Source organism: Centropristis striata, chromosome 2 (assembly GCF_030273125.1).
Source record: "Centropristis striata isolate RG_2023a ecotype Rhode Island chromosome 2, C.striata_1.0, whole genome shotgun sequence".
NCBI lineage: Eukaryota > Metazoa > Chordata > Actinopteri > Perciformes > Serranidae > Centropristis > Centropristis striata.
Window position 1 is genome coordinate 42975644 of NC_081518.1, and position 144179 is coordinate 43119822.

The window sequence follows — 144179 nt, forward strand, 5'->3', positions numbered from 1 at the left end:
GTTTTAAAAGACGGATATCACAGAGCTGTTATCTGATTCCTTCTGATGAATTAGAGTCGGGTCCCTCCAGTGCTCAAAGGGAGTCCACTCCGCATGAATTATTACCAAATATAATTTCAGCTATTAGTCCTCTTTCCTGAACATCTGAACATGGAAAATGTGGAATTAGAAATTAATACCTCTGAATATCATGGCAGGGTTTTTGAGACCAGGGGATTCATTTTCATGTTCTCCTCTCTCTCGTTTTTTGTATTCCGACTGAGTTTCTGACACATTTATGTGTTAAGTTGGGCTCAAGCAGTTCTATTACCATACAGATTATCCATTGTGAGCTTTGGCGTGCTGCAGAAAAGAATTAGCATTCAGTAGAGAGAAAGGAAATACAGAGGCAAAGAAAAATGGAATGAAAAGGGGATTATGTGTATCCTGCTTCCCTCCTGTTTATGTCTCTAATCTTTACTGGGGTCAATGTTTTATCCAAATTGATTTCTTCAAGCTAAATGCTCATGTTCTTGCTATGCAGGAAGGTTTTGTCCGCCTATCTGTATGCAGTTAAACAGTTTCCTCCTTATCTACATAATGACATACAGAACAAGGTGATGACTTCATATGCTGTAACAACAAGAAATAATAAACCAAAACTTCCCTGACTTTTTGCCTTTTGTCTATAATTCATATACACTGTTCACTCATGTGACCATCAACTGGTAACTTCAAATCTGAAGGCCTCAGCATGCGTCTTACTAACATGTTCATACTAATACTGAATGGCCTGCTGCCATAGCCTCATCCTAGAATATATCCAAGAATGTGATGTCTTAGATGACTTAGATTTTAAGGTATCTGTAGATCAGGGGTGGGCAATTAATTTTCCCAAGGGGCCACATGACCAATACCACGAAGGTTGCAGGGGCCGGACCAAAACTCTGAACTAATTTCTGCTCAATATTCATTTAATCGCTTTATAAAATACAGTAAATTATCTGGTTTTGAGCTGCTACTGATAGGAATACATGTTGTTAATGTGGAGTAAATCAAATATAGCAGTAAAAAGTAGTAAATACTCCAATCACTATATCACTATTCCATTTATTTTAAACACAACTGTAAATGACCTTTAGTAAGCTTCCTATTTGTGCTTTTGTGTTATATAGCTTGTTTTTCATGTTTGTACATTTTCAAGGTGTTTAACAATGTTGTGATGCTTTTATTTTGAAAAGGTGCCGTCCAGTGTGAAACGGGTGCTTTCATTTTGAAAGGTAGGGACAGGAAATAACAGGTGGAATGGTTAAATGAAAAAACGAACGGTAAATAATAACGAGTGCGTAGTAATTCGTATAAAGTATCAAAAAGGCGTCTTTTGTGGCTGGCGGACAGGGCACAAGGTTTGTTAAAGTTTATTTTAACTGGCCAGGTCTGCTGTTGATAATACCAAGTGCCATATGTCTCCTCATCTCCCAAACAAAAGGACCCAGTCATCTAAAACGGAAAAACACTGTACAAAGAAGTTTCCTGTCTAAAATCAGTGTTTCTGTGACGCTGTTCTACGCCCCGAACAGGCTGCGAACCGAACCAAGGTCCTGCTAATGTTTGCTCACTTTGTTTTTCTGATAAATCAAGATGCACTAGTCTTTCAACCGGTAAAATACACAGTGGCCCATGAAGTTAGATTACCTTTTCTTTTTTTTTTTTTACCTCTTTCCATGAAATGATTGTGACAATGTGATTTATAATTGGCAGATAAAGTGTTTATCTTCTCAAAACTTTAATAATCAATCTTTTCCAAACATATCACATTGAATATGAAACCACAAATAACAGAGGATTGTGTCTGAAAACTAAGTTATTCCAAGCAACCTGGTCTCACCGGAATCCGTGAAATAGCCACGGATTTGCTTAACTCAAAATCCGTGGAATAGCCATAGAATCACTCAAATTTCCGTGAAACTGACACGTATTTCGCTACAATGCAAGTTGATGATTGTTAATGATGATGATATGATTATATGATAATGAATATTTAGAAAATAAAACATATATTTCTCGCTAGAAATGTGATCAAAATCCATATTTATGCAGAAACTAAGTCAAAATATTGATTTTTTCCCCTAAAAAAGAGGGAACTGTCCGCCATGTTTTTTGTTCTGACCGCCGGGACCTCGAAAGTCACCTGACTTGGAACAAACCAATAGGAAAAAATATGGAATATGGAATAGCCACGGGATAGGATATATGTCATTAACTTGCATTGTAGCGAAATCCGTGTCAGTTTCACGGAAATTTGAGTGAATATGAAACCACAAATAACAGAGGATTGTGTCTGAAAACTAAGTTATTCCAACTTCATGGGCGACTGTGTATAAAGTTAAAAAAAACAATCAAGATCTAAAAAGTGTATTGTTAAAAAACATGGTTTGAAACTGGAAAATAAGTAATTTTGTGACTTTACTGACACATGTGCAAAGGTAATATGACGCCATTGACAAACCAGCAAATAAAACAGACTTAACTTGATCAGAATTATGGAGGTTTGAAGATAGATCAAGTCGTGTCTAGATTATTAAATAGAAAAAAAAAGTATGTGCAAAAATTACATATCATGCCTTTAAAAATCCCCTGTCGTTGGTACAGCAAAGTAACTGATCCCTTAAGTTCTGTGATCTAATATACGTCATATATGCCGACAGTTTCTCCAGAGTCACTTGCTTGTGGTCCAGCTCAAAGCCTGCTTTATACCTGCCCGCTGGAATAGTCCAGACTTCTTGCACTTCACTTTTTCTCTCTTCTTTTAAGTTTTCTTATAATATCTAAATTTATCCCACCAGCGATACAGACAGTGAGTGACTCATGGCAGTGTGTTCTTTCACTCAGATAGAGTGAGCGCTGCCCGCTCTTGGTGCCAGATAATGTAAGTCAACATGAATTCCTAAAACCTTTGCAATGTTGCTTTTCTCTCCAACTAAACCTTTTTGGCAAAATCTCACCCTAAACTTATTTCTTTGGCTTCACCTGTATCTTTAGCCCACTTTGACAGACAAATCACCAAACCTGCCAGATCCCCCTCTGACCCAAATTTCCTCACCTTGCACAAAACATCCATTTCGGTTCATAATACCATCCTGGCCTCCCCCCTGTCCTCTCTCTACCTCCTTTACTGTACTTTCCTCTTCCAGTCTTCTCTCTCTCTCTGTCTGACCTTACAGAGGAGAAGTCATGAGGGAGGATCCCATCTGAAAGTTCAGCCAAATGTTAGCAACAGAGGGAGGGATGTTGCTGAAGAGGAGCACTCGCTCTCTCACTCTTTGTCAAACACTTCTTTCTCCCCCTGGCCTCCTCTCTCCTCCTCCTCCTCCTCCTGCTCCTGCTCTTCAGTTTATCATTCCTCCACCGCAGCCGAAGCTTTCTGTCTGGCTTCTCGAGACTGGCGGCCAATAACGGTGGAGTAGTCTGATACCATCGGCTGCTGGAGGGAGTGGAGGCAGCTGAGAGGTTGTCTAGCAAACCCAAACACCTGTATTCTGTCATTCATTTGATTGTTATCCCTCACCCCTCCATCCCTCTTCCCTCTGCCTCCCTCTCCATCATTCACCTCGCTCTGATCTTCCTGCCTGTCTGTCAGAGGGGATCTGCCAAGATTTCTGCAGCCTGGAGAGTTGTGTGCATAATGTGTGTATGTCTTGGTACAGTACGTGTGTGTGTGTGCTCTTTTTGATGGAGCGAATAGGGAGGCGATTTATAAGCTGAGAGAAAGGGTGCCTCTTCAAAAGTTTGGCAGGGTTTGAAAGAAATAGAGCCGCAGGTCTGGAGAGAGCATGTCACCGAGGCCTCTGTCGCGTCTGTCTACCGTTTCCCAACCCCCCTTTTTTCTATCCCCTTTGTTTTCTCATAATGTCACAGGGGGGAGGGGGGAAATGAGAAGTTTATGTGATTGAGAAGGAGAAAATCATGAAAATGTAGGGGGATATTAGGGGTGGAAAAGGTAGGGGTTTGTGGAATAGTTGCTGTTGTCATGTGGCCAAAAAGTCTGTCTTGCCTGTTACCTACACCTCCAAGCTTCACATTACTGGAGCTGTTGGATGAAACACTTGTATGTCCAGAATGTCAGGTTTTCCACAAACATTAGTGCTATAGAGTGCTGTTCCACTAGCTTCTGTAACTCAATGCAATCTGTCATTCTGAAAGTTTGAAATGCATTTCTGGGGTTAGGTAAATGATCATCTCCTTAACCTTTGTGATTTACTTTAGCAGTTAAAGGGGAACATTTTTGTTTCAACCTAAGGCCCCGTTTACACCAGGATGCTTGCGGGTAAAAACGACAAAATATTTTATCGGAAGTGCCTTTCGTTTAGACGGTGACGGCGTTTTGGGGCTTAAAAACACAAAAATCTGAAACCACCCTCCAAAGTGGAAAAGTTGAATCCGCTCCTCCGTAGCATGTCGTCTACACTGACAAGACACAAAACTCTGATCTGATCTGCTCACGTCACGTATGTGTTTACGTCACATACATGCTCCAGTACAGGAAATAAACAAACGTGGGATTATTTCCATGGTGGGACCTTCAAGCTGCTCTGGCAGCTCTAATAAACTTACAGGAGTCTTTCCACCAAATGTACAGGATATGTACAGATAGTATTAGTGAACAGAGAAGGATCTGGAATTACCTCCATCACATTTTGGATGCAGCAATTCATCGGAGGCGAGCCAGACGGCTGTGAACGAGACCTGGGAGATCTAGTGATGGAGGAGAACTTTGTGGAAGGAGTAGCTGATGAAAATGTGTGGCGTGAAAACTTCTGCATGCCCAAAGATGCTCTTATGGCTTTAAGTGATGCCGCCTGGCTGCATACAATCCAATTTCACACACTTTTGCGTCACCGTATGCAGCAGATTTCCTTCTGAAAACGCTCGTCTAAACGAGGAATAAAAAGTGAAGACCCGAAGCCACTTTTGCGTCTTCTGTTCAGACCGTCATCATGTAAACGTAGCCTGAACCCTATTGTTTTTGTGTCAGATTGACCTGTATTGAGAGAGAGCACTGCAGCCAACTTTAGAAAACAAACTACAATGTAATTGCACCGTGCAATAGCGCAGCGTCAATCTACTGTCCACAAAAAGTGTTTGTTTCTGCCACTGACATGCTCAGGTTGCTATTAGTGTCTGAAAACATTATGGAAAGTTGTAGAAGTCTTGTTATGAAACCTCACGAGAGGTAACCTGTTGCCAGAAGGCAGCAGTGGAGATGTGAGTGAGATACGGATAGTGGAGTGCTCAGAAGGAGTACAGAAAGTCAGAATTACCGTAATGATTTTCAATAAAAACAATTCTTCTGTTTGTGTATTTCTGAACTGCACCGAGAAAATGTCAAGCAACAAACAGCCTCACACAGCTTTCATAGACTTAGTTGACTACAGACGTGCTGAAGTCATGGCTCGTTGTGGTATAAATGATGCTACACTTTGGTCCATACAGTGAGCATTTTGACCAAGATGACTAATGCCAGCAAAAGAAAAGAAGAAATCCTCAAATCAAATCAAATAAACTTTATTTATAGAGCCCTTTAAGACAGCGTTAGCTGATACAAAGTGCTGTACATGGCAGGACAGACCAGCAATAAAAACAATAAAAACAAAGCGCGCTGGGTAAAACAAAAAACAGTAAATAAAAGTGGGTTTTAAAATCTCAATTTTAAAATTAATCTTAATTTTAAAAAGCCACAAAGAACAAATAAAAACAAAAAATAGATAGATAGATAGATAGATAGATAGATAGATAGATAGATAGATAGATAGATAGATAGATAGATAGATAGATAGATAGATAGATAGAACTTTATTGTCTGTCACGAGTGACAGAAATTCGTTTTTGACAGGCTCATATAAAAAACACTAAGAAACATACAAACATTAAAAACACAAAAATGTGTACAATCATGCTAAAAAGGAGGGGGGGGGGGGGGGGGGGGGGGGCTGTTAAAAGCAACAGAGTGTTCATTTTTTGTTGTTCAAGGTGGTTATTGCAGAGGGGACGAAGGATTTTTTGTAGAAATAAAACAGAGCAAAGGCTCATGTTGAGTTAAAAGCCAGTGAATAAAAATGGGTTTTAAGATTCCTTTTAAAAACGGACATCCTATACTTTTTTTTCCTAAAGAAAACTACTAAAGTTACCGTGTTGTCATCAGTACACACAAATGGCAACTTCTCTATCTTTCCATTATGTTGTCAGACAGCAAACAAACAGAGCCTTTAGTCTTTAGTCTTTAGTCTTTAGTCTTTAGTGGATGCATATTGACGGTGCAAATGTTGCCTGGTGCAATTACATTGTAGCTCATTTTAATGGCTGTTGGCTGCAGCGCTCTCTCTCAATGCTGGACCACTTTCAAAAATTGTTTTCCCCATTAGTCACTTAGACACAAAAATATGGGAAAATGGGGTCCAGGTTGAAAACTACCAAAATTCCCCTTCAACCAACAGCTGATTTAATGATTGCATCACATGCAGTTATTTATCCAAAACCACCAATCATTTGCATTTAACAATAAAACATCAGCCACAGCTTGCAAACATTAAACATCACCAACTGTTTGTTTCTTACTGACATCCAGACTCAGAAGTAAGGCTGACCACGAAGTTGATCGAAAGAAAAGTATTATTATAAGTGACGACTGTCTGTTCCTTCGTTCCCACACACACACACACACACACATTCTTGTACTTCTATCTTTGTGAGGACCCTCATTGGAATAGTGAATTTAAGTTTTACTTTTAATTTGGTTGTGAATTGAGTTGAGTGAGTTTGCTAGTTTTTAGTTTAGTTTTTACTAGTTTTAGTTTTTTGTAATGGGGTATTTGTTGGGTGGGAGATTAAAAGACGTCACAGTAAGTTTTGCCTTTATTTCCTTTGCCTGATTCATCTTCATTATGTATGAAAAAAGTTGAAAAAGATGAAAACGAAGGACATTTTCACTATAATTTTAGTTAGTTTTGTAACCACACAATACAGTTTCAGTTAGTTATCGGTTTTTTGAAAACTCTCATTTTTACTTTTATTTCAGTTGACGAAAATGTTTTTTTCAATTCTAGTTTTTGTTATTTCGTTTCGTTTTCGTTAACTATAATAACCTTGTTCTCTAGCCCCTTAAGTTAACCCTGACATAAACCTAATTATAACCTTAACCCTAAAATAAATTATGATATTTCAAAAAAAGAAGTGAGGACCGGCCAAAATGTCCTCACTTTGCAAAAATGTCCTCACTCAGTTGGTTAAAAATGTGTTCCTGTCCTCACTATGTAGGAAGTACAAGAACACACACACACACACGCACACACACACACACACACACACACACACACAAACACACACACACACACACACACACACACACACACACACACACACACACACACACACACACATATATTCTTGTACTTCTATCTTTGTGAGGGCCCTCATTGTAATAGTAAATTCCCTTGCAAGGTTAAAAGTTTTAATTTTGTTGTGAATTTTTGTTTTCAAATTCAGTTCGTTTTAATGAGTTTTTAGAGTGAGTTTGCTAGTTTTAGTTTAGTATTTATTTTTTTGAAATTATTAGTTTTAGTTTAGTTTTTATTAGTTTTAGTTTTTTTGTAATGGGGTATTTGTTGGGTGGGAGATTAAAAAAGGTCACAGTAAATTTTGCCTTTAATTCCTTTGTCTTATGGATCTTCAAAAAGTTGACAAAGATGAAAACGAAGGACATTTTCACTATAATTTTAGTTAGTTTTAGTTAGTTTTGTAACCACACAATACAGTTTCAGTTAATTTTAAACTCTCATTTTTGAGAGGAACGGCCAAAATGTCCTCACTTTGCAAAAATGTCCCCACTCTGTTGGTTAAAAACGTCTTCCGGTCCTCACTATGTTGGAAGTACAAGAACACACACACACACACACACACACACACACACACACAAAGCTAAACTTGCTTTTGCTCTGTGCATAGTCTGAATTCACTGATAGTGTTGCTCTCTCACTTTCTCTCCAGTTTGTAACTCAAGTTGTCTGTTAAAGCTTGTAGTTTCCAGCCCAGCTGAGGTAGCCCTGATGATGTCATTAGCATTATTTTCCCAGACAGAGCTCCTCCAGAGCCACAGAGGACATTATACAACACATTTTACAAGCTGACAAGATCACCCCATGACTAGTAAACTTTATGTGTAAAGTTATTAATGTACCCCTTAATACACAATAGTCTTTGGCCAGAGGGAAATTGTGTTTGTTATTTGTTAAATCTAAATAAAGTACACTGCGTGACAGACTGTACCTTGAGCAACGTTTTGTGGTATGGCTGGATGTTTACTTATTTGTGTTATTATAGATGTCAATGTTTTACTTTGATGTTCCTCTGCAGCAGGACCCAGGGAGCCCTGAAGTACCATTAAACCAGGAGAAATGGCTCAGCCATATGTTCTGTTGTTTTTTTAAGAACGTTCTTACTTAATAATCATGTTCATATTTAAAACTGTAGCCCTAGATTTGACAGTTAGGGTTACACAATTTTGCCTGGCCTATAGAAACACAGGGTATTAAAAAAACGAAATCAAAGCAATAGTTTTGCATTCATTATCCATGTTAATTTTTTTAAAAATCCTTTCCAATCTTGATTTGATCATATAATACTCTCACAATAAGCATAACAGATTGAATAGGTATGAAAAAAGGAAGTGTAAAAATAAAGTATAATTGCACCATAAAATTCCTTTCCCAATCTCTTCCTTGTTTTATTGTAAATTTCCACATAGTTGAACTCTTGGAAATTGGAAAAAAAAAATAGACTTAAATCCAAGTTTGCTTGTTTCTTGGAGGCTTTTTGATCAGTTTTCTGCAATTCTCACTCACAGATTTATATTTTTCAAGCAGAGAGTTTTAACCTCAAGAGACCTGCAACAGTTATTTGCTTTCCACTTCAATCCTTGAGATGTATTTTTATCAAACAACATTCCAATTTAAGAGACTAAAAAAACTGGAAAAGATGAAACCTCAAATCAAGGAGGATTTTCTGCTTTTTAGCATTAAACCAGGAGAAATGGCTCAGCCATATGTTCTGTTGTATCTTTAAGACAATCTTACTTAATAATCGTGTTCATATTTAACACTGTAGCCCTAGATTTGACAGTTAGGGTTACAAAATTCTGCCTGGCCTATAGAAACACAGGGTATTAAAAAAACAAAATCAAAGCAATAGTTTTGCATTCATTATCCATGTTAATTTTTTAATAAAATCCTTTCCAATCTTAAAAATAAAGTATAATTGCAGCATAAGGTTCCTTTCCCAATCTTTTCCTTGTTTTATTGTAAATGTCCACATAGTTGAACTCTAAAATTGGAGAAAAAAAATTTGACTTTAATCCAAGTTTGCTTGTTTCTTGGAGGCTTTTTGATCAGTTTTCTGCAATTCTCACTCACAGATTTATATTTTTCAAGCAGAGATTTTTAACCTCAAGAGACCTGCAACAGTTATTTGCTTTTCACTTCAATCCTTGAGATGTATTTTTATCAAACAACATTCCAATTTAAGAGACTAAAAAAAACTGGAAAACATGAAACCTCAAATCAAGGAGGATTTTCTGCTTTTTCCTTTATGGTTCATGGTCAAGTCCACCTGTAGCCTCAGGCAACTTCTTTCTTATCCATCATCCAAACAATGACAAACCCTGGTTAACCACTAGAAAGCATCACTCTGGCTTTGACGCCAAAGATCGAAACAAACAGCCGAAAACAAGAGCTGTTGTTGGTGTTTGACAGCGAGCATAACAACGCTGCTCGGGGATTTGGGTTCAGTGGCAGGGTGGAAAAATCTTTGGGACATACGCTGGGGGTGTTGGATGGTGTTCGACATCAGTCAATGCTGTTTGGGGAGTGCGAGTGGGCGGCTGGAGTCATAGATATTAGACAGGCGAGCGCTGTATCTCTGGGGGGATTGAGATCTGACGAGTAGAGCGGGGTTACCAGCTTTTTTCAGTGCGGATGAATACAGCTGGTGATCTAAAGCTTGTTTAAATTTGGCAGTGAAGAATGGAAAGCTGTAGTCCAGAGGAACCGCCTTCCACCAGTGTCCCTTTATCATCTTTCATGAGCCTCATCGTTTTTGCACAAAAAGTGAAACCCTGGCATATGAGATAAATAGATCACTTTAACAAATTTTAGAATGAGGTTTGACACATTTAGAGATTGAGGAGGAAAGCCAGAGAAAAAGATGTTTTGTTCGGGGTTTTGTAGCTGATGTGGAACTGAATTCAATCAACCCCCTGATTTGTTAAGAATGTGCTATAATATCACTGTCATAAAGTGAGAAGCATAGTTTGTGCTGATATTTGATTTAAAGATATAACTACTGCCCAGATTCATTGTGTCCTCTTATTTAGTTGTACATCTAGAAGGACATTTAAATATCAGACATACAGTATATGCATGCTTAATCTTCTTTACTACTTTATGATCCAGATCTGCTGCAGGATGCTTTCTTAGAGTGGAGGTGTCTCTAATTGTGTTCATGCTCTTTATAGTATGTTACTATAAAGAGCATTAAGGTCCGTTTAGAGCAGCTATTCTCAACCTCAGGGTCGCGAGATGATTTCTGGGGGTCGCCAAATCATTTTGGAAGTCAGTCTCCACTGTGTTAAAGTGTTCATGTGTTAATGTGTTTTAGTCTTTTTGGTCACTTAATGTATTTATTTATTTTTTGTCATTTTGTGTGTTTTTTTTGTCATTTTGTGTGTTATTTGGACATTTTGTGTCTTTTTTTGTGTCTTTTTTTGATCATTTTGTGGTCAATTTGTGACTTTTTTGGTAATTTTGTTTCTTTTTTTGGTCATTTTGTGTCCTTTTTTAGTCATTTTGTGTCTTTTTTTGGGTAATTTTGTTTCTTTTTTGGGTCATTTTGTGTCTTTTTTGGTCATCTTGTGTCTTTTCTCGTCATGTTGTGTCTTTTTTGGTAATTTTGTGTCTTTTTTGATCATTTTGTGTTCAATTTATGTCTTTTTTGGTAATTGTGTGTCTTTTTTTGATCATTTTGTGGTCAATTTGTGACTTTTTTGGTAATTTTGTTTCTTTTTTTGGTCTTTTTGTGTCTTTTTTTTGGTAATTTTGTGTCTTTTTTTAGTCATTTTGTGTCCTTTTTTGGTAATTTTGTTTCTTTTTTGGTCATCTTGTGTCTTTTCTGGTCATGTTGTGTCTTTTTTGGTAATTTTGTGTCTTTTTTTGATCATTTGGTGTTCAATTTGTGTCTTTTTTGGTCATTTTGTTTCTTTTTTTGGGTAATCTGAACTGTGCGTGTGAGATTCTGTTCAGTGAGCGGGGGTCGCAGACAACATGCATGTTAAATTGGGGGTCGCGACTCAAAAAGGTTGAGAACTACTGGTTTAGAGCAGGTGCTGGATGAGTCAAATCAAACTGAGACTATTAAAAGTGTTCTCCTTAACTTCACTTGTAACTTAACTTCCACACATGGATAAGTCAGATTACCTTGCTGCATTTTGTGATCTTGTGATATATGCATTTTTAGCATAAAAAAGGAGCTAAAACTGGTGTGTACTGAGCTTGTGCTATGATAATTTAGTATTTGCATGAATAAAACAAGTGAAATGTAGCATCCACACAGCAACTACACCCGATATATTACAAATACAAAAAACATCTTATAATTAAGACTCATAGTCAGTCATTTCTGTGTGGGCTCTTTATAACATCAGAGAAGATAAAGAAACATTCAAAATTCAGTCACCAAAATTTGATTTGCCCATATGGTCCCAAATAGCTCTGATGATGCTGGAAAACGATTTCCAAATGGTCTAATCAATTTATGGGTTTATGCCTATTGTATTATTTATAAAGGTCCAGCGGAAAAAACAAACTGGACCAGAATAAAACAATGTATATATATTTTTCCCTTGGTCAACACTTAAGGAGTGAAAGCAACCTGAGACTAGCCTGATTTGGGTTATTAAGATCAAATGATAAACTGAAATCTGTCAGTATGTGTTACAGTATCTTACATTTAAAGTTAGAGTTCTGATGAAAAGATAAGAATTTAACTGTAAATAGCATTAACAAAAGGCCTGGCAGGCCTAGCTTATTTTATTTTATATATCCTGCTGAGAACTCATTCTGGGGTCATGCATCGTCCTCTGTCTTGCTTCCCTTTCCCACGGAGCTGATTTAAGATTCTACAAAACAACTCAGTGTAAATTTAGAATACCCCTGCAGGGTGTACAGCTAGCATGTGGCTCACTTTAGGATGATGTTTGAGTGCATTACCTGAGCTTTCATACACTATATAAATCATCATCCTTGGGCTGTTAAATGTAAAAATGCAGATGGTGCACTTTCAGTGAGTTTCTCTTGTCTAATTTCCCAACTGACTGCTGTGGTAAAATTAGACACATTCGAATATAGTGGCATGAGAGCGGAAATCAAGAATGTACACACATTCAGCAGCCCATACCATGTACACTGTAAAAAATGTTTGTAGAAATAACAGTAAAACACTGTCAATTTGCATCAGAAATAGGTCGTAAAATTAAACATTGTACATCACCGTAGCAGATACTTTTAATTACTGTCAATCAAAGAATAGTAAAAACTTTAAATTCTACCGCCATAAACTGTAGAAAACACACAGTTTTGCTGTAAAAATATACATTTTTCATGTAAAGTTAATGGAGAAATACCAGGATGACACAATTATCCTAAAAGTAATGGGATTATTCAGTATAAATTACAGTTTTTGCTGATACATACATTTACATACGCTCACTGTATTTTTTACGGTGATGTTCTGGCAACCACAGCTGCCGGTATTTTACCGTAAATTAAACAGGTTTTTTTTTACAGTGTAGCACAGGGTATGAAAAACTTAAAAGTCAGATTTTTTTTGGGTCAAATTATATAGATAATCTAGCTATTTTTATGTTTAAATGAATTATACAGCTGTCTTATAGTGCACTTTAAAGCTACAGAGGAGGCAAAGCAAGTAGGGCAGAGAGAAAGGATGCATTAAATGTAACTGTGTACGGTGGGTGTGTGTCTTCCAGGTTCCGCTACTATCCATAGCTCATTGAGTAGATTTATGCGTCAGGCATGTTAACACAGAGAAAGCATGCAGCTCTTTTCAAGCAAGCACCTCCTTACAAATGCACACACACACACACACACCTACACAAAACCCCAAAATGGGCCTCTGTGGTTCCCATCTCAGCAACTCGTGACTGAACTCTTGAGAGAAGGTACTTACTTTGTCTCTCTCGCACACATATAAAGAAAGATGGAAGGAGAAAAATATGGCTACAACTCTTAAAATTAACCACTTTCAAAATAAAACAGTGTTGACTTGAAACCAGCGTGTTGCATACAGCCACTGCTGAGAGCACCGAAATCCTGGAGTGTAAATGAAGAAGATGAATGGCATACAGCGCTGTCACTGTCATGGTAGCCTTCCCACAACCCCCCCACCTCCACACAGTGTGTTTTATTACAATCAGTACCCATGTCTGCTTGCACTGGGGAAAATGTGCAAGAAATAATGATCTGGATGGTCTTGGGGGTCTGGATTGAAGTGTTCCTGTAAGAATTCTAGTGGTGTAAGCAATTTATTTCTTAACACATAGTTCATATTGTTTAAGACACCCCATATATCTGCCAAGTGTGATGCGAAATATGGCTTTAATACAGCATCGCGCACACTGGGGGACAGGGAAATATTTCTAACCCCCACCCCCACCCAACCACACACCATCCAAAACTCAGGAGAAACTGAGGTTCAAGAGAAAAAAACACACTAAATGACCACACATGTTGGTTTACTCTGCTGATAAACTGGAAAAATATATATTATATGGACGGAATTACTGTATAAAGCATAACAGGTTTTTAGTATATACAAAAGTTGTATATGCTAGAACAAGTACAAATATTAGTATTAACATAATTTTATTCTGATAAGGGGTCACTTTCTATGTTTAAGTAATGGAAAACGACACATCAGTGGTGTGCATGAGTTGTTTGTGAATTAATACCAACGAACGAACCAGGAGACTCCACTGGACACAAGTTGATAATGGGGGTGGTAGGGTGACCTGGTCACATTTCATTGAGGGGTGGGAATTTAACTTGTGAATTTTAGAACCTGGTCTCACAGGAATCCGTGAAATAGCCACGGATTCGCTTAACTCAAAATCCGTGGAATAGCCACAATGCAAGTTAATGACAGTCATATCCCGTGGCTATTCGTGTTCCAAGTCACGTGACTTTCAAGGTCCCGGCGGTCGTAACAAAAAAAATGGCGGACAGTTCTCTCATTTTTAGTGAAATAATCAATATTTTGACTTCGTTTCTGCATAAAAATGGATTTTGATCACATTTCTAGCGAGAAATATATGTTTTATTTTCTAAATATTCACTCAGTGAATGTACATAATCACTTTGTATGTTGGAATAGCCACGGGATATGACTGTCATTAACTTGCATTGTAGCCAAATCAATGTCAGTTTCATGGAAATTTGAGTGATTCCGTGGCTATTCCACGGATTTTGAGTTAAGCGAATCCGTGGCTATTTCACAGATTTCTGTGAGACCATGTTGGAATTTTAATATAGATAGAAGCCCTGTATAAGCCCTTTTGGGTTTCTTGCCGCTACCCTGCACCTTCATTTTGTTGTTATCTCATTATCCTTGTCTTTTGTCTTATTTGTGCAAAATAAAAAAACTTCAAACTTCAAAATAGTAACAGGTGAGTGGTCTGTTTCTGCCACAGAGAGTCAGATGATGGCAAAGATGTGTGTGCTGCAATTGTAACAGGTCCATGGCTTACAGAACACGAGCCGTGGACGTTCTCATTCCCGACTCGTCACATACAGATGCTTGGTCATGACTCTTTGGTGTCACTTTTTAAAACTGCAGTTAAAAATAAAGCAGAATCCGAAGTAGAGCAAGACCTCCTTTGCAGCTCTCCCCCTTTCCTCTCTGCTGAGCTTGTTGTCTGCTTCTACAGTGCATTCTCATCCCAACGTGTCAGATACCGATGATGTCACTGCCCTTGGTTTCTGAGACACAAGGCACTATTTTGCATCCTGCACTAGACTAGACGCTAGACTCAGCAGGCATGTCCAAACTATTCCACAAAGGGCCATGTGACTGCAGGTTTTCATTCCAACCAAGCAGCAGCACACCAGACTTGACTCAGTTAATCAACTGATCTCAGTCTTCAGACAGTTGATTGGTCAAACTGTGTGCTTTTGCTTGGTTGAAATGAAAACATGCAGCCACACGGCCCTTTGTGGAATAGTTTGGACATGTGTAACATAGTAAATCAGGTCATGAGTGATTCCACTTGCCATCTCAAAATAACCATGGGTATTGAACGCAGCACCCCTGGGGTTTAGTGTCGTGCACCCCAGGGGCAGCTGCATTCGGACCTTGTGGTGTAATGGTAAGGTTACGGGCTATGAGCTCCGTCTTTTTTTTTAATATATTAATTTAATTTCACTTTATTTTAGTAGAAACTTGACAGTGTCTTTTAATTTTCTATTTTTCAGAGGGATGCACCTGTTTTTATCTGTTATCAGGTATGATTTTTGTATTTTGTGTTTTGTATTGTCATGCAATTGCTGCATTCGGACCTTGTGGGGTAATGAGGGATGCATCTGTTTTTATCTGTTATCAGAATAAATGGCTGGATGCCAATCAGATGTCCTGGTCTCAACTAAATAACACAACGCAGAGAGAGTGCTAAGCCGCTACACATGCCTGCGCTAGAGTGTATGTGGAAGGTTCAAGCACAGATGTGCCAATAAGCCACTACTCTATACAGTACAAGTTAGAGTGTAAGAGGCGTTTCCCATTATTACTTATCATTTGCACAAATTAACAGTTGTACATTTTGACTTGAGTGAGCAGTGCAACTTAATATGGACATTTACCATGAAATGAATTCCAAACACTTATTCACAATGCTAAAATGTATGTGTTTACAATTGAGCTTCATAGTAAATTTCAGTAACAGTTACTTCAACTGCTCCTTTTCAAGGCAAAGTGTGCAACTTTTGTTTCGTGCAAAGGCAAAAAACTCCAGATAAATTAAGAGAAGTGATTAGCAAATTTCAACATCTAAGCATTCAGATGCTTCATCCGACTGTTTTTTGTTGTTGTTGTTTTTTACAGCGGTTCCTTTTCTACATAATATGCTGCACTTCCCTGTAAGCTTTAGCTTCTTCACTCTGTTCAGAGTCTGATCTATGATTCACTTTGTGTTCTGCTAAAGAAAGCCGTGGACGCGCATTTATCTGAATCGCTTACACCTGGCTTCACTGAGCCGTACCTTGTCAGCCTGGCTTAACAAACACTAAATGTATAAAGCCAGGAAGCTCTGACTGGACTAGGTCAAATCTCACTGAGATGGTGAAGTAGCTCCCAGGTCTGTTGATGTCACAGAGGTGTGGCCTGTTTCTATATCGAGAGGGGCAGGCTCTGTTTTGTGTTTTGTGTGAGTATGTATTATGTGGGAGAGAGAAGGACTCATAGTCACAGTCTGAGTCCATGGACCGGGTCAATAGTGAACCTGTGAACTCTGCTGTGGCTTCCAAGATGAGCCTCTCCCCAGAGACCAGCAAGAGGGAGCCACAAGATTGATTCATGCAAGTGTGTGTGTGTGTGTGTGTGTGTGTGTGTGTTCTTGTACTTCCTACATAGTGAGGACCAGAACACGTTTTTAACCAACAGAGTGAGGACATTTTTGCAAAGTGAGGACATTTCAGCCAGTCCTCACTTCTTTTAAGGCTTTTTTGACATTTCAGATTTGTTTTAAGGGTTAAAGGTTACATGATAATGATAATTAACTGAAACTGTATTGTGTGGTTACAAAACGAACTAAAACGAACTAAAATTATAGTGAAAATGTCCTTCGTTTTCGTCTTTGTCAACTTTTTTCATACATAATGAAGATGGATAAGACAAAGGAAATAAATGCAAAATTTACTGTGACCTCTTTTAATCTCCCAGCCAACAAATACCCCATTACAAAAAACAAAAATAAATAAAAAATAAATAAATAATAATAAATAAATAATAAAAACTAAACTAAAACTAGCAAACTCACTACAAAAACTCATTAAAACTAACTGAATTTGAAAAGAAAAATTCACAACCCAATTAAAACTCTAATGAAAAATCCAAAACTATTATAACCTTGCAAAAGGGAATTCACTATTACAATGAGGGCCCTCACAAAGATAGAAGTACAAGAATGTGTGTGTGTGTGTGTGTGTGTGTGTGTGTGTGTGTGTGTGTGTGTGTGTGTGTGTGTGTGTGTGTGTGTCTAGAAGGAGGATAGAGGGATAAAGGTGATGGTGGTTTTCACAAATGACCAATCCAAAACAGTTTTGCACTTGTTATATTAAATATCTATTTTAAATAATCAGGTTTTAGACAGTCTCGGGGATGAGCTGTTAAATATGAGTCACTGTATTGTTAATGGACTCACATCATAGAGAGAATCAGGAAGCAACATGGCTTTTATATTCTGCTACCTGCACCTCCACCCACTCACCCTCCTCTCCCTTTTTGGAGGGAACTTTTTTTTTTATATCGCTTTTTTTTTTGTTTTAACCCCTTTTAAGTGTTGCAGGTTCTGTTGCAGATGCCTGGGGCAGTGCAGCAGGAAGAGAGGGAGGTGAGGGGTGAGAAAGTAGAAAAACGGGGATAAGGATGGGTGCGGGGTGGTGGCTGGTAGGGGCGGTTAAAGGCTGGGGGAGGGCAGAGTAAACAGGCAGTAATTAAGAGCAGAATATTCGCCATCATTGCAGTTTTTATCCCGCAAAGGACTGCTTCTGAAGCTTTTTTTCCCTCCTTTCTCTACACCCAGGGCTAATTTTCCCACACGTCAGCCACTCTCCTCTGCCACTGTAAAGCAGCGGAGAGTCATTGTGTGTGTGTGTGTGTGTGTGTGTGTATGTCAGCTCCGTGTGTGTGTTGCTGGGGCCCTGGGCATCTTTAACGCCAATTAAGAAAGGGGGCAGAGAAACCAACCCCAGCTGAACTAGCAAGCGCTGACAGGGAGGAACTGAGGAAGCAGAGAGAGAGGAAGGAGGGACAAATCTGTATATAGTATCTGGGTTACATTAATAACATTATTAGATATACATATTACCAGAGAAGTCATTTCAGTCCAGTGTGGTTGGAAGAGTTTTAGTGAAAATGCCATTTTATCTTGAATATCATATTAACTTGGTTAGTTGCTGTGTGGTTTTGGCAAAGTGAGGTTTCATTTCAAAGAAAGACTTTTTTCTAATTTGAAGTAGGTTTGTGGTTATTCTGCCTGAGGAGGAGCTTATCCACCTAAAAACAATTGTGTTGATCTGTTGTTCATTTGAGGGTTTTAGAGTTTAATCTAATGAAAAATGCTGTCTGAGGGGTTTTGTCACTGTGACAGAACTACAATCCTGCAAAAGCTACTGAGAAATGTTCTTTATAAGATCTGGCATAAAAGAATGTACCGCAGTCCCATGGGGAAAGAAACATGAGAAGTCAGATGATCTTATAAAGATTTATCAACCTGGTCTCACAGAAATCCGTGGAATAGCCACGGATTCGCTCAAATTTCCGTGAAACTGACACGGATTTCGCTAGAATGCAAGTTAATGACAGTCATATCCCGTGGCTATTGGTTTGTTCCAAGTCACGTGACTTTCAAGGTTCCAGCGGTAAGAACAAAAAACATGGCGGACAGTTCTCTCATTTTTAGTGAAAAATCAATATTTTGACTTAGTTTCTGCATAAAAATGGATTTTGATCACATTTGTAGCGAGAAATATATGTTTTATTTTCTAAATATTCACTCAGTGAATGTACATAATCACTTTGTATGTTGGAATAGCCACGGGATATGACTGTCTTTAACTTGCATTGTAGCGAAATCTGTGTCAGTTTCACGGAAATTTGAGTGATTCCGTGGCTATTCCACGGATTTTGAGTTAAGCGAAATCCGTGGCTATTTCACGGATTTCTGTGAGACCATGTTGAGATTTATGCAGGATATTACTGACATTTCAGGTGTGCTCAATTTGGGTTTCAAATAAACTGGTTAGATCAGTTCTTTCCAGACCCATAATTTCTGGGCTGTGGCCAAAAGTTTGAAAAACTTTTTTGTAAAGATGCAACAAAATATTGGTGGTCTGCTTCACCTCTCCTCCCCCTTTAGCTCGATATCCAGGTCTCTCTTTCTTGCTGCCACTGGTTCAGATATCTTACTAAAAGAAGTATTGAAGCTGTGATCATCAAATTATTTCACACACTATCAGAGGGAACATCCAATTTGAATCTTTTCCCTGTCTATTTTCATTTGTTTTTTTTCAATTGTGACATTACAAAGAAGATGAGATATGTTTCTGAAATGTGTGACTGATGATTGATCTGCAGTTGGTCTGAACGCTGAAATTCAAACAAGCATTTATCTTTTACACTTCCACACATCTTTCTTTGTTCATTTCAGAAATCAAACTTTAACTGCAAAATTGTTTATTACAACAGAGTTAATTGAAGTTTGATGAATTATTCATTGTGTTGCTTGGTGTTATAACATGATTTTAATGTCGCAGCAAGAGATGTGGGATTATCAGACTTTGCATATTTAAGTAACACAGGACAAGAATAGACAGAAACATGTATTTTTGAATGTCAATGCAAAATGATAAAATTGTGCTGTTGATTTCTAAATTCTGATAGATTTATAAGTCAGTTGCTCCTACATGCATGCACACACACACAGGTAGCAGCACAGAAGGCTGGTACTGTAACAACAGTGTAGTACAGTGTTGTCCCAGCTTTAAGAACAGGGGCCAAGGCTGTAATTAGTTTACTGCAGGTTCCCAGGCCCCGCTCATTTGTGTCAGCCACCCAGTAATTCTGCCTGTAATATATCTGCTCGGCCTCGTGAGTGATGGCAACGTGTAGGAGAGAGAGAGAGAGAGAGGGGGACACTGGGAGAGAGAGAAAGAGACAATGCTGATTTGTGATGCTTGGGCTGGCTGTTGCATTTCTAATCCAATCCTGCTTCTGTTATTTGTCCATCTGATATAAACATCAGAGTAGTGAGGGGGTAGAGGTGGGGGGTGGCAGGAGGAACCAAGAGGCAAGGAAAGGAGAGGAAGGGAGGAAGCTCTTGAGAATTACCAAGGCCTAGAATGGCTGAAGAATAAGCTGTATATAGGGCCCGATGAGTCGAATATTCATTCTAAGGACTGTCTCTCTCCCTCTACTGTTCACTCACTTTGTTATTGGTCCACTTCTTTCTGTGCAGTTTAAGCCTACAGTCTTTGGACACGGTCTACCATGGAGCACTGAGATTTGTTACTAATTTTAAAACCCTCACGCACCACTGCACTTTGTATGCTCGTGTTGGATGGTTTGCCCTGTCCACCCGCAGACTCCATCATTGGCATATCCTTATTTATAAAACCATCCTCGGTGTTCTTCCTACATACCTGCAGAAGTATGTAATTCAGAAAAGCACAGGAAAGTATCAGCTCCGCTCTGAGGACTTGATTTTACTGACTGTGCCTAGAGTCCGTACTGAACTGGGGAAAAGGGCATTTGGTTAAGCTGCTCCTTTGTCATGGAACCAGCTGCAAAATGCGCTAAAACTTAAGGAGCTGGTTTCTCTAAACAGGTTTAAGTCCTTTCTTCATGATGTTGAAGCTGGCTCTTCTGTCTCTACATGCTTTGTTTCATGATGTTCTGACTGTGACTCTGTTTTTATGTTCTCTGTTGTTTTTAAATGATTGTCTGTTACTAACTGTCTTGGCCAGGACTCTTTTGTAAAAGAGATTTTTAATCTCAATAAGACTTTCCTGGTTAAATAAAGGTTAAATAAAAAAAATAAAAAATAAAAAAAGTTTTATTTAGAATCACGAAAAGCACCAAAATAAGGAACGTCTGACTGTTTCGATCTGCAATGGACACTGGTTCCCCTCCACAACACATACAAACGTACACACACACACACACACACACACACACACACACACAGCCGAACTCTTTACTGCTCCGCTGCTCACTCGGCCTGCTCACACTGCCGACACCGTAACTCTCTCTCTTTCTCTAGCTCTACAAAGACTCTCCAAACACACACACACACACACACACACACACACACATTCTGCTATTTCCCAAATGGCCTACGCAACTTAACATAAAGCTTAAACAGAGGGAGATCAATGAGGGTAAATAAAAAAGATTTGTCGATCAGTTGACTATAATCAAGACTCGATGAGCCCCTTATTAGCTGTGGTTTACTACTAACTTTTGCAATACACTTTATAAACAATATAAACTATAAAATAATATAAACAATATTTTAAAATGATTAAGGTAGCTATAAAACACAATATCTATTTAAAACTGCATGAAATGATTTTCCCCTCTATAAGGGAGTGGAACAAGCTACACACAAGCTACATCGTTGGGGTGTGGGGTGGGGATGGCAACCAAATCTAATATTTAATTTTATTAAGAAAAGCAAAAAAGCCTGAGCCTTGTTTATATTTTGGTTATATTTCTGCCTCTGCTCCTTCAAAGTTCCTCATTGTTTTATTTTTAAACCAGTTTCTTGTACGTTCCGCTGCTTTATGGAAGTGTAAAACTACATCACATGTCGTATCCCTTATAAATGGTCTGCTGGGTCATTTTTGACCTGTCCTTTTATATTGTCCTAACATTATGCAAATTGTGCCAATTTTCTGTTGCTGCTGCATGGAGATGTTCCTCATGTCTGGGCACTGAGAGAGTGGTGCACTGATAAACATGATTTTGAATTTGATTGTTTTTATGCTTCCAGTTTGTCATTTTGCCCATGTTTTTTGTGTGTAAAAAGTTGCAGGGAGATGTAAAAAAACTGCTACATCTTTGTAATATTGTGTGGCTATATTTGCATACATTTATTGCTTTCAGAAGGAACATAAAAGCGGAAGAAGAAACTCCCAGACCCCGCCATTCCTATTACATCATTTTTCCTCACGAATTTGCCCTACAGTCTTTGAAAAGCAGCGGCCTTGTAAGACAGAGATGAGTGTTGCAGTATCTTGGCATCCCATGCCAGGTTGTCTCTCTGTAATTGTTTGTAACGTCATGCATGATTTTTGAAAAGGTTAGTGGGCTCCCACTCTGTGTGTGTGTATGTGTGTGTGTGTGTGTTTAGATAGCTTGGCTGCAGGGTACAGTCTTAGTGTGTCTTGCTCTTGTCGGTGTAAAAACAGATGCCGGAGGCAAGCCCCTGGGCTGCCCTCAGGGCTTCATATACTCTGGAGATACACACACCTGACGTGCAGCCACGCACACACACACACACGCACACATATACACATCGGCAAGCAAACACAAATCTTGTTAATGCCTGTATTTACATAGGACCTTCTGATCAATGTCATGTGGAGTAATGCCAATTCTTTGAGACACACACACACACGTTTGCCTATTGTGCAGACAGACACACACTCCATCCAGTCCATGCCTGCTTCCTCCACTCTTTTCCCTCTTAAGAAAGCTGCACTTAACCTGCTGGAGGGTGAATGCAGCTGAGGTGTAGAAAGGTAGCTGTTAGCTCTACCTAAACACTTATTACCTGGCATTGTAGGTTCAGTCTAATTACCTGATTGAGTTGCCTACATGGATTTATCCTGCGTCTGTCAGTGCACTGAGAGCAAGCCACTCATTATCACAGCCAGACTGGCTTTAGCTGGAGGTTGTGTTTTACTTTCAGCACCCTGAGGTGTCATTATGGCTGTCAGAAACAGTCAAGCAAGTGACACACATGCATACAGTCTATGCACACACACATTCTTAACAGCACCAGGTTTATGTGCGCAGGTATGCCAAGTCAAGCCAATGCAGACACAAAGCTGTTCCAATACTTTCCCACACTTATTATATGAGAACGAGTCTATAATTTTTTTGGTTGGAATGAACTGCAAAAGTGCTTTAAATGTGGGTTCAGATGAATTTGATGGGGAACAAAAGAAGAGAAAGTAAAATTACAGAAGAAATGAAAATTACATTGGCACTGTGGTTCTTTTTATCAGCAGAATTTTTACGAATTCTAGTCAGTGAATAAAGCAGTTGTCTGGCCTCCTAATTCTCCAAAGGTAATTGGAGATTTGTTTTAAGTAGAAAAAAAAAACTCTAAATGAACGCTGAATGATCGTGGACTTGTTTGGAAGCAGTGCATAGAAGATCAGTTTCTATTAAATCTCAAACAAAACATTGAGGGTGTTTCAATATGTAAAAAATGTCATTGTGTCAGGGTCATATCCATAATATCCATGGATTTTGTAACTTTTTTCCTCCAAAAACAAGACACAGTAACACACTGTGTGATTGACAAGTGATTCATGAGACCTATCAGCACCAGTACTTCATAATTAACACTGTATACCCTAATGACATTTCCACTGCCATACAGCCGTTCTTTCACCTTATCACCCTTCCAGACAGTCAGTGCACTGAGGTTTAAACTATGCGGCGCTGCAGGTGGTGTCTGCTGCAGCTTTCTGGTCAGGTTGAAGGCTGGAAATGTGAAATGAAGCGACAGCCAGTGACCATCACACCTCAGTAAAGGAATGTCATATAGGATTTAAGCTTTCTTATAATGTGCCTCCTTTCCTTTCCTTTCCTTTGTCACCCAAACACAATCTCCACAATGTAACCTTATGATGATCATCCATTGCCACAGTATCGCTCCGCAGCCAAAGAGCTATTATTTTAAGTAAAAACCTCTTTTTTTTACAATATGCAAAGGAGTGAGAAATCACACCACAGTAACACCACAGTAAAGGAATGTCATATATGATTTAAGCTTTCTTATAATGTGCCTCCTTTCCTTTCCTTTCCTTTCCTTTGACAACATTGACACAAACATACACACAGGTACAGAAGACAACAACATTCACACACATATATTACCTGCATGTACTACCTGAACAGCAGTTTCTTCGGATTGATACGCATCGTACATACTAAAACACGCTCAGTTAAATAACAAAAAGTTATTCACCTGTGTGTTAACTCGCGGCAATGTGCTGTTGTGCTGTTTCCGTGGCTACACATGATATAGTGTCTATCAGAAGCCAGTGACCATCACACCACAGTAAAGGAATGTCATATAGGATTTAAGCTTTCTTATAATGTGCCTCCTTTCCTTTCCTTTCCTTTCCTTTCCTTTGTCACCCAAACACAATCTCCACAATGTAACCCTATGATGATCATCCATTGCCACAGTAGCGCTCCGCAGCCAAACAGCTATTATTTTAAGTAAAAACCTCTTTTTTTTTTCTTTTTTACAATATGCAAAGGAGTGAGAAAAGAGAAGGAAAGAGGAGAGGAGAACAAATGAAAGGAGAAAAGGGGAGATAGGGGGTGGAGAGGTGAGGCGATGGGAGGAATGACGGCAGTGTGCGGCGAAGGCATATGTCACACCCTATCAGGCGACAGGACGAGTGAAAGATACAGTATTGCCTCTGCCGTGTTAGGAAACCGCGACACACACACACACACACACACACACACACACACACACACACACACATAGAGCAGGCCCAACCAAGCTTATCTGGCTCTCCACGGCTGCGCGGCCTCCATGCAGAGCAGCCGTAGCTGTCGGCGGAGGCCTGGATCATTTTGGACAGTATCATTAAATGCCATGTCATTACCCGTTATGGAGTAGTGCTCTCACTCCCCGCCTCTCCCCTGGGATGGTGAAGCCCATCTGATAGGTATGGAGAAGTGTGTGTTTGCATGCATGTCAGTGCATGTCTGCGTTGCCCTATGTGTTTGTGTCTGGTGAAAGGGTTTGATGGAGGCAAGCAGAGACAGAGGCGGGAGGGTACGGTGTCGGCTGTGGAAATGGGATGGACGGGGTTGAGAGATGGAATTGGCATTAAATTTCCGACGTGCCGCGAGGATTGACTTTGACTGGAGCGCAAGGGGGCTATTAGCTTATCTTTAAGGCCGTGTTTGTCACAGCGCTGAGGGCAGCTCCGCCAGACAGGCCAGGAGAGAGGGAGGGAGAGCCGAGCCGAGCCGAGCGTGGGCTGAACGATATGGATAGGTGAAGGCTCCCGGTGGGACTCGCTGCCTGAGCCGGCGAGCTGTGCTGGGGAAGGAGTGGAGGAGAGCGGCTAAATTGAAGGTTTATTTATCCAATTCGCTGTCAAGGTCGGCTTGTCGGTGAGCTGTCCTGTGTGTGTTCACAAAATGCCAAAATCTCGATGAATTGTTTTAAAAAAAGAGAGCGAGCACACGTTGAGCAGGGGGGGAATCAATGACCTTTGGTTGCGTCAAGCTTCAAGCTGCCAGCAGCTCTTAAGGCTGTCCTTACCGGCCATTATGGTTGCCTTTTAAAAACAAGGCAGGAAGAGAGGAGCTGTCGAGTGAGAGTAGTCCAACATTGACACAAACATACACACACGTACAGAAGACAACAACATTCACACACATATATTACCTGCATGTACTACCTGAACAGCAGTTTCTTCGGATTGATACGCATCGTACATACTAAAACACGCTCAGTTAAATAACAAAAAGTTATTCACCTGTGTGTTAACTCACGGCAATGTGCTGTTGTGCTGTTTCCGTGGCTACACATGATATAGTGTCTATCAGAAGGGCAACTACTTAGCTTTTAGTCCATTTTACATGATTGGATGGTGTTACAGCTACCAGAAATGAACCCAAGTGCTGCTCATCAGTGATAATCAGTTTATTCTTTTACATCTCAATGAATAAGAACGGAAAGCGCGGAGCACCGGGGCTGATGGGCCATCCTGGTTCAGCTTGACTACCTCCAGAAATGCAGGTTGAATAGGGAAAAAGGGCTTTTGATGTAGAGCATTAATCAGTTTGGCTTCAGCTTGAGTCGCTACTGCTACTACTGCTGCTGCTGCTGCAGTGTAACAACGCTCTCCTTTAGAGGGACCCCCTCGTCAAAGTTTTGGAAGGCCTCTGTCAACGTGAAAAGAACATGACCTTTAAGATCGTATCAGCATGTTTGCTGGTGCATACACAGCCAAGGAAAGGGTTCAGTGGCCCATCAGAAAAAGGAGAACGAGAAAATAAGAGAAAAGACAGGGAAAGAAAAGAAAATTGTAATTCACTCAGAGGGTTGTTTGAAAGAGCAGTTTGCTGACACTCAAGAGTGAGCAGCTTTAATGCCACTGAGGGAAGGAGGAAATGAAGATGAAAATGACCTCAGTGCAAAGAAATATTTGTTTTTCCATGATTGTTTTTTTCATAATTCAGGTGAAATTTGATAAAACTCATAATGGAGCTTGGTTCATGCAAAGACAATGGGGAAACAGGTGAATTTAAGAAGTAATACTGAATCTGGCTGAGCCAAACTACCAGATTACCACTTGAATAAGTTATTTTAATGCTGTTTGCAGCATATTAGGTTTAAAGTTCTGCATCAGCTACATTTTACAGGTCAGATGTGTTTCTCCGGCCATGGTGGGGTATTCTCCAGAGCTCCATCTTCCATGTTTACTGTGTGTGTGTGTGTGTGTGTGTGTGTTTATTGAGTCTTATGAAGAGCTGATAGTGATGTGATGGTGGTCATCAGTCACCTCCTACACCCTGTCTACCAGTCTGTGGACTGGCTGCTCACTATCTGCTCTGTCACACACAAATACACACAGAGACACACAGACGCACTTAGCAAATCTGCTCACTGACACCAACATTTGCAACCACATATTGTCCTGGAACTACATTTAAATGCTTTTCATTTAAATGTTTCATATCCAGTTATTATACTACTCTTTATCCATTTTTTTACTGTTTATTTAAAGCAGCTTTGGTTGATGTTTGAGTTGCTTAGGGGCATTATAACAAGTTGTAAACACAACACTGACGCATTATCACCTATGGAAATTAGAGTGGCAATAAGTATTAGCAAATTAATTAGTCACAGCATTAGCATTCATTTGGAGCTGTTTTTCTGTCCTTCTCATAATGGAAAGACAGATATTCCCTCCTCCTTTAGCTCTATTTTGGTCTCAACCTTGAGGGAAATATGTAGTTTCTTATATCTTCACACTTCACACCTTATTTGTTTCATAGCACCAACATTTTTATACTGCATATTCATATTTATTCTGCACTGGAATTCTACTCCTTAATACATACTCCTTCTTTAGACACTTTATTTTTATTTTTACATTACATTTGATTGTATTTTATTGTATTTTTATATTTTATTGCTTGAAGTATGCCTAGGTTGTTCTTTTTATTTAATTGTGTTGTTATTGTCTCTGTGTGTAATGCTGCTGCTACACTGTAATTTCCCAGCTTGGGATAAATAAAGTATATCTATCTATCTATCTATCCGAATGTAAAGCAAACTTTTTTATGTGACGCAATGATATACAAAAAGGTACGGACGGAGCCCTCTGTCTGTCCTCTGGCTCATTCCGTCCATATTTGTGAATGTTTTCTGAAAGCTTATGGAGGAAATAAGAGGAGGACCGCTAAAAAATGATGGGGGCAGGTTTTTAGAGAGATATAGTGAAAGAAATCGTCATTTCATGATGTATTTGATGGCCTCACAGACCAGTGCTGTCTACAACACTGCCTCAGAAAGCGCCGGAGCTTTTACAATCTGTGGATTCTGACACAATGTTTGTTCTCATCTTTTCCTTTTTTATATTGATGGCACAACTGTGTGTCACTTTGTTGTAAATCATTGCGCATTTCATGTTCATGGAATGAGCCTAATTCCAAATCCCTGTTTCTATAATGTAATACCAGCTGTAAAGAGTCGGGGAAAAGAAAGATCTCGTCAAACTGTGTGCAGTGTGTTTCCCCTCGGCGTTTGAGATTAAGCTGCATTAACACGTTGTTCCTATGGTCTCAGTGGTACATGGTCTGATTACTTAAAGTGTGATTCTAGTTTCTTTTCAGTTTTTCACAAAGAAAGTCTCTGGACGTAATAGTCCTTATTTTCTCCTGAGCTGTATACATTTCCCTCAAGCATACTGTGATTACAATTCCTATTTGTCCCTCAGCATTCTCTCTTTTTCTCTGTCAGAGTTAAGGAGAGATCACACAATATCTCCTATGAAAATTTTCCAGGGATAAATATCCCAGGGCAGCAACAACCTCCGCCTTTTCCCGAACTCCCCCTATCTGCAATTTGCACTGGCCAACGCATCATGCTGAATAGAGAAGGAAGAAAAAATAAAATGAATAAATGATGTCTGCTTCCACGAGCCATGTGTCCCCAAAGCGATTCTGTGATCAAGATCCGTGTCACGTTCTTGCTGTTTTCACCACTGGAATCAAACACAGCACACAGGTCCCAGGCCTCGTTGTGATAAGTGTAAAACTGAGTGCAACGTGGACAACAGGAAAAACAGTGAAACGCCACAGAGCAGGTACATGAAACAAGCATGTTATCGTCTCCTTCCTGAATCTACACATTTTGCAGAATTACATCACTTCAACTGAATGGCATCTGACACAGAGTTTTGACATCTTAACACACTAAATTCGGTGTTAAGAAGTAGGTTCATTTCACGTAATTATGTGAAACAGCAGAGCATTCTACAAAAAAAAAAGTCTTTATACATACACATATGGTTTGCGGTTGTAAAAAAGGCTGCATTTTTGGTGAATTTAGGCTACAAAACCACTGACCTAGGTTTAAGGCAAAAAATGTCCTAGTTGGACGTTATAAAAGCAAATTAATGTATGTAAATGTATGTAAATGTATGTAAATAACGGTGAAGTAGTTACAAGTGAGCCACGTAAGTTATGAAAGTTATGTAAAAAACGTAAGTTGCGTAAAAAGTGCTTTACTTTTCTTTTCACCAGGACATGAACATCGTTCTCCTGGGTGAGAGTCCGCCATTTGTTCGACCTCCAATCTGTACAATCCTCAATCAATACTACTACTTCACTAACTGACGTTGTTAAACCAGGGAATCCGTGTGCCTAGCATGAAAAAAAGGATCCCCACTGACTTTACATTGGCATTGTTCATTGGCGTAATTTTCACACATTACGTGCGACCAGCAAGGAATTCAGTTGTTATGAAGTTGTCATTTCACATAATATTGTAAAATCTGGCTGATTTGGTAGCACTCTGAAAACGCGACTAAAAATCTGTTTCTTGACACGATTGTTCACATTGATCTTGGTTATTATACCCAAAACTGTGAAAAAGAAGTGGACGTAGCTACTGTGACATCACCCATTGGTTTGTGGACTACATTTTGAGCTAGCATGACCTAGTTTAGTGAGAAAGGTACATCTGTAATTCACTTTAACCTTAGTATTAATTGGGATGCTAAATATGGCTAGCGAAAATTAAAAAAGGAATAGCTGACCCAGGTCTTTAAGTAGAATCGAACAATAAAAAGAGACATTTTTAGACAACCAAAATATTACAATACATTTTCATGAACTAAAGACACACTGGGACAACACCAAAAAAAAGTTCACAGTTAGCAACGCCCCAAATCATACCCTGCTTTAACTGCTATTTCACTCTAAATTAGACAAGGGATGGGCAACTTAAATGCTGGAGGGGGCCACAATTTTCCATCAACACTACCACAGGGCCACATATAGGACCGTGCACTTAACCAGGTATGATGAAACTGCAATTTTAAATATGTTTACAGTGCAGTTACATAACATATTTCATGCTCAAATGCATGTATAACAGTATAAATAGGAATACAAAAGGGTTGAAGCAAATAAAAAATAACCACTTACTGTGATTTCTTTTTTTTCAGTGCAAGAACAGCCGACCAACATTAATTGCAAGAAGTAATTTTGTGCATTTTTACACTGCACTTTTAAGATTTCATGCTCAAATGCATGTAGTTGTACTGAGGGCCTCTTCAAGTGAGGGTACGGGCCGTATGTGGCCCCCGGGCCTCCAGTTGCCCATCCCTGAATTAGACCATAATTAACATTGTGCTATATTGAAGAAAACTGGAAACCTGTGATTTTGACCTCAACTCGTTACTGAATAAATAAATTACGTCAGAAGTTAAGTAATTTTCTCATAGGCTTCTATGCAATCACACTTTTTTTTGCAGCTTCTTGAAGAATGCAGGTTTAACACACTTCCACAGTGGCTTCACTTTTCAGGCCTGGAGGTTATTGTTTGGCTGTACCCTGCGTGTTTGTTGGTGTGTTTATTTGTTTGTGAGCACATTTGTTTTTGTGGGTGTTGGTACATTATGTGTATATATCACCGTGTGTGTATGCCTGTGCAACATATAACAGCTATAAATGTGCACATGGATCAGCTTAAGTCTCATGTGGATCCAGGGCTGATTTGAAGATAGATAATGGAAGACGTGAAAATACCTAGAAATATAATTGGTGTATGTGTGTGTACAAGTAGGAATATTTCTAACTTTCCGCAGTGATTTTCTTTTATAAATAGTTCTTTCAAAAAGCATCACTTTTCCTTGGACCTTCACTTCATTCACTTTCAAAAATCTATTATAAAATAACTTTGACCAATGGGGTAAAAATAGACTGCATTTAAAACGGCTGCAATTTGCTATATAAATATATATATATATATATATATATATATATATATTTGCAATATAATGAATGGACTAAATTTAAACATGCTCTCTATGCATCTGAAACTGTGTGGATCTAAAGCAACCCTCTCTGCTATTTAAACGTTAAATCTGTTGCTGCAACATGCAGAGACAACATATTACATTTTAACAGATGCTTGGATTTTCTTTGCAAAACGGACCACTGTGTCATTTAAAGGTGATAGCTGTTTCCAGTTCTTGTCGTGGCTCAATTAGTAAAGTTCTCTTATTCTTGTTTTACTATTGAAGTCAGAGAGGAAATTAGACCAAACACTACAGAAGAGAGTATGTGTCTGTTATCTGTGGGGGAAAAAAAGGCAGAGAGAAGGCAAACAAAATAAAAGTGTGACTTTTTCTCTCCCCTTGTTCTTGACTTGTTCTGCAACACATGTTCCCTACAACCAAACTGCTCATCATACTGAGGGGAGACTTCCATAAATGTTTAATGACATCGGGTACAACCGACGCTTTGAAAATGTGCTGCTCTTTTAATTTCCTTTCCTTTCGTCTTTTTTCTTCGTTAGCTCACCCTATGCTAATGTCTCTGAATGTCTCACAGCGTGTCCTGAAGGGAGCCGAGCCAATTGTGCGCTTGTGATATTGTGCTTTTACTAATGTGCCAATGCTAATTGAGCAAATGATAGTTCTTCTTCCCCTCTGCTCTCTTCCAGCCTTTTCTTTGATTTTTACACATTTCTCTTCTTGCTTCACACATTCAGATCATGTCGGTAACAGCTGTCCGTCCAACTTATTGTCTGTGTTTTGCACTTTTTTCCTGATCCTGAAATGTGTCTGTTCTTGGCTACTTTTTTACTGCAGTGAGAGAAAGGGAGACAGGATGGAGAGGCTTAAAAAGACAAAGAGACATACTTAGCCCTCACTACAGAGGAAATAAGACAATAAAGATGAAAAGAGAGAACAAGGAAATGAGAAAGACAACAAAAGGAGAGACAACATCTCCTTACTAGACCATAGAGGTGACCGATGGCTACTCGTGAAACCTGCACCAGTGTGTGTGATAATAGGACGTATTTTTCCGGGCGTAATTTTCACACAATACGTGCGACCAGCAAGGAATTCAGTTGTTATGAAGTTGTGGTCATTTCACATAATATTTTAAAATCTGGCTGATTTGGTAGCACTCAGTAGTGGGGACAATTTAAGTTAGTTGCTTAAATATGAAAACGTGACTAAAAATCTGTTTCTTGACACGATTGTTCACATTCGTCTTGGTTATACCCAAGACTGTGAAAAAGAAGTGGACGTAGCTACTGTGACATCACCCATTGGTTTGTGGACTACATTTTGAGCTAGCATGATCTAGTTTAGTTAGAAAGGTACATCTGTAATTCACTTTTACCTTAGTATTAATTGGAATGCTAAATATGGCTAGCGAAAATTAAAAAAGGAATAGCTGACCCATGTCTTTAAAGGAGCACTCCACCGTTTTTTCATATTAAAATATGTTATTCGGTCAAGTAAGACGAGTTGATACAGACCTCTTGCGGACTCCTGAGGGGAGAAGATTTTTCAGGAGTGATGATATTACTGCGCCGAGTCGAAGTGCTCCCAAGTGCTATTCCGCCATACATTATAGTTATCCTTTTTATCCGCTTAGAAAAGCGCCACGTTTGATTTTGTGTCGCCATACTAGGTCGTTTAACTACTCGTGTAGCTGTATTTAAATAGGGAAAACGTGGAGGAGTTTGGTCGCTTCTAACTGTCCATCTGTTTGGATCCTAATGAATGAACTGGGCTAAGCTAAGTGCTAGCCAAGTGGCGCCGCGCGCCAGGGCGATTGAGTGCACGCATTGAGACGCAAGAGGTCTGTATCAACTCGTCTTACTTACCCGAATAACATGTTTCAATATGAAAAAACGGTGGAGTGTTCCTTTAAGTAGAATCGAACAATAAAACTAAAGACACACTGGATGACTACTCGTGAAACCTGCACCAGTGTGTGTGATAATAGGACGTGTTTTGCCTGAGGTGGGCAGTACCATTGTGTTTGCTTGGCTGTGAGAGAGTCCCGCGGTGTGAATCGGTGACCTGCATCCCCAAAGATCAAGAGGTTGACTCCCCTCAGCTTCAGCCCAATACATTTAACCTCACCTCCCCTTTGGCCTCTCAACACAGGGCAGCCGTACTGTGTGTCCCTGCATGTTTACTCATGTACCCGTGTGTGTGTGTGTGTGTGTGTGTGTCTCGATGGAGTGATGGTGAAACCGGGAGGAGGAGGGGTGACTTTAATCCTCAACTTTCCACCCCCAAGGTAAGACTGAGAGGATGAAAGGAGAATTTAGCCAGGCCCCTGTGTGTGTTGTATGTGTGTGTGTGTGTGTTGCGCTCACATTCCGCGCAAATCTTGGGCTCGGCCGTAGAGAATGAATGGGTTTAGTGCTGCGGCCGGACAGAAAAATCAATGCTTCATATGAGGAGGCTGCGGGGGTTAGGCCTCCGTGTTCATGTCAACAAGGCTATTGGTTTTCTTAATACTCCAAAGTTGGCGTTTCCCCGCTTCGGGAGGGCCGGTGAGGTGACTTGTGTGGTCAAAGCTTAACAAAGGGATCCTGCCTTCTAGCCTTTGCTGTACTCCTTGGCCGAGGGAAGCCAAGCCAGGATTAATTACCAACTGTGCTGGCTGGATATTAGTTGTTGTTTTCTCCCATTGTCACATGGCAGCACTGGACTGAGGCTATTGGAAGCAGCTTGTGTGCTGCAGAGCATGGGCTAATATTGTTAGATGGAGTAACACAGTTAGATGTAATGGTGGTGGGATGGTGGTGTGGCAATCACGCTGCCCCTCACTACGGCTTTCACAGAATAATCAATGACCACGATGCCGCCAGGGTGATTATTCAAAAAGGCGGGCAAAGCAATGATTTTGCTGAACAGAGATCAGTTCAAATTTGGAGAAAAATATATAAAAATAAATGTTACATCATAATTAATTACACTTCATGTGTATTTAGGGGTGCAATTTAAGGTTGTTTGATTTTTGATTTTGATTAATCAGCAGATTAAGCCAATTTTTTTTCTCAATTGGATCTAAAACATCAGAAAATTTTGAAAAAAATTTCAATGTGATGTTTTCAAGTGTCTTGTTAAAAGTTCAGATGATATAAAACAGGGAACAGAACCAAATATTCACACTGGAGAAACTATAAAAATACAATGATGCCTTGATGGTATAAAGTACCTTAATAAGTGATTGTTAATATAGTTGCCAATACATTTTTTGGCGAATCGTTCAATTATTGCAGTATTAATGACCAACAGTGGAAAGTACTGTACTTACATACATTTTTAAGTGTTTCTATTTTGATGTGAACGTCTAATTTTAAATGCATTGTTTTACATTAACTAAAAGTAGCCAAAAAAGGTAGTTCGATGGCCCTGGTGCACACCACTTATTTTATATTTTGCTCCTAAATTAGCTACCGTGTATCATATTGTCTTGTCACATGATCAAATAGAGAAAATAAGAAATTATTCATTTATTTCTCTTTTCTAAATAGTTTTTTTATATTATGTTGAATAACCATAGAACTTTGTTATAGATTGCCACTGATTGGTGGATATTCAAATACTTATATTGTTCTTTAAGAGATAATTTCAATTGTTGATAACTGGTCATTGCATTCATATTGTATTAAAAATTTCTTATGCTGCTAGCAGAGAAAGAAATAGTCAAGAATATTTCCTTTTTTTTTTTTTTTTTTTGACTTTCACATTTAAATCCGTGTTGCCTTAACAATGTAACTACTTCTCTTAGTTCTTTTCCCTCCAGAACCCATACCAGATTATTTCACACACACACACACACACACACACACACGCACAGACCAGTCGTTAGCAACAGTATGCTATGGACAGCAAACCTTTAGGGAGGGGTGTGAGGGTCGGCGAAGGCAGGGCCGACCCAGCCGTTGAGCATTGCTCACCCAGAGCAATCGGATGAAAACGCAGTGCAGATGTAATTTGTTTTCAATGGCTGTTTCAAAAGAATAATTGTGGTGACACTGGCCGGTCGATAGTATGGATTTTTGTTTTCGAGTGCAGTGTGTGTGTGGCGCTAAGAGAGGGCAGGAAATACAACGCTGCAGACCCAAATACAATAAAAATGGATTGTGTGTGTGTGTTTGTGGGGGTATTTGCAGGTCTGGTAACCATCACTGGGCCCTGGACATCATTGGAAGGATTACTAAATGTGTCCTATGGGCTAGCTATAGGCTGGTATTCTCTCTCTCTCTCTCTCTTGCTCTCTCTCTCTCCCTCACAGTTTGCCTTTCTTTTCTTCTTTTCTTTCCGGGAAAAAAAACACTGACTTGCCTTCAATAAAGTCACTTAAGATGAAACACAGCTCAGGGAGAGAGGATGCCTGGGTAAAACTGTGAACTTAAACCTGCCAGGACAGAGTGTGTGTGTGTGTGTGTGTGTGTGTGTGTGTGTGTGTTCTTGTACTTCCTACATAGTGAGGACCGGAACACGTTTTTAACCAACAGAGTGAGGACATTTTTGCAAAGTGAGGACATTTCGGCCGGTCCTCACTTCTTTAAAGGCTTTTTTTTTTAGATTTCAGACTTTGTTTTAAGGGTTTAAGGTTACATGATAATGATAAGTAACTGAAACTGTATTGTGTGGTTACAAAACTAACTAAAATAATAGGAAATGAAGGCAAAATTTACTGTGACCTCTTTTAATCTCCCACCCAACAAATACCCCATTACAAAAAACTAAAACTAATAAAAAATAAACTAAAACTAAAGCATTTAAAAAAAATAAATACTAAACTAAATCTAGCAAACTCACTCTAAAAACTAACTAAAACTAACTGAATTTGAAAACAAAAATTCACAACAAAATTAAAACTAAAACTAATGAAAAATCCCAAACTATTATAACCTTGCAAGGGAATTCACTGTTCCAATGAGGGTCCTCACAAAGATAGAAGTACAAGAATGTGTGTGTGTGTGTGTGTGTGTGTTTTCAAATTTTACTGCCAATTTCAAATTACTCTTATACAACTATGATTTACACTGGTACAAAATGTGTCCTCTGTCTAATTAAATGAGAAAAAACACCTTAGGCCATTTCTTAAACATTACCATTAGAGTACAGATTCATTTTATTTTTGCAACACATACTGTATATACATTTATTTTTCATGAAAGTGATCGTTTTAGTTTGTCTTTGCAACTTTCCCATGTCCATTTCTTCTCCATACTGCAACCCAACAGAAAGGATTGCATCACTGTATTAATGCTGTTTATGTGTCTACATTTCATAAAGCATTGCAGCAATAATATACATGTATACCATGTATATTCATATGCACATAAACACACTCACATAAATGTACAATTACATATATTATTTTAAAGCATGTTTTTATTTGACTAGAACTTTATTTATGCTGCAATAATGAAGTCAGAGTTTTCTGTGTACATGTGTTTGAGTATATGATATGCAGTGGCAATCATTTCTATAGTTCCTGAACACATTACAAAATGTTTCTTTCCTTCATGAAACTGCCCTTATGATTGGTTCACATAATAATAGTCTCTTTCCTCTGGATAGTTAGTGCACTTTCTAACTCCTGAATGGACTAATTTGTCTCTCGTCCCCTACCTTCCCTTTGTCCTTCTCCTGCTTCCCTGATCTCCCCTCATATGGCCTCTCTATTGCCAGATAATGGGCACTTTGACCATTTGCCAAATCAGACACTGTTTTGCCGGGCGATGGAGTTGGGGCAATTGTAATTCGTCACAGGAGGTGGAGGTGTGTGTATGTGTGTGTGTGGACATGAGTGGGTTCATTGAAGGGGTGGGACTGTGTGGCATTAAATGAGTGAAGGTAGATTTAGACGGCACACTGGGGCCAGGTGGAGAGGGACATACAGTAAAAGGACATTATTCCTCTGTAGTCCGAGCCCTCGCTGACACTCTCTACCCCCCTTCCTTCTCGCTCTCTCTGTCTTTCTGCACTATTCCCTTGCCGCGGGTGGTCACCAGAGACCAGACTGGGGCTGATTTATTCTCCCTCTCTCCTGTCCTCTGCCTGACTGCCTCTGCAATGGAGAAATTTCCTTTCTCCCTCTCTCTCTCTCTCTCTATCTCTCTCTCACTCCACAGCAGCAGTAGTGCTACTAAAGCAGGGGAATGAGAATAGGGGGGCTAACATTAGAATGTCTCCCTAATACACTGTCCTACTCTGTCTACTCCCACTTTCCCACCCCGCGGGTTGCCTCTCGCCAACTATGTCTTCTTCAAAGGCCATCTGTATGTGGTGAGCACATCTAGAGCTGCACAGAGTCATATTTTTATGTTAACTATATCTGTAGTTGACACAACAAGAACTTTATCGCTAAAACTTCAACTGACTTTGGAATAGATTTCATTTTTCTCTCATCAGATTCTGTACATAAGCCATTTGTACTTGTGACCCATATTTATGTTTATTGCTACAGGTGATCTCTGGTTGTCATAGTAACCATGATGGTAGAAGTCAGGTGATTTAGTATAAAGAGCGACAAAGTTCACGTAGGGAAGAGGTACACTGAAAAAAGAACCAACTTAATTGAATTGTTTCATTTGGTAACACCTAAATGAATTAAGTTCTTTCAAATTAATTTAAAATCAATTGTGTTAATCTAACTTATTAAATTAATTTGAAAGAACTTAATTCATTTAGGTGTTACCAAATGAAATGAAACAATTCAATTAAGTTGGTTCTTTTTTCAGTGTTGGGGTGGATAGGGATCGACTGCTGTTCATGTCCAGTGTGAAACCAAAATGTATGTGACTTTTTAAAAGTAAATAAAGTATCTAAATACGGCACATTCTGCATCATATGCTTTCACAGTTAATTCAACCCAAACCATAATCTTTCCTAAACCTATTTAAGTAGTTTTGGTGCCTAAACCTAACCAAACGTAACAACATTAAGAATATGTTTACAGCTGAAACTGTTACGTTTTGGTTTGAGGACGTGTTGATCTCCAGTCACCTGTAGCGGCGCTATTTTAGGAAATGCTTCTGTGGTGGGTAAATAAAAAAGCAGAGAGCTGCACCTGATGATGCTTTAGCTATATCTCAAAGCAGTGTGCTTGGTGACACTCATTACAACCAGCCGGCGTCGGGCTAATTGCCAGTGGGATGAAATGATTCTACGGATGCTGACAGGTGAGAGGGTGCTCAACCGTGACTGGAAAAATATTTCTCCAGTGGCCAGCATGTGAGAAGGATTGAAGAGGGCTTCTGTTCAGATATGCAAACACATATATGCAAATTCCTGCATGCAAGCACACAAATGCATGCATACTTCCTTTAGTGCACATATATTCATGTACATTTTAGTATGATGTAACAAAAAAGGACAGTTCCCACACTACATAGCTAATGTTGAATGATTAAGGGGAGAAACTAGTGACCTGTCTCTGATATGTTGGATCGTTCCAACACACAAACATATGCATGCTCCTCCCTACCAAGGTTATTATAGTTAACGAAAACTAACGAAATAACGAAAACTAGAATTTAAAAAACATTTTCGTTAACTGAAATAAAAATAAAAACTAGAGTTTTTTAAAAAACTATAAGTAACTGAAACTGTATTGCGTGGTTACAAAACTAACTAAAACTAACTAAAATTAAAGTGAAAATGTCCTTAGTTTTCGTTTTTGTCAACTTTTTTCATTCATAATTCAGTGTTTCTATTTGAACATGCAACACATGGTAAATATGTTTACTGAGACTGGGAACTAGAACCAAAATTCAAAACACCCAGAACTGTAAGAGTTAATAACCTTATTGGGGCTGAGATGGATAAACCAAAAGAAATAAAGGCAAAATTTATTATGATCTCTTTGAATCTGGCACCCAACACATAGCCCATTACAAAAAAAAACTAAAACTAACACTAAAACTAATAAAAACTAAACTAAAACTAAGCATTTTCAAAAACTAAAAACTAAACCAAAACTAGCAAACTCACTCTAAAAACTAATTAAAACTAACTGAATTTGAAAGCAAAAATTCACAACGAAATTAAAACTAAAACTAATGAAAAATCCAAAACTATTATAACCTTGCTCCCTGCCCACCTCCTCGCTCTACTGGCCCTCATTCTCGGCCACTTCTCACCAGTAAGACACTGGCACACACACATTATTGATTTTCATTTAGATAACTTAACGTTCACAGACAATTCACAGCCCCTCCATCACAGACACCCCAGCCCCAGCTGAGATGTACGAGCTTGCCTCACTGTAATCTGCCACCATATCTCTCCTCTCATGCTCTCTTTCTCTGTTTTTTCAGATTCATTTTTCCTAAACTTAACCAATCCCGAATAAGCTGGATATAAATGGAGAGCGGATGTTGCATCGATCAATCAGACTTCACACAAACGCACACACACAAGCAGTTCGAAAAGCATTTCCCACGAGCAGTTTTCCTTTTCCGCCCCCAACATCCCATTACCTCCGGGTAGTTGGCCAGTCAAACAGGAATAAAAATTGCACCCCAAACATCATATGTTAGGGCTGATTTGTCGAGCGGGAAGGCTGACAATTCCCAGAGACTTACACAGCCCACACCGGTGCTGGAAATCAGGCCTGTTATGGCGGCCACACGTCTATAAAGATTGTTCATTTGGTGGAAAACAGCTACCTGGGCAGGGACAAGGAGAGTGATGCAGAAAGCGTTGTAAATACGCATGGAGATATATGAGCCTGGCTGACTTAGACTGGGGCCGTGCGGCTGTGGGCATGAATCCAATGAAACGGTCTCAGTGACGTGTCTTTATGGGCTATGGAGGGCTTTTTCTTGTTAAATAAAAGCGCAACTTGTCATGAACAAACATTATTTCAGTAAGCAAATAAAAACAGTCCGGACCAGGGAAAGTGAATTTATATTAATCTACAAACAAAGCTGAAATGAACGTGATTACTTGTAGTGCTTCTTTATGATTCCACATCAAAAGAGAGAAACAGGGACTTTTGCACCCTCTCATCAGTTCTGGGAAACTGATGCTCATTTATATGAAAAGTCCAGCATTTCTGAAAAATTGCTTAGTGTCTTTTTCTTTTTGCTGCAGATATGTGGCATTGCTATAAATATTTATAAAATGCTGAGAAACACAAGCTGTCAGGAGATCAGGCAGGTTTTAAACCAACCTCCTTGTTTACCATCAAACACCAACTTCATGGTTTAGCTTTTCTTGTTCAATGCGGGACTCATTTCAACATTTTGGGTGCGTTCACTTCCAGTTTTCCAAATGAAGTGGTTTAAATTTAGATGTGTGGACTCAAGTGGCTACGACTCAAGGCATATTTAAGTCACAAAAGACTTGCAACTCAAATTGGACTAACACCAATGACTCGTGAGCTCACTTGGACTTGAGCAACATGGTCTCACAGGAATCCGTGAAATAGTCACGGATTCGCTTAACTCAAAATCCGTGGAATAGCCACGGAATCACTCAAATTTCTGTGAAACTGACACGGATTTCGCTACAATCCAAGTTAATGACAGTCATATCCCGTGGCTATTCCAACATACAAAGTGATTCTGTACATTCACTGAGTGAATATTTAGAAAATAAAACATATATTTCTTGCTAGAAATGTGATCAAAATCCATTTTTATGCAGAAACTAAGTCAAAATATAGATTTTTTTCACTAAAAATGAGAGAACTGAAAGTCACGTGACTTGGAACAAATCAATAGGAAAAAATATCCATGGCATAGCCACGGGATATGACTGTCATTGACTTGCACTGTAGCGAAATCCGTGTCAGTTTCACTGAAATTTGAGTGATTCTGTGGCTATTCCACGGATTTTGAGTTAAGCAAATCCGTGACTATTTCACGGATTCCTGTGAGACCAGGTTCACTTGAGCATGTTCACTTGAAAATAATTAATACCTTCTCCAAAGTCATGTTTTATGTGATTAATGTGCAGTATCAGTTGACTTGGGACTAGGAAACAAATGACTTGTGATGTATTTGTGACTTGCAAAACAATGACATATTTCAGTTTTTGGTTTAATTTATCTGTGTTAATATTTGTTAAAAAACTGTCTGATTGTCTGATGATCGTTTGTCTTGTCGGACAATAGTCAAAAGAAAGAGACAATGAAACCAAAGTTGTAATAAGTAGGAATAAGTCTTTAAAACACCATCAATCGAGACAATCTTTATGCAGCACCGTTAGTTATCAGCTACACACTGATTCATTGAGCGTACATCAGAGTGTATGAGCAGCCATATGGACTCATAACTAATGAAAATACATTTTCTCCACTGCATGTATCAGAGCACTCCCTGCTATCCTGTTAGTTCACTTACTTAACACTCTAAAGTCCCCTGCCCGTATCAAACACCCCCTCCTCTCAGCCTTTTTCAGCCTGTCTCTTTCATCTTTCTCCCAACTGTCCCCTGAGGTGAAGGACGCTCACAGATGAAAGAATAAAAGAAGACGAGTCATACTGAGGACAGCTCCTGCTGTGCTCAGGCCACCACACTGCACACTGCATGACTGGCCACTGCTTAGTAAGTTAGCACCACACACACACACACACACACACACACACTGGGCTCCATCCTGTCACCTTATGTTCTATCACCCCTCATTGCCATCATCTCCAGGGGACGTTAACTGAGTCAAGCTGGCAGCAGAGGTGACAGAGAAGAACATGAAGGAAGTTGAGACTCTGACTGAGACCAAGAGACTTGGTGGGAACAGGAAGTAGACGAGAGCTTGACACAACCAGGACTGGCACTTTGACACGTATTAAAAGGTTCAGACTGGACACATCAAAACAGAGGAAACTGAGAAGGCAGAGATGCAGCAGAGCTGACAGGAATAAGGGAGTCTTCCAGATGGCAGTTTTTGACGGACAGGTGAGCTAAACGATCCCTCTTAGTGCTGACTGCTTAACTCTGGCTGTCCTGCTGGGAGCTGTCCCTCCCACTGCACCACAGATGAGATGAGTGATTTAATTCAAGGGGAAACTAATTGTAACAGGATGGAGCATTTAAGGATTATAGAATTATAGAAGCAGGCCTCTGTTCCACTACTTAGGCCAGACAATGTGTCTCGCAATAAAGAGCTTCATTCATTGGTATTTCTGAAGAGCAGAAACATGATACAAAGGTTTCCTGTCCATCTCTCTGTACAGGTACACTACCTTTTTTCCATTTTTTTTTTAAATTCAAGCAGTTCAAGTCAAATGAACAGCTTGAAAGGGTACAAAGGTAAGTGGTGAACTGCCAGAGGTAAATAAAAAAGGTAAGCTTAACCAAAACTGAAAAATAATGTACATTTCAGAATTATACAAGTATGGTAGGCCTTTTTCAGGGAACAAGAAATGGGTTAACAACTTAACTCTATGGAGTCTTGGGCTATTTTGTCCATTTTTGAATTCTTTTCATGTCTTTGTAAGTCATTTTGTGTCTTTTTTGGGTAATTTTGTGTCTTTTTTTAGTCATTTTGTGTCTTTTGGTGTCTTTTTCTGTCATTTTGTGTCTTTTTTTTTGTCATTTTGTGTCTTTTTTTAGTCCTTTAGTTCAACATAAAATGTGATTTTTAATCCTTTTTTTATTTTCAAAACACTATCATGCTCAATAAAGAATTTTAAATGTTGCAAATGTGTATTAATTTCAGAGTAGACTGAGACATTAAACTGCATCATTTTCAATTAAATTCTGGAAAAGTTGGTGTGTTCTAAAACTTTTGACCAGTAGTGTAAATGAACACTGTACATGAACACATTTAAAGCCAAGTAATTGAAACAATCAAAAATATTTTGGTAAAAATTACATGTCCCATGAGTGACTTACGCACAAGTGGACAGCTTCATTAGAAGTGCTGCCAACTTACTGGTTTGACTGCTAGATTTAGCAACCTAAAAGACTCCTTCAAGAGGCAAATCCAACAACTTTTTTGGGCTCCTCTCTCTTGAAGAGAGGAGATAATATTTCCCAATATATATCAGTGAATGTGCACTCATCCTGCTCACTGTTCTGTGGCTCTCTGGGTGACTGTGTTCAGTGAGTTGGGGAGCGCAGCAATTGCAGAATGTCTAGACGACCCAAAATTAACCAGGTCCAAAAATCCTAATTGTTTTCAAAGGGACCATCTTCTTAGTTTTTATTCTGTCAGTAAATCTTGCAGTCGAATCGTCACTGTGGTGGAAAAAGACAAGGGATAATTATTCCATTTGTCTAAAAGAAGTTGCTGAAATTCTGTTTTTATATGGAATTTCTTGGTTTCTCACAATGAATCAAAATATATACTCTAGTTTGTCAGCCTATTGACATTTTTATTTTTAGTATAAATGTGCAGTATATTTAAATAAATGAATAATTAATTTAAAAATAAGCCATTTTCTTTAACACAATTTCCTAAGTGTGTGTGTGTGTGTGTGTGTGTGTGTGTGTGTGTGTGAAAAAAATCACCATGATTGATATCTATGGCACCATCAGAGCCACAGAAAGGCTCAATAACAACAGTATAAACTACTGTTTCAAAATTAAAAAAAATGCACTTACATAAGAATGTCGACCTCTTAACCTTTTGAATTTATAAACAGAAAAAATTAGAAAAAATATTTGCCAGCTGTAGTAGTCTAGTCGTGATCCCCATATGCCCAATAGTAAACCCAGAAATGTGGAGTACCCTAAAGTTTTATTGCAGAAATGTCATCTATAGGCCTAATGGATGGAATTTAACTTGGTTGCTAAAATTTGCACTTTGGGCAATTTGCATAATTAGCATAAAAAGCCAATAAAGTCAAGACACCACAGGTGAATAGGGTAAAAAAATAAAATAATAGATATCGCCATGAAACTTTCTCAGTTGATTACTTATGTTAAGAGGAGAAAAAAATGTATTGCATGTTTTTTGTATTTTAATGTTTACATATGCAAATGAGGCCATAACTCATCAAATATGCGCTCATTTGCATGCAGACAAAATCAGATCGTTTGATAAAGTCATGCTCAAAATATTTTTTTCAAGAGTAAACATGTATACTTGGGGGTCTGAGTTGAGTCTGAGTTGGTGAAAACCTTTAGGGAACCTGGTCAGGAGGCACTGTTGACCTATGGACGGAGATTTAACCAATCAAATTTCAGTTTGGCAATTCTAACTTGGGGACACTAGTGGTGCCCCAAACACAGTCTGGTGTCAGGTACCGGGGATGCTGAGGACAACTTTGACTCTAATGTTCAATCTCAAAAAATGGGAACCTGAATAAGCTTTTAGCTCCAATGTTATACAGTGTAAACAATGTGTTTGTGTGTGTGCACATTGTGTGTGAAAAAAATCACCATGATTGATATCTATGACACCATCAGAGCCACAGGAAGGCTCAATAACAGTCAACAATGACAGTCAGCCAGCTGTAGACGAGATTTAACCAATCAAATTTCAGTTTGGCAATTCTAAATTGGGGACACTAGTGGTGCTACATGGGGATGATATTATTATTAAGATTTTCTGAGGTTAATCAAAGAAAAATTAAACAAACGGCAAAATCACAAAACATATAGATTACATAGAAGAATGATTTCAGTGCAAAGGAAATTAAATGAAACTGATAATCACACAACACTGTCTTTGCAAGCTGCTCGTGCCTTTCAGAAACGTGCCCCAAACACAGTCTGGTGTCAGGTAGCGGGGATGCTGAGGACAACTTTGACTCTAATGTTCAATCTCAAGAAATGGGAACCTGAATAAGCTTTTAGCTCCAATGTTATACAGTGTAAACAATGTGTTTGTGTGTGTGCACATTGTGTGTGAATGTACGATTCACTGTCATTCCCTCCTTCACACATTGACTTCATACACAGAACATACCCTGATGGGCTTTCACACCCTGGTTAACATGCTTTAGCTGACAGTGTGTGTGAGAGAAAGACAGATAGAGAGTGAGAGAGAAAGCATGTTGTGGTTGACAGGACTGGCTGGATGGCACTCTGTGTATGGAGAAAGTGCTGGTGCTTGTGGGGAGGTGGCATTAAATGGAAAGGTTGTCTCACCCAATCATTGTTCACAATTGTTTTCTGTTGTATGTCTCCGTGCTCTGTTACTTTGTTGCGAAATCCACCTGCTTTTATGCCACAGAACCAGTCAGGATGTCACGTCTGAGTTAGTCTCAGCGACACTAGTTTCTGTTACACAGTGCAATCTCTCATTCAGCATTTCATTTATCATTTGTGAAGCATGTTCCTGGGGTTTACTGTCCATATTCGATGACAAGTCAGCTTCTTCTACAGCCCGAACAAAGAAAAAGCAGTGCAGTAATGCGAATACTTACACTACTGGTCAAAAGTTTTAGAACACACCAACTTTTCCAGAATTTTAATTGAAAATGATGCAGTTTAATGTCTCAGTCTACTCTGAAATTAATGCACATTTGCAACATTTAAAATTCTTTATTGAGCATGATAGTGTTTTGAAAATAAAAAAAAGATTGGAAAATCACATTTTATGTTGAACTAAAGGACTAAAAAAAGACACAAAAGGACCAAAAAAAAGACCCAAAATGACAAAAAAAAAGACATCAAAAGACCCAAAATGACAAAAAAAAGACCCAAAATGACAAAAAAAGACACCAAAAGACACAAAATGAGCAAAAAAAAAGACACAAAATGACAATAAAGACACCTAAAGACACAAAATGACCAAAAAAAAAGACACAAAATGACAAAAAAAGACACCAAAAGACACAAAATGACCAAAAAAAAGACACAAAATGACAAAAAAAGACACCAAAAGACAAAAAATGACCAATAAAAAAAGACACAAAATGACAATAAAGACACCAAAAGACACAAAATGACAAAAAAAAAAGACACAAAATGACCAAAAAAAAGACACAAAATGACAAAAACTTCTTGTTCCCTGAAAAAAGGCCTACTTGTATAATTCTGAAGTGTACATTATTTTTCAGTTTTGGTTAAGCTTACCTTTTTTTATTTACCTCTGGCAGTTCACCACTTACCTTTGTACCCTTTCAAGCTGTTCATTTGACTTGAACTGCTTGAATTTCAATAAAAAACTGGAAAAATTGGGGTGTTCTAAAACTTTTGACCGGTAGTGTATGTCAACGTAACTTAGTTAAATTCATATCCACAAAATGAATCAAAGTTCTTTTCTTTGGTCATTGTATGAGGGCTTTTTTTGTTTGTTTTGTTTTTGCAGTTATGTCTGCTGTCTAAAAAACTTTTAAGCTCTCTGTTCTTGTGTTCCTATCATAGACTGAATGTCTCTTTTGGCTCCAAGATGGTGATGAAGATGGCATGATGGTGACAGCCAAAATGACTCCAGGCTTTAAAACAGTAGTCCAACAACCACAGGCTGACATCCACCTCTTTTATACAGTCTATGGTTTCTACAGACATTTCTGAAGAGACTGTTTGACACCAAAAAGAACCCCTCAAGTCATTTGTACAAACAGCATAGTATGATGTCTGGGTGGCTTTGGCCTAGGAGACCACTGCTCGTAAGCCAAAAGTCACTGATGACTTATTTTAATTGAATGTAGCTGCCTATCTAACATAACTACATTGCATGCTTAACTATAATGACTTATTAACAAATGTTACCTTTTCCAACCCAAACCACTAGATAACCAAGTAGCTTTGTTGGTTAAACCTAATTGGGTAACGCTTTATATTAAGGTCCTTGTAATAACCATTAAATGAACAAGAAATAAGGCCCTTGTAAGTCCTTACAAGATGTTTATTAACATTATTGTGTGTTTATAAGCTTATATAAGTGTTAATAATGGCATTACAAACACCCATGACCCACCCATTATGTCTTTGCCATGCCTTTATTAATCTTATTTTGTTTGCTTATTGATATTAAAATATACTTTATTGCTCATCTATTATAAGTTAACAATAAGTTAACTATGCTTTTTGCAACTACTGGATCTAAAGCGAGAACAATGCCTTATTACTTGTTAATTAATGGTTATTAAGGACCTTATTATAAAGCGTTACCCCAGATTGTGACAGTTTTAAAATCTTAATGAATTGTTACATTTAGGTATGAGGACATGTTGATTTCCTGCGATGAGCAGGGGCGTGAATTTAGGATACACTCCTGTCAGTCGTCAGTCAAAATGAGTGGATGATGTGGACGTATGTACAGGTACATCTCAAAAAAGTTGAATATCATGAAAATATTTTTTGTCAATAATTTCAGAAAGTGAAACTCATATTCAAGTGAAATATTTCCAGCCTGTATTTCTTGTGCTTCTGATGATTCTGGCTTAGAGATAATGAAAACCCAAAACTCAGTGTGTCAGAAAATTAGAATATTGTGAAAAAGTTCAATTTTGGAGTCCACAGTCAACATAGCAGCCATCTAGCAGGACATTTTAGAGTCTTCATGCTTCCACAAGCTCTTTGGAGATGCTGGTTTCATTTTCCAGCAGGACTTGGCACCTGCCCACACTGGCAAAGGTACCGAAAGCTGCTTCAGTGACCATGGTGTTACTGGGCTGGACTGGCAAACCTATTTGGCTAACCTGAACCCCATAGGAGTCTATGGGCTGTTGTGAAGAGGAAGGTGAGAGACACCAGACACAGATGACCTGAAGGCTGCTATCAAAGCAACATGGGGCCATAGATTATCATAGTTTTAAATATTAATGCAGTAATTCATGCAAAAGGAGGCCCAACCAAGTAATGAGTTCATAGAAATGAACATACTTTTCAGAAGCATGACATTTGTGTTTAAAATATCCTTTATCTTCATTGATCTTATGTAATATTCTAATTTTCTGAGACATTATCTGTAAGCCATAATCATCAAAATTACAAGAAATATTTCACTCTATGTGTAATGAATCTATATGATATATGAGTTTAACTTTCTGAAATAATTGACAAAAAATATTGAACTTTTTCACAATATTGTAATTTTTAAAAAAAAACCTGTATTTGAGGACTTTCAGTTTCTAAACTAACTGGCCCCACGACTCCCCCATGGACTTGCTTCTCTTGTTGAGCCTGTGAAGGTTTAGGCTTTCTGGGAAATGGGGTTCTTTGAACTTTGTTGATAACTCCTTATTTGCTTTGAAGATGGGATTTTAGTCTGACATTTTAACCCTCCTCCAACACCTATTATGTAACTCAGGGCCACACTTTATTCTCTCTGCTCTCTGAACGAGCCGTGTTCTGTGTAATTCATTTGCACTACATTGTGATTATAGCGTTAAAATACTTCCCACGGAAACTTGCTTGTTTCATTAGAACTATCATTTTTACAGCTGGCGAAGAACTCCACTTGTTTGCACACAAAGTTGGGATAATATATTTCTCCCTCTCTGTGTCGAGAATGCTGACACACACACACACACAGACAAAAGAAGTGGGAAGGGAGGGAGGGGAGCAGGCTAGCTAAGCTTTAGCATTCCCAGCACGGTATAATTAAGACTGAGCGCTAACAGACACTCCCAGTTTAACCACATTACTCTTAAAAAATGTTACACAAACCAGAGACATCTCTGACAGCGCAACATTATCCCCCCAGTTACAATTAATTACCCACACGTCCTCCCCATGCATCCCATTTACATATCTTAACAAAGGCAGGGGGATCTGCCAGGAAGGGAAATACAGGTTAGTTAGGCATGCCAGGGAGCATGCCGATGTGTCTGTGTGTGTGTGTGTGAGTGGCTTTATGTGTGAGTGTAAGACTCATGCTGAGATGTGACTGATAAAAAAAATAAATTAATGCAGATCAGCTGCTGATACCTGGCTAAGACAGATTGCTTTAAAAAACGGCTTCCCTCCAAAACTTCACATTTCTTCTTGTAGATATAATATGTACACCTTCTTTACTGAGTTTTGCATCATATTTGGATCAGTACACATGCAGCCTACAGTGTGTGTTTTTTCAAATATCTGTAGACACTGCAGAGTGCCGGTGCAGACAGACTTTGTGTGTGTTTTCCTTTTTCTTGTTCTTCCTCTTTCTTCTCCATTATTTTTACCTCTTGTTCCCTTCTGTCTCTCATTTATAATGGGGAGAGGGAGGCTGGAGATAAAAGAGGCAAGCAGGGAGACAGAGTGAGCGGTCACACTCTGTGATGCTATCTGCTACCCACAACGCATTGCAAGTGGACGCCTGACATGTTCTATACATCTTTCCACTCTGGCGCTCATTAAACAAATGCCCGTTGATATATAGCTCTCAAGAAATGAATTTTTACCTCTGTGGGCTGGGGACCTGCTCTCTCTCAGTCCTTGCCTTCTCTGTGATCTCTTGGGCCCGTGGAAAAAACACACACACACACACACATACACATACACAAACACACACTTACTTGCAGACTGCGCATGCACAGACACATATAAAATCCAAAAACAGAGATAACAAATGTGGCCATGAACATACTCACCATGTACACTTGTTATTTTCTCCCACAGGGCAGCTGTGGCTGTGTTTGCTGATATGACCAGTTACTTATAGCAGAGCTGGCTGCATGCACTGTAAAACAATGAAGCAGATATGATTACTCTGATACACAGTATATATAATGACACACACTACACCCCATTTGCTCCAACCAAAGCCGTCCTCACTGGAAGTGTGAATGTGCTGCTTTCTCATGATGTTGATAAGGAACAGATAGATTTCAAACAGATTCATTTATTATCCTTGTTATCTCCTGTACTTGTATTCTTGCTAGAAATGTGTTGCTGTTACTAAACCCGGTGAAACTCAGTTTTCCTACCTTTTTATATGCAGGAGTGGAGTTTACAGGCCTTTTTAGGCTGGCATAAATCATCATGACCTGGATCTATGGCATACATCAGAGAAAGTAGTGCTAGTTCTATGAAGATAAGCTCTTTTTAGGGAACAGTATGATGCAATATGTTTTTGTGCTGTTTTGGTGTGTTTGGTAACTTTTTTTTGTCATGGCTTTGTCTAGAACTTACCAGGTCATTGGGACCTTTCCATTTTATTTTAGACCCACTAATGGGTAAGATTAACCGAAATTCGACTCAAGTTTTTGATTATATGTAAAGCATATATATATAGTCTGTATACAGTCAACATCTTAGTTTTTCAGAAGCAGTGCATGTGCAGAACAGATTGGGAGCCTGAATTGTAAGTTATTAGCTCGGCTGGCTCTGTTAGCAAGGTGCATCCAGAATTTAAAATGAACCGCTGACTCCTTTGAGTGACTTTAAGTTCAACTGAACACTGACAATAAACGAACCTGGTCTCACAGGAATCCGTGAAATAGCCACGGATTCGCTTAACTCAAAATCCGTGGAATAGCCACGGAATCACTCAAATTTCCATGAAACTGACACGGATTTCGCTACAATGCAAGTTAATGATCATATCCCGTGGCTATTGGTTTGTTCCAAGTCACGTGACTTTCAAGGTTCCAGACGGTCAGAACAAAAAACATGGCGGACAGTTCTCTCATTTTTAGTGAAAAATCAATATTTTGACTTAGTTTCTGCATAAAAATGGATTTTGATCACATTTCTAGTGAGAAATATATGTTTTATTTTCTAAATATTCACTCAGTGAATGTACATAATCACTTTGTATGTTGGAATAACCGCGGGATATGACTGTCATTAACTTGCATTGTAGCGAAATCCGTGTCAGTTTCACGGAAATTTGAGAGATTCCGTGGCTATTCCACCGATTTTGAATTAAGCGAATCCGTGGCTATTTCACGGATTCCTGTGACACCATGTTGCAATAAACAGGTAATGTATAAAATATATTAATCTATATCCTATCTTCTATACCTTATCTTTGTAATATTGCATGACAGGCATTAATAATATTTCATAGTGAATGGAACAGTTAAGATGTGTTTCACATTAAATTGTATAGGCTATACCCTTACCAGAAATAGCCATTAACCGATAAGGATGAAATGTTTATGTTTATTTCCACAGGAAATAGATGGAGGTCAATTTTGACCCACTTCAGGAAAGTTGCCACACAAAACCTTTATTATCTGGACTACTAAAGCTGAATAAAAATGTTTTATGCTGTATATTTAATACAGGATCAGGAATAGATAAAATATGACATACTCAGAGATGTTTGTCACAAAAACAACTCACTCATTTTCGATGAATCAATGCATCTAAAAGTTAAAGATGATAATTGGCTATATATAGCCAATACCACCTTTATATTCCATCTCCATTCATCCCACACAATCTGCTTTGAAGACTCTCTGTGGCTGAGTTGTCAATATGTGACGTTGTTGTGACAATTTCTTGTTAGCAGCAATAATAAGAAATTACTTTCATATTCACACTCCTCTCTCATTTGTCTGAAGGGGGATCATTACTTTCTAGCTTCTGTATGGCGGGGGCTTAATTAAAGTACTAATGTCATTTGCACCCAGTCAATGGGTATTCTTACCAGAATGTGTGGATGAGCTCAGAAATGGAGGCCAGGGCATGATCTGCTACTTCCACAGTGATCAGTGACAGTAAAGGCTACTGAGGCTGATACAGTTCACCTGATGGTGTGGATGGGAGGATGTGTATTTTGGTTCCTTGCACCTTATTTAATTGGTATGGAAGAGTATGGTTTGTATAGGTGAGAAAAATATTATTTTGCCAAAGGCTCAATTAGGACAGCTAGTACCCAGTACATACACTGCAAAAAATCCAACTTGTATTTTTTGGCCTAAAACAGTGATTTAAGTTGGTAAAACTTATTATTATTATTATTATAAAAAATTATTGACATTTAGGACAATAATGTAAGTTAGCACAACAAAGGAAGCCAGTTGTCTGCTCAAAAACAAGTTTGTGAGTTGTTGTTACTTATATCTTTAAGTTGGGGTTCACAACAAGGGACAATAGTTCTGCTAACTCTTATTTCTTTGTTGTGAAATGTGGGAAAGCGTTGAAATTCGGTCATTAGCGAAAGCTAGCGGCTAACTGATGCTAGCGGCTAACTGATGCCAGCGGCGCTGCTTGTTACAGCTACAAGAGTAGCCATTAGCGTATCAATGCTAACTCAAAATTGTGGTCAAAAAACATTAGCTGACATTTCATAGCGGCGTTACAATCGTGCCAGAAAAATTCAGAGTTGAGCAAACTCAAAAACAAAACTTAAAATTATTAGTTTAATCGTCCAACTTAAAATTTTATCGAAGTTTGTTGCCTTGAAATTTTGAGTTCACCCAACTTTTCTTTTTTTGCAGTGTACATACTTTACTTCTATGCACTAGAACAATAGACAAAACTCAACTGAGTTAAAGAGGCACTGATGAAAAATTAAGAAATACAATGAGTAATTCAATGGCTGCTTTTAAGTGATATCCTAACCTGAAAACCTATTCAAAAAAACAAATTATGCATGAAAATAGAGTATGATAACAGTGTGGAAAGCACTCAAAACACATCAATCAGAAAATGTTGAGATGGTTTATCATACAATGCACCTATGATAGACACATGAATTACTTCTTAGCACACAAATATATCCACAGTACTACAAAGATCAGAGGTACACATCTATACTGAATACACAAAAAGACACAAAATTTAAAGTTCCGTCCACATCAAAAAGTATCAATGCTTGTATCAAACAAGGTGATCAAGGAATTTATTAACTTGTTAATTGTTAATTTATTAACTTTATGCAAAAAGCAATAGATGTTTTAGACAAGGTACCGAGGTAACTCGGGTAACTCAGTTATACGTAAATCGCCTTCAAAATAAAAGCACTGCGGTTGTATTGATTTCTAATTTCTGGGTAACCTCATGCGGGCCGGACAAGGACCGCCAACGGGCCAGATGTGGCCCGCGGGCCACCCATTGCCCAGGTCTGGTGTAGATGGACGTGTGTGAGTTGTTGCAGGCCTGGTTCCTCAACTTGCTCTTCCCTCATCTTTTTTCCCCCTGTTTTTTTCCTTAGTATCCTTGTTTACTTGTATGTCTTTTATGTAAATGTGTTTCAAAATTAAAATAAAAAAAATGAAAAAACAACCATGACTCAGAGTCCCCCAGGCTCTGTCCCCGCTCACTGTATCATCAGCAGTAACAGCTTTAATGTTCAGGCAAACCAAGCAGCATGTAATGTGACCTCTGCAACATCAAACACTGCACAGCAACAAGTTAAATAGGGGTGACCGTCAATGTGAGTCCTATTTACCGCAAGATGTCAGGACCAATATTATATTACATAATGTATGATTTGAAGGTGATGCTGCGTAGTGCTAAGACTATAAATAACACGTGATAATCAATCACATAAAATTCACCGTCTAAACTTTGCTGAGTGTCTGCAGCATCCTGTGGCACAACTGCATGTTAGCAAAACAGGCATACACTGCAAAAAAACAAAAGTTGGGTGAACTCAAAATTTCAAGGCAACAAACTTCAATAAAATTTTAAGTTAGACAATTAAACTAAATATTTTAAGTTTTGTTTTTGAGTTTGCTCAACTCTGAATTCAGATTTTTGTCAACTCAACTGTAAGTTGTACTAACTTATAATTTTACATTGTAATAACTTTTAATCCTTACTTCTGCTAACTTCTGCAATGTGCTGAATTGTTGCGACCACAATTTTGAGTTAGCATTGATCTGTAATGGCTACTCTTGTAGCTGTAACAAGCAGCGCAGCTAGCATTAGTTAGCCGCTAGCATCAGTTAGCCGCTAGCATTCGCTAATGACCAAATTTCACCGTTTTCCCGCATTTCACAACAAAGAAATAAGAGTTAGCAGAACTATTGTCCCTTGTTGTGAACCCCAACTTAAAGATATAAGTAACAACAACTCACCAACTTGTTTTTGAGCAGACAACTGGCTTGTTTTGTTCTGCTAACTTATTAGTTATTATTGCCCTAAATATCAATAATTTATATTTCCAAGTTTTACCAACTTAAATCACTGTTTTAGGCCAAAAAATACAAGTTGGCTTTTTTGTAGTGTAGTCACATGGTTACTATTAACCTATCGCAGATCATCATGTGACAGCAGCCAGCTAAATTATCAATCATTGTTAAATGTTCTTGATAAGGGCCAAAATATAAATTAATAAAATAAAATAAACTTAATATAATGGCCTTTTGGACATTAAGGGACAAAGGGGCAAGCAACCTCAGCTACCCCTTCTGCACATGCCTAGTGCTCATTGCCTTTGTTGGTTTTTGGTTGGTTATGTCTAGGCATGAAGAGTCAGGAAAAAAAATAATTCACACTGTACTGTTTAAATACAGCATGGCGAAGAAACTACCTGTAGTCAGTCATTTGAGCCAGGAGCCTTTTCCTGCCAATATGGTGTTGTTTTGATTTTGAGTGATTGTTGGACCTGAACTTCTGGAGCTCGATAAACTCCTACATGTTATCCTTTATTTATCTCTCTTTTATGTCATCCCTCTACGTTCAACTAATAGATAATAAAAATAAAAATTCTTGTTGGAGACTGGCTAAATTTTTAATTAATTGTTGTTTTTTTTAAGTAAAAAAAACTCCATAAAAACTTTCTTCTTCTCTGTAAATCATTGATCCATTGTTATTTTGTCATGAAATATCTAAAATGTAAATTTGATGTTTCACTTGTATATGAAGTAAACATGAAAGTAAATTGTATCTGAAAGATTATCCTCATATCCTTATGTTGAGTTATATCCATCTTAACCTTTCTCCATGCTGGATAGCTCAGAGTTAGTGGGCATGCCTGGCCTTGTTTGCCCTTGCATGCATTTGCTCAGTGACTGGCCGCTCTCATTAAAGCTTGCTAATGCACTTGTTAAACAGTCAGCAGAAACGATCGATCACTGCATGTGGCAGAGACAAGGTGTGTGTGGGGGGGGAGGAGGGGGAGGAGGAGGAGGGAAGTGTGCATGGAAGAAAAGTACGGGGTTTTTCTGAGAGGGAGAGCAAAAGTGTGAGGGGAGAAAGAGGGATGGGGTGAGAGAGACAGGCTGGAGAAAGAAAGAGGGCATGTGCGAGAGAAAGAGAGAGAGGGAGAGAGAGAGAGGTGGTATTGGGTGGAGGTGGATGCTGGTCAGTGGAGATGTCGGTGGCCCATTAATCTTGGCCTCTTCCTGCCTAGTTATTGTGTATTTCTTTTGGCCAGAGATTGATTGTAGCAGGGGAAGATGAATTTGCCCGTGGACCTTCTTTTCTCTCTCCCACTCTTTTGTTTTTTTTTTCTAACTCCTGATGCTCGGCCAAGGTGATAATGCTTCCCTTTTGGTCCCCCCCAACCCCCCCGACGCCACCCCACCCTCCCCTCTCCTGTGTTTTTCCCTTTCATTTATTTTAGATTACAATCATCATCTATTGCAGCTTGCAAAAAATGTGTTTGTGTGGCAGAAAGAAATGGAGATCAAGAGTCTGGATGTCACTGCCTGGGGGCTGCAGTCTGAGGCTGGACACTGACCCAGCTGGACCAGAACGGTAAGGCAGGGGCAACTCTGAGCACACACACACACACACACACACACACACACACACACACACACAGGACCATCCTTAGGACTCTTAGTACAGTATGTTTCTTTATCAGTTTAAAACATTTTTTGGTAACGCTTTATAATAAGGTCCTTAATAACCATTAATTAACAAGTAATAAGGCATTGTTCTCGCTTTAGATCCGGTAGTTGCAAAAAGCATAGTTAACTTATAGTTAACTTATAATAGATGAGCAATAAAGTATATTTTAATATCAATAAGCAAACAAAATAAGATTAATAAAGGCATGGCAAAGACATAATGGGTGGGTCATGGGTGTTTGTAATTTTACCGTTTTGCCGTTATTAACACTTATATAAGCTTATAAACACACAATAATGTTAATAAGAATCTTGTAAGGACTTACAAGGGCCTTATTACTTGTTAATTAATGGTTATTACAAGGACCTTAATATAAAGCGTTACCCTTTTTTTTTACAATTAAGCACATAAAGCAAGACAAGTAAATACGCTCAAACACACCTTATTTGTGGAAGTGTGAGTATTTTCATGTTCCCATCTACAAAGGCTGTTCTCATTCACTGTAATGTTATACCTATGAAAAGAAACACACTGTAATTCATCCATAACACATGTGATCATGAGCCAGAAGTGACATTATGGAGTGTAAAAGTCTGTTGGGTGGGAGTTGTGGTCGATGGGTCAACCAAACATCAGACTTTCACCAGGATGCTGGTGTTCATGTCCCATCTAAAACCAAAAGTTATTTGAAGTTATGCAACTTAACTTCTGTGTATAACTATGTCACGTCTACATGACCTCTAGTAATTACGACAAGAACAAAAGAAGACTGCATTGGAAGCATATAGATTGGTCAAGCAAACACAGGACTTACCCAGGGGACCACAGTGTGTCTCCCAAAACCCAAAGTAAACATTCATTTATTTTAATGTACATGATACTTACATAAGCATGTCATTTTCTGCACATCTGTCTCATGTAAGTTGGTCCCTTAACCAAACCAAACTGCTACCATTACATGTTTAAAACTGTGACCATTGCATTTAGTTATGAGGATGCATTGGCATTGGTGTGTGTGGTAATAAAGGTTAGGAACAAATGACCTATGTGGTCATAAGGGTTGGAGGACGTACTGCTTTATCTCCACAAAGCAGTCACTGAGAATTGAAATTGTCATCCAGTAACTACCTTCCTTTTTTTAACTGAAAAATTCCTTATACGACTATTCTGTTACACATCAACTGTTTTCCTCACACACACACTTATGCTGTGTTCCAATCCCCATACTTCCCGTACTTACTATACTTAGTTTGAGTACGCAGGGTGTTCCGATTCCTTTCGCGGTGAAAAGAAGTGTACCTAAAGGACTCGGATGTTGCCCTCATAACGGTCAAAACGCTGAGTGTAGAACGATGTACGCTATACGCACTCAACGGCCGCCATCTTGTCTACGTAGCGGAAGAGGCGGAGCCAGGCAGAGCCGATCAGCTCGAAAAAAATGTTTGTAATGGCGGCCGAAACAATAGCCGAAATTCTCCACATTTGCTGCATTAATGGAGCCATATTGCCGGATTGTAGAAGTAAAGATTAAACAACACAAAGGGTCATTTTTTCGCCATTCAAAACGGGAAGTTTTTCGCGGTTGACGAGCCGCGGCGGCTGTCGCGAGCGTCATTTCAGGTAAATGCACCACGGAGTATTAGATCTGGAACAACACTCACCTGCTGAAATCTGCGTACTTAGTAAGTGCGGATAGTGTGCTGTGTTTAAGTCTACTCATGGAAGTATGGGTATTGGAACACAGCATTAGTCTTTTTTACAGGTTGCACATACTGTTGGAGCTCACACAGTACTAGTCCCTGTTACAGACACCATCAAAATGTTTCACACATAGCCTTTATTCATTCTGCTTCACATACATCATCATAGTGTACCTCATATACACTAATTGTACTACACTCAACACACCATAATTGTCTTTTATGGACAACATCATTATTCCTCATGCATCCCACTATTTTGAGTACAGTGGTGTATATGTGAAATGATCATGATGGTATGGCCATAATGTGGCCGTTTATGGCCTAAACAGCGTCTGATACCTCTGTGCTGCTGTGCACTCATGCATGTGTTGGTGGTAGTGCACTGCTGTATTAGTGCCAGATCTGCAGCAGTGTATTCCCTGGTTTGAATCCTACTTAACCCTGTGACTTTAGCACGGCCAGACATATGCTCCAGACCACAGAGACTTCCCCCTGGCACACACACATACACACTCACACACACAAATGAGGATCAGCCTTTCCTCAACCACCATCATACTCCCAAATTGGTGTTATTGTATAATCAATGACTGAATGTAGGACATGGAAGGCCCAGTGTACTGCGGTGATGTTGGATTATCAGGTATACTGTATCTAGAGGGGAAAAATTGCAGTTTGACTCGCCTATTTTTTCTAAGTATGAACTCTACTGGAGGGGATTAATGACATTCTTCCGAAAGAAATTAGCTCAATTTAATCAGAGTTACTTATGTTAAGAAATTGACCATTTATAGCAAATGTTATGGTTAGACTTGGTGGGGAAAGCCCTGCTGTTTGAGGGAGTTCCCAAAGAATCTGAGTGCATTGAGGATTCTGCTGACAGGGCAAATTCTCCTTAATGAACATACCTGATCATAAATCTTGGTTACTGTACACCTGCATGAATGGGATTGGATGTTATTTCCCATGCAGCTGTGAATGAGCCAGTTGTTTTGAAGTATATTGTAAACATCTGAAAACAAACAAACTATAGGCTTAAGTGTTGTGATGCTGATGTTGGAGAGAACTTTCTAACAAATTGTTCAAAAATGGTTTATTTGGGTTGAGATGTAGTGACTATGAAGGCCAAATCATATAATTTGTCAAATTATTCAGTGACCCCTCATGCCCTGTGTGGAAGCCCCTGCATTTGTTATGCTTCTTTAGTCATTTATTTAGTTTTTTTTCCTCTCTTAATTATTACCTAGCTGTATATCAATGTCCCACTAATATGCATTGTTGGAGGATACTGTTTTGTGATGTTATTAAATTTTAAAACACGTGGAGTTGGTGCACTGAAAATCACTCAAGCTCCTCATTAGTTTAATTGAGAGTTACAGTATGAAGGTCTTAATGCAAATGGAACTTTTTTCTTTCCTCAAATATGCAGCAAACACATTCATACTTAAACACACACTGACACACACTAACAAAACTTTGAAAGTCACATAAGCAGGGAAGAGGTGCACACACTTTTTACACCTCCCCTATTTTTCTCTCCTGACATTATTTTGTGTGTGTGTGTATGTGTGTGTGTGTGTGTGTGTGTATGTGTGTGTGTGTGTGTGTGTGTGTGTGCAGCGTTGACCTTTCTGCAACGTTGCCCCGTATTCACTGGTTGTCAGCACAGTCTCTGTCCCAGGCCATCCGTCTCTGCCACCAGTCAGTCCTCCAACCAATCCTCCACCGTCCCATTAACACACACACACACACACACACACACACACACACACACACACACACACACACACACGCACACACGCATACACATTCTTGTATGTACAGCACACATGTTCATGTGTACACATGCAAACACACTCGATGCATACACACATAAGCTCACGTTAACATACATGTAAAAACTCACGCAGACACACACACACACACACACACACACACACACACACAAGCAATCCTCCATTGTCCCATTAGCCCAGGATGAGGTGCTCCGCTCTGCTTTGAGCCTCGGCTCAGCCTAGCTAGCCTGGGGGATCATTAAGACCTTGCCGTGCGCACGCAAGCACACACACACACACACACACACACACACACACACACACACACACACACACACACACACACACACACACACACACACACACACACACATATGCCAGGCCTGTGGTAACGGGCTGGAGGAGTCCAGGTGGCCTGTTGTTATTTATAACAAAGGAAACAACACAGCAGAACCGGCTGACATCAGGTCCGCACGGACCTGGGACGAGGGGATGTGTGTGTGTGTATCTGAACATTTTTTTCTAGTCATTTCTCTATTTGTGAGAGTGTGTGTGTGTGTGAGAGAGAGAGAGAGGGAGAGAGAGAGAGAGAGATCACTGAAGGACAGCTCAAAGTGTCTGTCCACCCCAAATGCCCACACCCACCCGTAGACAGCGGTCTACCAGGACCACCGGACCAGATGTTGGCTCCAGAGCAACAACAAGATTGATTGGTTTAATTGCCGGCACTTTGCTCTCTGGCGTCTGAATACCTAATGTCAACTTTTAAAGGATGTGTGCTCTCTCTCTCTGTCTGTCTTTTTTTTTTCTTTCTCATGGCTGAAAAATGTTTCGTATTTTCTGATCAGTGGGGTGTGTGTAGGTGTGTATGTACAGTTCACCCTAACATCTGTTCAACATCTCCCTGTGAAAACATGGAGTCATTCAAAGCCTTTCATAGCTGCAGTTTGTGTGGTGTCCTGTCAGCTTCTTTATTGCTACTTTTTTAACTCCCTCCTCGGCCCTCTTCTCTCTCCCTCTTAGTCTCGTCTCTCTGTCAAAACACTTGACATAAAATATCGCCACTACAGACAGAGGTATGTTAAGTGTGTGTGGTTAACAGATGAACGCACATATCACAGATATTCTATCCTTAACATGTACAGATGTAACATCAGAGGACTGTTTAACTCTTCTCAGGCCGAAGAGACAGGGCCGGCCTATGTGATTTATTAAGAAACAATGCACTATGTTACTTCTAACCACATCAGCCATGGTAAATACTTCCATGCACTTCAGTTCATTTCAACCCAGTCTATCAACTATATCAACTACTTTCACTATATTTTTAAATGTTATCATATCCTAATGACAAAACTGGTAATTTAGCAGTGCCTCCCAAAATGATGAATGTTTTTCGTGACACTGTAAAGCAGTCAGAGTTGGGGTGCTAAGAGAAACTCATTGTCTGATTACAGTTTATAAAATGCTGCAGAAAATCTTCAATCAAACTAAACTGGAAAGCGTCTCCGTCTGTCTGTATATATGTGTGTTTTTCTCAACAACTGTTCATCCCGTTGACTTGGTGGGTCTATTGCTGACCACCAAAGAAAGTGCAGGCATACTTAGTACTGTTAAATGGTTAAACAGTTAAACTTGCCACATCAGTAGCCATTTTTAAAAACAGATTAAAAACCTATCTTTTCTCTACAGCATTTGGTTGAATTGTGTACATGTGTGGTTGTGGGAGTGGGTGCACATGTGTGAGTAAGTAAGTGTATATGGGGTGAATATGGAATAGCTTGTCTACCTGCACTCTTCAATTAATTTGTAATCGATTTTTGTTTGTTTTTCTGTGTTTTTTGTTGTTGTTTTTTTAACTGTAATTATGTGTATACATTGTGAAGCACATTGAGTCTGCCTTGTGCATGAAATGCACTCTATAAATAAAGTTGAATTGAATTGAATTGAATACTGTGTTATGTACACACTGTAGAGTATTCAGAGAGGACCCTGATTAACTGTTACACTAAAAGAAAGCATGCTAAGTATGGCTCGCTTTCCGACACTTGCTACTGTACATTCAAAAACTGGTGAAGAAAGAGAGGTTGGAGATGTCACATTGTGGCAAATTAAACTGTTCAAGCATCAGCGATGTTGCTTTCAGAATTCAAGCTTTTTTCCCGGAAATATCCAGCTTCCAAATAGCTAAAAAACAATAATTATTGACATAAAGTTAAACAACAGGACATAAAAAAAACCTGCACACATTTCCAACAATGGGGCGCATGTGCCACTCTCCTGTTTCAAAGTCCTGAAACCTACGCTTTCTTCAACAGTTTCTTCACTGGATAAAAAAAAGAAACATTGCATATATACTTATTTGTGTCTTGCAGAAACAAATGATGCTTTGATTTATCTTATGACCCTTTGAAATGTCTTGAACCACTGGACTAAGGGGGCTGCAGCAGTAGGCAACCTCATGATTCTAGTGTAAAATCATCATACATGTTTTAAAAGTGTAAATGTAACATAAATTAACCAATCTAAATTTGTTGTAAATCAGCAACATTTATTTTGAAGTTTTATTTTACTTGTCAGACCTGCCTTCCCAGTGTGATGTGTTACTCACTTTATTTATATCTATTTATATCAAGATCACATCACACTTTTATCAAAGACCTCTCTAAGAAAGCATAACAGAGGAAAATGTTAACAAAATGGAACGTGAGAGTTTTAAATTCACATTCACTTCTAACAATAACACATTAAAAGCAATACCTCATTTCAGGAAGTCATAAGATTGATGCAGTATCTCTGCCTAAAAGAACTTTGGCTAGGAGGGACAGCCTTGGTTAGTGGGAGTTTATGTGTGTGTGTGTGTGTGTGTGTGTTCTTGTTCTTCCCACATAGTGAGGACCAGAACACGTTTTTAACCAACAGAGTGAGGACATTTTTGCAAAGTGAGGACATTTCGGCCGGTCCTCACTTCTTTAAAGGCTTTTTTGAGATTTCAGACTTTGTTTTGAGGGTTAACGTTACTTGACAATGATAATTAACTGAAACTGTATTGTGTGGTTACAAAACTAACTAAAACTAACTAAAATTATAGAGAAAATGTCCTTTATTTTCGTCTTTGTCAACTTTTTTCATACATAATGAAGATGGATAAGACAAAGGAAATAAAGGCAAAATTTACTGTGACCTCTTTTAATCTCCCACCCAACAAATACCCCATTACAAAAAACTAAAAATAACACTAAAACTAATAAAAACGAAACTAAAACTAGCAAACTCACTCTATCAACTAATTAATACTAACTGAATTTGAAAACAAAAAATCACAACCCAATTAAAACTAAAACTAATGAAAAATCCCAAACTATTATAACCTTTCAAGGGAATTCACTGTTCCAATGAGGGTCCTCACAAAGATAGAAGTACAAGACTTTGTGTGTGTCTGTGTGTGTGTTCTTGTTCTTCCTACATAGTGAGGACCAGAACACGTTTTTAACCAACAGAGTGAGGACATTTTTGCAAAGTGAGGACATTTCGGCCAGTCCTCACTTCTTTAAAGACTTTTTTGAGATTTCAGACTTTGTTTTAAGGGTTAAAGGTTACATGATAATGATAATTAACTGAAACTGTATTGTGTGGTTACAAATCTAACTAAAATTAACTAAAATTGTAGTGAAAATGTCACTAAAAATAACACTAAAACTAATAAAAACGAAACTAAAACTAGCAAACTCACTCTATAAACTAATTAAAACTAAAACTAATGAAAAATCCCAAACTATTATAACCTTGCAAGGGAATTCACTGTTCCAATGAGGGTCCTCACAAAGATAGAAGTACAAGAATGTGTGCGTCTGTGTGTGTGTGTGTGTGTGTGTGTGTGTGTGTGTGCTGGCAGGAAAGGGTAGGCCAAGGATGGGAGGTGCTTGTCAAGGCCAAAAGCATGTGTTCCCGCACTGCTCCACCCACCTACACAGACACACACTTAAACACACACCCCTACCTTCATCTCTCCCCTCCATATCATGTACCTCTCCACATCTGTCACTCTGGCAAGAGAAAGAGGGAGGGAGGGAGGGATAGAGCAATGGAAGGAGAGGAGGGAGGCACGCAGCAGACAATTAATTGTGTGGCCGGTTGGAGGGGCAGAAACACTGAGAGAGAGACTGAGAAAAAGAGGAAGGGAGAGAGAGAATAATAAAGTGTCCCGAGTAGGCATTAATCTCCCTCACACTGCAGGCGTGTCAGTGGAGGCTAGCTGGTGACTAATGCCACGTTTTGCATACAGTGGTCACAGACAAGAGCTTCCTCACCAGGCTGAAACAAATGGAGGATTTAACTGCTGCTGTGGCTGCAAGACAGGCAGACATGTTGGAAGAACGGCAGGCAGGAAGGAAGAAAAAGTAATATTTTCAGCATGTTAATTTAAATATCAGTGGTATTCATTTATATGCCATTTACACCTAATGTGTCCTCATGTAATACCTGTCAGAAATGCCAAATATAAACATCCAAGAGGGATTACAGACAGATTGTTGGAATGGATTGTACCAACTGAGAAATGGGATTCTAGACAAATGTTTAAGGGGTGTCCCATTGATGTAGCACTAAAAAAAAGAAACAAAGCACAAACAAGATGTGCTGACTTTAACCCATTGAAGCCTGGAAAGCGGATACGTTGTTTTGTAGTATTTGTATAAGCTCTCAAATACTTTTTAAATTTCATTTCTATCTAATACAGAGACTGAAAAATCTATTATTTAGTAGGAAAAGTTGACATTTCTGTTGAATTTCCAGAAAAACTTCAGATTTTAGGGGCTTATTTTAAAATCGCCCAGAGGTTTTACAGGTGTTTAAGGCGTCAATGGGTTAAGTCCACAGAATAAGTCAAGCTACAAATACTGTCATGCCATAATGCAATTTGAAAGTGTATTTTTGTTTGTCTCAAGTTTGGGTTGTACAAAATAAAATTAAGGAAAAATATTCACAATCCACTTAACAACAAAAGCATAACTCAAAGATGGACAGCATCATAAAAACAGTCAGAGATTAGAATTACTGTACTACACCTGCAATCTTTTTTTAACAGATAACAGAATACAACATTTTCAATAAGACGATGAACGAAGCCTGAAAACAAAATTATGTAATTTTCTTTACCAGGAGCTGTTTTTACCAATTTCCTTAAAAACAAAGAGAACCTAAAATGTGTGGTGCCCAAGCCTGATGTCATCACCAGAGCTATTTTATCAGACATAACAAAGCTTCTTCAGACACATTATAGAACAATTTTTCTTGTGAACTGATGCAAGCTTCAGCCCTTATAAAAGCTGTAAATGCATCTGTCTCTCTGAGCTGCATTTGGAATTTTTACTCCCCCAAACTGAACTATATCTTCAGAAAGCGCAGCATGGAGGCAGCCTCCTCCAGGATCACTTATTAGAACAAGTAGATAGATCAAATTTAGCTTAGAAAGATTTATCTGCCCCATATGGGAAGCTTTCATCTCTCTCATTCTACACTCTATTATGACTCGTTTTTAGCATGATACCCAGAAATGCAAATGCTGTATCTCTAGCATCAAACCACAAGCAACTATTGATTTCTAATGAAGACTACATGTGCAAGTGTTATATTGCAAATAAATGCATCATGACTGTTCTCATTCCCAGGTTGTCATATACCAAAGCTTTGTTACTGATCGCACAACAATAGTTGGTAACGCTTTATAATAAGGTCCGTAATAACCATTAATTAACAAGTAATAAGGCATTGTTCTCGCTTTAGATCCGGTAGTTGCAAAAAGCATAGTTAACTTATAGTTAATTTATAATAGATGAGCAATAAAATATATTTTAATATCAAAAGGCATGGCAAAGACATAATGGGTGGGTCATGGGTGTTTGTAATGCCAATATTAACACTTATATAAGCTTATAAACACACAATAATGTTAATAATCATCTTGTAAGAACTTACAAGGGCCTTATTACTTTTTAATTAATGGTTTTTACAAGGACCTTAATATAAAGCGTTACCCAATAGTTTGTTTCAGCACATTGTTTATTGTACACTACCTGCTCAGCACCAAACAACATCCTCATTCGGTGGTTGGTAGAGACCAAAAGCAGAGCTAAAACAAAAAAGTGAACCTGCATGTGTCATAGAGATAGGAGCCAAATTTGAATGGCGTGGAGAAACTATTTTTTTCTGATCTAGGCAGCTCACAAAACACTGACTGGGTTGTCTGATTTTACAGTTTGTGGGCTGGTAGGTACTCCCCATATCCAAATGTAGGTGCACAAGCAGTGAACAAGTGAGTCTTTCATGATATGTCCCCTTTAATGTCTGGCTAATAAGTCATCATGAAAGAAAAAATACTATATGTAAATCAGGGTTGATAATGTCACAGGATTTATGCGGCTGATGACTGTATGGATAGTAAGTAAGAAAATTTCTAATTTATAGTCTTTTTGTTGTTGTTGGACAAGTATCTCGTTTCATTTTCACCTACTTCAGAGGGTCATAGCAGGGACTTAAACCTTGATACTTTATACAGAGCGGCAACTGGTTGTGAACTTTATAACTTGTCTACTGCCAAAACAGACAGGGAGATTTCCGCTGCTGAACTCAGAGAGTTTATGAAGCGTTGTTTTCTTTGGCAGAGCAAACAGGGGTGAGAGGAAATGAAACTAGAGACACTTGATCCTCTCATATGCCCTATAACACACACACACACACACACACACACACACACACACATAAGCTCCTCGCTCCCAGTGCAGCTGAAATGATGGTAACTTGCTGAAACATTAAACATACAAACACACAGCCAAACTGTGTCTAATAAAAACATGTGTATTGTGCCTGCTGTGGTTAGGTGTGTACTAATATGCTCTTCTGTGGTTTAGTGTGTATGCACTGTCAATTGATTTTCCTGGCTGATCAATAGCATGTTAGCCCCTTAACTACCTTCCATACCATCTGTTATAACAGACAGCATACAGGTGCCATCTTTCTGCACAAACCAAATGTATAAATCAGCATACACAAGGGGACAGAAAGCTGGAGGAAAAATCGAAAGAGAAATCGTACAAGGAGAGAGATTCACAAACAGATGATAACTCTACATCTCTTTAATGATCGAGAGCTGTGCCCGCCGGGCCAAAGTTATCCTCCAAGTTGAAAGAGCAACTACAGATGTGTCTCCAGGTAGAGAGGGCCAATTAGCAATGTGTGGTAGTATTTACATTTTGGGCTATCTATCATGCTAATCGGCGGGTCGATTTATCAGCCGGTTTGTGATTAATGCAAGGTTAGGACGGCGGGTGTCCTGTGGCTGAAGATAGATGCAAAACAACAATAACAAGAAGAAGAGAGGGATTCTTCTCCCTTTGCTCAGTAGGAGAGGACAAGAGTAGGGGAAAGGTGAAATCTATCTCATATTACTTAGCGTCTTCTCTCTTTCTAATCAATCCAAATTTGCATGCAGAGAGAAAAAGAAGTGGAGAGAGCGGGTAGTAGCGCAGAGAAGATGTTGTCGCCTTACTTTTATGAAGTTTTTTTTCTGTTTGGTAGGGTGAATGGAGGGAAAGCAATATCCTTTAGGCCTTTTAATCATGTGATGACGGGCTTAGGACCTGTCCCAGTACGTGTGTGTGTGTCTGAACTGTGGCCCCATTGATCAAAGCCAGTGCTGGTCTGATGGGATAGAGGGACAGGGCTGGCCATGGACACAGCAGCTACCCTGCCGGCTCCCTGCCGTCCTCCCCAGCACCGCTCGGGCTGGCGCGGGGCCATTTGTCAAAGTTTTATCTGATTCTAGAGGTATTGGATCTATCAGTCATTGTGTATGAGAGAGGAGATTGACCTCCTCTATGGGCATTTTTCAAAATTAGACCCAGCTGATACTGGAGCGACATCGCCTGCCATTATAGGTGACAAAAGCATTGTAAAACAGCCTCATTAATACCAAAGAGTAACACTGAAATTTGATTGCAAACGGGGGTTTGTGAGTGGGGGAGGGGGGGGGCAGGTGGGATTTTGAGTTGTGTAAGAGACGTTAGAGGTGTCCCTGGAGTCTAAGTGGTTTCTCCCCTCTCCCTGGGTTTTAGATTGCCTTCCAGACTGACAAAGCACCTGCCAGACATTCATCAACGATCCCATCCATCTGTCCATCAGGTCGGTGGTCCACTCGGTCATCAACAGGTAATGCCTGGCGGTCGGGCAGGCTGCTTGATAATGAAAGATAGGAAAACATCACACACTCTGTCACCCAGTGTTAAGGCCCATATGTATCCCACTTAAGACAAAACATGCATCTCATGCATTGCTTTCTCTGCGTCCAATCTCTTTCTTTTCTTACTTTCCATTTCTCCCCATATCCCTGTTTGACCTTATTCATAATCATTTATCATTTTAGATGAGTAGAGTCAGAGATCAATGTTGTTTTGTAATTTTTTAAATCTCATTTCAGGAAAAATAAAAGAATCTCTGTGTGAGATTTTTTTTCAGTTAATGCTTTGGTGGTTGGACTAACAAGCAGGCATTTAGGCACGTTCCAACTAAATTGCCCTGACTATGTTTAGTTTTCTGGCAGACAGCACTGGTTAATTGCCACTTAATTAGCTGTTTTACCCAGAATGCTTTGACCCACTTGGGACAGGTCTCTCATTAGAGGCAAAGCATCTGAACTCATCGTGGATTCTAAAAACATACTGCGCTGAAAAACACAATTATCAGCGTTTAGGCGCATACGTTTTAGAAAAGGTGTTGTTTGGCTTTTTTTAATCGCACAACTTCACAGCTAATACTTCAAGGACTCACTTGCTGTGACATTGGCTTTAACCTTTTAGAGTTTACTTACTGCCTCACAGATGTGGGCAGTAGATTGTTATTTGTGATGTTTCTATACTGTACAGAAGGTACTGTTTATGTTTGAGTTATTCCTGCAGCAGCCATTATATTTGAATCAGGTGAATCCAGCTTCAAGAAGCAGAGAAGATCTTTGATGTGATTTTCCTGACAGCTACTCACTCAGGCTGTCCTCATGAAGGGTTCCTATGATTTCCAACGAAAAGTAATGTACAGGAATTCACATAAATCCTGTTTGTATCATATGAGAATACCTTGACTAAGTGTAAAGAAATACCAGCGGAAAAGAGCAAAACATGGCTGTTTATCCGTGAATTCAGAAGTCTTTGAGTTGATGTCATGGTGGTTGTGTTTGTGATTATTGGTGATGCTCCAAGGCCCCAAAGGGCCCCCTCCGGTAACAGTTCAAGCCCAGTGAGCAGCCCTTGCTCTGGCTCAGCACCCTCCTGGCTACATCAATATGCCCCCAAGTTTCGACAACAAGCCTAAACACACAAGCACGCTATTACACTTTGCTATCCACAGACATTAAAGATTGAGCTTTGCTGGCAGGAAGACAAGCTGTTTCCTTTCCTCCTGCGTTATCAGTCACACTTCAAACTGGCAAGTCAGACACCCCGGATCTGAAAACTTACAGTCAAAGCTTTTAATTCTGCTCGGTTCGATGCCCCTCTCTCTCCTTCCCTGTCTGCCTGTGAATCTGTTTCCACTGACTAAGAGCAAAAAGGCAGAGACGTGCGGCTTCCACCATACAGATATTGGCAGAGTGTCATCGGAATGAATGAACCGCTCTTGCATCGCAACTGCCAACTTGTCAGCCGCGAGCTGGGATGCATGACTGACACCCCCTGATTGGTCGATTTAATATAGAGAGAGACGGAGGGAAGTAGACGGGTGCCTGCCTTCCCTGAGCTCTGCTAGAGCGGGAGATGGAGGGAGAGGTGTAAGTCCATTTGTCGAAGACATGAAGCGCTAACTCTCTAGGTATGGGGTTGTACGCCTTGTTAGAGAGAGGGAGATTTTTTTTCATGCAGGGGTAGCATGGGAGTTAGCATGCAGTTTGTTATCGCTTCAAGCCGGATGTTTCTGACAAATCGACTCAGACAGCCATCAGACGGTCTGGCAGAACAAGACATTTCAAAAACTGGTGTCAGAGCAAAATACATGGAGGTTAAAGTTGCGAGCAAAGCTGGCAGATGGATTGACATACAAGACCAAACTGTCAGCACGATCGATTTAACCTGCTGCTTGAGCATACTGATGTATGGATATTAACTTTGTATGATTAATGCAAAGATATTGATATATTCAAATCATGGAAACGTTGTCATCATGTAGTGTGATAACAGAGTTGTAAATTAAGGTTTGGGCAGACAAAATTTGTCTTAAAGGTATGTACTTTCGATGGCTCTTCAACATAAATGTGTCCCCTTTTTTCTTGCACTTTCAAGAAGTGTTCTAAAAAAGCCAATGAGATCCTATGGAGCTTTATAAACACTGCGCCATCTCCAGTTCAGTCACAATCCGACCCAAGAAACCACCTCACTATTGCCGATTATGGTAATGTGAAAGGTACCTGCAGAGCATATTACGTATTGGCTGCAAGAATATGTAACTTTAAAAATGTTTTACTGAAATGTCCCGACAACAACTCTTTCTCACTGAGGATCAGTTCGAACCTGAAGCTCAAGAAAAAGATTGATACTGGCTCTCTGGGACCTAACTTCTGTAAGCTGTAAATTTCGCCATTTTTATGTTATGTTTTACTGTTTATTTAGCAAGTTAGCTAGTTTATGTAAGCGTTGGCATGTGGCACATCTAATGTTGGTAACTTCAATTGTATTCCAACATGCTGGAACAATGTTGGAATATGAAATACTGAGAGAGACTGGTCTACTTCCTCCTCCGTCAAAAACCTGGCGCCTACATTACCTACAATACAACTGGCTCACAGATGGACAGTTTGGTGAAAAACGGTGTGTTAGTTATGCTAATGATGCTAATGTAGCCTCAAGCTAGTTGCCTCAAGCAGAGATGAGGGACTGACTTGTCTGAGTGCCCCTGTAAAGAAATAGTTTTTAGTTAGAACTTGACTGACCTTAATCCGTCCAAAGCCTTTGGGAGGATGGGATGATGATGTTAATTTTGGTAAACTATAAAACTACAAAATATGTTCCTCAACAAACTTTTTTTCCTATGGCAAAGTGACAAGACAGCACTCCTGTCATTATAATACTAATTGTGACAATATCAACATGCAATAGCAATGACAAAAAAACTATAACACAAACATGTTTTAAATTTTTTTTTAAATGACCAAAATCTCTCCTTCCAACTCGTCTACCCTGTGACTCACTCTCTAAAACACACACAAACACAACTAAAAATAGTAAAACTTGCACAGAATATCAAACTAAAAACATTATAAAGCACAAATAAACAAGTTTTAACCATAAAATCTGATCAGCTTTTGTACCTGGTCCACATTTTTGGGTGGTAAAGCTGCTGATTGACTTTACCAAGATGCTGCCATCTGATTTATTACACTGATTGATGTATTGTGCTTTTTCTAGAGTGTGAAATACTAAGGACAACAGGTCATAGTTAAGCAGAATTAAGTATTAAGGTCCAGAAAACCTAAAATGAAATGTCCACATATGAGGACGCAGGGTCACAGGAGGTTAATATCATTGTCGTACAAAAATAACTGTTCTTGTTGGTAAGTCTCATTGTTTCAATCAATGTATTTGTATCTTCCAAATATACTTGTATGGGATTTTTAAATAAGGTAAAATAAAGGTTTTGAATGCTTTTAACATTATTAAAAACCTATTTATTCTCCTTGGCGTTCAGTCCCAGCTAGGCAAGAATCCTTGGCTTTCTTTTTTACTTTTTTACCCTTTTATTTGTCTTTTTTATCTCTAACTCTGTTTTGGATTGAGCTTTTATTACTATTTTATTTTATTTTATTTTATTGTTTTACTGTTTTTAGTATTTTATTGTTTTCATTGTTTTTATTTATACCTATTTGTGTATGGTTTATTCTATTTTAATAACTGTACAGCACTTTGGTCAACTGAGGTTGTTTTTAAATCTATAAATAAACTTTGACTTGACTTGACTTGACTTGACTTGACATGACTTAAATATCATCTTTGCAGTTTTTAAATATGCCCCTCTGATAAAACACTGGCCCCCCCCCTGGCCCCCACAGTAAAACTGGTCTATAACCGCCACTGCCAGGTGTCCACATGTTATTGGCCACAGTGTCATGTCATGTCATGTCATGTCATTTTGGACCTATCAGAATAGCAGCCAGATAATATTAATGTTGGATGTTGGATGTTGCGGGAGGTACTTTCCCAGATGGTGCGTAAAATACGAATTAATTTTAGTTTTCAAAAACTATGCTATTATCACCATTGATTAGAAATAATAATAATCTAATGAACTGTTTGTTTCAACAAGCACATCGGTCTCATTTTATCAGCAGTATAGCACACATCACAGTCCATCATGCTGGATTTGTTGTGGAGAAAACTACTGTTTGTTCTCCAGCGTAAGTCATTCTGCAGCTTCCTTTTGGCTGTGTGGGACTCTGGTTTACTCTGTTTGAGAAACTGCTGTGCAGCTGGATGGTGACAGGCCAAAGCAGAACGCACTCTGTTTCAGCATGTAATTTCATGTTACTGGGAATCTAACATTATTGTTTTTCCCCCCCGCGCTCCAATTTAGAGACAGATCAATATTCAGCTTTGTTTATCAAAATGACAGCTCCTGGATATTGCATTTTGCATTTTTATGTTTTCCTTTATAAGCGGGTATTAAAACATAATATATCTGAAGTCTTGGTTTTATGGGCTGACAAAGGGTGGGGAGGCGCTGTTAATGGTGTAAAACAGTTGAGGAATGCTGCTTCTGTTCATACACTCATAGTTACAAATATCCATCACACACATCAGCATCAGTGTTTGCCTAATGAAGACGCTCTCTCTGCGAGTGTCGTCAATAACACACAAAAACCACAGAGGAATTCCAGTCGGGGTTTGCACATGTGAGTGTGCACACATGGATGTGAGTGGGTGTGAACATGTGGTGCGTGTTTTTTCAGTGTGTGTTTGCGGCTACACGTACATACAGAAAAAGTCTCCTCTTGACGCACAAGTCCCAAATCATGCATTATTTGCAAACCAACCATAAAGAAATGACAGTGGCAACCCTATGCATACAAATCAGGGCCCATTATCCACCTCAGTCTGTCAGTTAGTGTGCCACATATGAAGGGAGACTTGGCCGAGGGGAGTCGTACCCGAGGTCCTGATAAATGCTTTGGCTGATTCCCCTTGTGAGTGATGGAGCACTAACCCTGTTTAGCTTCTTTAATATACTTGTATTAGCATGAATAAATAACAAGTGTGTCCGGATGCTACAAATATTTGATTGTGCCTCCATAATAGGCTGGTGTCTTCTGTCACATGACGCCACTGCAACTCTCTTGGTGTCGCAGCCGAGCCGGAGTGACATCGATCTTTATCTCCTGCCCCCTAAATCAATTATAAACCCTCAGAGAGAGTGCCAGAGAGGGGCGAGCGGGTGATGATGGCTGCGCGGGGGTGTGTGCCATTCCAGCTGTGCCAGGCTGTCTTGTCTTTTGTACCCTTGTTTTAGCTGCAGGAAGCTCTGATGTGTCATGGTGGGTGTTGGTGGTGTGGCCCTGCATGTATGGGGGGGTGGGGGTCCTGTAAGTCAGTAGTTCTCAACCTTTTTGAGTCGCGAGCCCCAATTTAACATGCATGTTGTCCGCGACCCCCACTCACTGAACATATTCTCACACGCACAGTTCAGATCACCCAAAAAAGAAACAAAATGACCACAAAAAGACACGAAATGACTAAAAAAAGACACAAAATGACCAAAAAAAGACACAAATTGACCAAAAAATAGACAAAATAACCAAAAAAGACACAAAATGACAAAAAAAAGACACAAAATGACCAAAAAAAGACACAAATTGACCAGAAAATACACAGAATAACCAAAAAATACACAAAATGACTAAAAAAAGACACAAAGTGATCAAATATACACACAAAATGACCAAAAAAAGACACAACGTGACCAAGAAAGACACAAAATGGCCAAAAAAAGACACAAAATGACATAAAAGACACAAAATTAACAAAAAAAAAGACAAAAAATGACCAAAAAGGGCATAAATTGACCACAAAATTATTAAAAAAAGGCACAAAATGACCAAAAAAAGGACACAAAATTACCAAAAAAGACACAAAATGACTAAAAAAAGACACAACATGACCACAAAATGACAAAAAAGACACAAAATGACCAAAAAAATACACAAAATAACAAAAAAATACACAAATTGACCACAAAATGATAAAAAAAAAAAAGACACAAATTGACCAAAAAAAGGAAACAAAATTACCAAAAAAAGACACAAAATTACCAAAAAAAAAAGACACAAAATTACCAAAAAGACCAAAACACAAACACTTTAACACAGTGGAGACAGAGCTGATCCCAAAATGATTTGGCGATGATCGTTTGACCTGTAGAAACTGAACCAATGATGGTGCATTTTTTGCACTACACATTAAAAAAAACAACAGCATTTCTTCTGCCTTTGCATTGTACAGCATTGATGATGGTCATTGGTGTGATCAAATGGTAAACAACTCATTTAAATGTAAAAATAACCTATTTCTCCGGTCAACTGAAGAAACTAGACACAAACTCATCTGTTAACTACTAGTTAGAATAGTTTTACATTCAGTACTCTGAAAAGGTCTTTGGCAGATGTGAAAAATAATGCTGTAAAAAAATGCTTTAAAAAATAGAAATGTTAATAGTTTATTTTTTTAACAATTAACAAAATGCAAAGTGAGTGAACAGAAGAAAAACCTAAATCAGATCTATATTTGGTGATCACCCTTTGCCTTCAAACCAGCATCAATTCTTCTGGGCAATTTTTTCACACCTGTCTAAGACTTTTGCACTGTACTGTATACAGGTGCATCTCGATAAATTATAGAATATGATGGAAAAGTCCTTTTCCAGTAGTTCAAGTCAAATAGCCCCAACCAAGTATTGAGTGCATTCTTTTCAGAGGCCAACATTTCCATACTTTTCTATGATATTCTAATTTATTGAGATACACCTGCACTGTAACCCCGACCCCCCTTATAACTCATAGGGAAGGTAACAAAACACAGCTGACTTCAGTGAAGAAGGAGAGTTTTCCAGTTCCAGTTTTGTTTGTAAGCTTTGAAGTGTTGTGTTTTTTCCCCTGAACATGAATGTTGAAAATCTGGACATTTTATTGTGTAGTGATGTCTGGTCACCTTATGCATAGCACACCTACCGAGTCCAATGTTACTATGGACATCGAGAATGCAGCATTTCTGTTGTTGGGTACTTTTTCTCTACAGCATGATAGCTAACATCCGTCACATCACAGCCACAAAGCGCCCGACACGCCTAAAAGAGTGTTTTATAAATATTTGTCGGGACTTGGGACACCGGGTTTGAAACTGGGACAAACTGGGATTACTGTGCGATAAATATTATTTAATAAAATCAAGATGGATAACACTGTATCAGGAGAAGTTGACTTCTACTAAACAGAAACATTATGAATGATATCTATTGTCTTTCGATGCGTCAGTGGCCCAGAAGCTAACAGCACATCTAAATCTTACCTTCTCCTCTCTGTGTCAGTTTACTTCTCCGACCGGCTGTTCAGACAGATGCCCTGTACACACCTCCCACACATGCAGCATTAAGCCATTTGACCTCTGACCCCTCTCTGACAGGGTTGGTGGAGAGATGGACAGATACACAGAGCGCAATGTTCATTAGCCATTGCAGCCACATTGGAGCCTGCTGCAGATTAATAGCACAGTTTTACTAGCTATTACTAATGTTTCGGTTTTAAAAGACAGCTATCCTAACAGACCCTCGAAAGCCAAAGGCCCCCCACACACTCTTTGTTGCAGTAAGAGACCATTAGTGTCAACTTGCAAAGAAAAATAGAGAGGAAAAAAGAGAATGTTAAAGAGAAAGTGCTTTTGTAAAAGCTTTCTGATCACAAATATTCTTCACTTTTTTTCGACTGTCATAAACACTTTACTGCAGTAAAGCTGCCATCAAAGATCATTCTTTCATTCATCCATATATCTGATTATATATGGTGGTGGGAAATAAAACAATATATTGAAGTGAACTAAAAATGAAGACACAGACCCCACAGATGTCAACACTAACCCTGCAACACTGGAACAAAATGTTTTTTAACTCTAGTTTCACATGTAAAAGAGAATTATTTGTTTTATGTGACTATAAGCACACACACATAAAGTATGGACAAAGAGCTGCACTAATGTATGTGCACAAAGTGCAACTGTGACAGCTGCAAACCAATACCCTTGATCTGAAAAAGCCAATTAAAGGTGTGAAAGTATGCATCTACATACCAAATAATTACAAACAATAATGAATGCAAAGACTGAGAACTGTGTTAACGTTTATATGCTTTTTCCTACAGCGTCTTTGTGGTATAATTTCCTAATTTCAGTCCAATATACCCAATAACTGTGGAACAAATAAATCAACAAATTACTACAAGATGAAAAACTTTCATGGTAAGATTTGAAGTTAGAATATTGAAGCTCAGAGTATTTACAGATCCATCAGTGTGTAATAAACCAGCACAAATGTGTGTTTTTCCTTAGTGATGCTTCAAATAATCATTTAAATCATCAGAAATTAAAAACTCTGCAGTAAAGCTTTGGGGCTGTACATAGCAACAGCAGTATGTTGAGCTAAATAATACTTTGCTCACAACCGCAATCCCAACATGCTGATGTGTAGAAGGCATTATGTTTTACATTATTCACTATCTAATTTTAGCATGTTAGCATGCTTAACCCTCTATGGTATGGTGTTGCCCTCAGGCAACATACCCTTTTTTGGCCTGTCAGATTTCTACAATGCATGTTTTTGAGTGATGGGATACTTTAAAAAAGAGGGAAGAGTATATGGAACCAATAGCAATGCTTTAATTTGTTACATTACCTCCAGGAGGCCATATTGAAACCCTTTTTTGCAGACTTTTCCAAAGGAAACAGTTTTACCATTTTGCACCACAAAAAACCACTCAAATGTCGTTTCATGGCCCTTTTCCATCTGGAAAAAATATATTCCTGCTGATAGGTGAGTAATCCTTCATTTTTGATAGTTTCATACACTAAGACTGTTCAAGACATTCATTTCAATGGGTCGTTGGTTCAATGGTACAGACAAGAAACGGGTAAAAAAGTTCCTTTTATAATGTTTTTTAAATTTAAAATGTTTTGAATTGTTCCCTGTTGAAGCTACTGAATATTTAACACGTTTATTAAATAAATTATGTTAAAATTAATTTTAAAAACTTTCTTTTTCACTTGTGCACCGTTATGGTAAAATGTTGCCTACGGGCAACAAACCCCAAAAACTTCCCAAAAATTTTTTTTTAAGAAAATTTCTTCAGAATATGTTAATTTAGTCTTTTTTCAGACAAAAAACACTCCAAACTTTTTTTCCCCAACTGGCATCATAATGCGTACCATAGAGGGTTAATTTGCTAATTGGTGCAAGTAGTTAAAAGTTCAGTTCAGATGCTCATGATAGTGTTATTGTGTCTTCTTCGCCACATTGTGCAAGCTCTTATGGGCTCACTGCTGCCCCCTGAGGCAGGAGAAGGAGAGACATTGGGCGAGAGGCGGGTCCACCCTGGACAGGTCGGCGGACTATCGGACAATTTAGAGTCACCAATTCAGGGGTGGCCAACCTGTGGCTCCAGAGCCTCATGTGGCTCTTTAGGCCGCCTGCAGGGGCTCCCAGTGGCTGAGACAAAAAAAATGATATACATATTTTTACATTAAAATGTTCATTTTTCAATGGTGTAGACCAAAAGCTATTTGTATTACTTAATTGTAAAAATGTATAGCCTTTTTACAGCATATTAAAAAAAGTTTTGACATTTAAGTCAACTCAAATGTGTTTCATAGCTTACGAAAGTCTCCGGCCCGGCATCTTAACCTTAAAGTTTTGCCAACTTTGAGTTTAGTTTTGAGTTCCCCGAGATAGACTAGTTTTCAAAATCATATTAATAAATGCTCAATATGACTATTAATAATGTTGGTAGGCTAATTTAGACTTATTAGGCTGTTTAATTTTCATTTTAGGCTCAATATAAGGTTTGCGGCTCCATTCCGCGATTTTCTCTCTTTTTTTTGGCCAACAGTGGCTCTTTAGTTTGTAAAGGTTGCCCACCCCTGCACCAATTAAACCTAAGTGCATGTTTTTGGACTGTGGGAGGAAGCCGGAGGATCCAGAGAGAACCCACGCTGACAAGGGGAGAACATGCAAACTCTGTACAGAAGAGCAGGAACCGGTGACCCTCTTGCTGTGAGGCAAGAGTGCTAACAGCTACCAGCCCTTCACTGGTACTTAACGGTTGGAAATAACAACAGTTGTAGTGGATGGGGTTTTTTTTTTCTACCCCTAACAGCCACAAGGCAGCCTTTCAAATTCAAATTTGAAATGCAGTATTTTCAACAACGAATCACAGACAAATTGGTTAGTTTGACAGATGTTCTGGTTGACCTCCACATCTCTGTCAAAGAGCAGCACATAGCCACTTTCCTCAGCTTTTCAATGGGACTCTCTCCTCTAGTGTGAACGAGAGGAAGTCAGGGCACTGACTACCTAAAGACTTAACCCTTTATCAGGCAAAGAACTATATTTGGTAACTTCTGGTAATATTTCGAGAAAAAAGTTGCAAATTTACTAGATTAAAGTGGCAAATTTACAAGAAAAAAGTTGCAGATTTAAGAGATTTAAAGTGGCAAATTTACAAGAAAAAAGTTGCAGATTTAAGAGATTTAAAGTGGCAAATCTGTGCGAAAAAAGTCACAGATTTATGAGAAAAATTGGGAAAAAAAGCAACTTTTTTCTCACAGATTCACCACTTTAAATCTCATAAATCTACAAATTTTTTCTTGTGGATTTGCCACTTTAATCTCGTAAACTTTTTTCCCAAAATATTATTTTTGTATGTTTTTTTGTTTTTTTTTACACATTCTGGCAGTATGTAATATCCTCCAATATTCTCTAGGGTTAAAATTGGGAATTTGCAAGTATTTCAATGAGTGCTCTATTTAGGGTTAAAGTGGTGAATCTGGGAGAAAAAAGTTGCTTTTTTCCCATTTTTTTCTCGTAAATCTGCAACTTTTTTTCTTGTAAATTTGCCACTTTAATCTAGTAAATTTGCAACTTTTTTCTCGAAATATTATCTGAAGTTACCAAATATAGTTCTTTGCCTGATCTTTCTCTAAACCTTGTTTTAGTGCCTCAACCTAATCAAACATTAATCATAGCAACAAGGAGATCAACACATACTCATAACCTAAACGCTCCCAGTTTCGTTTGGTTTAGGCAACAAGAGTAGTTGCTTAAGGCCAGGAAAGAAAGTATGGTTAGTTGTAGCAAAAGATAAAAAGATAAAATAAATAAATAGATGGAACAACCAGAAGTGAGGTAGTTACATAGGTGATGTGAGCGTGACGTAGACTTGACACAGAAGCTCTGCAACTTGAAATAACGATGACTTTTGGTTCCATGCGTCAGTCTTCTGGGTTCTTTGTTTATTTGACCTAGCCAACATCTCTTCCATCCACACTTAATGAACTTCATTGTTCTCTCTACTCTGCATCCTCACTTCTGCTTTTGCTTTTTACACTCCGTCACATCACTTCTGCCTTGGCATCCTCCATAATTATTACTATGGCCTGTAAAAATGGGTGATTTTAAGCTGCTGTATAGATGTTTTTTGGGGGGGAGGACAGTCTCAAACATAGCGTTGTCACATCGTGAAACTGATTTATTTTTCAACAGTGATTTGGAACGGTTTTGGAAAGCACAGACGAATGACAAACTGCATACTTTTGCATTTAATCTGGGAGACTTGTTGACATTTTATGCATTGAACACTCACAGATTCTGTTGTACAGTTGCAGTTGTCTTGACATGCATGAACAGTATTTATCAGGAAGTAAATTTGCACATAATTGAAAACATGGAAAGAGTGATAACTGCTTTCTGGTAAGTGGTTGATTTTAACCCATAAGAACCCAGGGTGACACCTCTGTAACAAACACTTTAAATCTTCTATTATCTCCCATATTCAGCTTTATGCTTCACCTTAACTCATTAAATCCCTAAGCGACACATACTCAACACCCTGGTGTGGTGGTCATGTGACTTTGACAAGAAGTGCCTTCTCCAAAATGTGGCTGTGACTAGAAACAGAAATGTAAAAATTTTCAAAAAGCTTATTTTTTGTAACTAGGCTAAGTTTAAACCTATTTAACAATTCTAATCCGTTAATATGGTGACCTGTATTGAATTTAACATGTTCTGACCAAATTTCTTGAACAAATTAAAGTAAAAAATTTTGATATATGTTTTGGAGATGCAAAAGAAAAAGGCAAATTTGTGTCTCTGTCAGCAGAAAATGTGTCTATTTTTTTTCGATTTTAAAATAAGAAATATCATAAACATAAATACCTATATGCCCATTGTAACGTATCTATATATATATATATATCACATCACAGATCTTTGACATTTAGGGGTAGTATTTTTTTTAAAAACATCAGAAAAGTGTTCTATGTGGTCCACTTATAGAACACGTCCTTTAAGGATAACTGGCTCTGGGTTCTTATGGGTTAAGCTGTCTGCATTTGGGTTTGTTTTTATACAGAAAGCACAGGAAAAAGGGACAGGAATAGAAAAGAGAGATGCCTCAGCGAAGCCTGAGTTAGACGTGAGCATGCGCGAGCCAATGGAGTGTTGAGAATCCCTCTCTTCTCACAGCGCAGAATTGAGACTGACATTTTATATTTTCCATTGAATTACACCTCATCTGAAATTCACTTTGAACAGTTTGAAATCTTAACTTCCTCTTTGGCATGGCATTACATCTCTGAAAAATAAATAAATAAGGCAATAGCAATCATTTTACCCCAACAGTCTTGATCTGTCAATCATCTCCAGTGATCTGAAGACGCACGAAGTGAACTGAGTGAAGAAAATCAAATTGAGGAAAATAGGATAAAATGTACATCAGTTATTCATCACAAACTGGTTCAACCAAAGTCATATTTCCTCCCCTTTCTTCCTCACAGCTAAGAGCAAATACTGACACATGTACTTCAAGGCTCCCCACTGCATTTTCAAAGAAGGGATCTAGCTTTATTAAAAATTCATAAGGTCATATTAATTAGAGACAGAATATTTTCTTGCATGAGAGCGATGAAGAAATCAAAAAAGGGGGCCCGGAGGATCGTTTTGATTCGGCTGGCCTAAAAATGAATGGAGAAGGTGAAAGGCACAAGGCTAAAACACGTGCTTTGTTCTGAGGCCAGTCTCTTTGTTCATCAAACCCACAACTAATTTGTTCACCCGCCCCCACCTCACACACACACACACACACACACACACACGAAAACACTCCTCAGCCATATTTTTCCTTTATTGTATATTCTTTTTTTAGTTGAGTGCTGCTGATTTGAAATGCTAATTAAACATATTTTTAATGTATTCGCTAGGCTCATCAAGGCAGGCTCATATATCAAAGTGTCCAAAGTTGTATTGATGTTGGATATCAAAGAGGTGATTACTCCGTAATATCCAGAATTTTTAGCTGTTAATTGTCCTCGTCCTGGTCCAAAAACATTTTGGGAGTGATAACAAAGCAGACATGTGGGAGAATATTTTTTTGCTTCTTTTTCAAAAGAACACAGGACCAACAGCTGCTGATAAACAGATAATCCATTTGCTTTCTTTTTCCAGATTGTTGTATCCGTTTTTATTCCAGTTTTGTCTTTTCATGTTAAAATGTAGGCTTACACATTAGCGAGAGCAACGTGTAGAAGCCCTCGTTAATGTACCAGAGTCTTGCAAACAAACAAGCAAAACAAACATGTGCTTCCTCTCGTATCTTGTCACTGCGTTGTACAGTACATGTGTGGACTCACACACACACACTGCACACACACACACACCCTGTCAGCAGGTAGAGAGAGTGTGTACATGTGGAGTGTGTGTGTGCACGTCATATCCACAAACAACAAAAGATGCACTATAAAATACATGAAAGGAAATAATTCATTAACAGCCTACTTTACATTTTTCCCCCCATTTCCCACTAATTAGACTCAAAAACAATAAGAATAGCTTCACTTCTATTTCAAACAGCAATGATAATAATAATGCTGATGGTAAAATACTCAGTGCTGTGTTCTTGATATCAAAAGGCACCATGATGAGGGAAAAAGAACAATGAGCCATCAGAGGATCCTTTCTTTTATTTTCATTTAAATTTTTATGCGTCCTTCCTTTGCGATGGTGGCAATGATTCCCCCCCCCCCTTTTCTCTGTGTGTGTCTGATGTAGCTAATGCCATTAACTCTCCCTGCCACTTTCCAGGTCACTAATTCTTCAGCTCTGAGTTCATTGTGCCCAGACCGCGGTGCTGTCTCCATAACGAGGTTATTTCTGGGTTATTACCTTCCTCTATGATATGGCACCTGATGGGAGGCGAAATTGATATAAATCAAAAACGCTCTGCAATGAAAATTGAAATATTCACTAATTTCTGCTCTCACTTCTCCCTTCTAAATCTGCATATTCAGAAAACAAACAACTTTGACTCATTTGTTTCATTTACTCCGAGTATTAACGCATGTATTAAATAGGTACTCTGTCCACAAAAAAGCCATCTGACCATGGGCCTTTAAATTTACCCCTGGTATTATGAGCTTTTATCTCAAGTCTGCCTACATCATGACCGTCATAAGTTAATATTAGCAGGTTCTTGTTTCAGAGAAACCACGTCAGAGTGAGATGTCTTATTTTCGGTTTACAGAAATTGCGTTGGAGCAGTGGCGGAGCCAGAACGTAGCTAATGGGTCGGCCTGCAAACATCTGGGTGGGCGTGATTATTTTTCAAAGCTAAAAAAAAGTTGAAAAAAAAATCTGTCGGACCACTGTAAATGATGTCAGATTAATATCTATGTGCATGAAAAGATCAAATTCACTGTTAAGTCGAGTTTATGTCTTTAATGAATGCTTAATGTTCAGAATCAGAATCAGAATCAGAATCACTTTATTAGTCCCTTGAAGGGAGATTTGTTTTGAAGCAGGACACACAAGACAAGGTACACAACGATACAAGACAAGGTACACAACGATAACATAATAAGACCCAATAAATATCTAATAAAACACAGTTCAAAGAAACGCCATACGCATATATAAAATCACTGACACATGTTTGTTGCAGAGCTGATACCCCTAGATGGAGAGTTACTACCTAGTATAGGTAAAAAGTGCAATGTGCAGATGTGCAAGAAGCAGACTTGTGAAGATAAGCAATGGCGAAAAGGCGAGTGGCTGTCCCTGAATGACGCCAATTTTGTTAGCACAATGGCATGCAGCTTACTAGATGCGTGTTTGTCGCAGGCGTCTCCAAGACGTTTCCAGTTTTTGTTGCCATCTCTTATACCATCTCTGTGTCAAAACACTGCATCTTGTTCCCTACTGTACTCAATCCACTTATACTTCCCATACCAGCTGGCATTAAATGTAGAAATAGGTTGGGCGATGAAAGACTATCCAAATACAGATTGCTTGTTTACCAAGTGTTAATACTGCTCAAGTTTGAATTCACACTACTCATGACTTTGTGCTGCAGCTGGCAGGAGGACAAATCCAAGGGGAAGTCCTTCCTCACTTCTTCTTGGTACCCTGAACACGAATCCAGGGATTCAAGGCAGCCAAAGTGAAACAAGCCTATTTGGGCTTGGCTCCCACCCTGGACCAGGGGTCCTCATCCTCCTCGGGGATCGGTTCAATCGACAGCAAACTCCAGTTCTCAGCAAATGACTCTACTTCTATCTGGAGAGGGCTTAGGCAGATGACTAACTACAAACCGACAGCCCCCCACTCAATGAATAATTTACACCTGGCCACCAAACTGAACAAGTTCTACTGTTGATTTGAAAGACAATGGGACAGATTCTCCAACTCCACCACTTCAGCAGGGGCCTCACAGTGACACCAGGCTCTTCAAGAGACAGAACCCTCACAAAACAGCCGGATCCGTCTCTGTTTCTCTTCTCACCTTGAAGCACTGTGCTGATCAGTTCGCAGACATTTTCATCACCTCACTAGAGGTGTCCTCAAAAAACCAAGGATCATAGGACTAAATGGCTACAGACCTGTAGCCCTGATCTCTGTTATAATGAAGTCCTTTGAGCGCCTTGTTCTATTCCACCTCAAACCCGTCACAGACCCACTCCTGGACCCCCTGCAGTTTGCCTACAGAGCCAACATGCTGTGGACATGGCTCTACACATTATTCTCCAGCACCTGCCTTCAACACCATGGTCCCAGCACTGCTGAAGGTCAAGCTCCTCAAATTTGCGGACGACACCACTCTCATTGGACTCTGGATCTCTGGTGGGTATGAGTCGGCCTACAGGTGGGAGATTGACCATCTGCTGACCTGGTGCAGTGAAAACAACTTGGAGCTCATTGCTCTAAAGACAGTTGAGATGATCGTGGACTTCAGAAAGAGCCCAGCCTCAGCCGCCCCTTGGTGTGAGTTCCCAGTCACCGCGGTGTAGTTATTGGGCTTCCTGGTCTCCATCATCACCCATGACCTGACGATCAAAAAAGCCCAGCAGAGGATGTTCTTCCTGCGGCAGCTGAAGAAATTAAATCTGCCAAAGACAATGATGTGCACTTCTACACTGCCAAAAAAAAAAGAAAAGTTGGGTGAACTCAAAATTCCAAGGCAACAAACTTCGATAAAATTTTAAGTTGGACAATTCAACTAAATATTTTAAGTTTTGTTTTTGAGTTTGCTCAACTCTGAATTCAGATTTTTGTCAACTCAACTGTAAGTTGTACTAACTTTTAATACTTACTTCTGCTAACTTCTGCAATGTGCTGAAATGGCACGATTGTAACGCCGCTATGAAATGTCAGCTAATGTTGCGATCACAATGTTGAGTTAGCATTGATACGCTAATGGCTACTCTTGCAGCTGTAACAAGCAACGCCGCTAGCATCAGTTAGCCGCTAGCGTCAAATTTAACCCATTTCCCGCATTTCACAACAAAGAAATAAGAGTTATCAGAACTATTGTCCCTTGTTGTGAACCCCAACTTAAAGATATAAGTAACAACAACTCACCAACTTGTTTTTGAGCAGACAACTGACTTGCTTTGTTGTGCTAACTTACATTATTGCCCTAAATGTCAATAATTTATGTTTCCAAGTTTTACCAACTTAAATCACTGTTTTAGGCCAAAAAATACAAGTTGGCTTTTTTGCAGTGCTCCTCCATCACCATCTGATACGCTGTTGCCACTGCCAGGGACAAGGGCCTCAAGGACCTGCACACCTCCAGGACTCTGAGACACTCCCCTCCAGCAAGAGGCTGAGGTCCTTTAGAACTAAAACGTCTCGCCATAAGAACAGTTTCTTCTCCTCTGCCTCATCAATAACGCCAGAGACAACTGATTCTGATTTATAATTGAGTTTCAAAATGTGCCAATATGAGTGGCCGTCTGGGGCCCTTTACCTTAAATGTTTTTGAGGGGCCCAACCAGTTATCTGGTTTTCCTATCTGGATGGTGCACCTCAGCCGTCAAAGGGTGGGGAAATTTTTGAGGACAAAACGACAAAGTGAGCTCTGGAGTTGATGGTCGCGACTAAAACGTCTCTAACTCCTTGTAACACCACTGGTTGGGTCTCAGTCATATATCAAGTGGCAGGATGTGACTAAGGAGGGGTTGCAAAGAAACGTGGCATTTCTCTTCCTCTCTTTTTTTATTCGCCCTTGCAGTCCCATTTTCAATTATCCTGTTGGGGAAAGGCAGAGTCAGATTCCCAGACAATCCCATTTCCAAGAGGTGGGCGAGGTGTGAATGCGAGTGCACGGGAGCAGAAGAGTGGCTGTCGAAGAGAAAGAGACTGGCATTTGACTCTGCTGAATAAGCCCAAGGTGTGCAGTCTTCCAGGTTAGAGAGGTTACGGATGGGAGGGGAAAAGGGAGGAGAGGTGGGGGAAAGACGGAGAGGGCTGTGCATGGTGTGTGGGTGTTAATGAGGGAAGTGAGGTGTACAGTGAAAAGCAGCACACAGGAGAACGGGGGGGGGGATCTGGGTTTCAGCCTTGCTCATTACGGTCTGTCTCATTGAGAGGTGAAATGAGGCTTGCTGATGGCTTGGTGTTGAAAGTATCGTCCTTGTCGAGTGAATCATGACAGAAAAGGCAAAAAAAAAAACTTAATCAACTCCATTAACAATACTCAAGCACTCTTCACTGTTTCTTTGAGTGGCAGCCAAATGTCAGTGCAAAGGATAATGCAACATCTTCTTTTGTTACCCTCCTGTCGCTACTGAGTATGACTCTGCTCTTATCAGTGATAGAGAAGATATATACATGCAACAAGAAACCCTTGCTGGACTCAAAGCGGGGAAGTTGCAGTTACATTCATCCCTACTCTTGTTAGGGCCTCGGGGCAATCGCACCGAGCACTGGTCCCATACAGCAATAGCTCTATACTGTTATACTGTGGATTTTTTCTTCTTCCTCTTACGGACGCAGTTTTGTCCCGCTACTAGTCCTACAACTTGAAGAGTTGCAGGACAAATTATATATCAAAACGTGCGGTTTGATCGGGATCGGTGTGCAATTACTTTTCTCTACAGAATACGAATTTTCTTGTTGTTTCATACTATCCAGATTTTCTGCTGGCATAGTTACAGAGAACATTTTAAGCTTTACTACAAAATTGTGTCCAGTGACATAGTTTAAGTTTTCTTTTTGGTGGGCAGGAGGTAAATGGATCAAACAAACCCTTGGCTGAGAGACCAGGAGGCCTGTCTCCCAATATAGAATCCTGTTAGAAGTTATGTACAGAAATGATCTTTATAACCAGGGACATGTCTTTTTTTCCTAACCATACAAGTTCTGATTTGATGCCTAGACGTAAGGAAACAGCATTATTCTCCAAACAGCAATTGCTGCATGTTTGAAACAGTGACTGGCCATATTTTGTAGGTTATCATTCAAATTTCTGTGCATTATTTTTTAGAGGATATCCTGCAAACCATGTAGGTTCATAAAAATACACTGAAAAACCACATGAAATGTGATTTTTGCAAATCAGATCTAAAAACCACATTTGGTGGTGGTTTGAAATGTAATTCCAATCGGATTTCTATGCGCTTCAGTCTGGATGCTCTGGTGGCTCACATTGGATTTGATGATAGCCACAGAGCCTGCCAAAGGCATTCTAAAATTGGCAAGCCATGTCATGAAAGGTCCTGAGGATTACATGCTCTCACCAGTCAGCACTTTGCAGATGGCACCACTGATCTCAGTGCACAGTGAAGCCCACCATGACTGCAGAACGAAACATCTCAATATCAGATTGTTGTCTATGGTAGGAGAGCAGGTGGGCGAGTGTCAGATCTGTGCGAAGCACCGGAACGAATACACAGATACATCACCAATAGTACAACCATCCAAACAATAACGCCATCAAACACAAGCTCCACTCTTGTGACAAATATACAGAATATAAAAATGGCCGAAGCACACAGAGCCACCTATAAAAGTCTTGCCAAGCCATTGAGCATGATTGCTTTGAGGCCGAAATGATGAATCTCCATTTCTCATGCATCCATGTCGGAAAGCTGCGTCACCAGTGTAGCTCTGTATTTACTGACACCTACATATGTCAGTACCTCAGCAACCCATGCAGATCAGTCTTAAAGCTCTGATTAAAGATGCAGACTGAGCGTAGCCTTAGAAAAGAACATGTCTCAGTGCTGATGTGATAAACTGACCCACCCTTTGTCACTACTAGGAACTAGAAACTCTAAAAACTATGTTTTCCCTGGACTGTGAATGCCACTTCTGGCCTCCAGGTCAGTCACATTTAACAGTATAGGTTGTTTTCAGGTGCATGTTAGCAGCAAAAGGTACCAAAAGCAAGTTCTGAACTCCAGATATCCTGCTTAAACAATAAATGTATCCAGTGCCCCTGTTTGGGCAATTGGTGTGAGTAAAATAACGACGTTATGTTTTCTCCCAAGGCATTAATAAGTATGCCTCCTTCCTTCTTGTTTTCCCTTTGTGTATTTGTGTTTACCCACTTTGTTTGACACAAGCATGCTGAGTGTGAATTGTTTGTATGTTTGCATGCATGCCAGTAGATCACTTGCATATACAAGCAGCTCTACCAAAAAGTTTTGAAAGAGATGATGCCTTAAATTGCAAATAATGTGCACAAAAAGTGAGAGAAATCCGTTTCTGTAGCAGGAAAGGATTATGGGGACAAGACAAGACTAGTAAAAGTTTGACACTAAAGTAGTTTTGGGGGCGACAGATGGACCAATAAAGTACATTTTCAATCTGTGACTGTGCACGAGACCATGTGTTCACTGTGTGCAGTATGCATGTACCTGTGTGTGTCCACACAGTAAAGCATGCCTACCACCTTGTGCCACTGTGCCGTATGTATGCTCTTCACCTCATGTGTTGCCTATGTGTGAGAGTGTGTGTTTGCCACTTAGTGTGATTGAGAGCAGAGTGGCGCTGAGATGGCAGCTGGCGAGGCTAATCCCCGTACGTGAGGGACGCGGCCCAGCCCCCGGTGTCACCCAGACCTGCCAGGCCTGACGGAGGTGCATTCAGCCTGGCCGCTTAGTGTCACTCGTCCCCTGTCACTCAGTCCCATAATCACCCCCATGACTGACAGACAGGCCTTTCCCTTTGATGGTGCAGGGGATTTTAGAGGAGAGCCAAAGAGCTGCGGCGATGATCCGCCACTGCGTGTGTGTGTGTGTGTGTTTGAGCGGGGATGTTTGCATGTGTGTGCGGGTGGATGCCACCAGGAGGGCTGCGTTTTCATAAGGGAGTCAGATGATGATTCTGATCCAGCTTAATGATGAAGATGAAGATGGTGGTGCTGAAGATGATGATGCTGGTGATGATTACCTTGGTAGCAAAGTGTGCCAAAGATGTGTGATGCAAAGGGATCAGTGGGGCAGCCACTCCGCTAAGGCAAAGCCAGAGGGACCAAAAGGAGACAGCAACACAAAGCCACGGATTTACTCTGTGTGTGTGTGTGTGTGTGTGTGTGTGTGTGTGTGTGTGTGTGTGTGTGTGTGAGGAGAAAGGAGAGAGCGTGTGAGAGTTTAAGAGTGTCACACACTCGCTTCACATTTGAAGCAGGAAAATCTGAAATACACATGTAATCGCACGATTATGATAATACACATCAAGTGTCATCTTAGTTGATATTCTGCATGTGACAGGGAGTCGTGTTTGAGTGTGTTGCTATCAACGGCGAGGTTGTTGGTAAGAATCCTGTCAGGGCTCTGACAGTTCAGATTCTTATTGACTCTCAGAATACTGTAATGTTTGCATGTGGGAGAGAGCCATGTGTGCAGTACTTTCTCCTGTGAATGCTGTTTTTTTTTTTTTTATCCTTGTGTGCAGACAGATTGAGCAGCAGCAATGAACAACTTAACCCAGAGAAAAGGCTGCATTTATACTCCGTACGTATTCACTTTATGAACAACAGGTTTTGCACTAACTAACTTATTTGTAGCAATTTGCAAAAGTCATAACTTTGTCTAACAAACACATAAAACAGACTGCAGCAATCAGTGGAATGCACTCTTTCCAGCAGTTTCTCTAATATCATAAAGATAATTTTCCATTAATTGGCTTAGAAAAATACATTAAAAAGCAATCCATATAACCAGAACACACTACCAGTTCCTTATAATAATTAACATATGTACATAAGTAGTACAAACAAACATAATGTCTGTGACATCACCCATGGGGTTCTTAAGAGCCATTGTGCAGCTTAGTGTGGTGGCTCTGGCTGTCTCCATATTTGCAGTATGCTACTTTACTCTGCTTAATCTGAGGGATGAAGCATGTTTGGAAACTTTCTTATATTTCCAAAATACAGCAAAATATGTTTCTCAATACATCTGAGGCAAAAAATGAGCAATTTTACATCAACAGTTAGTTTGATATTTTTTCTGGAGTTTCCCCAGGTGGCAACAACAAAGTTATGTCCATTATTATTATAATAGAGACACCAATTTAACCTAAATAAACCTAAATTGCATGTCTTTCGACTTTGACACACACAGACGAGCCACAACAGCATGCATATTTTCTTGGCATCATCCTTTTCCTTTTGCTTTTTGCGCTCCACTTTGTTTACAACACTGTCGAAATTGAGCAATACACCCACTCATTCCCAACAGATCAGGTGGAGGTAGTTCTGTACCACTTTGGCAAGCAACTCCAAATCCTCCACACCCATATGTTACAACTGCTATGTAGCACATGTCCCACACAGGAAGAAAGGCTCCCACTCCCAATCCCATAGCACACAAGTTTCTGAGTGTGGTGTCAGAACTCCACTTCTCCTACAAATGTTTTGACTCAGAGTTTGAGGATATGCTGAGTCCCTCTACTGATGGCGTGTTGGACCAATCCGTCAGAGAGGAGGTCAATGTCCCTAAGAGAAACATGTAATAGAAGACAAGGCGTTGTGTTTTTTTTTAAAAGCCTACAGATTGGAGTTGCAGTAATAACTGACCGTCACCAGCCATCTTAAGTTTCAGTTACTGCATGCAACAGACAAGAAGTTATTCTCACAGTAAAGCTGTAAGGTTTACACACCCTTCAAATCTGATCAAAACCCAGGGAATTAGTTTTTGGCTTTACTTCCTCCTGTTTTGGCTGAGGCTAGCTGCCTTTTTTCCACCCCATGCCCCTTCATCAACCTAACATGTCAGAGTTAAACTAACTGAATCCTTCACCTGGTAGAAAGAAAGCAAACAAACAGCTAAATTGTAAAAAATAAAAATAAATAAAATAAATAAAATAAATAAAATAAATAATATAAATAAAATAAATAAAATAAATAAAATAAATAAAATAAAATAATAATGAATAACTTATAACTTAAATAATTTATTTTTATTTGTGTTGTAATACAAAAAATTTAAAATAAAAAAAATCTAGAAAAAGGCACTCGGAGAGCGAAGACCTCTGCCAAGGCTATGTTAACCCAAGTGAAAAGTAAATATTGTAAATGCCCCTTGATTTGGATCTGACCCCAAATCTAACGGGTTCTTCTTGGCCCACGCAACAGCCATCCACCAAGTTTCGTGAAACTGAGGGTGGGGGTAAAGTTGTAATCCTCCTGACAGAAATGTGAAACAATGGTCACATGCCAAACTTTGTTTATTGTTCACAGAAGAGCTATTCAGGTTAAATATCAGACGAAATGAAAAGTCATACAAAGTCATACATCATGATTTTGGAGTATCATTTGTGCACCCAGATTTGTTAAATTAGGCAATATGTTAAAAAACTCTGGACGGTACACTGCAAAAAAAGAAAAGTGTGGTGAACTCAAAATTTCAAGGCAACAAACTTCGATAAAATTTTAAGTTGGACAATTAAACTAAATATTTTAAGTTTTGTTTTTGAGTTTGCTCAACTCTGAATTTCTCTGGCACGATTGTAACGCCGCTATGAAATGTCAGCTAATGTTGTGACAACAATTTTGAGTTAGCATTGATACGCTAATGGCTACTCTTGTAGCTGTAACAAGCAGCGCCGCTAGCATCAGTTAACCGCTAGCTTTCGCTAATGACCTAATTTCACAACAAAGAAATAAGAGTTATCAGAACTATTGTCCCTTGTTGTGAACCCCAACTTAAAGATATAAGTAACAACAACTCACCAACTTGTTTTTGAGCAGACAACTGGCTTCCTTTGTTGTGCTAACTTACATTATTGCCCTAAATGTCAGAAATGTATATTTCCAAGTTTTACCAAATTAAATCACTGTTTTAGGCCAAAAAATACAAGTTGGCTTTTTTGCAGTGTAGTAAGGTGGACAATCACTTTACTCCCAACAACTCCAGAGTGTATTTTTAGACTATTTGGCTGTTAGATAAGTGAGTTTTGGTATCTGGGATAATGGCTCATTTGACAAATGTGCTGTGGTTCAGTAGGAACATTTTTGGACCAATGGGATATCTCAACAATGGGCAGTGGTCCCCAAACATAACCTCCTTGGTAAAGCTAATAATCACTTTACTGTTGAGCTTTGTTGTGGTTCCATGGGCCAGTAAAGTAGGCAAATACAGCCAAGGGTTTATGGGTTAAAATAGAGTTTGATTGCAATGGAGTTGATTGCCGGCTAGCCACGGACACATAAGCATCTCTTTGTCTGTCTGTGTGCTACATTGTCCCAAGCTGTAATTGCTTAAAGCAAGACACATTCTGTTGAGTGGACTCCTAAATGAAAATATGTTTTCACTCTGTTTTCAATCACAATCTGAAACAGACAATTAAAGGTCTCTTAATCCCTGGACACACATTCACGTCCCCATCTCCCTTCTCTGACAATGAGACCAATAAAAACCTACACAAATACATTCTCTGTTGTTTTCCTTTTACCAATTTCTCCTCTGTTTTTTTTCTCCTTGTCTCTCTTCTATTTCCAATCTTGAGAGTTTTCTCTGATAGTGATCCTGTTAAATTAAGTGCCTGAGCTTTATCCAGTGCCCTCTCACCGTCACTCCTTTAATTTAGTCATTATAATTAACCATTAACTGGTGTCAGTTTCTGGGCCACTAACAGGCCCACTCAGTTCTGCTTGTCTGCATTATCACAGTTTGGGGGAGAAAGTAAATTATAATGAAGGGCTATATCGTCCAATTACTGATAAAAGCAGCCAAGTGCGCTCCTTGTAATTAGGTGCCAGTATCCCTCCCTCCTTCTCTCTCTCTTCCTCTCTCCCTTTCTCGGAGTGACACGTCGGAAGGGAATATATGCATAATAGCTATTTTTATTACCGTTAACCTCTTACTCATGTTCTTAACCCAGTGACTTTCAATCACAGAGACAAGGGGATGCCACAGAGAGACCTTATCTCGCAAGCAATTATTTTATGTACTCCACATGCCTGTTAAACAAAGTTAACGGATAGAAGTGGGAGTGTCGAGAAAGAGGAAAGGAGGCAAGTATTAAGAAAAGTGAAGAGAAAGGGAGTGGAGAGTGGAATGAAGGATTGTAGGACAGCGAGAGGAAACAGGCAGCAGCGAATCCTTCTGTTCCCACTCTAATGGGATGGAGCGGAGCTGTCTCTTGTAGTGGGTCGTGTAGTTCCCCACCAGAGCACTTACAAGTCAGGGCTGGTAATTAAACTGTACGATCAGCCCCTTCCTTTTCCTTTTCTTCCCCTCTCTTTTCTTTTTCTCTTTCACGTTCGTTCTCCCCTTTCTCCCTTTTGGCAGGTGAGACAACATGCTTCGGAAAAGCGTGAATTAAGAGGAGCGATGGGTAGAGGAAGAGCAAATTAAGGCTGCTGGAATGAGGGTGGTGGTTTTTTAGAGCTTTGAATGCTGGCTTAATTCAAAAGAGTGGACATTCTTTTATACATGAGTGAACTGTGTGGAGAAGTAACTTGAACTTAAGTCTCACCCTAGTTAAACATAATTCCTGTTAACTCAAGGCCATTCATTCACTACTACAGCAACATCTTGGGCCACATCTACGAAGACTTTTTTGTCTTTTTCTCTGGCGCAGATGAGACACATTCTGCTTTTACTGGAGTCTGGAGTCGCAGTTTACGTGTTATTTTAGTGGGTGTTTACAAGGTGTGTCTGGAATTTGGTATTAATGATGATTAATGATAATTAATAGAGATGTTAATGAAGGCCCATTATTTATTCTGCTGGATTTACTAAAATCCAGCAGTATGCAACTTTGGTGTGGGAAATCTTCACTTCTAAAACAGCTGGCAGAAAAATGGGACAGATGGGATTTATATAAGCCTCAAAGAAGGTGTAAGGTGTAAGAAAAAAAGTGATTTATTTTACAAAACTGTAAATGGCAACAGATAAAGTGTGGAGACACCTGAATAATTTCCTCTGTTAATTGTGGTTTCATTTTCATTGGGATGTCTGGAAGAGATTTATTGATAAAGTTTTGAGAAGATATTCAGTTTATCCGTCAATAATAAATCACATTGTCACAATCATTTCATGGAAAGAGGTAAAAAACATTTTATTCAATCTTTATGAGCAACCTAGTATATGACTGTTGAACTGTGAAACGGTCGCTGTTTTTAAAGCAACATTTTCTAGAATTTGGCTTTTGATATCTGTAGAGGCTGCTGAACTGGAATCTGTTGCCACTGGTCCCAATGATAGACCAGCCACTCTTTTTTGTTAAAAGAGTTGGGTGGCTTTGAGGAAAATAAAAGGAATACAACTCATCATTTATAAAATAAAAAATATTCTAAATATAGCGTACAGTTAAACCGATAAAGATTTTTTTTAGGTGGCTAAAATACCATCCACAGCAGATTCTTTTCAAAGCCACCAGACTCAATTGACAAAAACTGTAATTTTACCTTGTAGAAAATGTGAGTTGTTGGTCTCCTGCTGTGTCAATCTATTAATTAGTTCCTTCCCTAAAATATGACTTATATGAGCTTTTTTCAAAATTAGTGCCCTTACCAAGAGGTATACACGTTCTTATATGTAAGCGTACACATCTTTAGTGTTGTGAAATGGTTGCAGCTGCAGGAACAACTCTGCTTCCCCAAGTTATGGTAAAAAACATTTTTAAAAAAGGACATGGATAGGCAGAACAAAAGGCTTTAAAATCACATAACTGCCAGAAGTGAGATAGTAAAGTTGCTGATGTAAATTAAGTAGTAACAAAGGTGACACACAAAAATGGTGTGACCTCAAATAATATTGTTTTCACAGGAAATTAACCCATTGATGCCTAAAACGCCTGTAAAACCTCTGGGCGATATTAAAATAAACCCCTAACACCTGAAGTTTTTCTGGAAATTCCACAGAAGTGTCAATGCTTCTACTAAATAACAGATTTTTCAGCCTCTGTAGCAGATAGAAATGAAATTCAAAAAGTATTTGAGAGCTTATACAAATACTACAAAACGACGTTTCCGCTTTCCAGGCTTCAATGGGTTAAAGTATTAACCATATTATGGTCAGTTCCACTTTAGCGTCTTTATAACGTCTACAGCCACTAGATTGCACTGTTAAGTGTAAATAAGGGTCTTAAAAAGGTGCAAACAACAACAAACAAACAAAGCTCAGCACATTATTCTAGAGAATCTGCTCCATTGTGTTACATTTCATAGAAACTTCAATTCCATGACAGCCCAGAATTTATTTTGTGGGTTTCATTTATCTGTCTCTTTCTGCACTCAAAGTTGTATTTCAAGGAAAAAGCATCTGTTTGCAATTATCTATAACATCCCAGAGAGCATTTAACAGATGGCAATCCTGAACGTCAACACAAACAAGCACGGTATTGCTCATGTTCAGTAAAACAGCTTTGAAAAGTGCCATCAACTGGTATTTAACTTCAGATTGTTTAAAACAATGCAGATTTATGGTTCATTGAAATCACTTCATGACTAATTAACATTAATTTATGTCAGGTTGGTTACATCCTCATAAGGTGATTTGATTTAGAGACTTGATTCGATTGATTCAAAGAGTCAGCGGTACATAGAACAACTCTATATGGCCTTTATTTTTATCTCTGTTGTGTATGCAGGCCTGAGCTGCGGTGCACCTGTCTGTATGGATGCAGGCTTGCTCTGCAGCAGAGAGTGTGTTTTGTGAAGGCATTGTTTTCTGGGAGTTTGGTGGCGACAGACGATGGATTAAACGATGAATAAGTGATTTATTAGCTGCCGCTGTCACGCTGGTTAGATGGATTACTACAAGCCACCTCTGACCCCACTTACCAGCCCTGTGTCTCACCGCAGAGGTGTGTGTGAGTGTGTGTTTGTGTGTGTGTAGGTGGGTGCGCTGGCCAGCTGTAATCTTGTGACAGGATGAGACTAGTTGATCAATGGCCTAATGAACACTGTATTTCATTGGGCCAATGAAGTGAGAGGTGCTAGCCGAGCCAAAGCGGCACGGCCAGAGGTCTGCTCTCAGGACCGGGGGAAGAAGTGATTCCTCCTCAAAAACAAACACTTTCACATTTTGTTAAAAATACTGGGCTTTCACCTGTGTGTTGGCACAAAGGTGGAGGAAAAGGACACTTGGTTAAAGTTTCATGTCATGTGATTCATTGTTTTATTTGTGAGCATGCTCTTATTTTGACGGTTATCGTCTTGGATGTTTAGTTTGGACAAAGGAAAAGGAAAATGTAGCTGCAGAATTGTCATGCAGTGGATTACTTTTCATTTTTTTACTGGACATACATCTGACACATGCATTATATTTAAATATATTAAAAACCTGATTTGATTTTTTGCATTCATCTTCATTATTAGTGTTCCAAAATATTGACCATAATTATTAGACTCCTTTCTACATATTTCGAGCCAAAGCGGCACGGCCAGAGGTCTGCTCTCAGGACCGGGGGAAGAAGTGATTCCTCCTCAAAAACAAACACTTTCACATTTTGTTAAAAATACTGGGCTTTCACCTGTGTGTTGGCACAAAGGTGGAGGAAAAGGACACTTGGTTAAAGTTTCATGCCATCTGATTCATTGTTTTATTTGTGAGCGTGCTGTTATTTTAACCCTATAAAGCCAAGTGTATCATATTTGATACACAAGTTTTTGAGACCTAAACATCATCAGTGTGATATTTTTTTCCTGAAAAACCTGATGTATACATGTGTTGAAGAAAAAAAAAAAACTGAGCACCAAATTGCACAAAAATACAAGATATAGCAAAAATGATATGCAGGTTCCACTGGTGGATCAGTCATTGCTGCGTGAAAACTTCATATCAGCAGATGTATGATGTTGTGTTATATGGAAAAAAATATTTTGCATGTTTGAGGAAAATGTTAAAAGAAAGTAAAGTCTTAAAAGGTTAAAAATGTTGGGTTTTATTTGTTTTTGTTAGTTCAAGAAAAACAAACTGTGAGCAACAAATTGCACAAAAAGAACTGATGTATCAAATATGATACAAATTAAAATCATATATCCCTATGGTTTTTAGATTTTTTTTAAATGATCTGTCAGCAGGTTCAATAAACACTCCAGTTTAAAAAAAAAAAAGAATTTTCTGGCAATTATTTAATGGTTCGGGCTTTATAGGGTTAACGGTTATCGTCTTGGATGTTTAGTTTGGACAAAGGAAAAGGAAAATGGCTGCTGATGTAGCTGCAGAATTGTCATGCAGTGGATTACTTTTTTTTTTTTTTTTACTGGACATACAGTACAGGCCAAAAGTTTGGACACACCATCTCATTCAATGCGTTTTTCTTTATTTTCATGACTATTTACATTGTAGATTCTCACTGAAGGCATCAAAACTATGAATGAACACATATGGAATTATGTACTTAACAAAAAAAGTGTGAAATAACTGAAAACATGTCTTGTATTTTAGATTCCTCAAAGTAACCACCCTTTGCTTACTAGAATATAAGACATGTTTTCAGTTATTTCACACTTTTTTGTTAAGTACATAATTCCACATGTGTTCATTAATAGTTTTGATGAATCTACAATGTAAATAGTCATGAAAATAAAGGAAACACATTGAATGAGAAGGTGTGTCCAAACTTTTGGCCTGTACTATAAATCTGACACATGCATTATATTTAAATATATTAAAAACCTGACTTGCTTTTACATTCATCTTCATTATTAGTGTTCCAAAATATTGACCATAATTATTAGACTCCTTTCTACATATTTCCTTAACAGTAATTGATTCTGTCATCCTTGTCTTCTTTAGATGTATAATCCATGATTATCTGTTATATCTATTATTACAAGGACATTTACAGTTTGGATAGTTCATTAAAATGTATGAAGTCCAAAATCACAAATCACAAATTTGCCTAAATGGGCTTTAGATTCTTGTCAGAGTGGTTATTGTCTGATCTATATCCCCTTTTTCAACTGCTGTTTTGATGAAATCACCCATCACTTTTTATTTTATTCTACATTATCTGACACATTGTGTCACTTTGTGAATGCTTTAACCCTTTATCAGGCAAAGAACTATATTTGGTAACTTCAGGTAATATTTCGAGAAAAAAGTTGCAAATTTACTAGATTAAAGTGGCAAATCTGCGCAAAAAAAGTCGCAGATTTACAAGAAAAAAGTGGAAAAAAACTACTTTTTTCTCCCAGATTCGCCACTTTAACCCTTAATAGGGCACTCATTGAAATACTTGCAAATTCCAAATTTCAACCCTAGAGAATATTGGAGGATATTACATACTGCCAGAATGTGTAAAAAAAAAAAGCCATATGAAAATAATATTTTGAGAAAAAAGTTTACAAGATTAAAGTGGCAAATCTATGAGAAAAAAATGTGTAGATTTATGAGATTTAAAGTGGTGAATCTGGGAGAAAAAAGTTGTTTTTTTCCCACTTTTTTCTCGTAAATCTGCAACTTTTTTTGCGCAGATTTGCCACTTTAAATCTCTTAAAGCTCCAACTTTTTTTCTTGTAGATTTGCCACTTTAATCTAGTAAATTTGCAACTTTTTTCTCGAAATATTATCTGAAGTTACCAAATATAGTTCTTTGCCTGATAAAGGGTTAAAATCACAGGTGTTAGAGATGTGGCTTTTTCCCCCCCATTGGTTGTTGCAGCCTATGGCCTTAGTATGAAGTTATTGTTTGTAAAAGATTGTGAATTTGATGGCTGACGATTGTGTCTATATTTGTGTCTGTAAGAAACTCAACTTCATTTTCTTTTTTTCTTCAAGGTTTGCAGAAAATACTCCTCTTAAAAAAGGGAAAACTCCATCATCTTCAAATTCCATTTAATCCAATGCAAAGTCATGAGCACCTACAGCGCCAAATATTTTAGAACTGTTTCTTAAGCAGTGTTAGCCTGCACTTGTTTCTTTGCATGTGTTTTCTGTAAATCAGCTATTCTCAACCTTGGGGTCGGGACCCCAATTGGGGTGGCGAGATGATTTCTGGGGGTCGCCAAATCATTTAGGAAGTCAGCTCTGTCTCCACTGTGATAAAGTGTTCATGTGTTAATGTGTTTAAGTGTTTTTGGTCATTTCATGTCTTTTTTTGGTCATTTTGTGTCTTTTTTTGGTCATTTTGTGTCTTTTTTGTGTCTTTCTTGGTCATTTAATGTCTTTTTTTGGTCATTTTGTGTCTTTTTTGGTCATTTTGTGGTCAATTTGTGTCTTTTTTGGTCATTTTGTCTTTTTTGGTCATTTTGTGGTCAATTTGTGTCTTTTTTGGTCATTTTGTTTCCTTTTTTGGTCATTTTGTGTCTTTTCTTAGACATTTTGTGTCTTTTTTTGTCATTTTGTGTCTTTTTTGGTCATTTAATGTCTTTTTTTGGTCATTTTGTCTTTTTTGGTCATTTTGTGGTCAATTTGTGTCTTTTTTGGTCATTTTCTTTCCTTTTTTGGTCATTTTGCGTCTTTTCTTAGTCATTTTGTGTCTTTTTTTGTCATTTTGTGTCTTTTTTTAGTCATTTTGTCTTTTTTTGGTCATTTTGTTTCTTTTCTGCATCATTTTGGGTATTTTTGTGGTCATTTTGTTTCTTTTCTGGGTGATCTGAACTGTGCGTGTGAGATTGTGTTCAGTGAGCGGGGGTCGTGGACAACATGCATGTTAAATTGGGGGTCGCGACTCAAAAAGGTTGAGAACTACTGCTGTAAGTAACTGCTTCATCCTCTCTGCTGCATTTCCCTCTGTGTGGAAAGTATTCTTGCCTTTAGTGTGTTTGTAGTTTGTCGTCCTTCCAGATCTTTGTGATGAAGAGGAGGTTTTGTGGTCTAGATCTACACCAGTGTGTGGCCACATTAAAGTTATATATTGTCTACAGTGTAATTATGATTATTTCTGTATACACGTCACCTAATGCATGTCTCTCTGTGTCCAGAAGGACACGTGTTTTCTATGTTTGCTTTTCCTCAAGTTTTTTTTCTAATTTTAATCTTAATGAAATATTTCTTCATCAGCTGTGTTATGGTTGATTATCCTCAAAGCAAAGATCCTTCTCCTCAAGATTAAAGATGTGAGATCTTAAATTTATCTTTAAATATTAATTTTTCAACATGTTTTTATTCACTCTGAAGTAATCTAGAAACAAAGTAGCTTCAAAACATAAACTGGTACACTTGCTTAGAATTTTTGTAATATAAAATATACATTATATACCATTCATAACTGTCTTATAATAATAGCTTCTAAACGAAAAACATTTGATTGCATTGTTTCTTGTCCCCCTTCTTTTCCCAGCATCTCACACACACACACACACACACACACACACACACACACACACACACACACACGCTTCACTCAGTTCCCCACATTCCTCCCATTGTCTCCCGCTTTGATGAGCTTTTGCAATAAAATGCAAAACAAAAGGATAGGGGGCTTTTTGCACCTTGATGGCTGCTGACTTTGTTATGAGATCTGTAATAAAGGAAAGTAATATGCTTTAAACATTAAATAAGACTTTAATTGTCGCCACCATGAAAAACGCGCCTTTCCAAGGAGGTAATTGAATGTCCTCATCGCATCGGGGGAATTAAAATAGGTTATTTTATGTGTTGCTTTATTTTTGATTGAATCTGCTCTTAAGTGGGTGAGACAGTGGAGTTATCCATTTTTTAGATGCCTTGTGGAGTGCTCAGTGACTGAGAATTGAAAAGAGACAGAGAGGGAGAAGAATAAGAGAGAGAGAGAGAGAAAGAGAGAGAGAGAGAGAGAGACGGATGGACGCAAGAGAGAGACTGGGATGGAGGAGGGGAGGAGATGACAGAGACAAATGCCTCTGCATTGACAGCTGTCCTCCATTTTCTCACAGACAGACATACAAATGAGGACCACAAATCAAACGAATCCCTCCAAGATTAATCCCGGGCCCCAGCAGGCACACAGGCAGGAATTGGCAGGACCGTGGACTGATGGAAGTGGATGGATCTTTCGACTTTGATAAACTGTATCAATACCAAACACTTTAGGATCAGATGTTAAAGGAATTGGCATTTGCTCATATGGGGAGAATGTGTGTATTTCCTGATCTGCAAAACGGCATTACAGCATCACAAGGACACCTGCACTGTAACAGATTGCTGTAAGAAAACAGCCAAATTATGACAGTAACATACTGTTAGGTATTATCCTGTAGAAAACAATGCATTCTGGCAACCTGGTCTCACAGAAATCCGTGGAATAGCCACGGAATCGCTCAAATTTCCGTGAAACTGACACGGATTTCGCTACAATGCAAGTAAATGACAGTCATATCCCGTGGCTATTCCATGGATATTTGTTCCTATTGGTTTGTTCCAAGTCACGTGACTTTCAAGGTCCCTGCGGTCAGAACAAAAAACATGGCGGACAGTTCTCTCATTTTTAGTGAAAAAATCAATATTTTGACTTAGTTTCTGCATAAAAATGGATTTTGATCACATTTCTAGCGAGAAATATATGTTTTATTTTCTAAATATTCACTCAGTGAATGTACATAATCACTTTGTGGTGAAGATCTCGTCAGAAAAATATGACATTATCTTGCCATTAACTTGCATTGTAGCGAAATCCGTGTCAGTTTCACGGAAATTTGAGCGATTCCGTGGCTATTCCACGGATTTTGAGTTAAGCGAAATTGTGAAATTGCGGATTTCTGTGAGACCAGGTTGCATTCTGGGCAATATTTGTAGGTATCTTGCCGTTTCCCATAAAATATATGATATATATACATATGATATTTTCTATGTCTCTTCTTGTCCACATTTTTATGGCTGTATATAAACTTAATTCAGTATATGGTATATTAAAATTACTGAGGTTACAGTGAAGACAGCGCTTAATTCCTAGCAATTGGCTTTCAGACAGTAATATGCTCTATTTACAAAAAATGACTGCATTGTATACTGCAACAATATTGCAACTAGCTTTAGCACTATACTGTGTTTTAGTCTAATGTAAACATCAATGAAATGCAGGATTTTACTGTAATTCAGTGTGTGGTTTTATCACTGTAACATACTGTAAAGTAGATAACAGTAAAGGAACTGTAAAATTAACAGTAGAATTCTGCAACCCTGCTGCCAGTATTTTACTGTTAATTTACAAGACAATTCTTTACAGTGTGAAATTAAAGTCATCCAACAGTTAGCTCAGGACACCTTTACAGCAGCTCACCTTCCAGTTGTCCTGTAGGAATTTGTGGGTAAATCATTATTTTTTCTTCCAGTTTTTGAGTGAAAAGCAGATTCTACCAGCTTTGTGCTTGATTGGTTTTGATTGTGGTTCGGGCTAGTGGAGCAGCCGCTTGTCTTAGCATTAGTATACCACTAATGCTAACTTCTACCTATGCATGAACACTATGCATGTGTGTGTCATCAACACAGACAGCGTTAACAATATATTTATTTTTTACCACTGGACAAAGTGCTTTGTGCTACACACGAGTTATGTGGAAGCAGGGTGGATGGTAGACGTTGACACCTGCAGCCAAGGTTCATGTCCCATGTCTCATGTATGATTCAATTTAGTCGACAAGGGAAAAGGTCTTGGTTAAGTAGTGAAAAGGTTAACATATACTGCCTAGTGTACCTATTCACTATTTAACCAAGACCCAGCCTTGCACTAACCAAGTGGTTTGAGTTGTCTAAATGTAACCACAAAAAGTATTTACCGTATTTCCTCAATTTAAAGCCGGGCCCCTATTAATGACCGGCCTCATTTAGTAACCGGGTGTAAAAACTATTTTTAGTAAATAAAAGCCGGCCTCTTTTATAAGCCGGGTGTCTTACTGGTGTTATGTCAAAGTCTGTCCCCCGTCGATATGTGCCCCTTACCTTAACCTGCCCCAACCTGACCCCTGACCCCAACCAGTCCTCCTTTCTCTGTCTTTTTTGGTCATTTTGTGTCTTTTTTTAGTAATTTTGTGTCTTTTTAGTAATTTTGTGTCTTTTTTTGGTCATTTTGTGTCTTTTTTTGTAATTTTGTGTCCTTTTTTTAAGGAATTTAGCTTTTTTTCTGTCATTTTGTGTCTTTTTTTTGGCACCCAACCTGACCCCTGTAAAGTCGAGCCGTTTACCCACGTTCTTGTGAGCTTTTTAATAGTTTAGACGTTTAGCCACGGAATCACTCAAATTTCCGTGAAACTGACACGGATTTCGCTACAATGCAAGTTAATGATCCCATTGCCCGTGGCTATTCCATGGATATTTTTTCCTATTGGTTTGTTCCAAGTCATGTGACTTTCAAGGTTCCAGCGGTCAGAACAAAAAAAAAAATTCCGGACAGTTCTCTCATTTTTAGTCAAAAAATCAATATTTTGACTTTGGATTTTGATCACATTTCTAGCAAGAAATATATGTTTTATTTTCTAAATATTCACTCAGTGAATGTACATAATCACTTTGTATGTTGGAATAGCCACGGGATATGACTGTCATTAACTTGCATTGTAGCGAAATCCGTGTCAGTTTCACGGAAATTTGAGTGATCCCGTGGCTATTCCACGGATTCCTGTGAGACCATGTTGCATTTAAGGGTAGCTACAAACAATTTATGGTCTTTTTGGAGAACTTGTTGTAAAAATTCCCTGCAAGATGTTGATGAAAAGCGCTTCATGAGTGTCTCCTTCAATCTTTGTCCACTCTCTTTTTAACTTGAATCACTCTCTACAATATGACATGAGGTCTGTTTTGTGTGCCGGTGTTACAAATGATTGATGCAACAGCAAAAAAAAGCTAAATGGGGAATGTGGAATAGTTAGCGGACACTGAGGAAGCCTGATGGGAATCAGATGCTCAATATCAGGTCAGTAGAGGATGAAGAGCAGCTGCACTTCCTCCTGTGGCTCATTATTAATGTTATGAAAGGTAACTATTTTTACAGTAAACACTACCAGTTACAGTCATCTTTCATTAACTGGAAACCCTGTGTCACACTGTCTTGTGTTTGATTTCATTGTTTGATTTTTCAGAATCACTTGATGGAGCGACCTACATTCCTCAGAGAATCACATCAGACAGGTTTCAAAAGCCTCGTGGTTTGGTCTATTTTGGTCACATCGCCAGCAGCTTCAGATCACTGAAGCTTCAGAACTTCAAGCTTTTCAGTACTGAAGCTAATGATAATGATGTAATGTTTCTTATCATTCTGTTTCTGATACAGATATATTTGGACACTGTTGGACAATGGTTGTTTGATGATGCTAACTTTTAATTTGGTGGCATTAATGACTGCAGACAGTTTTTTTAATTTTCTCAAATCAAAAAAGGAAAATCAACTTAATGTTCTTGTAAAGTTTTGTTCCACCATACACTGTAAAAAACCCTGTTGTTTTTACAGTTAAAAACCAGCAGCTGTGGTTGCCAGAACTTTACCGTAATAAATACGGTGCAACTTTTTCTAATATTACGGTAAAATTATATTAGCACTGTTGATTTCACATTTAAGATGATATTTTATTCCATATTTACCGTAAAAAATAAAAAGTTTTTTCCATCAAAAGAAACGCTGTTCTGCCATATAATTGACAAGAAAATACTTGATAAATGCTGCAAAAATTAAAGATTTTACCATCAAATGTTACAGTATATTTCTGTTGGAGATATGTTCAGTACATTTGAGAGTGAGAAAAAGTATTTTTTACAAAAAAAATGCAAAAATGATGGCTTGTATTTATATTACAGTATATTTTTTGCTACAGAAAACGGTGCCAGTGTATTTTACAGTGGAGTAATGTGTTTTTAAAAAAAAAAAAAAAATTAAAATACTGTTTTGGCTGATATATACGGTGTTTCATTGTTACTGCAACTGAATTAACTCATTTATCATTTTACGGTCTTTTACTGTCATGGTTTAGCAGTTTTTCACCGTAAAATCTACAGACATTTTTTACAGTGTAAGGTAAACACCATTTGGTGTTTGACGAGGAGAACACTGTCACATAGATCAACCTGTCTCAAACATACGATTCATTTGAACTTCAACTTCACCTTTACTAATATCCTAAAGAAATATGCATTTGTGATCCTGTCTCCTAGAAATGTGTTTCCCTTTTAGTGAGAAATCTTGCCTGGAATAAGTTCACAACATTTTTCCTCCTAAGGTGCCAGACTCATGGACTGCATGTTTCTCATAGAGAGGCGGTTGGTGGGAGTATAAGCCACAAAAGAGCTGGTTAAGGTTACGTAAGGTTAGAGAAAGAGCATAGTTTTGGTGAAATATTAAAATAGTAAACTTCTCCTGTCTTTGGTGTGTGCTCCATTTTTTCAGCATACGTGGTAAATCTATGCCAAGAAGCACTGAGGCTGTTTATAAGGTTTCTGCTGGTCTAAGACCTTACCAAAAACCACTGTCTAAAAGAAGGCTAAAACTTTTTTTGTTAGTATTTTATATATGTACTGCTAAGAGAAATTTGCCACACCAGTTGAGTTTATCAACACAGTGAACATATCTCCTAAGTTGCAAAATATTGATACCATATCTTCGAAACAGCAAGTCCTCCAACCCATTCGACCACATACATCATTTGCTCCTGCCCTTAAAATACTACCCATAGGAGCATTTATTAAATTATCAGCCCTGCTGCACTGCAAAAAAGCCAACTTGTATTTTTTGGCCTAAAACAGTGATTTAAGTTGGTAAAACTTGGAAATATAAATTATTGACATTTAGGGCAATAATGTAAGTTAGCACAACAAAGGAAGCCAGTTGTCTGCTCAAAAACAAGTTGGTGAGTTGTTGTTACTTATATCTTTAAGTTGGGGTTCACAACAAGGGACAATAGTTCTTATTTCTGTGTTGTGATGCGGGAAAGTGGTGAAATTCAGTCATTATCGAAAGCTAGCGGCTAACTGATGCTAGCAGCGCTGCTTGTTACAGCTACAGGATTAGCCATTAGCGTATCAAAGCTAACTCAAAATTGTGGTCACAACATTAGCTGACATTTCATAGCAGCGTTACAATCGTGCCAATTCAGCACATTGCAGAAGTTAGCATAAGTAAGGATTAAAAGTTATTACTTATAAAATTTAGTTAGTACAACTTACAGATGAGTTGACAAAATCTGAATTCAGAGTTGAGCAAACTCAAAAACAAAACTTAAAATATTTAGTTTAATTGTCCAACTTCAAATTTTATCAAAGTTTGTTGCCTTGAAATTTTGAGTTCACTCAACCTTTCTTTTTTTGCAGTGTGGTAGCGGGAAATTAACACTTCCTCATCCCCAAAACTAATCTAATGTTGTAGTTTTAAACACATGGTGAAACTGTCGCAGTCTGGTTAAGTTAAGGCAACAAAACCGCTTTAGTAGGTTTTGAAAAGATCATGGTTCGGGTTAAAATATGTACATTTTTCATGTTTGTTATGTAAGTTTACTTATGTACTTAAGTTAAAATTACTTAATGCTAAGTTTTGGTTTCACACTGGAAAAAACCTGCCCTCAACATTACTATGGCAACTAAGCGTTGCTGGCAACAATACCTGGTGGCTATGAAGGCCAAATTACATAATCTACATCATTTTCATAATCATCAAACCATCCAGTGACCCCACATGTCCTTTACAGAACTATCTACATTTGACATTTATTCAACTTTTCCTATAATTTGTCAACATTAACCATACAGACAGTTTGGATAATTTGATAATGTTTTGTTAATAAAAATGCAGTTAACTTAGTTTGCATGATAATGTGACAGTTTTGTTGAGTTACAGTTGCTTTAAATATTTTTTAAAGAAGCACTGAGCCTTATAATACATTAAATATTTCAAATACAAATTTGCACTATTTACCAGGAATCCTGAAAAAGCAGCATTGGTTTGATGATACACATGGTCTCTTTTAATAACAGTGTATAAGAGCTGATATTCATGTTTTGTCTTCTCCAAGTTCCCTATTCAACCCCCCCAAAAAATGACAAAGCACTCCAGATTAGGCTTCCTCTCTGTAATGCTTGATGAATGCTGGTGTTGAACTGTAGAAAAAGCCTCATTACGAGACACTTATAGATTACCCAGGGTGTCACACAGGGGGATAGGTGGTGGGTGTGAGGGTTTGTCTGCAAAGAGGAGGAGAAACAATGAGACTAGATCCCTCTCTCTCTTTCTCTCCGCCCTCCTCCAGCTCTAGTCTCTCTCAAATGGATAATTCTGGTGATGCTTGTGACAGGCCGTGGTTTAGATTTTGATTTATGTTCTTCCAAAGCTAAAATCAAAGAATCCATCTAGTGCTATTTTATGGCAGTTGGGATGATGAATGGGCCAGTCTCTGGGCCAAAGCAAGCTGCTGTGTCTTTGCCCCGGATTTTAATTGCTAAAGTAGCCAGTCATTGCTCAGGATTCAAGACGCAATGAGAGGGAGAGGGGCAATACACTCTCTCTTTCTCTCTGTCTTTCTCTCTAACTCTTTCTGTGTCATCCCTTCCCTCTTTTATCCTTTTACCAGTCTGTCCATCTCTTGCACGAAACCCCCTCTTTCCAAAATACTGAGGAGAAGGCTGCTTTGAAAGAATATGTAATCTAGTTTACACTAACTCTCTGTTAAATCATTCATAACCTGGGCATAGGGATCTGCTGTTACAAGTCCAACTAATGGCTCACGTAATGGGCCTTACTTTGAAGTGTAAATTTCACATGTATATTTAATATATGGAAATGCCATATTTAAGCAAAATGGCAGATAACAGTTTGATCCCTTATATTAGTGTTCAAAAATGTTCATAACTTTGGGGTTTTTATCTCTTTTGGGGGAGGGGGTAATGAGGCAAGTATTTTTCTTATCCTACTTTCTGGACTTTCTTAAAGTGTGAATAAATAAATAAATAAATAAAATTACTCAACAACACATTTCCCACAACTGGTACATCTGATAAACACATGTAAATAAAATCAGACGCTTGCACATCTATCGATGGAGGAAAACGCCATTCTTCCTGCCCCCTCACCTCCCCCTCCCCATGCACAAATACATCCCATCCCCATCAGAGAGAGAGAGAGAGAGAGAGTTATAGGGATCATCATTGCTTTTCAAACACCACCAGAATCAATGATGCAAATTAGAAAAACAAGCAGGCAATAAATTCTTTCACAAGTGCGGAGCCTGGCGAGAATTTTTAATAATTTTTAATAAAGCATAATTGTAGTTTGTACCACTGAATAATTTAATCACATGGAAATGTGGAGCATGGATGGGGGAGAAAGTGTACTCATCTAAAAAATATATATATATCACCCCTCCCTGTCTGTGTACCGTATCCCTGTTTAATGTGTGTGTGTGTGTGTGTGTGTGTGTGTGTGTGTGTGTGTGTGTGTCACTGGACCTGATTTGCTCACACATGTAGAAAAATGTGACTGCAACAGAAGATGTGGAAGAAAAATATTTTTAGTAACCTTTAATCCACACTTTTCAATCCAAGAATTGTTATCTGTACCGTAACTCTTTTCCTTTATGTTTTATTATTATTATTATTATCTTTTATTTTATTTATTATTATTTCTCTGAAACACAGGTCTAGGGATAAAAGGTGTTGTGCAGTTTGTAAATCCCTCTAAGCCTTTATATTCATGGTTGTTTTGCAGCTCCATTCCTTGGATCTTTAGAGACCTGTTTAGAGACCAAGGAATGATTAAAATACAATAATATTGCTAATAAACTTTTGATAAAATATGAATATTATGTCATCTTATACAATAATACCACCCAAAACACTTATTTTCCCCCCACATTATTATAAAAAAAAATGTAAACTCAATCAAGGATGATTATAAAAGTCAGAAAATTGTGTATTCAGAGTTTATTGTGGTCTTTGGATGCTGTATTTATATACATATTGTTCTCTGGGGTTAAAGTGTAACACAGGGACTATTTTTTCAGTAAAAAGTAGTTCCAATGAAAATCATGTGCCTTGGATGTGGACTGCCCAAGGAAATGATGCCACTGTTTTTAAATGGAGATGTTGCAGTTGTATTTTATAAATCATATTATTGTTTAATGCAGTATCAACAGCTAAATTATATTCACCTCAATCGTATTGATCAAGTTTATCTTACAAAGATATCTCAAATGATCTAAATGGTCCCAGTAGAGAGTGGTTTAGTTCTTTTTTAATTTTCAGCAAACAGATTATGTGGCTGTTTAGAAAATAATTTTGGCTAATAGGGATCGTAAATCAGCATCAGAAGATTAAAATAATCAGTGAATCAGTTACGCTGCTGTGCCACATAAACTGCTGCTGTGTGATGGCTAAGTTATGTAATAAAATAAAAAATAAAAAAACAACATTTTATACTCACTGTTTGGTTCTTTCACAGCCAGTTTGAGATCTGAAGCACCTGTCTAAGACCTTGTATTGAGGTTTAACCCTTTATCAGGCAAAGAACTATATTTGGTTACTTCAGGTAATATTTTGAGAAAAAAAGTTGCAAATTTACTAGATTAAAGTGGCAAATATACAAGACAAAAAGTCGCAGATTTAAGAGATTTAAAGTGGCAAATCTGTGCGAAAAAAGCAGATTTATGAGAAAAAATGGGAAAAAAGCAACTTTTTTCTCCCAGATTCATCACTTTAAATCTCATAAATCTCCACATTTTTTTCTTGTACATTTGCCATTTTAATCTCGTAAACTTTTTTCTCAAAATATTATTTTCATATGTTTTTTTTACACATTCTGGCAGTATGTAATATCCTCCAATATTCTCTAGGGTTGGAATTTGGAATTTGCATTTGAGTGTTCTATTAAGGGTTAAAGTGGTGAATCTGGGAGGCACTTTTTTCTCCTAAATCTGCAACTTTTTTCGCACAGATTCACCACTTTAAATCTCTTAAATCTGCAACTTTTTTTCTTGTAGATTTGCCACTTTAATCTAGTAAATTTGAAACTTTTTTCTCAAAATATTACCTGAAGATACCAAATATAGTTATTTGCCTGATAAAGGCTTAAGAATGTAGGGATTAGATAGGCTGTAATACGACCTTTGGCCTCTGAAAGCAGTGTTCATTTCATTTACAAAAACTGTGACGAAGTATGGATTTCAATCCACAATGGAGAGACAGAAATTATTAAATTAAGCGCTAAATGTGAATATATCAATATGCATGATCATTGATGAAAAATGGAGTTTAAAAAGAAAAAAAAGTATTATAGGCTGTTCTTTTTCCTTTCTGTGCATGACATATCAGGACTACATTCATACAGACAGTATGAGGAAAAGAATGTGTTTTTTAACATTACAGCATGTCAACATATTCTTACAGAAACCGAAGATACAAGTATATACCTGAAAATGAGCATGATATGTCCCATTTAAGATAAAGTTATCAAAGACAACAACATCTGTCCATGTTTGGATGCATTCCTTAAATTGATGCTATCAGACCACTAGACAAGACACTTTCTGCAGAGATGCATTATCATTCAACCTGTGTTTTTCATCAGACGATGACACGATAAAATCTTGCGTGAAATAAGCTTGACTAAAATGACAAGATTATTGATTTTGGATAGACTAGATTGACTGAAATGTTAAACATAATCTGATGAATAAAATTGACTTAAATGTCAACAGTTTTCATTGACTAAAACTAAAGAAATATGTGAATGACTTTCTTTGACAAACAAGCCTACACTGCAAAAAAAGAAAAGTTGGGTGAACTCTAAATTTCAAGGCAACAAACTTTGATAAAATTTTAAGTTGGACAATTAAACAAAATATTTTATATTTATTTAATATTTTTATATTGTAACGCCGCTATGAAATGTCAGCTAATGTTGTGACCACAATTTTGAGTTAGCATTGATACGCTAATGGCTACTCTTGTAGCCGTAACAAGCAGCGCCGCTAGCATCAGTTAGCCGCTAGCATCAGTTAGCCGCTAGCTTTCGCTAATGACCGAATTTCACCGCTTTCCCGCATTTCCCAACAAAGAAATAAGAGTTAGCAGAACTATTGTCCCTTGTTGTGAACCCCAACTTAAAGATATAAGTAACAACAACTCACCAACTTGTTTTTGAGCAGACAACTGGCTTCCTTTGTTGTGCTAACTTACATTATTGCCCTAAATGTCAATAATTTATATTTCCAAGTTTTACCAAATTAAATCACTGTTTTAGGCCAAAAAACACAAGTTGGCTTTTTTGCAGTGTAAAAAAATAAGACTTTAAGAAAGAATGAAGAAAACTAACATTAATTTGTCATAAAATGCAATAGAAATTAATGAAATAGGCATGTAAGTAGGCTATATTTTATATGACAGACACAATGCAGTATTGTGTGCATGTGAACACAATCAGTATGTATGAACACGGGTCACCTGTGTGCATTTACTACAATCCCCTCAACTGATGTCACCTGCAGGCTGCTGTCTGTGAGTCGGACACGTGAAACACAGTAACAGCTGATGAGTAGAGGAGAAGGAGGAGAGAGAGCCTCAGGTGAAACACAGGCCTGCCTGTAATTTATAACCATGACATGGGAGCCAAGTTTCTCTAAATGAGGCATTCAGATAGCCAAACCAGTCATTTATCCTGGTGATTAATACAAATGATATTCGTAATAATAAATATCGCCGCCTCGCAGTGCAGAAAGCAGCAGGAGCAGGGAAAGACAGACAGAAGAGGGGGGGAAAAGAGAGAGAGAGAGACGGTCCCAGTGTTTATTGTGTGACGATCATGGAGGGACTCTCCTTCAAGTTGTGTTCAGAGAAAATATCAGGATGAAAAGGGATTAAAAAAAGAAGTTCTTTTGGAAGAGACATGTGAAATGTTTAATCTCTTCTAGTGACATTTTCATGTAATTGATACACGTTGACAGCAGTATTGGAAAGTGATCTTTAGGTTGTTTTTTTTAACCCATAAGAGCCCGGACCTATTTATCCTTGAAGGAAAATTATGGGGGATATACACAGACCAAGTGGACCACATAGAACACATTTATGATGTTTAAAAAAACAAACCAAAAACCTAAATGTCAAAGATCTGTGATGTGACATATATACGATACTTTGGGCGTTTATGGAATTTATGTTTATGATATTTCTTATTTTAAAATAAATAAACTAGACACATTTTCTGCTTACAGAAACACAAATTTGCCTTTTTCTGACGTATATGTCACAGCTATATTTTTGTTACTTGTTTTATATTAATTTGTTCAGGAAATATGGTCAAAACAGCTTAAATGCAATGCAGGACATTAATGGATTACAATTGTTAAATGGGTTTAAACTTAGCCTAGTAACAAAAAAAATAAGCTTTTTGAAATTACCTACTTTTTCACATTTCTGTTTCCAGTCACAGCCACATTTTGGAGAAGTCATTTCTTGTCACAGTCAAACAGTCTTGCTTTGGGATTTAATGAGTAAATTGAAGCATAAAGGTGAATATGGGAGATTATAGAACATTTAAAGTGTTTGTTACATGTGTGTCACTGTGGGTTCTTATGGGTTAAGGTACTCTCTGTCTGTAAAAAAAAATGTTATTATATAAATTGAATATGTCAACCAGTGAAAGCTGGTAGGTATTAGGTGTGCAAGTTTCTTCTCTCCTCAAGACGACAATAAATGTGAACAAATTAATACAACTTTACATTAAAGGGAGGATATTTTAACATTTAGGTCACGCTAAATACAACAACTTTGTTTAAAATGGAAAATTAATTTATTAATTAAGTTGTTCTGCCAAATAAACAAACACATGAAACTCCAGCTGAGATTGTATTGCAGATGAGAATGAGACCTTGTGTCACAATGAGATTACATGTATAAATAAAGGTTAAATGTATAAAAAGAAATTGCCTGGCAACTTTAGCTGTTTACACTGTATCGTATATGTACACATTGGCCCAAAATTAGTGGTAGTGCATAAAACCTCAAAAATGAGGCTAATGTGCCAGTTACAGCCTACTGATGGATACTGTTAAAATGTGCAACGTAATATCAGAACCATAAAACTCTAAAGGAAAAAAAAGTAAGAAAATTAAATACAGAGGGAAAGTTTTAAAGGAATGGAGTCTGAAGGTATTTGTATAATTAAATAACCTGTTGGATGCTTGTTGACCAGAGAGGCATCTTGTAACCTTCCCTGTTGATAACAGTAACTAAATGTATTTTAATATGTGTGTGTTTTTTAATTTGTTTTTTGATTTGTAAAAATCAGGCCTGTGGATTTTCAGTAATCCTGCTGTCAGACAGACGGACAGACAGAAAGCCGAGCTGAAAATAACCTTCTCCGCTGAGGTACACTGTAAAAAAAGGTAAACAATAGCTACTCAATCAAATTGAGGCAACAGATTGCACGCAATTGTATTAATTAAATCTAACTACGTTACAAGTTGAGTTAATAACAACTAAACAGGAAGTGCCTGTCAAATAAAAACAGACTAATTCTATTGTGTTGGAGTCATTCAAAATTCTCTTGATTTAGAATAACATACACATAAAGATTATATTTAATGTGATCAAAATAAGTAGATTCTATCTCAAACATTTCTATATTAAAGTTACTTAAACAACTGCCTCAAAATCAAGGACGCATTTATATTTAAAACATTTTATCAAATACATTAACCCATTGAGGCCTAAAACGCCTGTAAAACGTCTCAGCGATTTTAAAATAAGCCCCTAAAACCTGAAGTTTTTCTGGAAATTCAACAGAAGTGTCAACGCTTCTACTAAATAATAGATTTTTCAGCCTCTGTAGCAGATAGAAATGAAATTCAAAAAGTATTTGAGAGCTTATACAAATATTACAAAACGACGTATCCGCTTTCCAGGCTTCAATGAGTAAAGTAAAATGACGACAGAATGATTTTTTACAGCGTAATAAAGTCAGTAACATAAAACATGGAGACACCTGGGAAGTCAACAGACCAGAGCATGTCCCCGACTACAAAGAGCTGATCCACTCCTTCCTTTCTCATTCAGATACTAAGATGTGCTTAACTTATACATGGACTCCTCTCTCTCTCTCTCTCTCTCTCTCTTTCTTTCTGTCTTTAAAATAGTCATTCCCCACTTCAGGCTCGGTTTCACATTGATGAATGCAGGGGAGTCGATGAGGAAAGAAAATAGAATCATGCTTCTGTGAATCAACAAAGATGGAGACAAAAAGAAAGTGGAGAGAGAGAGAGAGAGAGAGAGAGAGAGAGAGAGAGTATGGGCTGATGTCAGTGCCTGATAAAGTTTATGCCTTCCTGTCATTCCGCTGAAAGTAAACAGGCGCTGCAGCCTAACATGACATCACTAAGTAGGTTAAGTGTAGTCCCGCGTGGCCATCGATCATAACAGAATCTAGCATATTCTTGCCCTCACTAGGAGGAGAGGTAAAAGTTTTCCACTGTAGCTGAGATGACATTTAATTTTTCATATCTCCTCCATAGTCCTGGAATGAATTTTGGCAGACCTGATGCAATTTAACAGCTTGGCAGTTTAAAATTGGGCAATGAATCACTTGGATTCAATGGAAGCCTGGCTGCTGCATAATATTTTTCTGTGTCGAGGGTAGAAGGGCAGTAGTGGTGGTGGGGGCGGAGCAGTCGTTGGACAGTGGACCCCCTCCCATTCAACCCTGCTCCAGCAGTTTACCTCCACCTGTTTTACTCTGTTTCTAACTTCTTTCTTCTTACCTCCTCCAAGCAAACGCCTGGAGGGGATCATGCATTTGGTTGTGTGTGTGTGTGTGTGTGTGTGTGTGTGTGTGTATGCCTGCATCTTATCTCTCACACTACTGGACCAATCACCCTTAGATTCTGTTTTGCACATTTATGACTACTGCTCCAGAACCTCTCATGGTTGCTGTGAGGAAATAATTTTTGATAAACCTGTTTTATTGATTGTATTATATTGTTATTGAATGCTGATTCCTGACTCTTTACTCCACCCAATCGGCCAGTAGGGGTCAACAACTGCTTCAGTTACATAGCAAAAATGTTTTTGACAATAGGCTAAGCCAGGGATTCCCAAAGTGTGGTGCATGCACCCCTGGGGGTGCACTAGCTACTGCTAGGGGGTGCGCGAGATGAAAAATGTAATGGCGGTCTGATAATTACACAATTACATTTTTTCCCCCCACACAATAAAGACGCATAAATAAACATTTCCTTTGTAAAATGTAAAATCAAAAACTGTAATATTAATTAATTAATAAATGCAGGCTATTCATAATGCACTCCATCTTATAATGAAGCGTAGAAGAAGTTATCTTCTTCCATTTTTCCAACCTGTGTTATGATGACGGGTTGTATTAGCTCCACGCTCATTTAAACTTGCTGCATTTTAGGTTTTTTTGAAGGTGTGGGGGATTGGGGGTGCGTCAACCCGGTTGGGACATAGAAGGGGGTGTGCGGCTAAAAAAGTTTGAGAACCGCTGGGCTAAGCTAAAAACATACTTCACATAGTCTGTTGTAGGTTACAAAGGCTATTTATTCCGGCATCCTGTGATTTGACCACAGGATCACATAGTGTGTCAGTGTAAACACCACCGGCATGGAAGTTTCTTTACGTCATCAACCATGTCCGAATTAACGACTACTGCTGCTTTGTACCTATTGTGAAAGTCCTAGATGGCATCATGTCTGGATTAATATATTATCATCTGGAGGTTCAACAGTTGCCTTCTCCAGCAGGGCGTCTGAATGCCAGAACATTACTACTACTTAAACGTAAAATAAAACGATTTTGCTGTCACTTAATTGCAATAAACATATCAAAAGTGTTCTGAAAAAAGTACAACATGATGTTGATGTGTAAAAAATCTGGATTCATGCTGTGTCAAGTCTGTCTGCAAGATGACAAGCAAACAACTCCTAAAATGTTTGTTTTCTGAACAGCGTTTGGATTGATCAGAGCGCTGCTGTGCAGGAGAACAGATCTGTAGACCCTCTACACAGTGATCCCTTTTTACTTCACTTTCTGATCTCCTGCATCCAGAGTCACAATGAGCTACTGGCGTATTTGAAATCTTGTTTTTTCACAAATTACCCTACAAATCATGCAGCACAATAATACATTTTACTCTGTTCCTCACCCACTTTTACTGGTGACTTATTAGTCTTAACTTAGATTCCATATAAACATTAACCCTTGACTACACTGTAAAACTTTTTACTGTAAAATTACAGTAAATTACTGGCAGCAGTTTCGCCAGTAAGTTACTGTAAAATTTACAAAACCTCCACTGTATTATAGAAATACAGGTCCGTTTACTGACAAACTGTCTCGTAACGCAGAAAAAAAATAGCATGACATTTAAATGTTTTACTCTAAATTATGTTACAACTAATCCATTTAAACTCTACACTGTAAAAAATAATCTGTTTAATTTACGGAAAAATACCGGCAGCTGTGGTTGCCAGAACTTCACCGTAAAAATTACAGTGAGTGGGTTTTCTATTCTAAATTTAAATGTAAATATCAGCAAAACTGTCATTTAGACTGAATAATCCTGTTATTTTTAGGGTTATTGTGTCATTCATTCACACATCATGGTATTTCTCCATAAATTTTGCATGAAAATGTTTTTTTTTTTACAGCAAAACGGTGTTTCTTCCAGTTTATGACAGTAAAAGTAAAAGTTTTGTGCTATTCTTTGATTTACGGTAATTAAAAGTGTCTAATACGGTGATATACAATTTTTCATTTTACGCCCTATTTCTGATGTATTTGACAGTGTTTTACTGTTATTTCTGCAAACATTTTTTACAGTGTATATTAGGATTGCTGGAAAAACAACACACTGTGATTATTTCAGCCCAGACAAAAAAGAAATAAAATAAAACTTGTCTTCTTTTCGAAAATAATGACTTTTTTTCCTGACATGCTCAGCTGAAAACAGTAAATTCCTGAAAAAAAAAATATAATTTTGATCGTTGGAATGCCTGAGCAATCATGATAACTCCCACAATGCATTGTTTTCACAGCAATATACTGTACAATCATAATACAGCAAGTTACTGTTAGAATTTGACTGTAAATTTACAGCAAAGTCTTACAGTGTAGTAAAAGTATGGAGTCTGTCGACATATCTCTGATCATTTGTCCAAAATACTGATGTATTTCTGTATTTCTGTATATATCTGTATATATTCTGATTTGTTTAGATTGTATGATATGTATGATGTTCTGCTTGTTTTTTGTTTTTTCCATGTTGTAAGGCGACCTTGAGTGCCTTGAAAGGCGCCCTAAATAAAATGAATTATTATTATTATTATAAAATGAGCCCATGCTGCATCCGAACCGAGTGAAACAATTACAGCACACAGCTAGCTATGAAAGAGCATCAAAACATATTTGTCTCGGTAAGAAATCTGCTCACAGCGCAATAAGAGGTGCAGCAGGCGAGGCTCCTCTCATCTCTCTCCTCTTGGTCCTTCACGGAGCCCTCTGACCCCCAGACAAAGAGCACAACACACAATCGCACACCATTACATGCGCACAAACGCTTCGGTTCAGCACATAAAAGGCTCTCCGTGTGCTTTTAAAAGGTGAGGAGGTCCAGAGGGCTCGCACTGTATCTGATTTTTGACAAAGAGCACGCTGGGTAGAAATCAATAAAGCACCAGTGATGGGCCGATGGGTCCCGCCGGTCCTCCCAGAGAGGCGGGCCGCTGAGCTGAGCTGAGCTGCACCCATAATCCTCCTCCTCCTCCTTCTCCTCCTCTTCTACCTCCATCACTTTCTTTTCTCTCCCCCCATCTCTCTGTCACTACCTCCCCCCTTGTAGCCTTTTCTCCCTTACAACCCCCCTCTCCTCCCTGGCCCAGATGAACCTAAACAAGCAAAGAATGGACTGACAACGCTTTTGACACCGGCCGTTTATTAGCCCCACCAAGCGACGTTTAGAGCAGAGAAAGGGAGAGAGAGGGGAGGAATAAAAGAGAGAGAGAGAGGTAGTGGGGGTGAGGTGGGGGTGTTCTCACCAGTCGGCTGCTTGGCTGAGCAGCGTGGCGTCGCTGGGATGACCACGCTGTGGTGTGCACGCTGTAGCGTAGTAACTTTGCTCTCCATCCGCCAGCCATTTGTCAGGGTCATTGTCAGGAAAATTAGTGTTTATTCTTGTAGAAAAAGCTTTTGATGAATTGGTTTATTTATATGCTAAAGTATTTTGCACCCACCTACACCCTTCTTTCTTTCTTTCATTCTTTCTTTTGTTCTTTCTTTCTTTCTTTCCTCACTTGTAACTCATAAATCTTAACATCCTTTTTTTGGTGTTTTAAAAAAAAACAACAGGTAAAGGAGATAATTTGAAATGAGAAGAGTTGCAGCATGGATATGTAACTACGGTGTGTGTCATGTTGGCTGTTAGTGCTTCATCAGAACAAGAAGAGCATGTGTACCCCATTAACCCTGGTGAGGAGTTGGGGTGCTGCAAGTCTGGAGCTTCCAGAGTGATTCAAAACCAACCTGGTCTCACAGGAATCCGTGGAATAGCCACGGAATCACTCAAATTTCCGTGAAACTGACACGGATTTCGCTACAATGCAAGTTAATGCCAGTCATATCCCGTGGCTATTCCAACATACAAAGTGATTATGTACATTCACTGAGTGAATATTTAGAAAATAAAACATATATTTCTCGCTAGAAATGTGATCAAAATCCATTTTTATGCAGAAACTAAGTCAAAATATTGATTTTTCACTAAAAATGAGAACTGATGAGAGAACTGTCCGCCATGTTTTTTGTTCTGACCGCCGGAACCTTGAAAGTCACGTGACTTGGAACATGAATAACCACGGGACATGACTGTCATTAACTTGCATTGTAGCGAAATCTGTGTCAGTTTCACAGAAATTTGAGTGATTCCGTGGCTATTCCACGGATTTTGAGTTAAGCAAATCCGTGGCTATTTCACGGATTCCTGTGAGACCAGGTTCTTCAAAACCTACATTTGCTGAAACAGCCATTGTTGAAACTCTATTATGCTTCACTCAGCAGAGTGATATTCAATTGTAAAGCTTAAGATTTATAGATAAATAACTATTTACTAAAGCCTGTTCTCCCGTCAAAAATGTCAATATAGGTTGCATGCACACTGTACAGGCAGCAAAAAACAAGCTTCGTCTCTGTATTTAACCGTCCGCTGTAATGTGTCCGCCGCCATCTTGCTTACGTAGGAGTGAATGACAGCCAAGCGAAGTTTAAAAAGGTGGATGCTGTGTTTGGTTGGAGCATGGGTCCAACAAGCAGCAGACTTTCACCCAGGAGAGCGGGGTTATCGGCCCATGTGAACACAAAAATAAACCACTGTTTTTACTTAAGTTACGTTATTTAAGTAAGTTACGTGAATCATGTTTTTGAACGTAACTTACATTAGAAACTATATATAAACGGTCTATTATAACGCCTTACCAGATTTTTTTTGGCCTAAACTTAAAGTCAGTGGTTTTACAACATAAATCCACAGAAACTGCAGCATTTTTTACAACCGTGGACCATACCTGTGTGCTATTTTTAAAACGGCTGCTGTACCTGAGAACTTGTTGATTTACTACTACTTTTTCATCAAAATAAATAAAGCATGTTGGTGTTTTTCAGATACAGAGCATTGTGGTAGTAACAATGTTCACTTATTTTTCCTTCTGCGATGGGAGGTATCACCCTCTTAAAACTAAGGGTGTTACAGTTCTCTGAGTCCATGATGCGATTTGACTTTTGATTTTAAAATCAAAATTCAATTGCAGATTCCACTATTGCAGATCCAATTTTTGATTTCGGTCAATTTTCAATTTATAATCTAAATCGTTACATCCCTAAAACATAAAATGTCATTAAAACCTCTGGGCCCTACACTGCAAAAAAGCAAACTTGTATTCTTTGGCCTAAAACTGTGATTTAATTTGGTAAAGCTTGGAAATATAAACTACTGACATTTAGGGCAATAATGTTAGCAGTTAGCACAACAAAGGAAGCCAGTTGTCTGCTCAAAAACAAGTTTGTGAGTTGCTGTTACTTATATCTTTAAGTTGGGGTTCAAAACAAGGGACAATAGTTCTGCTAACTCTTATTTCTTTGTTGTGAAATTTGGCTAACTGATGCTAGCCGCGCTGCTTGTTACAGCTACAAGAGTAGCCATTAGCGTATCAGTGCTAACTAAAATTGTGGTCACAACATTAGCTGACATTCATGGCGGCGTTACAATCGTGCCAGAGAAATTTCAAGGCAAGTTTGTTGCCTTGCAATTTTGAGTTCACCCAACTTTTCTTTTTTTGCAGTGTATTTTCTTCCTTTAAATCAATGCTATGTGTAGGGTTCTCATTGTTAAATCCTGTATTAAGCTTTATTTACTGACTAAACCAAACTACAAGATGAAAACGAAGGCCTTTAAACATGCATTGCAAACCACAATGTGTCAACGACATGGATGACAAAACATCCCCGTCCAGTACTGACTAACAGCTAATCTAGCAGGCAGTAAATCACCTTAACCAGGATCTTTGGATGTTCAGGGCTGAGCTGCAAGTTGTTCTGGCAGTCTGTGAAATTCTAACATTTGCTAATGTTACATTAGCTCAGTAGGCAAAGTGGAGACAGAGAGCAGTTAACACAGTCATTAGATGATATCTTGAGCTTTAATAATCAGACATGACTTAGCAGCAATCATTTGTCATTATTACCATGAGAAGAAAATCACCACTAAATACAATTCCACTTTGTAATGTAATGATTGAAATAATGTGGGGGAAAAAAAGTTTTAGGTGTCTCAGAAACCTATTATCACTAAATGCGAGCCAGGGTACAATGTTCAGGTTTTCTAGGAACAGATACAGAAAAGTTGTTTGAAGCTGAAGTTGACAAGCATATTACTGATAAAATATCTGTCAGTGGCAGCAACTCAGCCCAAGCAGCAACCCTCCAGGTCTGAACAGTAAAGCCAATGCAGAAGCGCCTTAAACCTGCATTCCTTTTTATGCCCAGCAGGGGGCGACTCACCTGGTTGCAAAAGAAGTCTGTATGAAAGTCAATAGAAAAATTAACCCATTGAAGCCTGGAAAGCGGATACGTCGTTTTGTAGTATTTGTATAAGCTCTCAAATACTTTTTGAATTTCATTTCTATCTGCTACAGAGGCTGAAATATCTATTATTTGGTAGAAGCGTTGACACTTCTGTTGAATTTCCAGAAAAACTTCAGGTCTTAGGGGCTTATTTTAAAATCACCCAGAGGTTTTACAGGCGTTTTAGGCCTCAATGGGTTAAACTACTTTTCACTTGATTTATTACCTCAGTAAACATTTTCCTAACAAGTTTATAGTCTCAATCGATAGTTTCAAGTCTTCTTCAATACTACATGTAAATAATCGTCCCATTTTTTAAAAAGTCAGTGTCTATTTATCTATCTATCTATCTATCTATCTATCTATCTATCTATCTATCTATCTATCTATCTATCTATCTATCTATCTATCTATCTTTCTATCTATCTTATCCATCTATCCATCCAACTATCCATTCATCTATAGATATATAGATATATATCTTCCAACTTCCCGTTCTGTTGTGCTGAACCTTCGGTTGCAAAAAAACAACATGCCAAACATGCAACGTGCTTCAAAACCAGACTCCATAAACCATTGGGTGATGTCACGGTAACTACGTCCATTATTTTTATATACTTTATGGCACAGCCATGATGGAATGAAGGGGTGTAATCTATTTGACTCCCTCTCAGCCAACCCACACACTGGGGTTGGATAGTGTCACATAACATCTGTCTAGTAAATTTCATCTAGTCCTGCAGAATGCATCAAACAAATGTGTCACTCCAGAGTGTTTTCACTTCCTTGTTCCCATCCTGACCTGTACACTGTCCTTTGTTTTGAGTCACCTTCTCGAACTGAATCAACAAGCACATGTAAAATGTTAAGGCAGCTGATGAATATGCATAAACTGGCCCTAATTATACTGTACGCTGAAACACAACGCTCATCTCTAACATTCATCAGTCCATTTGGCTCAGTCTGAAAGGCCTGCCTGCCTCAACGAGCACCACCCCCCCTACTCACACAACCCCTGCTTTAGACATGTATTAGTCATTATTAAACATAATAATGGCTTTTATAAGTCACCATTTGCCTCTTTGGTTACGTGAATTATTCAGCCAAAGAGGGAGAGGGAAAGATAGTGAGGGAGAAGAGCGCTGCTCCAGTCAGGTGGGCCTTGCACCTGAGATGGCAGGCGACAGATGAGGCATTTTGTCTGAATTATTTATTTGATTCTCCTCAACTTTTTACAACTGCCACATTGTTTTTTTCCCCTTCTTTTTTTTTCCACCCACCCTTTCCGCTCCTCCGTTTCTCCCCTCAACCCCCATCACACACTCACACACACATACTCTGCAAACCGTCACGTTTATTTCAAGCGGCGTTAATTACGGTTGCACAAGCTGTTAAGCTGTCGTCTGACGATTAACAAAGTCAAGCTCCAGCCCCAGCACCACCACTTACTTTCCAGCTTGGCAAATGGAGGGGTGGAGCTGTAGTATGTGTGTGTGTATGTCTGTGTAAAAAAAAGGAAAAAAAATCTGCTTTGTGACAGCCATTGTTAGCACTAACAGTAGGGCTATAAAAGTACAGGGGTCTTTTTTTTATTATTTTATTCTGTCGCAGCAAGCGAACAGACAATATGAATAAACTTAATTTGTGAAACGTCTCCCCTAATTAATTTGAAGGAGGCAGTGGAGGGGGTGGTGGGGTTGGGATAGGGGCGGGGTGTGGGTGCTCGCTCAACGGGCAAAGCATTAAAAGTTAAATCAACAACGTGCTCGTCTTTGAGCTACGATTCACACAAAGCAATGTAGAAACGCTCGCAGCGATTTGAACATCGGCTGTCAACCCCGGCGGGAGACAACATATTCTGATGTTTGTCCACATGTGTGTGTGTGTGTGTGTGTGTGTGTGTGTGTGTGTGTGTTTGTTAGTTGCATGACTGCAGCGCTGACAGGATGCATCTATACGTCAGCAGCGCGCAGCACATACACAGCCCCCCTAGAGAATGGTGGACATATACAAACTGTATTAGTATATCCTTTCTTTAATGTCTTTGTCAATTAGTGGACGCTGCTGTCAAAGCTCTGTGTGCTCAGTCCCGTCTGTCATAATTAAAAGTGTGTGAAACTGCTTTTGGGTTAAGGGGGAGGAAAAACACTTCATATAGTTGCAGCTGACAGTTTCTGGAGTGTTATGCTTTTGTTGCGGAGATTTGCTATTCTGTGGTCTCAAAGTGTTTACAGTCCTATCTAACTAAGATGGAAGGAGTCTGTCTGTCTGTCTGTCTGTCTCTGTCTGTCTGTCTGTCTGTCTGTCTGCTTGTCCTTCATTCATGTGAAGTGGTTTGGATGAGCAGTTTTTGAGAAAGCTACAGGCAACAAAAACACAGGCCGAGCAATCAGCAAAAACACAAAAAGAGAAGTCAAGGCATCACCAAAGTCATTCAGAGTCATGCTCTGGGGAACAAGAATGTCTGTAAAAATTCCATCGAAAATCAGTTTAATAGTACGATTTAGTTTAGACCCAAGTGGTGGACCAACAAACATTATCAACAATCGCAAAGGCGGTGATGCTGTGTTTGTGTGAACCTGGTCTCACAGGAATCCGTGGAATAGCCACGGAATCACTCAAATTTCCGTGAAACTGACACGGATTTCGCTACAATGAAAGTTAATGACAGTCATATCCCGTGGCTATTGGTTTGTTCCAAGTCACGTGACTTTCAAGGTTCCAGCAGTCAGAACAAAAAACATGGCAGACAGTTCTCTCATTTTTAGTGAAAAAATCAATATTTTGACTTAGTTTCTGCATAAAAAGGATTTTGATCACATTTCTAGCAAAAAATATATGTTTTATTTTCTAAATATTCACTCAGTGAATGTACATAATCACTTATATGTTGGAATAGCCACGGGATATGACTGTCATTAACTTGCATTGTAGCGAAATCCATGTCAGTTTCACGGAAATTTGAGTGATTCCGTGGCTATTCCACGGATTTTGAGTTAAGAAAATCCGTGGCTATTTCACGGATTTCTGTGGGACCATGTTGGTTTGTGTATAAAGTCTGAATCAGCATCAACAGCAGAGTGGGTCTCTCTGTTGTAAAGGCCACTGTGGTCATGGGGCCATTGAAATGAAATGCTTTTTGCACTTGATGCTTAACAAATTTCTACGATATTTCACGTTTCTGGATATATAGTCCAGTATAGTATGTAAGATTTATCAGGACTGTCAGGATTCTACCACCACATTTAAGTGCTGCAGCAGTCTGCCAGACTGTTATTTCATTTTATACATTAACAAGCACATTACACTTTGTAAATGTTGATAATATTGTAAGATGGGCCCCAAAGAGTACTGACCCATAAAATGAAAACAAATAAACATATATAGTTACAATGTATATCATGGAAACTGCTGTCTTTTTGAATGCGGTAGAGGTAGAGGTATAAATCCTTAGAAATCTTGTGTGTGCCTGTTGTACTCTCTCACATTCAAAAAACAACCAAAACACACTTTTAGGAGAAGTTATGGGGATAAAGGCCTTGTGTTATGCATTCTAAAAATCCAATTGTCTGTCCAATCTTCCTGGCAGTTCTAGCGGAAAAGTTTTTCTTCGCAAATGACATTGGATGCAGTGACAGCCCTGCAGGTCAGCACATAACAAGGGAGAGATGGCTTGGCTTAGCGACAAGTCCTACATGCATTCATGTCCTCTCGAGGGAAAGCAAAGGTCAGAGGTTAAAGTCCTTTGGAGTGTGTTAGTCTTTGCTCTGTATTTCACAGATATGATTTCATTCCTAGTTGCAGCTTGATTTAATTTCTAATTTTAGATGCATCTATGCAGCTGTTGCTCACATGTTGACCATTTTCCCATTCCTGTCTTCTACTTGCTTGCATGTGTGTGTGTGTGTGTGTGTGCGTGTGTGTGAGTTTGTGCATTTGTGTGACAGAGTCACCATCATCGCTAGAGATGATGTTTCGGAAATGACACGTTTCCTCACGACTCAGTAGCATTCAGCGGGACCGCCAATCAGGGATCCGGCGCTGGGATGAGTTGTCTCGATGCGGCGAGACGTCAAGCAGCCACTCCGGTTTGTCGCCTCATCTCCCCTCCTTACTGCCACTTTGTAAAATCACATTACTCTAATGAGAATAGGAGTGGAAAGGCAGTGACAGAGCAGGGATATGGATGGGCTATGTGTCAAAGGCACTCAGATTTCATCCCTTCCGCTCTCTTTTTGAACTCAAAGCGCTGGGCCGGGGGTTGGGGTGAGGAGGAGGAGTCTCATTGGTTGCTTTCACTGTGTGATGCATCACTGTCAAGGTTATCCTTGTTGTTCTATTTGTTTTCAGTTTTCATTTTTTTACTTATTTAATTTTATCTTTGCCAGAGAGCTGTAAGAATGGATGCCAGCTTAATGTGGATAATAGATTTAGTTGTATAGAGCAGCTATTCTCAACCTTGGGGCCGGGACCCCAATTGGGGTCGCGAGATGATTTCTGGGGATCGCCAAATCATTTTGGAAGTCAGCGTGTGTTAATGTGTTTTAGTCTTTTTGGTCACTTAATGTCTTTTCTTGGTCATTATGTGTCTTTTTTGGTCATTTTGTGTCTTTTTTTGATCATTTTCTTTCTTTTTTTGGTCATTGTGTGTCTTTTTTGGTCATTTTATGTCTTTTTTTGGTCATTTTGTGTCTTTTTTTGGTCATTTTGTGTCTTTTTAGGTCATTTTGTGTCTTATTTTGATCATTTTGTAGTCAATTTGTGTCTTTTTTGGTCATTTTGTGTCTTTTTTGGTCATTTTTGTGTCTTTTTAGGTCATTTTGTGTCTTTTTTTGGTCATTTTGTGTCTTTTTAGGTCATTTTGTGTCTTTTTTTGATCATTTTGTGGTCAATTTGTGTCTTTTTTGGTCATTTTGTTTCCTTTTTTTGGTCATTTTGTTTCTGAACTGTGCGTGTGAGATTGTGTTCAGTGAGCGGGGGTCACGGACAACATGCATGTTAAATTGGGGGTCGCGACTCAAAAAGGTTGAGAACTACTGGTATAGATATAGTTTAATTAAGTATTTTTTTCTTTATTCTAGCACTGCCAGTTGTACTGATATGTCCAAGAGTTTGAACTATTATTATACACCAAATCTAAGCACAACAATTTATAATAGTGTACATGTTTGTGTAGCAACAAAATAATGCAATTCATGTTACAAAGCAATATACCAGGAATGTGTGTTTTTGATTAGCTGACACAATGCCTTGCCAGATAATGTTGCAATGGGTTTTTCAAAGTTGAGACATTGGAACCATTGCCATGTCAACGCAGTGATGTCATTGAAATGCACGAGTAAACTATGTTTCTTAAATGGAAACTTCACCGGTTTCAACTTCAATGGTTCAAAGCTTCATGAAGCTTCACTTTGCCATCACTTTTTAAAAAAATATATATTTATTGGGTTTTTAGAATTAACATGACACATACATTAATGAGGGTTTACATACCCACATTCTTAGATAAAAACAAAACAAAACAAAACAAAACAAAACAGACAAGACAAATTGCCACTAAAACAAAGAACAAAACAAAGTAAAACAAAAAACCAATAGATACAAAAATAATAATAATAATAATAAAAATTACAACCCTGTATTTCCTATGTAGCTGCTGTGTTGAATATTACATTTTCTTTATACACTTCATTGTCCTTTTCAAGTGTTCAACATCTTGATCGGTGACTTTCAAGATATTCAATAAATTGTCCCCATAGCTTAAAAAAGCTCTGTATTTTTCCCTTGGTGGCATAGGTTAACTTCTCCATGGCTAGAACATTGGAAAGACTGTTAAACCAATGTTTAACTGTGGGAGATTCAGTGCTCTTTCAGGAAGTTGCTATACAGTGTTTAGCCTGAAGTGAGCACAAAATGACAATCTTTTTATTTGCACCTGACACTCCTAACTCCGCTGAAAGTAGTCCGAGGATAAATACCCGAGGGCAGACAGGACACTTTGCCATCACTAGCTGTTGCTAAGTGCCCTGACGTCATCTGCCAGATGATGCATTCTGCCTCTCCAATGGCATCCAGGCAACATGGCAACATAGAGGGAAGCCAAACACAGGTTATCTGCATATACTACCAACACTGTAATGAAACAAAGTGGTTGAAAATTGCTCAAGTTTCCTGGTCATGTGTCGCTTATATCTGAACACAGCCTTTGCACCATAAAACCATTTGCTGATGTCTGAGACATTTTATTTTTCTAATTTGAGATCAGCATTGAAGAAAAGTGTGCTGTTCATTGTCTGCTACAAAGGAAGCTAGGTTGTTATTAATTCAATGGGAAGGCCTTCTGCACAATGTTTCCTAACTTCATTTTGAATTTATCGCTATTGTCAATGAATCTATTAATTGCATTGCCATTTGCTATGGCAAAACTTATAACACATCATATTTCCCAGTGATTTATCTGAAGCAGACAGACTGTTAGTCCTGCTTTGTAGGCTGGGGAAGAGACAAAGTGGAGTTGCTCATCGTGCTGAAGGAATAAGTTTCAATGAGAAAGGTATATTTCATGCTTCAGTTACACATGGTTTGTCAAAAACAGACAAGATACATAAAGAGAAATGTATAGTAGAGACAATATAGGGCATAAAGGACGACTCATATTTGTGTTGGATGGACGTTAGGTGGATTGGGCGAACGAACAGAGGACTTTCACCCAGGAGAACGGGGCTCATGTATCCTGTAAAAACAAAAATAAACAACGTTTTACGTAACTTCTGTTTTTTACGTAACTTCTGTGGCTCACGACACCCTCCTAACTACTTCCCTGCTGGCATTTACATACATTTATTTACTTTTTAAACGTCTTTTATAAAACCTAACCAGGAAGTTTTTTGCCCTCAACCTAGGTCAGTGGTTTTGTAGCCTAAATTCACAGAAACTGCAGTTTTACTACAACTGAACCGTACCTGTATGTATAATGACATGTGTGCTATTTTTAGAACACTGTGAGCCGCGAAACGCTCATAAAGGGTCATTTTGACAAACGCTCATATGTGTCATTATGGGTGGTATACATATATAAACGGTCTATAGCAGGGGTGTCAAACTCAAATACACAATGAGCCAAAATTTAAAACTTGAATAAAATCGCGGGCCAACATTTAACAAATAAACCTTTTAATATATACCAAACATGTTTTGCTTTAACATTGAATATGGAACCAGCAACGCTTATAAACATACAATATATAACTAAATAGTGCAGACATGCAAAATCAAATTTCAAATAAAAACCACATCAATGTCATTAATTTATTAAATAAAAAATAAATAACAATCGTATGCCTCTTTTCTATTTGCATCCTTCTGATTTATCAAATCTGACTATCAAAATAAACTTTTTCAACAGGTTAATAAATTCTGCCTTTCTTTTCGCCATTTTTGGGAAGGGGTAGCTGGGAGACAGCTCTAGCTTGAGGTTGCTATGACGACTGTCACAGAGGAGCGTTTCTGGGTCCTGTCCTGATTGACGCGCCAAAACAACAGCAGGGCATTGTGGGATTTGTAGTATTAGCGGTAAATGCGCCGTATAATACCGGCGGGTCAGCTTTTATAGTACAATAATAAGATAATAATTTGGTATTGCCTCGCGGGCCAAATAAAATTACACTGCGGGCCAAATTTGGCCCGTGGGCCAGAGTTTGATACCCCTGGTCTATACTGTCATTTAGGTTGGAGATCTTGTTGGTATAGCAATTCGTTTTGTGTTCACACACACACACACACACACACACACATAATTTACAGAACACATACTTTTTCAGAGATGTTTTGCACTATTGCAAAGTATGACATTCTCAGAAAACGTACACTACTGAAACAAGCCAGGCAGCATCCAAGCAACCGTTGCATGCAATGTGTGTTGCAGCATCTATCAGGACAACTAGATCTAGTGGATGTAAAGGGCAGGTCAGAGTGGGTCCTGAAGTTAGTTAGTGAGTTAAGTGGACATCAAGGTCATGATCAAGCTTCAGTAGTGGGGTCATTTGCTTTCTATCTGCTCTCAAACACATACAAACACACACACACACACACACACACACACACAGCCCTGATTCTGACTGACAGGACAATTTCTCCCACCTCCTTCATTTGGTGATCGACTTTGTAGTAAAATACACTGCTCTCTAACCCTCCTCTCACTCACACACACACACACACACACACACACAACACACACACACACACATTGATTTAAACAGAAACAGGTTACACTCAGACACATGTTGATGCAAATAGATCATATGCAGACACACGCATGAGGGTAAATACACTTTGGAAGAAGCAGAAAACACAGACATAAGCACCCAGACAACCTCCACAAACACACTCATAGACGGTGTCCCAGTAAAACAGATGGAGGTCTCGGAAGGTGAAAGTTTATGTGACTCACTAGGCTTATTAGAGGCACGGAGATCTAAAAGTAATTGGCTCCTTTTACTTCCTTCTTCCTGTGGATTTACAAGCTTCTCTGCGAATGACTGGCAGCTTCTTTACTACGGTCAAACACTGAAGGATAAACTCACCCTGCCAGAGTGTGTGAGAGTATTAGTAAGCGTTGAGTGTGTATGTGTGGAGGCGCTGGATGTTAATGTGTGGACAGAGGCGTATGCGTACACAGTGACTCGCTGAGACTGAAATCAACCTTACAAATGTGACGTGAAGCTTGAGTACATTTGAGGCTGATTCAAAGTGCCAGTCAGCACTGTGTGTAGAGAGGCTTCCTCTACACACTCCTGTCACCCAGAAGGCTTGGGGTGTGTGTGTGTGTGTGTGTGTGTGTGGTGGAGGGTTCCTCCATCTAGTTTTCTGCCTGGGAAAACACTGCTTAGCCTATTAGCACTTCCTGTAATGCCTCTCTTGTCCTTAATCTGCACAACACGGCTGTCTGAGACAAAGCGAGACGACCTAGTGGACACTTCACTTCCAGCGAGTTCGAGGGGCGACTGAGACATGAGCGTTCCCATCCTCCAGTCAATTATTCATTGATAACCTATTTATTTTTACCTTTAGTGTCAGTCAGAATGCTAGAAATGTGCATATATTCATCTTTAATTAATCATGCGCACACAAAGGTGCCACATAAACACATAGTTCCTCTAACTAATGTATTATGTTTATAAGGCGGCAGATATATATTATTCATCGCTGATGTGGATGGAGGGGGGCCCCATCACTGGATGTTACTGTGTCACATTACTGTCAAATGCAGAGGGACTTAAAGGGGCCAGCAAGCTTCATTAAAGGTGGTGGCATGCGGCAAAAGGGAAACAGTCAGGCGACGAGATGGGAATGGACTGACCGCAGAAGTAGAAACATCTAGTGGAGGCCCTACGGCAGCGAGGCTGAGGGGATTAAGGTTAATGCAACGATCAGATGGGCAGTGTACAGCAACTGTAACGCCACTGATTCTCCTGTTTTTGACGTGTCACGAGGGTAAGATGAGACATCAGCACTGAAAGTGAAAAGGGTGAAAGCATAGCCGCAAGCTCAGCTTTATATGGACCTTTTTATCCATGAAATATATATAACATGGTCACTTTTATGATTAAAGGAGCCACAAATTAAAACTGTACATTCAAGTGTTTAATGCAGAACCGGATGATGCACTGCAAAAAAAAGACAACCTGTATTTTTTGGCCTAAAACAGTGATTTAAGTTGTTAAAATTTGGAAATATAAATTATTGACATTTAGGGCAATTATGTAAGTTAGCACAACAAAGGAAGCCAGTTGTCTGCTCAAAAACAAGTTGGTGAGTTGTTGTTACTTATATCTTTAAGTTGGGGTTCACAACAAGGGACAATAGTTCTGATTACTCTTATTTCTTTGTTGTGAAATGCGGGAAAGCGCTGAAATTCGGTCATTAGCGAAAGCTAGCGGCTAACTGATGCTAGCGGCTAACTGATGCTATCGGCGCTGCTTGTTACAGCTACAAGCGTAGCCATTAGCGTATCAATGCTAACTCAACATTGTGGTCGCAACATTAGCTGACATTTCATAGCGTCGTTACAATCGTGCCAATTCAGCACATTGCAGAAGTTAGCAGAAGTAAGGATTAAAAGTTATTACAATGTAAAATTATAAGTTAGTACAATTTACAGTTGAGTTGACAAAAATCTGAATTCAGAATTGAGCAAACTCAAAAACAACACTTAAAAAATCATTAATTGTCCAACTTAAAATTTTATCGAAGTTTGTTGCCTTGAAATTTTGAGTTCACCCAACTTTTCTTTTTTTGCAGTGTGGCAATCCTGTCTCAATATAGAAAACCGTGTTCAGATTCTGCAAAGATTTAAAGGAACATAATAAATATGAAAATGTATTGATTACACATTTATTGCAGTAGCTACCAAGTGGGACCATCTGGGTCTGAAAAGTGAAGCCAATGCAGAAGTACCTTAAACCTGCAGTCCTTCTAATGGCCATTTGGTGTTGACTCTGCTGGTTGAAAACTGAAGCACTATTGTATAGAAGTCAATGAGAAAATGATCCTACTTCTCACGCAATGTATTACCTCAGTGAACATTTTCCGGATGAGATAATGGTCTCAGTCTTCATGCTGAAACTAGTTTTATTTAATACAGCATTAATTTTATAAATTATGATCACAGTAAAGATGATAAAGAAGTGTAAAGGCCTACTTAGGGCTGCCTTTTGATTGGCAGGTTACTACTGGTGTGTTCTCGTCTTAGAACTGACCTTTTCACAGTGTGTTTTCAGTTCATTCAAGACATTTTTTATTGTCTTTATATTTGTAAATAAAAAAAGCTATTCATTTTTTAAGAGAGAGTGATGAGTTATTCTCTTTAATTTACCTCCATTGCATAAAATAAAATGTATCTACGTGTCCTACATTAGCAGTAAATTCTCCTGTGCAGTGTCTTGAAGTTTGATATCAGTTATTCATACTGAGACAGAGGGGTACTCAGGGTGGCCTTTTGCTAAAATGCCACAACGATGTTAACCTATATATCTACACAATGATGAGTGGAGCCTCAGCTTCCCAATAAAATAATGGAAAAGGCAGAAATCCATTATAAAGGCAAATGTTACCTTTGCATGAGAATGGTGATCCGATTGCTGCAGCCAGAAATGTGAATTATATTTGTACTGGAGGCTGCTGCTCTCTTGTGCATGTAGAGAGCAATCTATACATCATCTCCTTGTGTGTAACATTGTGCTGTGTCAGAAAGGATCTGTGGTTGTGAATAAGTAGCACATTTGAAGTACATTGTAGTAACTCCTTTTTTTAACCTTTATTTATTCAAATTTTGCACCTGTGCTCTTTTCCACCAGCGCCCTACCTCACAATGTAAAGTTACACATGTTCCTGCCTATGGAAGCTGTCAGTGTTTATACAGTCTGGTCCTGTTGACTCCTCAGCTCAGCTGAAGGTGTAGTTCTGTGAAAAGGAGCAGCAGCGTGGCTTGAACAATGTTACTCTTTCACTTTCACTATTTAGGCCTAAAACGCCTGGAAAAAATGCCTGGAAAACCTATGGCCGATTTTAAAATAACCCCCTTTAAGTAATTTTATGTCTTTTTTCGGTAATTCTTTGTCTTTTTTTGGGTAATTTTATGTCTTTTTAAAATAATTTTGTGTCTTTTTTCGGGTAATTTTGTGTCTTTTTGGGGGTAATTTTGTCTTTTTTTTGGCAATTCTGTCTTTTTTTGGTAATTCTGTGTGTTTTTAAATAATTTTGTGTCTTTTTTTGGTAATTCTGTGTCCTTTTTGGTCATTTTGTGTCTTTTTTTGGTGATGATTTCAAAGTTCTGGAAAAGTCCCACGTTGCATTGCGACACTCCCACATGTATTCTGATGCATTTCATTGGCGAAGAGACCGAAAATAGGTGTGAAAAAACTACAAATACTACAAAACAACGTATCTGCTTTCCCGGCTTTAATGGGTTAAGTCTGGGTAAATAACTCATCCTGGTGGGTCGTCTCGTCTTTGTAGGTTTCAGTCCTAGCTTTTTCCCAACTTTACAGACAGGTTTTGGTAACTTTGCCGACTGCTGCTTAAAATACATTGACTTCTTCAGTAATAGCAGTAGTAAGTTTCCTCTGCTTACTTATTCAGGGGCTGCTGGGTAACAGAGGGCAGCGACCTTGAGACAGATCTTTTTTACTCCGGCTAAACGATGGAAACAGAAAGGAAACAGAGCAGAAAAGAGCTGGTGCTATTCCTGTGGAGTCTCTTATCACACACACACACACACACACACACACACACACACACACACACACACACTAACCATTTCTAAGACAATACACACAAAATGCCTCAGGCTGTTGTCACAGAAACAGACATGCTCCCAGGCACATAAACACATGCAGGGTTTCTCCCTTGCAAGCTCTCTCTCTCCCTCTCTCTCTCACACACACACACACACACACATACACACACACTAAGAGTTTATGGGCCTCTACTCCACCAATAGGAGAAAGGAGTAAAGATATTGGGTTACTTGGGATAAGTTTGAATGAACAAACTCAATCAACTGTATATATGGCCAGTCAGTCACAGTCATGGGATGTTTCCTTTCTTTTCCTTCTTCTTCCTCCTCAGTTAAACTGCTCTCCACTTCTCCATTCCTCCCTTACCCTTTTCTTATTCACCTCCCTTCCCCAACACTGACAGTGTCACTTTATCAGTGTATCTGTAATGCTCCTTAATTCAAGGCCAGCCCGGGCTGTCACCCTCAGGTCCCTGTGTCAGCGTCACATCCAGACAGACACATGTTAGAGGACACTGGGACCTGTCCATCCATAGAGGCAGAGATAGAGAGACTTAAGAGAGAAAAGAGGGAGAGAGGCTTATCAGTGCAACCTTGCTGGTGAATTAGCAGACCCTTGAGTGATAAGGAGAGGCAGGCCAGCAGACACACTGTGAGAAAAGAAAGGAGATAGGAGTGGGGAAAAACAGGAGGAGGTGAAGCGGTGACAGCTGCTATAGGGGCTGTTGTCGTGTGTCAGTCTGACTCTGATTCCCTCCCCGGCTCCGCTCACACTGCGGATTAAAGCTCACCAGCTTTTTTTCTTACAGAAGACATGTGATTTCAAACTAGTGTTAACAGAACGTTTGTTTGAGTCATCACTAAACATTTGGGAACCTGGTCTCACAGAAATCCGTGAAATAGCCACAGATTTCGCTTAACTCAAAATCCGTGGAATAGCCACGGAATCGCTCAAATTTCCGTGAAACTGACACGGATTTGGCTACAATGCAAGTTAAAGACAGTCATATCCCGTGGCTATTCCATGGATATTTTTTCCTACTGGTTTGTTCCAAGTCACGTGACTTTCAAGGTTCCGGCGGTCGGAACAAAAAACATGGCAGACAGTTCTCTCATTTTTAGTGAAAAAAATAATATTTTGACTTTGTTTCTGCATAAAAATGGATTTTGATCACATTTCTAGCGAGAAATATATGTTTTATTTTTTAAATATTCACTCAGTGAATGTACATAATCACTTTGTGGTGAAGATCTCGCCAGAAAAATATGACTGTCATTAACTTGCATTATAGCGAAATCCGTGTCAGTTTCACGGAAATTTGAGCGATTCCGTGGCTATTCCACGGATTTCTGTGAGACCAGGTTCCAAAATTAACAAGACTCAACAATATTGTTGACTGTCCTGTGACTCCTATTACTACAGCATCTGATGAAGTTCAGACCCCAAACTCATCACAGCCCACTGACTAATGTATAAGCATCACTATGTCCCGCAGTGTGAATCAGGGCTCGTCTACTCTCTTTTGCTTTCTTTTGATATAATTAACATGTGTCTGTAAAAAGCAACATTTCTCTTTGTGGTCGTGGAGAAGCACTTTTTTTTGTTGTTGTAAAAATCTGAGCATGAATATCTTCCTAATATCACTCCACAATATATCAGCATATGTTTTTCCTATAGTATTTTGTCAAAATGGGGATGTCTACATGCATTATCATTAACTGTGTGCTACTTCACCCTGTTGTTACTGGATGTGACTGCTTGTGAACGCATCTATTTCTCTCAATCATCGGAGGAGACATTAGCCTCTATCTTCTGTGTGGCACAAGATATCAAACATCAGAGTTTTTCTTCTCCATTTCCCTTCTCATCTCATCTCATCCCCATCACTGAGACTCTTTAACATCATCCTGTCTTCATCATAAACTGCCAAGCATCAGTCTCTCAGCCCCCCACAACACTGATGCACATTGGGATGGATATCCACTTTTGGCGGAGAGAGGCGTGGAGTCAGCTTCGATTGACCCCAGCTGTGGATGAAGAGCTCTTGATGTGAATCAGGCCTGTCAGCTCCTGTGAAGGCTGCCTGTCTCATCGGCCCGTCTCCTCACTGCCGACATGATATGATGGGAGATGATACCGAACAACGGCACGTTGACTCTCAGATGTTAGCGGGGGGCCCCAGGGCGTCAAAGACCCTGACAGACGCCACTTTATAGCTTTAATCCCAAGGTCTTAAAACGGCACTTGACACAAATTGAGGTTGGCTTTGTCTGATACAGAGGAAAGAGAAAAATAAGAGGGGAAATATAAGCAGGAAAGTTTTTATTCTCTGCAGTTTAAGGTTGAGTGTTAGCCTCTAACCTGATGTCAGAGGTGGAGATATGAAGGGAGCAGTTGCTATAATTTTGAGACATATTAAAAGCATTGTCTGTTGCACATGGTAACACTTTTAAAATTATTATTTTTTATGATTTTCATAATAAAGCAGCCACTCATAAAGTGCATGTGAATGGCACTTGTATTTTACATCTTGTAAAACTGTTTTTAGGATAAGAAGGAAAAAAAAAACCACAATTTAAAATAGTTTGTTCAAAACATGAAGTACTCAAACGGAAATGATCTGTATACTGTATATACATAGAGGTAATCTCAGAACCCATCGGCTGTCGGTCTGCACTGTAAAAAAAGATAAATAATAGCTACTCAATAAAATTGAGGCAACAGATTGCATGCAATATTATTAATTAAATCGAACTACGTTACAAGTTGAGTTAATAACTTAACAGGAAGTGCCTGTCAATTAAAAAGGGACTAATTCTATTGTGTTGGATTGAACATTGAACATTTTTATATTACAGTTTTTTAAACAACTGCCTCAAAATCAATGACGCATTTATATTTAATACATTTTATCAAATATATTAAGTAAAATGAAATGACTACAGAATAATTTATTACAGTCTGACAACAATTTAAGGATATATGGGCCAAGAGTTTCTCTTCTGTACGCAAGTCATTGTTTACAATGTGATTAACAACAACAGACAAGAGAATAGTAGTTGAGGGCAGAGACGAGGTCTACGACTGGCTGGTTTTACAATTAGCTAGTTAAGCTAAGTTAGCTAAGCTAATATAAAGCTAAGTTGTTGTGAGGTGACAGTAAACCAAAGTTAACTCATGTGATTGGTCAGTAACACTTGGACAACAAACAGAAACCAAAAATTGGTTCTGCATTCATATGCCAGACTGGTCTCCCCTCAAAAACGACAATATAGTGAGTTTGTACAGACTGCAAAATATTGACAAGATTAAGATTGACAACTACTTTCACCACACAGCTTCTGTTTGGAGCGTGCATGTTCTCCCTGTCGGTGTGGTTCTCTGTGGGTCCAAAGACATGCAGCTTACATTTTTTAGATCTTTTAGGGTTTTTTTTTACGTAACATCCGGTAGTCACTTCACTCTCGTAACTACTTCACTTCCGCCATTTAGGTACATTTATTTACTTCTTAAACTGTCTTTTATAACGCCTAACCAGGACATTTTCTGCCCTAAACCTAGGTCAGTGGTGTAGCATAAGTTCACCAAAACTGCAAAACTTTTACAGCTGCCAAACAGACGTGTATGTATAATGACACGTGTGTTATGCTTTTTCTAAACTGTGTCAGCGAGCATAGAGCTACACCTTTAGCCTTGTTTTTTTTAAGTTATATTTATTAACATTTTAACAAAAATGTTCCTGGTACTGGATTAATTCATAGTTCCACTGTTGCAGTGGACTTGTGGACAACGCTAACTGGATTACTGGGAAGGATCTGAAGGTGTGAGGTAAAGCAGCATGTTATCTCTACCATATATATATATGTATATACACTACAGGTCAAAAATTTTAGAACACCCCAATTTTTCCAGTTTTTTATTGAAAATCAAGCAGTTCAAGTCAAATCAACAACTTGAAAGGGTACAAAGGTAAGTGGTGAACTGCCAGAGGTAAATAAAAAAAGGTAAAATATAATGTACATTTCAGAATTATACAAGTAGGCCTTTTTTCAGCGAACAAGAAGTGGGTTAACAACTTAACTCTATGGGATCTCGGGCTATTTTGTCCATTTTTGAATTCTTTGAATGTCTTTGTAAGTCATTTTGTGTCCTTTTTTTGTCATTTTGTGTCTTTTTTTAGTCATTTTGTGTCTTTTGGTGTCTTTTTTTGTCATTTTGTGTCTTTTTTTAGTCCTTTAGTCCAACATAAAATGTGATTTTGAATCTTTTTTTTTACTTTTAAAACACTATCATGCTCAATAAAGAATTTTAAATGTTGCAAATGTGCATTAATTTCAGAGTACACTGAGACATTAAACTGCATCATTTTCAATTAAATTCTGGAAAAGTTGGTGTGTTCTAAAACTTTTGACCAGTAGTGTATATATATATGTATATATATATATACCATATATGCACATTTATCCAGAGAGTCCAGGATGTGTTTCATGTCACTGGTCAGATTTGTTTTTCACCACTCACCACTGTCATAACTCAAGCAAGAAAACTTATTGTCTCTGCTAAAAACCTTCAACAAATTCTTCTTCTGTACATACAAACAGGGACCAAACATTCTTCCTCATTTGGGGGTATTAGGGTGAGGGTGAACAGATTAGCATCAGGTGGACAAATCTGGCGTCCAAGTGCGAGCCAAGCGATAAATGTGCATTATATCACATGATTGCACCATAATTACAACCCAAAAAACAAGGGCTGAAATCAAATTTCAAAGGCATTGTAATATCTGTTGATTGCGATATCAATACTCTCCATTTCCATTAAGAGTGCTTGGAATGGGCAATGCACATTTAATGAATTACATTGAACATTCATTACTTTGATGACAGCTTTTTTTTTTTTTTTTTTAAATCTTAAGGATTATGATAAATTGTGTTTACCAGCTATAAGAGACACAGATGGATTTATGAACTGGTTTGACACTGGTGAGCAGTGGGGAAACAGGTAATATATGATATATTGATCATCATGTAAACTTGTACATCTGAATAATATGACCTAATGCCCTTTAATGCTGGTATGTATTGAGGAAGTCTTCTGGCTTTTGGACATGAGCGCACACTGACAAGTGGTTTTGGTCTTCTTGTATATTGACTAAATTAAGGATGAGTGTGCATATTTGCTTGGATTTTGGCTGGTTAAATGTGTTACATTTGAATATAATGAGAGTATTGATTTACACCCTCAAATGCACGCACACACAAAATGACTCACACACACACACATGCATGGGGTTTGTCAGTTGCAATAAGCTCTGCTTGGATTTTCTACATGTGGCTAACCACACAGTCCAGTTAGTGAAACGCTGCTCTATAACCACAATAAAAGAGGCCATTAAGAAGAGACAAAGACACATACGAGTATCGCACATTAGTGAAATACTCTCCTCTTTACATTTAAAGTTAAGCTTTGATAATGTCTGAGATATTTGATATTTTGGAGAAGTACAATAATACAGCCACACGGCTTTTGTAGAGCGTTGGCATATATCAGCCGACATCAAAACATCAGTCACTGCCTCTCATCCTGTACTATATCGGTAGTGATGTCGAAAGTGATACTTCACTGTTTCGAAAAGGCCTTCTCACAGATGGCCAATAAAAATGATTGATGTCTAGAGGGGGTTTCACAGAGGGGTGGGGGGGGTACATACGTTTCCAGAGAGTTTTTCTGCGTGCTTGTGAGTCCAAATGTGATTTCTATGAGGAGAGAGAAACATGTGAGATGCATTAAACTGTATTGTACGCATGCTGCCTATAATATTTAAATGTACTATTCAGACTGCTGCAATGATTAGTTGAATGATTGATTATTCCCATAAATTGGCAACTACTTTTTAATTGCTTAATTGTTGGAGTCTTTTCCTGAGACTACATCTTTGACTCTTTGTTTTTACTATTTTCTGACTTTTTATTGGCCCATTTAATAGCTCTAACACAGGGGTGTCAAACTCAAATACACAGTGGGCCAAAATTTAAAACTTGGACAAAGTCGCGGCCAACATTGATATTTATTGAAAAAATGGACCTAAACAAGTTCAAACGAAATGGAATAAGCAAAGCTTGATATAACTTAATATTGCAAACATGCAAAATCGAATATCAAATAAAACAAACAAACACATCAATGGCATTCATTTCTTAAATAAAATTTAAATAAAAATCGTATGTCCCTTTATTTTATATGAGGCCTTCTTTAAATTTAACAGTAATCTTTTTCCACAGGCTAAAAATAAATGTGAGAATAAAACAACAATAATAAACCAAATGACTAATAATAATATCCTTCAATGAATGTGCAGCCATTCAAGCCTTGGACTAGCAAGAAAAAGTGCATAAAGAAAACTTTAATTGTTGCTCAGTTTGCTACACACTGATCTACTGTGTTCAAGCCAAAACACCAGCAGAGCATTCTGGGATTTGTAGTATTATTTGCGCTGTATAATAATAATTTGGTATTGCCTTGCGGGCCAAATATAATCATACCCGCGGGCCAGAGTTTGACACCTCTGCTCTAACAGGAAAAAAACAAACAGAATAATCGATAATTAAAATAATTTTAAGTTACAGTTCTTGTATCCAGTCCCATTTATGTTCCAAAACATTATATAACATTATCATTCAGCTGAAAGCATTACTATGCAGAAGTACAGGCCCACAGAGCTGCTGGCATGGCTGAATATCAGTACAGTTCAGTCTGTTCTTTCCATGAGATACCTAAAACCTGGACACGTGTGTTCAGCTTATACAAATACAACTGATACAAAGATTTAGGCCAGCTACCCGAGTAGGCCATTAGACTGTGCACCATAAAACATGTTTGTGGACAACATTCCACTGAATAAAATCAAACTAGGCATGCAGATAAAAGCAAATGGACCTGATCATATCAATGGCAGAGCACTTGACTTATGATGAAGTGGAGTGGAAACATTCACAACCAACAGTTTGTATAATTGTTATACAATTTTATAATAATGCCAGGTATTTATCCTTTTTTTTTTCTTTCTCTAAACCAGTTATTCTCAACCTTGGGGTCCCGACCCCAATTGGGGTCGCGAGATGATTTCTGGGGGTCGCCAAATCATTTTGGAAGTCAGCTCTGTCTCCACTGTGTTAAAGTCTTCATGTGTTTTATTCCTCTGGTCATTTAATGTCTTTTTGGGTCATTTTGTTTCCTTTTTTTGGTCATTTTGTGTCTTTTTTTTAAGACATTTGTGTCTTTTTTTAGTCATTTTATGTCTTTTTTGGTAATTTTTGGTAATTTTTTGTCTTTTTTGGTCATTTTGTTTCCTTTTTTTGGTCATTTTGTGTCACACCGCGGTGAGTGTTTTGTCAAGTTGCGTTTTTGTCCTGTCTCTGTCTTGTCAATTCCTGTTTTATTTTGAAAAGTAACTCTCCTCTCGTTTCAGGTCACTTGCCCTTCCTCATGTGTCTCCAGTCTGATTGTCTTCCCTGATTCCCTGATTGTGTCCACCTGTTCCCCATTACCCTCATGTGCTTATAGTCTGTGTCTCCCCTTTGTCCTGTGCCAGTGTGTCATGTCTTTTGTCCGCACCACTAGCTCTGAACCACAGTATTGCCACAGTCATAGTCTTGTGAAATTGTTATTTTTCCTTAGCCCTCGTTAAGAGTGATTTTTTGTTGGCCTTTTGCCCCTTTTTGCCTAGAGATCTCCTCAGTTTAGTTTTGGTATTTTTCTTAGTAACTCCCTCGTTTTTAGAGGCGCCTTTTGTTACCTGTAGCTCCGTTTTTCTTGGACACAATAAAGACCTTGTTTTTTCTCAACTACTCTGCATCCGAGTCCTATTCCTGGGTTTCCCCTCCTTGTCAGTACACACTGGCCAGCATGGACTCGGCAGAGCAGGACCAGCTGAGCGCGGCGCTGCGCTCCCAGGCGTCCAAACTCACGCAGCAGGAGGAGCAGGTGGCCAGCCTTGGCCAAGGACTCAGAGGACTCGCGTTCAGCCAAGAGGAGTTTAAGGCCACCGTGATGTCCAAGGTGGGTCTCCTCGGCTCCCAGGTGGAGCAGCTTCTCCTCATCCTCGCCAAGAACCCGACAGCAGCGCCTGAACCGCCCGCAGCGTCTCCGGAGCCCTCTCCCTCATCTACGCGCTTTGGCGCATGCACCAGGCTGGCTCCTCCGGAGCGATACTCGGGGGACCTCGGACTAAGTAGGTCCTTCATCACAGAATGCGAAATGCATTATGAACACTCACCCCATGATTTTCCCACGGAGAGATCCAGAGTTGCCTTCATGATGTCTCACCTCACGGGGAGGGCCCGGGCGTGGGCCACCGCGGAGTGGGCCAGAGACTCCGAGGTGTGTACGTCACATAAGAGATTCACCGAAGCTCTCAGACTCGTCTTTGACCCGGTGGCGACAGATCGAGAGAGGGCTCGGGAACTCTGCAGGCTGAAGCAGGGAGCTGATTCAGTTTGTGATTATGCCATCCGCTTCCGCACCCTGGCTACGGAGAGCGGGTGGAACGCCGCTGCCTTGTACGACGTTTTTTTGAAAGGGCTCGCAGATCCTATCCAGGATCTTCTGGTTCCGTTGGACCTTCCTCCGGACCTTGACTCCCTCATCGCTCTCGCCGTCCGCACGGATAACCGGCTGCAGGAGAGGAAGCAGCGGCGCGGGTCCAGGTTGGTGCCAGCCGCTATGCCAGATCCCTCCGCGGCTCCTTGGCGCACGGCGCCACGTCGATCTCCTCCCGAGCCACTTCCTCGCCCTTCTGCTGAGCTGGAGGGGGAACCTATGCAGCTGGGAAGGTCCCGGCTTTCTCGGGAGGAGCGGCAGCGGCGATCCCAGGAAGGCAGGTGCTTTTACTGTGGCACACAGGGCCACCTCATCGCCGCCTGCCCCGTGAAAGCGACCTTGGTGGTGAGTCATTTCACAGCCGTCACCCCCATCCCACGAAAGTGAACAACCGTAACGATTACGCACCTTGGCAAGGACATTGAGCAGGGTGTTTTGATTGACTCGGGGGCGGATGGGAGCTTGATTGACTGGGGGTTTGCTCAGAGACTGGGGCTCCAGGTAGAGCCGCTGAGTAAGCCTATTAAGGCGAGCGCGCTCAACGGGCGCGCACTATTTGACATTACACATATTTCTGAACCAGTACACATTCACATCGCTGATCATGAGGAGCACATTAGACTTTACCTGATTAACTCACCTCAGCACTCTCTCATCCTCGGGCTCCCGTGGCTGGTGCGCCACAACCCGCGCATTGATTGGCAGACCGGGGACATTATTGGGTGGGGGGAGGGTTGTAAAATCTGTTGCCGGCCCCAGAATGAAATTCTCACTCTGAACAATGTTTCTGTTAACTCTGCCATAGACCCAGAGACCATCGACCTGACCACAGTACCAAGCTGTTATCACCACCTCGCGGAGGTTTTTTGTAAAAATAAGGCCACAGCTCTTCCGCCACATCGCCCCTATGACTGCCCCATCGAGCTCCTGCCGGGCTCCACCATTCCCAAGGGCCGGCTTTATTCGGTTTCTGGGCCTGAAAGGCAGGCCATGAAAGACTACATTGAGACCTCATTGAAAGCAGGCCTGATTCGACCATCCTCGTCTCCAGCCGGGGCTGGGTTCTTTTTTGTAAAGAAAAAGGATGGGACCCTCCGCCCCTGCATTGACTATAGCCCCCTCAACGAGATCACAGTAAAGAATAGATATCCCCTTCCCCTCATGACTTCAGTATTCGACCAACTTCAACAGGCGCAGATCTTCACCAAATTAGACCTGCGTAATGCATATCACCTCGTTCGCATTCGGGAAGGGGATGAGTGGAAGACTGGTTTCAACACACCTTCAGGACACTATGAGTATTTAGTCATGCCGTTCGGCCTCACAAACGCTCCAGCAGTATTTCAGTCCATGATAAATGATGTGTTGAGAGATTTTCTAGATCACTTTGTATATGTCTACTTAGATGACATCCTGATTTACTCTCCCGACGTGGAGACTCACAAGAGACACGTCAATCTTGTTCTGCAACGTCTCCTTGAGAACAAGTTGTTTGTAAAGGCCGAAAAGAGCGAATTTCACGCCGATACCATCTCCTTCCTGGGCTTTATCATAGCTCCTGGAAGGGTTCAGATGGACCCGGCAAAAGTTAGCGCTGTGGCTGAGTGGCCCACACCAGATAGCCGCAAGAAAGTGCAGCAATTCTTAGGATTTGCCAACTTTTACAGGCGGTTTATCAGAGGCTTCAGCGCGACAGCGGCTCCTCTCCATGCTCTCACTTCTCCACAGGTGCCGTTCCGCTGGTCCGCCGACGCGGACGCAGCCTTCCGAGAGCTTAAGCAGCGGTTCACCACAGCACCCATCCTCACACTCCCCGACCCCTCTCGCCAGTTCGTGGTGGAAGTTGATGCTTCCAATGAGGGGATCGGGGGTGTTCTGTCCCAACGAGCCGAGTCGGACAACAAGCTCCACCCCTGTGCCTTCCTGTCACGACGCCTGACGGCAGCGGAGCGAAACTACGATGTGGGAAATCGGGAGCTGCTGGCAGTGAAGGTGGCGCTGGAGGAGTGGCGGCACTGGCTGGAGGGGGCACAACACCCGTTCCTGGTTTGGACAGACCATAAGAACCTGCAGTACATAAGAAGAGCCAAACGGTTGAATTCTCGACAAGCCCGCTGGTCATTGTTCTTTAACCGTTTTCAATTTTCCCTATCTTACAGACCGGGGTCAAAGAACACTAAGCCTGATGCCCTGTCCCGTCTTTTCAGCCCCGAGCCCGTTGCCACGGAACCTGACCCCATCCTTCCACTTAACCATGTGGTTGGAGTGGTTACCTGGCCCATAGAAGCCGAGGTGAAGCAGGCGAATGGTGAGACCCCTCCACCTAGTGGGTGCCCCGAAAATCGTCTGTTTGTTCCTGTTAATCTGCGCCCACAGGTGATTCACTGGGCTCACTCGTCTCTGCTCACCTGCCATCCGGGTGTACGTCGGACCATGTTCGCCATCGCACAGCGGTTCTGGTGGCCGTCCATGGAGCCGGAGGTCCAGGAGTACGTTGAGGCGTGTCCAGTCTGTGCCAGGAATAAGAACTCCTCCAGAGCCCGCGCAGGCTTGCTGCAGCCTCTCCCCATCCCGTCCCGGCCGTGGGCGGAGATCTCCATGGATTTTGTCACGGGGCTCCCGATCTCCAGAGGTAACACTACGGTCTTAACCGTAGTGGACAGATTCTCTAAGATGGCACATTTCATAGCTTTGCCTAAACTGCCGTCTGCTAAAGAAACAGCTGAGTGTATGATGAACAATGTGTTTAGGATCCACGGATTCCCTCAGGACATTGTGTCAGATCGGGGGCCCCAATTTATCTCACGGTTCTGGAGGGAGTTCTGCAAGTTAATTGGAGCTACTGTTAGCCTCACCTCGGGGTACCATCCAGAGGCTAACGGCCAGACGGAGCGCCTCAATCAGCAGCTGGAAACCGGCCTCCGGTGCCTGGTGGCACAGAATCCAGCGTCTTGGAGTCAACACCTGACATGGGTCGAGTACGCCCACAATTCCCTTCCCACCTCTGCCACCGGTATGTCCCCCTTCAATTGTGTGTTTGGTTACCAACCCCCTGTCTTTTCTGAGTCTGAGCCTGAAGTGTCGGTGCCCTCCGCCCATGCCCTAGTCCGCCGCTGCCGCCGCATCTGGGCAGCAGCCCGCCAGACACTAATCCGTCAAGGGGACAGAGTTAAGAGAGCAGCAGATCGCAGGAGGAGACCGGCTCCTGCCTATCAACCTGGCCAGCGGGTGTGGCTAGCTGCCAAGGAGCTGCCGTTGCAGGTGGAGTCCCGCAAACTGGCTCCACGCTTTGTTGGTCCATTCCCCATCTCTAAAATCATCAATCCAGCAGCCGTGCGCCTCCGTCTGCCCCGGTCCCTCAGAGTACATCCCACCTTCCATGTCAGCAAGATTAAGCCTGTCAAGGAGAGCGTCATGGTGCCGGCAACCAAGCCACCCCCGTCTCCCCGAATGGTCGAAGGGGGGCCTGTTTATGCCGTAAAGAAGCTGCTGGCAGTGCGCAATCGAGGTCGGGGCAGGCAGTTCCTTGTGGACTGGGAGGGGTATGGCCCAGAGGAACGACAGTGGGTCCCAGCCAGGTTCATCATGGACCCTGACCT